The sequence below is a fragment of the Delphinapterus leucas genome, chromosome 3 (genome assembly GCF_059928025.1).
Source record: "Delphinapterus leucas isolate spDelLeu-1000000601 "Yukka" chromosome 3, BTC_Dleu_Yukka2, whole genome shotgun sequence".
Taxonomy (NCBI): domain Eukaryota; kingdom Metazoa; phylum Chordata; class Mammalia; order Artiodactyla; family Monodontidae; genus Delphinapterus; species Delphinapterus leucas.
This window is the reverse complement of record NC_143131.1, coordinates 36,331,205-36,475,383: the sequence shown is the minus strand read 5'-3', so window position 1 is coordinate 36,475,383 and position 144,179 is coordinate 36,331,205. Positions and strand designations below refer to the sequence as shown.

The 144,179-nt window shown below is 37.3% G+C and overlaps 2 protein-coding genes and 1 pseudogene across 9 annotated transcripts; 1 reads left to right on the top strand and 2 right to left on the bottom strand.

The window, feature by feature from the left end:
• Positions 1 to 64,301: 64,301 nt before the first annotated feature.
• FBXO4 (F-box protein 4) lies at positions 64,302 to 115,585 on the bottom strand. 7 transcript variants are annotated; one of them, XR_016392636.1, is made up of 8 exons: positions 115,292 to 115,574; positions 113,077 to 113,312; positions 110,809 to 111,029; positions 107,184 to 107,259; positions 106,898 to 107,073; positions 102,894 to 103,069; positions 102,301 to 102,494; positions 74,226 to 74,314 (listed from the first exon to the last, which is right to left on the bottom strand). XR_016392636.1 is itself a non-coding variant. In XM_022598349.3 (7 exons), exons 1-7 carry the CDS (start codon positions 115,478 to 115,480, stop codon positions 74,152 to 74,154), a joined length of 1,128 nt encoding a protein of 375 aa, XP_022454057.1. In that variant the 5' UTR covers positions 115,481 to 115,585; the 3' UTR covers positions 64,302 to 74,151. The 7 variants fall into 7 exon arrangements, 5 of the variants coding, with proteins under 5 accessions (XP_022454057.1, XP_089764940.1, XP_089764939.1 ...); XR_016392637.1 differs by lacking the exon at positions 74,226 to 74,314 and adding an exon at positions 78,670 to 78,736; XM_022598349.3 differs by lacking the exons at positions 102,301 to 102,494; positions 102,894 to 103,069 and adding an exon at positions 78,670 to 78,736 and having other exon boundaries at positions 64,302 to 74,314; positions 115,292 to 115,585.
• Positions 115,586 to 119,678: 4,093 nt separating this feature from the next.
• On the bottom strand, positions 119,679 to 140,519 carry RIMOC1 (RAB7A interacting MON1-CCZ1 complex subunit 1). Of its 2 annotated transcripts, XM_022598389.3 has the most exons (7): positions 140,199 to 140,519; positions 135,273 to 135,379; positions 132,976 to 133,119; positions 131,695 to 131,826; positions 130,689 to 130,803; positions 126,525 to 126,636; positions 124,927 to 125,043 (listed from the first exon to the last, which is right to left on the bottom strand). In XM_022598389.3, the coding sequence occupies exons 1-7, from the start codon at positions 140,296 to 140,298 to the stop codon at positions 125,034 to 125,036; spliced, it is 720 nt and encodes a 239-aa protein (XP_022454097.1). In that variant the 5' UTR covers positions 140,299 to 140,519; the 3' UTR covers positions 124,927 to 125,033. The 2 variants fall into 2 exon arrangements, with proteins under 2 accessions (XP_022454088.1, XP_022454097.1); XM_022598380.3 differs by lacking the exon at positions 126,525 to 126,636 and having other exon boundaries at positions 119,679 to 125,043; positions 140,199 to 140,515.
• Positions 133,738 to 137,575, top strand: LOC149749540 (TIM double twin CX3C motif protein pseudogene; annotated as a pseudogene).
• Positions 140,520 to 144,179: the final 3,660 nt, after the last annotated feature.

The window sequence follows — 144,179 nt, the reverse complement described above, 5'->3', positions numbered from 1 at the left end:
GCAAGTGCCCCATTCACCTCACCCTACTCCTGGCCCTGTTCCCATGTAATAAAAACAAAGCAAGACTTTTTGTTCTTAAACTGGTTTAGTCAGAGTCCAAAATTAAAAGCATCCCTTATTTTACTTATTTTGTTTTGGTTTTGGTATTTTATTTAGTGCTAAAAATATGAATGAAAAATCAGCTCAGAGCCAGTAAACACATCAATAGCAACCAAACATGGAAACATGTCATGTAAATAAACACAGGACAATTATCTATGAAATAGCTGTCTTTGTATTTCAACAAATATCAGAGAACAAGCCTCCTAAGCAAAGCCATCTACAGTTTGAGCCAACAAACACCTTGGAAAAAATTTACCAGTGCTTTTGGCTATGGGTATTACTCCTCAAATGTTAATAAACATGCAGAACCAAGAACTGACCAAGAATATCATTCACTAGCAATCATCAGGGATCTCTCAGCAACTCCTCAGTCACTCACAACTGTTTGACTATGTTGACTGCCAGGTCAAATATTTTTCTTGCTCGAAAATCTAATGAAGAACATCTTTTTATAGTTTATTCTTAATTCTCCTCTGGTTATTGCTTATTACAAACAATCTTATGAGTTCCTATGACATTTATACATAGAATAACTGTTAAACCTAAATTAAATTTCTCAAAACATATTACTGTGTCTAATGAGGTCAGCTTCTCTGATCTTTGCTAGGCTTTCTTCCAAACTAACTTCAAACTATACTCAACCTGCTAGACACATTTGATCATGAGTTGCTTCACAGCAAAGAGTAGATATGTTTATTTGGTCTAATTAACTAGGATAAAAGGATAATCCTATAGTACCTTGGGATATTTGCTGTAGATTTCTAAAAATATGTATAGAAATTACCCTGCACACACAAAAAAACTGTTTAACTGAAGCAATCTGTGAGCTTTTTAAAATTTGGGCAAATAAATCAAGAAAAATTGAGATAATATTTTCTCTTTTGAGCAATGGTAAATCAAGATAATTTCCATTATCTAGTTTATGCTAATCATTTGAAATAGCTCTTATTAGCAGTGAGCTGAAAGCTTCTGTCTGTAATTAATCTAAGCTTTTGATACTTGGTACAATAAAATGACTGGTTTTGCATTTATACACACCTTAGCCTTTTCCATTTAAAAGACATGTAAATACAAATTATTAGCCACTTTTACCAATAGGTGAAATTGAGTTACTACTAATTTTATGCGCACGTTTCTGTCAAGCATAAAAGAAGTGGTCAGCCTTCATTTCTAGCTAATTTAACAGAGTCATTAGATGACAAATGCCTTTTTTCATTAGAATCTGAGAATTTAAAAAAAATACATTAGCTGCCAGAGCCATGCTATTACTAAAAGTATTAGAAATTAGATTACTGCTTTAAAAATAAGTAAAATGGGTTTTTCAGGTAAAGAGCTCTGATGATAGTATCCCTAGGATAATAATCAAAAGATGTTTCTAAATTTCTAGGCACATTTAAAACATGTCTTTTCTTTGGTACACTTCTGGAGAGCAAGATTTTTTTTTTTCTTTTTTTTTGGCCGGAGTCCCATGGTTTCTATTACCTCTCACAGGGGAGGGGATGACTTTTGTTAGGTAGAGTAAGTACTGTCTGAAACTCACCAACATGAGCCAGTTTTGACAAATGGGGAGAAGAAAGTAACTGTGCTCCTCCTCCTTCCCTTAGTGAACCTCTCCTCTGTCTCCTTGGCTTGTTTTCCAGAGTCTCCCAAACCTCTTAATTTTAAAGCATTTTGGGACAGCCTCAGACTTCTTTAGCTACAGTCACTCTCAGTGATTTCATTCAGGCTTGCGGTTTGATATACCTTCTCTTTGCTAATGCTCCCAAATTCTTGTCTCAAGTCCAGACCTTGCTCCCCAAACTCCAGACTCATATATCCACCTGCTGCTTTGCCATCTCTATTTGGATGTCCAATAGCGTGCCAAACTTGGCATGTTCAAAACTGAACTCCTCCTGTTCCTCCACAGAGGCCTTTGCTCTAGCTGTTCCCTTTGTTGGAAAACCCCTCCCCAGCCCCAGAGAACTACTTGGATAACCTCTTCACCTCCTACAGTCTTTGTTTAAATATTGCCATCCTAAGGCATCCTGCCCTGCCCTGACTGCCTTATTTAATACTCTGCAACCTGATCCTTTCTCTGATCCTAGTCATCCTGATCCTCCTTACCCTCCTCTACCTTTTTTGCCCACAGCACTTTAACCTACTATTTGGCTTCCCTATTCATTTTATATTCCCCCACTCAGATATAAGACCCTTGAGGGCACCATCTTTTCCTCTTTGGTCCATGGTGGAAATACACACATAATAGTGCCTAGCACATAGTAGTTACTCAGTAATTATTTATTGAATGAACACATGGCAATAAACAGACATATTCCTATAACCCAGTGCATAGGGTTAGTCATGTATGAATTTATAACATTAAAAAATCTGTCTCATTGCACCTCCGCAGTGCACCATCTTTTCCTGTCTGCATACCTCATTCTTTCATTTATCGACTTCTCTTCCCTTCTCCTTTCTTCCCTTCCCTTGGCAACTGTCCAGTGCTCTTTTGCTGCCCCTTGGTTTCTAATCAGGAAACTCTACTATGAAAAGCAGAATAACAGAGGTGAAGAGCCCTGTTTGAATCTCTGTTTCTCTACTTACTCTTTCTGTGCATTTGTTCTCATTACTATTGTGCAGGAAATTCAGAAGATATCATCTGGATGTTAACTGAGATCAGCAAAACTATATCTTCAACTTGTCCAGACCTAATTGTATTGTTGAGCACATAAAGAAGCTTGAAAATAAGGGTCACTCTGTGTGTATGTGTGTGTGTGTGTGTATTATAAAACACAATGTTATCATACAGAAATAAGAGATTATTCACTGTGATGTATATCCTAACAAGTTCTTGGAGTTACAGAAAATGTAGTCATTTGGATTTTATAATATAGGATACTATGATTGTACAATGTTGGATCTCCCAAGTCAATCACAGTTTGACAGGTATAAATCCTATGAGTTAAGGTATAGCAGAATTAACCAATTTTGTCAGATTAAAATCATTATCATGCAGCATCCTGGATCCAAGGCACCTCTTAAAATAAATGAAACCTCAACTTGCGCCACATTTCTTGCTGCCAGCATGTGAATGAGTTTCTTTTTTGTTGTTTTTTATTTTATTTTATTTTTTAACATCTTTATTGGAGTATAATTGCGTTACAATGGTGTGTTAGTTTCTGCTTTATAACGAAGTGAGTCAGTTATACATATACATATATCCCCATATCTCTTCCCTCTTGCGTCTCCCTCCCACCCTCCCTATCCCACCCCTCTACGTGGTCACAAAGCACTGAGCTGATCTCCCTGTGCTATGCGGCTGCTTCCCACTAGCTATCTATTTTACATTTGATAGTGTATATATGTCCATGCCACTCTCTCACTTTGTCCCAGCTTACCCTTCCCCCTCCCCGTATCCTCAAGCCCATTCTCTAGTAGGTCTGTGTCTTTTTTCCCGTCTTGCCCATAGGTTCTTCATGACCTGTTTTGTTTTTCAGATTCCATATATATGTGTTACCATACGGTATTTGTTTTTCTCTTTCTGACTTACTTCACTCTGTAGGACAGACTCTAAGTCCATCCACCTCACTACAAATAACTCAGTTTTGTTTCTTTTTATGGCTGAGTAATATTCCATTGTATGTATGTGCCACATCTTTATCCATTCATCTGTTGATGGACACTTAGGTTGCTTCCGTGTCCTGGCTATTGTAAATAGTGCTGCAGTGAACATTGTGGTACATGACTCTTTGAATTATGGTTTTCGCAGGGTATATGCCCAGTAGCGGGATTGCTGGGTCATAAGGTAGTTCTATTTTTAGTTTTTTAAGGAACCTCCATACTGTTCTCCATAGTGGCTGTATCAATTTACATTCCCACCAACAGTGCAAGAGGGCTCCCAAATGAGAGTTTCTTAATTGCTGCCTCATCTCCCTCCTCAGTCAGGACTAGGAGGATCACAAGTTCAAATGTCATTCTAGATTCATGTTGGATTCAGCTGTTTATTGGCTGAAATTATTTGAGTGGTCAAAGCTTTCCCATTATTTCATAAAATCTAAGGGAGGACTGATCAGTCCAGTCAATACTAAACAATATTAGACTTCTTTCGTTTTTCCTTCCATATCAGCTTTGATGGTGTGATATTGGTGGGGTGGCAGTAGAGTGCAAGTTTTTAAAGGTTCCAGTTAGGCATGTCCTCTCAGCCTCCTAGTGTCTTAAATTGTATTGAGGAATCCAGACATAGGAGGGCCAAAGCGGGTCTTCTAAAGCATAAGTCCCCAGGTTGCCCTAGGCTGAGGACAATACCGCCTGCATGACCCTAATATAAAATTAGCACAACCCTGGAGTGCTTTGTCATCTTGAACAAGATCAGTCATCCAGCCATGAAACTGAATAGCAGGCCCCAAAATATTCACTCACTAATTGCTTTATTATGTTTACCACCTGTTGCTAATATGCATTCATCTGATAGGCCCACTGACTAGAAAAACCTGAAGTCAGGGCAAGAGTTCCTCAGCATAGATCACAACCATACCTAACACGGTACCTATTCCTACTCTTTCCTCATCTCCCTTCATCTCCCACCATCTTAGATCCACACATCATGTATCTTAGGTAAATACCTTTGATTAGTTACTGATATCTTCACACACCAATTCTCATGATATTTTCCAGATATGCCTCTTAGAATATCTAAAGGAAAACCAGTCCTTAACTTTTTCATGCATTAAACTTGCTAAAAGCATAAGCAATTGATTTCACATTTGTGTATGAAATTATTTAACCGTTCGTTCTGGGAAAAGCATTAAAAAATTGAAACTGTAGAGTTTATTCACTCTGATTCTTTATTCTTTAAAAATTAATTCTGTGCATGGGTAGTAATTAACCTGATCTCACTCGTAATTAATCTCAATCTCATTCTTATGTCCTGCCCTTTGGGAAATGAGATTATTTGTGAACCTCCATCTTTGAGAAATTGACTGCCATATTTTTCTCCTTTGCTGAGAGATAAGTTCCTCTTAAGATAGAAGTTGAAGAGATAAAAGTTTTGCTTTGGGAAACTTGGAAATATGGAAGTCAGTTGAATGAAAGCAAGAATAAAGAAGTCAGAAGAACATTCATTGAACAAATACATATTTTTATTATGTTCCAGTTTCTCTTCTAAATACTGGTGACAGAGCAGTAAACAAATAAGACCAAAATACCAGCACTTACACTTAAGTGGGAGAAACTGATGATGAAAACACATGCACAGCAGCAAGTTATTTAGAATTCAAAACAGGTATAGGTAATGGAAGAAAACAAAGCAGGGACAGGGGACAGAGTGTGTAGTCAGGGAGGTATATTAGTGTTCTACTGCTGCATAACAAATTATCAAAAACTTAGGAACTTGAAACTACATCCATCATCCAGGCACAGCTTAGGAAAGTCCTCTGCTCAGGATCTCACAAAGCTGCAATCAAGGAGTTGGCCAGGGCTGATGTCTCATCTGACACTTGGGGTCCTCTTCAAGCTCAGAATTCTCCCAGGTTGGCAGAATTCAGTTCCTTGCAGCTGGAGAACTCAGGGTAGGTTGCTTCTTCACAGCCAGCAGAATCAAATGACGATAGATGAGTAAGATTAGCTTTTCTTTATTACCCTCTCCCTCCCAAATATTCCCCAGACCCAAGATGTATCAGACCACCACCCTGGAAAGATGAAATTTTTTACTCAAGGATGAGGTATATCTCAAAAAGAATTACAATATGGAAAGAAAAAAAAGAGCTTGTAACTTTATCTAGCCGTGATAGAAGTAGCTTACTGGCCTGTATTTTAGTTTCTTGCTTGTACCTCCATCTCCTCTTTATCTCTTCCAATCCCTTTTTCCTGTTCTCCAGTCTAGTTTCTCACTTCTATTCTGTGCAAACTCCAACTTTCCCCACCCAAGAAGGTGGTCCTGACCCCTCCTTGAGCCTTTTTTTTTTTTTTTTTTTCTTTTTTGCGGTACGCGGGCCTCTCACTGTTGTGGCCTCTCCCGTTGCGGAGCACAGGCTCCAGACGCGCAGGCTCAGCGGCCATGGCTCACGGGCCCAGCCGCTCCACGGCATGTGGGATCTTCCCGGACCGGGTCACGAACCTGTGTCCCCTGCATCGGCAGGCGGACTCTCAACCACTGCGCCACCAGGGAAGCCCCTTGAGCCATTTTATATGTTATAACTTGAGTGCTTCATGTCAGGGTGAGATGCAAACGGAGGCTACTCAAAGGCTGTTGGTAGATGTATAAATTTCTATTCAATTTTCCCACAATAAATTGTTGTGGCTGATTTTCTCCGTTTCAGTTGAGAAGTAAGCACACTTATCTGAGCCGGGAGTCAGCAAACCACTGTTCTTTAAAGGGCCAGACAGTAAACATTTTTGTCTGTACAGGCCATATGGTTTCTTCACTGTGTTCCAATAAATTTTATTTATTAAAATAGGTGACAGACGAGTATAGTTTACTGGCGCCTCATCAAAGCATTATTTTCTTCTCAGTAACATAGACTAATCTCATATTCTAATGTCCTCTTTCTCCTGTAGACATAACTTTGCTCTTATCCTTTGCCCCTACATACCCACCAAAAGACAAGCAAGAAACACATGAAATAGCATCATTATACCAAGGAGGACTTGATTATTTCATAGATCTGGGTCTCACCCCAAAGCCTCTGCTTAGATTTGTTGTATGGCACTGTTCCAGTTTATTCTGTCAAGCAGACAACAAATATTTGCCAAGTTCTTATGATGTGCCTATCATTATGGGGAACTTTGAGAAAGAAAAATGTGATATATGTCTCCTCAATGAGTTTATGAATTAATTGGTGAAGCACACACACAAATTAAATAACAGTACAAACTGTAATTCAAGAAATATGATAAGGCAATATTGGATTAAATGTCCAGATAGTGGCACAAAAAATAAATGCAAAGAGTTCAGAGGAAGGCTGTGTAGGTTGTCAATGAAGACTGAGGGAGAAAGGACTTTACCCTAGATATAAAGAATTAATAGAATTTAGGGACTTCCCTGGTGGTCCAGTGGTAAAGAATCCGCCTTCCAATGCAGGAGACACCAGTTCAATCCCTGGTCGGGGAATTAAGATCCCACATGCTGTGGGACAACTAAGCCCATGTGCCACAACTGCTGAGCCTGTGCCTCAACTAGACAGAAGCCCACACGCTGCAACAAAGAGCCCGTGCACTGCAACTAAGACACGACACAGCCAAAAATATAAATAAATAAACAAATAAATATTAAAAAAAGAATTAATAGAATCTAGATAAATAGCCTGTGGGGTTTCCAATAAATTTGAGGGACCAGTAAGGTCACCACATAAGCAAAGAATGCATGTACATATTCAGACAACAGTAAGCAAACCCAACTGAAGAAAAGGGTTTGTGTGTGTAGCACAGCAGCATTTGTCACAATTCTTTTTTTTTTTTTTTTTTTGTGGTACGCGGGCCTCTCACTGTTACGGCCTCTCCCGTTGCGGAGCACAGGCTCCAGATGCGCAGGCTCAGCGGCCATGGCTCACAGGCCCAGCCGCTCCGCGGCCTGTGGGATCTTCCCGGACCGGGGCACGAACCCTTGTCCCCTGCATCGGCAGGCGGACTCTCAACCACTGCGCCCCCAGGGAAGCCCTGTCACAATTCTTTTGACTGCAAGGGACACATAACCCAACTCCAATGGGGGACTGATGAATACTGTTAACTATAAACTCAGTGGTAGAAGTCGCTTCTTCAGACACGATTAGGACTACAGGCTGGTGTTATTATTTCAGGGCTCTCTGTCATTCTCCATCTCTCCACTTTGCTCCTCTCTGTGGTCTGACTTCAATCTGTAAATTCGCTATCTATGCCTGATGGCAAAAATGGCCACTGACATTACCATATTCATATACACTTAGCTTAGAAAGTCCATGGAAAGAAAGTACTTCTTTCTCACAGCACCTGAATGTCAATTCAGGGAAGAAGAGTAATTGGCTTAATATAGATCATGTACCCAAATGAACTAACTACTGTATCCAGAGGGATAAGGCTGTTATAATATCTTCTGCCCTCAGCATGTACCCACATCCTGTGATGTTTGTGGAGAAGAGGTACACAGGAATTGGAGGGGGCTAATCCTCAAAAGTAACAGAAATGCTATAAAATAGCAGACTACCTTATAAAAATTGATCTCAACCTTTTCCATGGGTTTATTAGAGCAAAATATTTGAGGTGTATACTACATCTAACACTATACATACCATCTATGAACTATAAAATTCAATCCTAGTATGACAATTTCTAGAAAGATGTCTGAAACTCTGAAAAGTCCCTTAAGATATTCAGCTATGTGGTCCTACAAGGTGGGTTCACGCTCTCCTCCTCTCTCCACAGCCCCAAATCACTATTATAGGGGAATAAAGCTGGGAAGACATTCAAATTCAGACAATGGATCTGAAAGTACAGTAAGTCCCCTACATACAAACAAGTTCCATTCCAAGAGCACGTTCATAAGTCCAGTTTGTTTGTAAGTCCAACAAAGTTAGCCTAGGTACCCAACTAACACAATCGGCCATATAGTACTGTTAGTTATAGTACCCAACTAACACAATTGGCTATATACTATCGGCTATAGTAACAGGTTTATAATACTTTTCACAAAAATAATACATAAAAACAAACAGAAATAAAGAAAACATTGTTAATCTTACAGTGCAGTACCTTGAAAAGTACGGTAGTACAGTACAACAGCTGGCATCCAGGGACTGGCATCAAGTGAACAGGCAAGAAGAGTTACTGACTGGAGGAGGGAGAGGAGGTAGGTGGGAGATGGTAGAGCTGAAGGATCATTAGCAATAGGAGATGGAGGGCAAGCTGCCATTTCACTCACGCCTGACGTTGATGGCACAGATTCTGGCTCCTTGCTGGATTCAATTCTATCTACCTTCTTGAAAAACACAATCCAGTGATGTCTGGGTAATAGTTCTTTTTTTCTCGTCATAGATGACACGGAAGAACCGGATTGTATTCTGAACGGCTGCTGCAAACTTCGTGTACCGTTCTACATTCGGGTCCTCTTCCTCAAAAACTAACAGTGCCTCCTCAAATGAAGAAAATTCCCTTGCCATTTCCTGCATCGTGAATCTCTTTGGTTCTTCAGTTACTTCTTCTTCCTCTTGTCTCTCTTCATCCTTTCTCTGGGCCACAGCTTTTTTCTCATCACCACTGCTTTTACGCTTGCTTCTGGACATCCTGGGCTTGAAATAAAGATACTGCACTACTGCACTGTATACAGTATTGTACTGTAAAGTACACAAAAGCACAACCACTTGTAGATGACGCACACATGTGACAATATGTGCCAGACACGTGAACTAACTTACATAATTGGAGATGGGAATGCACATTTGCATCTTTGGAAGTTCGGAACTTGAAGGTTTATATGTAGGGGACTTACCGTATAGATAAGAAGATCAGAGTTTGTTATATTTATACTTGATATTGCCAGTTACTTGGATACCATTATGGAAACTGACATGTATATTTCATTTTTTAAATCCTGTATTTGCTTTTAATTATCTACTTGCAAAATAATCTGAGTCTTGTTTGCTTGCTTATGTTCTTCTCATGGAGAAACTAAAAGGAGAATATCCAAATAACCTGAGCTTCTCTCCGCTCCCTCATCCACACACTCCCATACCGTTCACAGTTTATCTATCCCATCCCAATGACCCAAAACATTCTGGGGGGTGTCAGAAGACTGTGTGATTTTATTCCCCAGCTACCCCCATGCTTTTCTGTGTGGGTAAACAGAACAATCTAAGCTCACTGAGGAATACTGAAGGATGTGACTAATCATATGTGTAAGATTTGCTGTCAGGGACAACCGTAGGAGGTACTGATGAAGAATTATGAAAAACAGGATGTCAGAAAAAAATATGATAAAGAATTATGAAAAAAACAATGTCAGAGTAAACATGATAAAGAATTATGAACTACAGGACGTCAGAGTAAACTCAGTGTAACTGCTGAGGCAAATTGAATACTAGCTGATTATTACTAAAAGTAGGATTATGTGTAAAAGCTATAGCTTTAATTCTTTATAAAAAGAGCTAAAAATCCTCTACAGCTTTGTAACTGCTTTCTGGCTACCTGCAAGCATTTTGGTATTTGCTGTGCTGAATAATAAAATCAGCTAATTCCATATTTATAATTGAGGTATTCCCTCAGATATCAATTTTCTTTCTTCCCAAAAGACTACAACCATTTACTTAGAAGTTCCAGAGGGTTTGGGGGATTCACTTTAAGAAGGTAAAGGAAGGGCATTTAAGGAGAGTGTATTGAGACAGTCTGAAGCACACAGTGGACCCAAGCCTCCATAGAATTCATTTAAACCTTTTGTGTCACTGAGATCACTTAAAAGTAAACAAAAATTTCTTGTTCAGAAAGATGTAGCCAAAGTGTTTCCAAAATTAACCCAGACTGTGAAAGAAACCAAATTGCTAATTGTAGGGTACTGAATACTAAAATATCTATGAGTTTTCTTTAGCTTTTGTTAAAACCAAATAATCTACTTTGTCCTTCTGAAATAAGTGGCTCCCACCACCAGCATGACGATTTACATCAACATAGGAAAAGGGTGAAATTAATACACCAAAGCATATATTTTTATCTGATTTTTGTGTCCCATTTTATTCTTTTTCAATTGCTGTTCTTTCACATTCTGTTTCTCTTAAAAATATATGTATGAAACTAAAATACACACAAAAAATTACACAGTACCAAATAAAAAGTTAAAGTGTCCCACCCAATCCCACAAACGCCAATCTCTTTCCAAGGAGAAAATAATTTTTACAAATTCTGCTTTTAATTTTCTGGAAGTTATCACCACAATTCTAAATGATAAGCTTAATCTGTGGCTTGGAGAACTGTCTTTATGTTGATTACTCCAAATTTTTTAACTCTATTCATGACTTCTTGACTGAGGTATGGTCTCATAAAGCCAGCTTCCAAGCTTGCATGTGTAACAAACTTAACACTTCTAAAATAGAATTCTAGATTCCACTCTATTTCCTACCCTAAACTAAGTCATAAAAAATTCAACACCCATTTATGACCCTCCAGAAAGTAGGCATACAGGGAAATTACCTCAATATAACAAGGCCATATATGACAAACCCACAGCCAACATCATTCTCAATGGTGAAAAACTGAAACCATTTCCACTAAGATCAGGAACAAGACAAGGTTGCCGACTCTCACCACTATTATTCAACATAGATTTGGAAATTTTAGCCACAGCAATCAGAGAAGAAAAAGAAATAAAAGGAATCCAAATTGGGAAAGAGGAGGTAAAGCTGTCACTGTTTGCAGATGACATGATATTATACATAGAGATTCCTAAAGATGCTACCAGAAAACTACTAGAACTAATCAAAGAATTTGGTAGAGTAGCAGGGTACTAAATTACTGCAGAGAAATCTCTTGCATTCCTATACACTAATGGTGAAAAAACTAAAAGAGAAATTAAGGAAATACTCCCATTTACCACTGCAAAAAAAAGAATAAAATATTAGGAATAAATCTACATAAGGAGACAAAAGACCTGTAGGCAGAAAACTATAAGACACTGATGAAAGATATTAAAAACAATACAAACAGATGGAGAGAGATACCATGTTTTTGGACTGGAAGAATCAACATTGTGAAAATGACTATACTACCCAAAGCAATCTACAGATTCATTGCAATCCCTATCAAAAAACCAATGGCATTTTTTACAGAACTAGAACAAAAAGTTCACAATTTGTATGGAAACACAAAAGACACCAAATAGCCAAAGCAACCTTGAGAAAGTAAAACAGAGCTGGAGGAATCATGCTCCTGGACTTCAGACTATACAACAAAGCTACAGTAATCAAGACAGTATGGTACTGGCACAAAAACAGAAATATACATCAATGGAACAGGATAGAAAGTCCAGAGATAAACCCACACACATATGGTCACCTTATTTTTGATAAAGGAGGCAAGAATACACAATGGAGAAAAGACAGCCTCTTCAATAAGTGGTGTTGGGAAAACTGGACAGCTACATGTAATGGATGAAATTGGAACACTCCCTAACACCATACACAAAAATAAAATCAAAATGGATTAAAGACCTAAATGTAAGGCCAGACACTATCAAAATCTTAGAGGAAAACAAAGGCAGAACACTCTATGGCATAAATCACAGCATGATCCTTTTTTGACCCACCTCCTAGAGAAATGGAAATAAAACCAAAAGTAAACAAATGGGACCTAATGAAACTTCAAAGCTTTTGCACAGCAAAGGAAACCATAAACAAGACAAAAAGACAACCCCTAAAATGAGAGAAAATATTTGCAAATGAAGCAACAGAAAAAGGATTAATCTCCAAAATTTACAAGCAGCTCAATATCAAAAAGACAAACAACCCAATCCAAAAATGGGCAGAAGACCTAAACAGACATTTCTCCAAAGAAAATATACAGATTGCCAACAAACACATGAAAGAATGCTCAACATCATTAATCATTAGAGAAATGCAAATCAAAACTACAATGAGGTATCACCTCACACCAGTCAGAATGGCCATCATAAAAAAATCTACAAACAATAAATGCTGGAGAGGGTGTGGAGAAAAGGGAACCCTCTTGCACTCTTGGTGGGAATGTAAATTGATACAGCCACTATGGAGAACAGTATGGAAGTTCTTAAAAAACTAAAAATAGAACTACCATACGACCCAGCAATCCCACTACTGGGCACATACCCAGAGAAAACCATAATTCAAAAAGAGTCATGTACCACAATGCTCACTGCAGCTCTATTTACAATAGTGAGGACATGGAAGCAACCTAAGTGTCCATCAATAGATAAATGGATAAAGAAGCTGTGGCACATATATACAATGGGATATTACTCAGCCATAAAAAGAAACGAAATTGAGTTTTTTGTACTGAGGTGTATGGACCTAGATTCTGTCCTACAGAGTGAAGTAAGTCAGAAAGAGAAAAACAAATAGCACATGGTAACACATATACATGGAAACTAAAGAAAAAAATGGTTATGAAGAACCTATGGGCAGGACAGGAATAAAGACACAGACGTAGAGAATGGACTTGAGGACACAGGGAGGGAGAAGGGTAAGATGGGATGAAGTGAGAGAGCACCATGGACTTATATATACTACCAAATGTAAAATAGATAGCTAGTGGGAAGCAGCCACATAGCCCAGGGAGATCAGCTCAATGCTTTGTGACCACCTAGGGGGATGGGATAGGGAGGGTGGGAAGGAGACGCAAGAGGGAGGAATGGGGATATATGTATATGTATAGCTGATTCACTTTGTCATAAAGCAGAAGCTAATACCATTGTAAAGCAATTATACTCCAATAAATATGTTAAAATAAATTAAAAAATAAATAAAAATAAACTAAGTCATACCAATTAGTCTCCCCAACTTCTGTAAATGGCACTGTGATCTACTTGGGTGTTCATATTAAAAACCTTCCCTAATTCTTCCTTTTTCTTCTTCCTCTCTATTCTGCCCATTGGTGTAGGTGAGGTGTTAATGTCCCCCACTATTATTGTGTTACTGTTGATTTCCTTTTTTTCCTTCTTTTATACCTGTTAGCAGTTGCATTATGTATTGAGGTGCTCATATGCTGGGTGCATAAATATTTACAATTGTTATATCTTCTTCTTGGATTGATCCCTTGATCATTATGTAGTGTCCTTCCTTGTCTCCTGTAACATTCTTTATTTCAAAGTCTATTTTATCTAATATGAGTATTGCTACTCCAGTTTTCTTTTGATTTCCATTTGCATGGAATATCTTTTTCCATCCCCTCACTTTCAGTCTGTATGTGTCACTAGGTCTGAAGTGGGTCTCTTGTAGACAGCATATATATGGGTCTTGTTTCTGTATCCATTCAGCCAGTCTATGTCTTTTGGTTGGAGCATTTAATCCATTTACATTTAAGGTAATTATCGATATGTATGTTCCTATTACCATTTTCTTAATTGTTTTGGGTTTGTTTTTGTAGATCTTTTCCTTCTCTTGTACTTCCTGCCGAGAGAAGTTGCTTTAGCATTTGTTGTAAAGCTGGCTTGGTGGTGCTGAATTCTCTTAGTCTTTGCTTGTCTGTAAAGGTTTTAATTTCTCTGTCAAATCTGAATGAGATCCTTGCTGGGTAGAGTAATCTTGGTTGTAGTTTTTTCCGTTTCATCACTTTAAATATATAATGCCACCTCCTTTAGGCTTGTAGAGTTTGTGCTGAGAAATTAGCTGTTAACCTTATGGAGGTTCTCTTGTTTATTATTTGCCATTTTTCCCTTGTTGCTTTCAATAATTTTTTTGTCTTTAATTTTTGTCAATTTGATTACTATGTGTCTTGGCCTCTTTCTCCTTGGGTTTATCCTGCCTGGGACTCTCTGTGCTTCCTGGACTTGGGTGGCTATTTCCTTTCCCATGTTATGGAATTTTTGACTATAATCTCTTCAAATATTTTCTCAGGTCCTTTCTCTCTCTCTTCTCCTTCTGGGACCCATATAATGCGAATGTTGTTGTGTTTAATGTTATCCCAGAAGTCTCTTAGGCTATCTTTATTTCTTTTCATTTTTTTTTGTTTGTTTGTTTATTCTGTTCTGTGGCAGTGAATTCCACCATTCTGTCTTCCAGGCTACTTATCCATTCCTCTGCCTCAGTTATTCTGCTATTGATTCCTTCTAGTGTATTTTTCATTTCAGTTATTGTATTGTTCATCTCTGTTTGTTTGTTCTTTAATTCTTCTAGGACTTTGTTAAACATTTCTTGCTTCTTCTTGATCTTTGTCTCCATTCTTTTTCTGAGGTCCTGGATCATCTTCACATCATTATTCTGAATTCTTTTTCTGGAAGGTTGCCTATCTCCACTTCATTTATTTGTTTTTCTGGGATTTTATCTTGTTCCTTCATCTGGTACATAGTCCTCTGTCTTTTCATTTTGTTTATCTTTCTGTGAATGTGGTTTTCCTTTCACAGGCTGCAGAATTCTAGTCCTTCTTGCTTCTGCTGTCTTCCCTCTGGTGGATGAGGCTATCTAAGACACTTGTGCAAGCTTCCTGATGGGAGGGACTGGTGGTGGGGGTAGAGCTGGGTGTTGCTCTGGTGGGAAGAGCTCAGTAAAACTTTAATCCCCTCATCTGATGATGGGTGGGGCTGGGTTTTCTCCCTGTTGGTTCTTTGGCCTGAGGCACTGGAGCCTACCTGCTCTTTGGTGGGGCTAATGGCTGACTCCTGCAGGGCTCACACCAAGGAGTACTTCCGAGAATTTCTGTTGCCAGTGCCCTTGTCCCCACGGTGAGCCACATCCACCCCCCGCCTCTGCAGGAGACCCTCCAGCACTAGCAGGTAGGTCTGGTTCAGTCTTCCATGGGGTCACTGCTCCTTCCCCTGGGTCCTGATGTGCAAACTACTTTGTGTGTGCCCTCCAAGAGTGGAGTGTCTGTTTCCCCCAGTCCTGTCGAAGTCCTGCAATCAAATCCCATTAGCCTTCAAAGTCTGATTCTCTAGGAATTCCTCCTCCCATTGCCAGACCCCCAGGTTGGGAAGCCTGATGTGGGGCTCAGAACCTTCACTCCAGTGGGACTTCTGTGGTATGAGTGTTATCCAGTTTGTGAGTCACCCACCCAGCAGTTATGGGATATGATTTTATTGTGATTGCATCCCTCCTACTGTCTCATTGCAGCTTCTCCTTTGTCTTTGGATGTGGGGTATCTTTTTTGGTGAGTTCCAGTGTCTTCCTCTCGATGCTTGCTCAGCAGTTAGTTGTGATTCCACTGCTCTTGCAAGAGGGAGTGAACGCATGTCCTTCTACTCCACCATCTTGAACCAATCTCCTCTATATACTTAATAATTTTTTAACTATAATACATGCTTTTTGAAAATGCAAAGAACATAGAAATCAATAGAAAATAGTGACAATGTACATATTCTTTTTATAGAGTTTTAATTATTTACTAGAAATAATATTTCATTATATATATTGTTCCATGACATTTTTCTTCTTGAGGTATTATGGCCATCTTTCCATCTCTCTGTATATATATGTATTTTATTTTCTGTAATTGATGATTAGCATTCCATTTGTGTTTGAAACAACATTTATTTAACCCGACTGAAAGACCATTGAGATCATTTCCTATCATTTGCCATAACATTAGTAAAATAAATACCGAGTATGTTATATTTGTAAAGGTACATAAGTTTTTCTGTAGGATAACAATTCTCTAGTCAAAATATAAATGCATTATACATGTTAAAAGATATAGTAGAAACTCTCCCAGCTAAAATTCTGTTTCGTGCTATGCAAAAAAATATAATGAAATCTAAATATATAATTTTAAAATTTCTAGTAGCCACATCAAAAAATTAAAAGAAACAGATAAAAGGGACTTCCCTGGTGGTCCAGTGGTTAAGAATACACCTTCCAATGCAGAGGACATGGGTTCAATCCCTGGTCAGGGAGCTAAGATCCCACATGCCACGGGGCAACTAAGTCCACATGCCACAACTAGAGAGAAGGCTGCATGCAACAGCTAGAGAGCCCATATGCCACAGCTACTGAGCTCTCATGCTCTAGAGCCTGCACGCCACAACTAGAGAGCAGCCCACGCACTGCAATGAAGAGCCCACACACTGCAACGAAAGATACCACATGTCCCAATGAAGATCCCATATGCCACAACTAAGACACAATGTAGCCAAATAAATTAATAAAAAAAGAGACACGTAAAATTAATTTTCAGCATGTTTTATTGAACCCATTGTGCCCCAAATATTATCATTTCAGCATGTAACCAACATAAAAATTATTAATGAGGTATTTTTATATTTATCCTTTTATCATACTAAATCTTCCAAGTTTAGTATGTATTTTACACTTATTGTATTTTACACTTATATGTATTTTACACTTATATGTATTTTACATACACTTATATGTATTTTACACTTAATTTACATCTTAGTTCAGATGCTAATTTTTTTATACAATTTTTTTTTTTTTTTTGTATGTGGGCCTCTCATTGCTGTGGCCTCTCCCGTTGCGGAGCACAGGCTCCGGACGTGCAGGCCCAGCGGCCATGGCTCACAGGCCTAGCTGCTCCGCGGCATGTGGGATCCTCCCGGACCAGGGCACAAACCCGTGTCCACTGCATCGGCAGGCGGACTCCCAACCAGTGCGCCACCAGGGAAGCCCCCTTTTTATACAATTTTTAAAGGTCACACTCCATTTACAATTATTACAAAATATTGGCTATACCATATTTTACAATACATCCTTGTAGCCTATCTTACATCCAATAGTTTGTACCTCTCACTCCTCCACCTCTACATTGCCCCTCCTTCCCCTCTCCTTACTGGTAACCACTAGTTTGTTCTCTATAACTGTGAATCTGCTTCTTTTTTGTTATATTCACTAGTTTGTTGTACTTTTTAGATTCCACACATAAGTGATCTCTGTCTGACTTACTTCACTTAGCATAATACCCTCTAAGTCCATCCATCTTGCTGCAAATGGCAAATTTCCATTCTTTTTTATGGCTAAGTAGTATTCCATTGTCTATATATATAACATATCTTCTTTATCCATTCATCTGTTGTTGGACACTTAGGTTGCTTCCATATCTTGGCAATTGTAAACAATGCTGCTATGAACATTGGGCTGTGTGTATCTTTTTGAATTAGTGTTTTGGGGGTTTTTTGGATATATACCCAGGAGTAGAATTGCTGGGTCAAATGGTAGTTCTATTTTTATTTTTTTGAGAAGCCTCCATACTGTTTTCCACAGTGGCTGCACCAATTTATATTCACATCAGCAGTGTATGAGGGCTCTCTTTGCTCCACATCCTTGCCGCCATTTGTTATTTGTGTTCTTTTTGATGATAGCCATTCTGACAGTTGTGAGGTGATATCTTATTGTGTTTTTGACTTGCATTTTCCTGATGATTAGCAAGGTTGAGCATCATTCTTTTGCCTGTTGGCCATCTGCATTTCCTCTTTGTAAAAATGTCTATTCAGTTTTTCTGCCCATTTTTTAATTGGGTTGTTTGTTTTTTTGATGTTGAGTTGTATGAGCTGTTTATATACGTTGGATATTAATCCCTTATTGGTCATATCATTTGCAAATGACAATCCAAAACCTACAGGATGCAGCAAAAGCATTTCTAAGAGGGAAGTTTATAGCAATACAAGCTTACCTCAGGAAACGAAAATCTCAAATAAACAATCTAACATTATACCTAAAGGAACTAGAGAAAGAAGAACAAACAAAACTCAAAGTTAGTAGAAGGAAAGAAATAATAAAGATCAGAGTAGAAATAAATAAAATAGAGACTAAAAAAAAAATAGAAAAGATCAATGAAACTAAAAGCTGGTTCTTTGAGAAGATAAGCAAGATTAATACACCTTTAGCCAGACTCATCAAAAAATGGGAGAGGGCCCAAATCAATAAAATCAGAAATGAAAAAGGAGAAGTTACAACTGATACCACAGAAATACAAAGGATTATAAGATACTACTACAAACAAGTATAAGCCAATAAAATGGACAACCTAGAAGAAATGGACAAATTCTTGGAAAGATACAATCTCCCAAGACTGAACCAGGAAGAAATAGAAAATATGAACAGACCAATTACCAGGAATGAATTTGAATCAGTACTTTAAAAACTCCCAACAAACAAAAGTATGGGACCAGATCACTTCAAAGGTTAATTCTACCAAACATTTAGAGAAGAGTTAACACCTATTCTTCTGAAACTATTCCAGAAAACTGCAGAGAAAGGAACACTTCTGAACTCATTTGTAAGGCCAACATCAACCAGATATCAAAACCAGACAAGGATACCACACACACAAAACAAAAAACAGGCAATATCACTGATGAACATAGATGCAAAAATCCTCAACAAAACATTAGCAAATCCAACAATACATTAAAAGGATCATATATCATGATCAAGTGGAGATCACAGGATGCAAGGATTTTTCAATAACCACAACTCAGTCAAAGTGATAAACCACATTAACAAATTGAAGAATAATATCTCAATAGATGCAGAAAAAGCTTTTGATAAAATTCAACATCAATTTACAATTTTAAAAAACTCTCCAGAAAGTGAGAATAGAGGGAACATTCTTCAACATAATAAAGGCCATATATGATAAACCCACAGCTAACATCATACTCAATGGTGACAAGCTGAATGCATTTTCTCTAAGATCAGGAAGAAGACAAGGATGCCCACTCTTCCCACTTTTATTCAAGGTAGTTTTGGAAGTCTTAGCCACAGCAGAGAAGAAAAACAAATAAAAGGAATTCAAATTGGAAAGGAAGAAGTAAAACTGTCACTGTTGGCAGATGACATGATACTACAGATAGAAAATCCTAGACGCTACTAGAAAACTACTAGAGCTCATCAGTGAATTTGGTAAATTGCAGGATACAAAATCAACATACAGAAATCTGTTGCATTTCTACACACTAAAAACAAAGTATCAGAAAGAGAAATTAAGAAATCAATCCCATTTACCACCATATCAAAAAGAATAAAATACCTAGGAATAAACTTACCTAAGGAGGCAAAAGACCTGTACACCAAAAACTATAAGACACGGATGAAAGAAATTGAAGATGACACAAACAGATAGAAAGATAAACAATATTCCTGGATTGGAAGAATCAATACTGTCAAAATGACTGTTCTACCCAAGGCAATCTACAGATTCAATGCAATCCCTATCAAAATACCAATGGCATTTTTTACAGAACTAGAACAAGTCATTTTAAAATTTGTATGGAAACTCAAAAGACCCTGAATAGACATTAAATTTTTGTTGAAAATACTTGATCTATATTTAAAGTTCATATATTTGTAGCTGTAAAAGTAGATTCAAATACCCAACTTGTTCCAAATATACTTAAAAGTTTTTCAGTGATTGAATCATGTATTACTTTTTGAATATAACTTTATATTTATTTATATTAAATTACATAAGAAATTCAGTTCCTTTCTTACACTAACCTCATTTCAAATGCTCTAAAGCCACATGTGGCTAATGGCTAAGGCTTTGGACAGCATAGATATAAATTAATGAGATTAACCAAAGCTTTCTATTCTCTCTATTCACCATACTGACTGACAAGAAGTTGAATACAGCTAAAAAGCTACCTTTTGTTAGCAGTAGCAGCATTTTTTCCACCAGTTGAGTCTTATATTTACAAAGATGAAGTTGTATTGTTACAAAATCTGTTTGATCTTTGTTTTTATTATTGTAATTGTTCAATTCAATCAACATTACAAAATAACAATGAAAAATAAACATGAAAATGTTCATTGTTTTGGAAAATTTTATAAAGGAAAATCACTTTAAAAAAACCTATTGATTTACAGGTGGGCAAGATGACTGTAAATGTTTGGAAAAATACTATAAAATTATGGAATAATTCTGTACTCCTTTGCCTGGTAAATTTCTTTAAATTCTTGCTACACTTTAAAACAACAGAAAGTGGAAGTAATACACATCTATTTTTGGCATCTATTAAGATAATCATACAATTTTCCCCTGTTTAACTGTTAACCTAGTTAATTGCATTGAGAATTTTACTAACATTTTACTTTTATTCCTTTATGTTATTCGTTAATGGAGTTCTGAGTTTAATTCGCTAATATTTTACCAGTATTTTGCACTTATTTATATTTTTATTTTTTTGTGTCACACATGCTTGGTTTTTAGCATCTGATGCCTGTCCTGACACCATTTGCAGACTTTTAAGAATTGCATGGCCTAAGGCCCCATGCCAGGTGGAAGTATGGTGACAAACTGTGTTCTAGGGTGGTTGCTTCCATTTCCCTCAGGCATATATGGCACAGCTATTTTCAGTCTCTAGTGGACATAAATAAATTAGAATAAACTACTTCTCTTTTTTTTGGTGAATAGGAAGATCCTAAATTGCTTTCTTCATGTCTCCCAGTATGAACTAGAGATAAAAGACACATTTCCAGGGACTTCCCTGGTGGCGCAATGGTTAAGAATCTGCCTGCCAATGCAGGGGACACGGGTTTGATCCCTGGTCCGGGAAGATCCCACATGCCGTGGAGCAACCAAGCCCATGTGCCACAACTACTGAGGCTGTGTGCCACAACTACTGAAGCCCACATGCCTAGAGACCATGCTCTGCAACAAGAGAAGCCACTGTAATAAGAAGCCCATGCACTGCAACAATTAGTAGCCCCCACTTGCCGCAACTAGAGAGAGCCCGCGAGCAAAAATGAAGACCCAATAAGCCAAAAATAAACTAATTAATTAATTTTAACAAAAAAGACAACTTTCCTCCTGGCCTTTCTATTGCTTGGAGTGTAGAGCAAAAGAATAGTATCATTTCAAACACTGTCTAAACATTGCTGCTTAATAAACTTCCTGCTTTGATTTCTTATTGGTCTTTTTAGCAGTTAGAATACTTTTGGCTGCAAGTAACAGATTATCTGACTAACGTTCCTGAAATATAAAGACCTTTATTTCAGTGAAGAAGTTTGAATAAAAAAGAAAAGGTTTGAGTGTCACTATTTAGTAACCAGAGCCAACTGTAAAGTTCTTCCATTGTTATCCTTTTCAAATATAACAGCCATTATAGCAAAATATTAAAATAATATGACTTTACCACCTGACCATTAAATTTTTGTATCATAAAATGTTTAAAAAAGAATTTCAAAAAAAGTTGCATGTTCAAATTTTCTTAAAATGTTTTGTGTTAATAACATTTTAACATATTAGTGAAAGTTTCTGTATCACTAACAAAATAAAAATATTGTTTATATAAAAATATAAAAAGAAGTCCCTAGGTAGGTGATTACAAAGTGGGTTTGTAGCTTGATTATGCCAAGAAGGACCCAGAACTTTTTAGTTTTCTACTCTGCTACCCTTGATGCTTCAACTATGTCTCTTCTTACGGATGCAAGATGGCTATTGATGTTCTAAGCATCATGCAAACCTATAAGAGCATACCAGTGAGAAAAGATAAAGATGGGGGGAAACAGAGCTTTCCTCCTAGATCTCTCTCCTTTCAGCAGTGAGGATTATCTTTTGCAGAACCCCCAACATATTTCTATTTGTATCCCATTACTCAGAACTGGGTTATATGCCACCTCTGGCTGCAAGAAAGGTGAAGAAAGTATCTCTTTTTCAGCCTCTATAGCTGGAGGTGGGCAATGGAAAAGGGGATTGGGAATGGCTAATAGATTGTAAACTAACACTTCCCTGGCTCACTGCTCTATTTTTATTTTAGTTGATTAATGTATTTGCTTTTTTCCATCTTTCCTTTGTGCTCCCCAAGATGATATCAGTTCTTCCTTAAAGGGACTTAATATTTCTATCCAAACACACTTTTGATGTTTTCCCTGATTCACTGAGTGCATCCTAGCCATTCCCTTTCCCTTTTAACTTCCTTGGCTTTGTTTTGTGCCATCCCTTTGAGGACAAGTCAGTCTCTGTTTCTAATATAAATACTAGGTGGTCACCACATTCCAAATGGTTTATCACACTTGAGATGTTTTCAGTCACTTGTTTCAAAACAGACTCTCATGAGATCAGACTCTCCATTCTCCTATTATTTCCAAAAACACACTTTAGTCCTATGTTTCCATGGCATACTTTTCCCTCTGGCAATATCAGTTTAGTCATATTCCTTCCGAACATTAGCCTGCCAGAGTAGAAAGAGTCAAGAACTGAATCTTCTTCCCAGCCTCTGCCTGTAGTAGAATTGACATTTGGAGAGTGTCATATTAGCACACTCGTGCTTAGATAAGAGATTCAGATAAATATGACTGTATCTAATAAATTGGGAGCATCATCAACCTGAAGGTATGGGTTGATTTGAGTATGAAGAAGGCAAAGGCTACTTCATTACAAAATCACTCTCAAAATGAACAATCGTAACATCACCTGTACGTCTCAAGGACCAGCTCTTCTCTGAATTAAGTTCAATGTAGAATACAATTTTTTAAGGAAAAGTAATAAAACATGCCAGTTTGAAGTCTGTACACACAAAATTAATCTCAACAGTATTTTCAACAATTGCTTAGAACTCAGACCAACAAAAGATTTTTTTCAGAGAGGAATATTTATTGATGATAGTATCACATTGTTTAGTGTTGCTATGTATAGTGATGATAATAAAAATAAGACCACTTTTAGTTGGTTTTATTCCCATTTCTAAATCCTCTACAGATAATACTCCCCCACCCCTTATTTTCTGTACCTGGAGCACATCATGTCTACTGCCCCATCCTTGGTATGTCACTGGGGAAAACTAAGATTTTTGTATGTTCACATTGTGCCAAGAATTATCTCAGTGCTTTTTATATGACATATCAGAGGAGATATTTTTATTCCTTATTTATTGATGAAGGAACTAAAGCTGAGAAAAGTTAAAGTTAGTGAGGTGATCAGAAAAATACAGAATTAAACTCAGATCCTTCAGGTTCCCAACCCATGCTCTCTGATGAATACCAACTAGCTTGTAGGGAGTTATAAGGTGGATTCTAGTCCCAAACCTCATTTTCTTTATCTGAAAAAGGGCAGGCTTAGGTGAACTGATAACTAAGATCCATTTTAGCTAAAACATTGAACTTTCTTTTTTGGGTGCTCTTTATGTGCCAAGCATTGAACTAAAGCATTTTACATATGTTATTTGTTTAACAACAGCAAAACCTAGTGAAGTAGGGGAGAAAACAGATGCAGAGAGGTTAAATAACATGCTGAAGGAACTCTAGAGTTCCAGCAAAATTGTGGAGCTGGGATTTTAATTCAGACCTATTTGAAACCTAAAATGCCTATGTGATTTAAAGAAATTGTTCTCAGTTAGAGATATATGTCAGAATATGCAGAATGAAAGGATGGGAATTTTTAAAAGCATATTCAACAATATAAAATTATTTTATATTCACATTTCACAAATATACTTTTTTATAGGACAAGTTACTGAAAATGATTCTCAAATATTATACCCACAGATAAGGAGAATGTCAGTATATGTAGGGTCAGAAGCTTCAGGAAGTAATAAGTTTAGTTCTCTCCAGAATATTAAAAATCGCAATGAACAAATCAAAAGTCCTAGAACCAAGCATGGAGAAGTGAGGGTACAGAAGCAGGGTGAGGGTGATGTGGAGAAGTCTCCTCATTAAGTCTCCTTAACAAAGAAACCACACTTGCCTCAGCCAAGTAAGTCAAATCTCTGTCTTTCTGAAGACACTGGCAGTCTTGATATTTTTGTCTTCCTTGTAATTCCATCTAGCTATCCTATAATATGATTAGGCTACAGTGGTTAAAAAAAAAAAAAAGCTATATGGTCTTGGAGGGAAGCTTACAGACAAATCTTAGATTCTTGCCTTATTTCTGCAGTTGAGTAGGAAGTCATTAGCTAGCATTGAATTCATGGAGAATTCCCTTGCTGATGTGCGGTACTGGCCAGAAGCCACGTCAGCTTTCTTCACCTCTGGGGAAAGGCTGGCAAAGAGTGAGGTGCCAAAGCCAAACCTCACCTACTTCACATTTTGCCAGGGTACAGCCCTGTTTGCTCCCAACTCAGCACAAGCTTATAAAACCTATTTCTGTCCTGTGGCACTTGAGCATATGCAGCTTATTGGGAATTTTTCTGGACTAGTTGGACAAATAAAGGTGAGAATGGAGAGGAAAGGACAGATTCAAGGAGCATTATGAAGGAAAAATTGAGAGTGTATGGGGACTGACTGGGTGGATGCCAAGGAAGAAAAAGGACTTAACGCAAGATCCAAATTTTTTAGCCTGAGTAGTTTGGGAATGGTTATTATTACTTGAAGGAAATATCAGCCAACAAGACAATTTGAGGAGAAGTACTTTAGAAGAACTGATAAGGACACCTACGAGGAAATATGAAAGTATATGTTCAACTTCAACAAATTAGGGTAAAAAGTGGCATTCGTCCTCCTTTTAATATTTGAATCAAGTAACTACAGTCTTCTCTCCCCTCACAATCTTGAATCCATAATAAACCATTCAGTCTCAGGTGTGACTCTAGATACTTATGGAGAAAAAGTGGAAAATTTAGTCAATTCCCTATAGGGTTTCTGTTCTTTGCTTCTCCTACCTAACATTACTGAGCACTGCTTTATTACAGGCACCATTGTGAGCCTTTCACGTGCATTAATGTATCTAATCTTCACAACAAACCTATGAGAAGGAGTTATCATCATACCAATTTTGCTTATGAAGACACCAAAGTCCAGAGTCATAAATTACACACAACTCACCTAGATTTAGAGACCTTTTCCTTCTTTGTCTCTGGCACCCTGATGCCTCTGTCCTTATGGACAGCTCTGGCATCTGGTGATGCTGCTGGGAACAAGCAGTGAAGCAACCCACTGCAACCCTTTTTCTCTGCTGGAAGTCCAGTGGTGACATAAGGCGTGCCTGACCCCCGACACAACATTGTAGAAACCCAACACAGTCCTGGTTTGCTCTCCAAACTCATAATGACTGGGGCATTCATTGCCACCAAAGTCTAGGGGCTCAGATCATAGAGGAGTCCCAACTCACTGAACACAGTGCCTAATAAAAGATTCCCCTCTCCACTCTCACTGGAAAAACACAAATTTCTCAGAGTATCTCTCTGCATCAAGCCTGGGCATCCAATGTTACAGCTCTTCAGTAACATGGATCTTTCAGACACACAGACACATGTATACACACACACACACACACATACACACACACATACACACATATGCACACACTCTCAGACATTTTACTCAAGAAGCATCTGTAGAGCCAGGGTTTCCAGCTTTCTCCCAGGACAGACTAGTCCCTGGAGTTATGCCCAGACCACCTGTTAAAGACAGAGCCATGAATTCCTTTTGAAGACCCTGGTGTCTAATTCTTGACAGTTTCTCTATGTTAGAGTTCCTGAACCCATCAGAGTTTCCAATTATGTTGAACTTCAAGGAAAAAGCAATCCAATGTCTCTACACCTTTCCTCCTGAGGCCTATTTGACTCCTATGTAAATTTACTAACTTTTCTGAATTTCTCCCCAACTTATTTTGAGCTTAGCATATTAAGTCATTTGAGAAAAATGATATTTGTTGCTTCCTGAAAGTGCTTAATTGTTTCACGTCCACATATGTAAAAGAAAGAATTTAAGTGATCCTTCCCAAAACAAAGAATGTATACCCATAGGTGAAAGAAGCCATTGGCAAATTTGACATGGTCATATCTTTAATTAACAAATCTTAAAATTTTCCCTTATTGTACACATCCTACCTAGGAATGGAACTTAAATTAGAGGTGAGAATATGTCAGAAAGCTTATTAGGACATCCTTCCTTAGAGTTAACCCAGGACATCCTTCCTTAGAGTTAACCCAAATCCATGAATAATATAGTTTCTTATTATAATGAATATCAGCTATAATCTTCTAATAATAATTTGATAAAAAATTATTTAATACCTATATGAGTCAGGCACATGAGCCAAATGGTGGGAGTATGAAGATGAAGACATTATTCCAGCCATCAAAAATCATTTTATCACACCCCTTAAAATGGCTATTATTTTAAAAAGAAGAAGAAAACAAGTGCTGCAAGAATGTGAGAAAATTGAATCCTTGTACATTGCTGGTAGAAATGTGTAATGGTGTAACCACTGGTGGAAAATGGTATGGTAGAGTTCCTCAAAAAATTAAAAATGACTTACCAGCAATTTCACTCCTGGGTATATACCCAAACAAATTGAAACAGGGACTTAAACAGATATTTACATACCTATGTTCATAGCAGCATTATTTACAATAGCCAAAGGTGGAAGGAACCCAAGTGTTCATCAACAGATGAACGGATAAACAAAGTGTGGTTTATACATACAATGGAATATTATTCCACCTTAGAAAAAGCAAGGTAATTGACATGTGACAACATGGATGAAACTTAAAGACATTATGCTAAGTGAAATAAGTCAGTCACAAAAGGACAAATATTATATGATCCCACCTATAAAAACTGCCTAAGACTAGTCAAATTTATAGAGATAAAAAGTAGAATGATGGTAGTCAGGGACTGCTGCGAGGGAGGAATGAGGAGTTACGGTTCAGTTGGTATGGAGTTTCAGTTTAGGAAGATGAAAGAGTTCTGGAGAGAGATGGTAGTGATGGTAGCACAATAATGTGAATCTACTTAATGCCACTGAAATGCAACTTAAAAATGGGCAAAATGGTGAATTTTCTGTTATGTATATTTTACCACAACTTTAAAAATTGTAGTTTTAAAGAAAGAAACATTTAGTCTGTTGTGGGAGGAATAATGATAAGCAAGCAATTAAATATAGTAGTCTCTTTATTTAAAGTCTGAAAATAAAGAAGGTGTTACCATTTTGAAATGTTAACTGTTGAGCACCATTCAGCCTGCTACGATGCAGTCACTTGTACCCCTAGCCCTGGCAGTTCGGAATCAGAGAAGAAAGGTAACAAATTCTTGGCTTTCAATTTCCACAGTCAAAGTACCAAAGAGGGGCAGAAAATATTTAAAAGGTTCAAGTTTCCTCTCCAACACACACAGATTCTCAAACTAGGTAAAGATTCCACGGGGTGGAGGATAGAGAGACGGGAAGGGATGGGAGTACAGGAGTTGAAGTGTAGACACTGAACGATTGGCCTGGGCAATGCTTTGCAGGGAATAGATTGTCACATGGACTGGGAGAACAGGAAGCAGCTAGAAGCAGAGTCAGTTGCCACATCAGGCATTAAGTGCTGGAAAACAATATAGTCTGCATGTTCTCAGAACGGCACAACACCTGCCCTGAAGCACTGCTTTAGTTGCTCTTCTGATTGATAGTAGAGAGCAGGCTACCCACTGGAAATCCAGCAAGAATGATACCTAGATGCTTTCAAAACTTGCTCAATCCCCATCCAACCCATAATCTATACTCTATAATAGATTATTCTGTATAGACTATTCTAAATAGAATAATCTCCCTTTCAGCAGCTCAGGATCTTTGTACCTCCCTAGAATAAAGGGCAGAGCTCTGCACAACTGATAGTAATATGGGAAGGAAAGAAAGCCCCTGTCTGACGTAGGACATTATAAGTGGAGCTAGCTCAGGATCTCCCATCAATCTGAGACAGTGTAGGAACAGAGATCAGCTTAGTTCTATAGTTACTACTACATGTTTAGAAACTTGGAGTGCTAAAAGCAAAAATGCTGAGTATCACACATCAGAAATTCGAGCAGAAATTCTGTGGCAACTTTTTTTAGAAAAAGTATAACAATACTAATGTTGAATAATAAAATCCACGCTAGGAATCCAAGGCTCTTTTCGACAGTAGGACAAAAAGAGACACCCCCCCCACGCCCGGCAACAAAGCAATATCACCAGGACCATGCTCATGGCTCCTATGAGACTCTCACTTAGTTAGATACATCTATAGACACAAAGTCCCAGGGCACAGAGTATTAGGGATCACAGTCAGTATCATGAAGGGGATGGAAGAAATCAGGACAAATAACTGGGGCCCAGAGGTCTGGAAAGGGATCCAGCCCTGAACATACTGCATTATCAAAACAAATTCTCTGAAAAGATTTTCAATCAGTCTGCCCAAATTTACTTCTAGTAGCTCTAGTCACAGACTTGCCTATTCTGGGATGAGGAGGGAAAACAAAAAGAAATCAAGCTGGTATGTCTAGTCCCAAAAACTCTAAAAAAAGATCAGTCATGCATCCTTGATTAGGCCTATGTCAATACTTAGCTCTTCATTAAAAGAGGTCAGCTGAATGTAAAATAATGGAATGTCCATGACCTATTGACTTTGTTGCATCATTAACTGAAATTACCCCTGAGCCAATATGTGACCAATTTCTTTCTTATTATTCACACATTACCCAGTCGACTCCAGCTTCTTGGAATTCTAAATCTCTTAGCAATAACTTAGCAGTAACACCACAATGTCTCATTGTTTTCTAGTTAAAGTCATCTTCATGTGAATCTTCTCAAGTCCATTATTCACTCTTTTCCTTTCCTTCTGGCTGTTCTTCCCCTTCTCAATGGCTACTCCAAATTGTTAAGTTTCTTACAGTACCAAATACAGGCAAATGACTAGAAACAGGAAACTGGCTTGAGTGGATCTTGTTTCATGTGTGAATACTAACCAGAGAGCAGCCCTTATCACCACCCAATTCTAGAAATATTTGAGATTAGTTTACTTTGTTTTTTAATTTAATTTAATTTTTTTTAATTTTTAAATTTTTTGTACAGTTTTTAAAGGTTACACTCCATTTACAGTTATTACAAAATATTGGCTCTATTCCCCATGTTGTACAATACATCCTTGAGACTATCTTACACCCAATAATTTAATTTGTATCTCCCACTCTTCCACCCCATATTGTCCCTCCCCCACACCACCACTGGTAACCGCTGGTTTGTTCTCTATATCTGAGTCTGCTTCTTTTTTGTTTTATTCACTAGTTTGTTGTATTTTTTAGATTTCACATATAAGTGATAACATACAGTATTTGTCTTTCTCTGTCTGACTTATTTCACTTAGCATAATGCCCTCCAAGTCCATCCACCTTGCTGCAAATGGCAAATTCCACTCTTTTTTTATGGCTGAGTAGTATTCCATTGCATATATATATATATATCCCACATCTTCTTTATTCAGTCATCTATTGATGGACACTTAGCTTGCTTCCATATCTTGGCAACTGTAAATAATGCTGCTATGAACATTGGGGTGCATGTGTCTTTTTAAATTAGTGTTTTTGGGTTTTTTTGATATATACCCTGGAGTAGAATTGCTGGGTCATAATGTAGCTCTATTTTTAGTCTCTTGTGAAACCTCCATACTGTTTTCCACAGTGGCTGCATCAATTTAAATTCCCATCAGTGGTGTATGAGGGCTCTCTTTTCTCCACATCCTTGCCAACATTTGTTATTTGTATTCTTTTGATGATAGCCATTCTCACAGGTATGAGATGATATCTCATTGTGGTTTTGACTTGCATTTCCCTGATGATTAACGATGTTGAGCATCTTTTCTTGTGCCTGCTGGCCACCTGCATTTCCTCTTTGGAAAAAAATGTCTATTCAGTTCTTCTGCCCATTTTTTAATTGGGTTGTTTGTTTTTTTGATGTTGAGTTGTATGAGCTGTTTATATATGTTGGAATATTAATCCCCTATCGGTCATATCATTTGCAAATATTTTCTCCCATTCAGTATGTTGCCTTTTCATTTTGTCAATGGTTTCCTTTTCTGTGCAAAAGCTTTTAAGTTTAATTAGGTCCCATTTGTTTATTTTTGCTTTTATTTCCTTTACTTTAAAAAATGGATCCAAAAAAGTACTGCTGTGATTTATGTCAAAGAGTGTTCTGCCTATGTTTTCCGCTAGGACTTTTATAGTATCTATTCTTACATTTAGGTCTTTAATCCATTTTGAGTTTATTTTTGTATATAGTATTAGACAGTGTTCTAATTTCAACAAATCCAAAACAATTGAAAAAATGGCAATAAGAACATACATATTGATAATTACCTTAAATATAAATGGATTAAATGCTCCAACCAAAAACACAGAGTGGCTGAATGAATACAGAAATGAGACTCATATATATGCTGCCTATAAGAGACTCACTTCAGATCAGGAGTTATATACAGACTGAAAGTGAGGGGATGGAAAAAGATATTCCATGCAAATGTAAATCAAAAGAAAGCTGGAGGGGCTTCCCTGGTGGCACAGTGGTTAAGAATCCACCTGCCAATGCAGGGAACACGGGTTTGAGCTCTGGTCTGGGAAGATCCCACATGCCGCAGAGCAACTAAGCCTGTGCACCACAGCTACTGAGCCTGTGCTCTAGAGCCCAGGAGCCACAACTATTGAGCCCACATGCCACAACTACTGAAGCCCGCGCACCTAGAGCCCATGCTCCGCAATAAGAGTAGCCACCACAATGAGAAGTCTGCGCACCATAATGAAGAGTAGCCCCCACTCACTGCAACTAGAGAAAGCCCACACACAGCAACAAAGACCCAACAAAGCCAAAAATAAAAATAAATAAAATAAATAAATTTTTAAAAAAAGAAAAGAAAGCTGGAGTAGCAATACTTACATCAGACAAAGTAGACTTTAAAATAAAGACTATTACAAGAGACAAAAAAGGACACTACATAATGATCAAGGGATCAATCCAAGAAGATACAACAATTGTAAATATATATGCACCCAACTAAATATATAAGGCAGGTATTAACAGCCATAAAAGGCCAAATCAACAGTGACACAATAATAGTAGGGGAGTTTAACACCACCACTCACATCAATGCGCAGATCATCCAGAAACAAAATCAAAAAGGAAACACAGGCCTTAAGTAACACATTAGATCAAATGGACTTAATTGATATATAGAGAGCATTCTAGCCAAAAGAAGCAGAATACACATTCTTTTTAAGTGCACATGGAACATTCTCCAGGATAGATCACATGCTAGGTTACATAGCATGCCTCAGTAAATTCAAGAAAATTGGAATCATATTGAGCATCTTTTCTGAGCACAGAGCTATGAGACTAGAAATCAACTACAAGAAAAAAACTGCAAAAAACACAAACATGTGAAGGCTAAACAATATGCTACTAAACAACCAAAGGATCACTGAAGAAATTTAAGAGGGAATTAAAAGGTACATACAGACAAATGAAAACAAAAACATGATGATCCAAAACCTACCAGACACAGCAAAAGCAGTTCTAAGAGAGCAGTTTATAACAATACACACTTACCTCAGGAAATAAGAAAAAATCTTAAATAAACAACCTAACCTTGCACGTAAAGGAACTGGAGAAAGAAGAACACAGAAAACCCAAAATAAGTAGAAGGAAAGAAATCATAAAGATCAAAGCAGAAATAAATGAAATAGAGACTAAAAAAAAAAAACAATAGAAAAGATCAATGAAACTAAAAGCTGGTTCTTTGAAAAGACAAACAAAATTGATAAACCTTTAGCCAGACCCATCAAGAAGAAAAGAAAGAGGGCTCAAATCAGTAAAGTCAGAAATGAAAAAGAAGTTACAACCAACACCACAGAAACACGAAGGGTCATAAGAGACTACTATGAACAAGTATATGCCAATAAATGGACCACATAGAAGAAAGTCTACTGTGTATTGATTCCTCTCACCCAGTGGGATGGATTTGCTATTTAAGTTTGAAAAGATACAATATTATATAATTTCATGATAACATTTAAATATTGGGCTGGCCAAGACGTTCGTTCAGGTTTTTCTGTAAGATGTTATGGAAAAACCCGGACAAACTTTTTGGCCAATCCAATATATTATAAGTAAGACTATTAATGCCTAATGAGTTAGACTACCTAAGAATCATGTTCATTAGCTCTAGGTATAAATGAATGTTGCATTAAAACTATTTGTATTGCCCACCTGTGAAAGCTAAGTAGATAAAGAAAGTGATTGGGGATTCAATGTAGGCATATTTACAATATAAAAATTTCCTCTCAGATGTAACACTTATCCATGGATTATATTCAGTTAGTAAATAGTTATTGAATGTTTCATATGATGAATAGAAAGAATAATATAGATTTCCACTCCTGAGGAGTTTGCAAATTTATAATCTTAGGGAATAGATAATAGTTTTAAAATAATTTTAATGTAAGTCAGTTGCAGCTCTTTACAACTCACATGATGCTTAGAATTTAAAGTCAATTCCTAGATTGTGAAAATAAAAATGTAGTCAAAATATATCTTGAAAGGCTCTTAAATTATGCAAAAGGTACAGCATACATAGTTTAATTGCAGTGTTTTCAAATGCACAATATAACATTAATATATGAAATATAATAAAGAGCAAACAAGCCCTTTTACAGTGATCTGTTGAATTCTTACTGTGAAACTGTTGCTAAACTATGCCCATTAATTTGTGTAAAGTAAATGACTTGTGTAAAGTGTAATACAACACTACTCTAGGAAATTCGTGTCATAAAATAGGTACAAGCTATAAAAATTCAGAGGAAGAAGGACTTACCCATCAAACCATCTCTAATAAACATTTTCCTGATAGAATACCTGCTTTTTTTTTTTTTTAGTGACTAAATGTATTAGTAAAGGTTCTCCAGAGAAACAAAACCAACAGGATATGTGTGTGTGTGTGTGTGTATGTGTGTGTATACATATATGTATATATATATATCAAGAGAAAGAAAGATTTATGTTAAGGAATTGGCTCACATGACTGTGTAGGTTGGCAAGTCCAAAATCTTCAGGGTAGGCTAGCAGGCTGGAGACCCAAGAGACAGTTAGAGCTCAAGTCTGAAGGCAGCCCGCTGACAGAATTTCTCTTCTTAGAGAGGGGTGGGTGAGGCTCAGTATTTTTTTTGTTTCAGGGCTTCAACTGATTGGATGAGGCCCAATCACAGTATGGAGAACAATCTGCTTCACTAAAAGTCTACTGATTTAAAAGCTAATCTCATCTAAAAAATATCTTCACAGAAACAGCTAGAATAATGTTTGACCAAATATCAGGGTACCAAGGCCTAGCCAAGTTGACACATAAAATTTACCACCAAACTTCACAGATGGTTTTTATAGGAAACATAGTCAAACTATAGCCCACAGGCAAAATTCAGCCTGCCATCTGTTTTTGTATAACTCACAGGTTAAAAATTAATTATTTTTATATTTCTAAATGAATAGGGGAAAAATCATAAGAATACATGAAAATTATAAGAAATTCAACTTTCAGAGTCCATAAACAAAGTTTTATTGGAACACAGGCAGGCTCATTGATTTATATATTATCTATGGCTGCTTTCATGCTACAGTGGCAGAACTGAGTAGTTGCAACGGAGACCTTATGGCCACAGAGCCTAAAATATTATTATCTTACCCTTTAGGGAAAATGTTTACCAATCTCTATTCCAGAAAATATTTGTATTTTCTATTCATTCATATTTACATCCTCAAAACTCGAAATGACATTTTTAACAGAAGGATGTGCATGAAAAAAATCTCAAGTTACTTTCAAATACAATAACTAGGGCCTCAGAATCACATCTACATATAGTGCCTGAGAGACACAACAGTGTCATATTTGATATGACAAGATGATAAGAAGTTTTTTGTTTTAAACTAGCTTAGAGCACTGTATTGGTTTTCTAGGGCTGCTGTAAAAATGTAACACAAACTAGGTGGCTTAAGCAACAGAAACTTACTGTCTTACATTTATGGAGGCTAGAAGTCCAAAATTAAGATTATTGGCAGGGTTTTTTCCTTCTAAGGACTGTGAGGAAGGGGCCTCTCTCCTTGGTTTGTAGATGGCCATCTTTCTCCTGTGTCTCACCACAATCATTTTGCCTTTATGCATATCTCTTTACGCATGTCCAAATTTCTCCTTTTTATAAGGACTCCAGTTGTATTGGATTAGGACCCACCCAAATGACCTCACTTTAACTTGATTACCTCTGTAAAGACCTATCTCCAAATAATGTCACATTCTGAGGTACTGAGGGTTTAGATTTCAACATATGAATTGCAAGGGAAACAATTCAACCCATAACAAGTTACAAACAAAACAAACAAACAAATAGAAAAAAAACTTTATCAACGTAAACTTTAGGAGTGTAAGCAAAGCTCCATTTTGCAAATGTTTAACCTTAAAGCCTTGACCAACCTCTTATGAAGATTTACCAAAGCATTGCTTTGTGTTTCTTCAGCAAAACCAATATAAGTGGGATTCAGTTAATTTCTCTGACATTGATGGCTTATTTGAAATTTCTCCATCACTACCCAATTTGTCAGCACTATCACTTTGTACAACCGGTGCTGAACAATGGCTATTACAATCCTTCTTCTTTGCTTCCTTCTCAACTTTCTTTAAATGCTATATTTATACATCACTTGGTAAATATCAACTCACACAGGAAGTTGACTGGTTTTCTGTGTACATTTTGTCTGTACTTTTATAACAAATTTATTTATTGCTGTGTGTTATTTGCCCCTCCATATTGTAAAGGTGTTTGGATCACAGTATATTACACATGTTATTTCATATAAAGTAACTACTATTCGGTTTAAGTGTTTTAAATATTAATATAGTTTCTTGCTTATACATAGGCATTTATATTATAGCAACATTTTAGAAAATTGATTGGGGGATTTGGGTGTGATATAAAACACATTACAATTTTTCTCCTTTAATGTAATGGAAAATAAACTCTGGATTAGCATTTTCATGCAGAGCTTCTGACTTAGAAATTGTTTATGACATTAAGTACAGATGCCAGTACTTCTCAGTGGAGAGATGATAGAAAAGTACCAGTTGAACTGTGATTTCATGACTCAATTTCATGAAAACTCAGGGAAGTGCTTCAGGCCAAGGTAAAAGACACTGAAGTGCAAAAAAAAAAAAGTGCCAAATATTTGGAACACTCGTTACACGACAGCACTTGATAAGCATGGAAAAGTAGAGAAGCAGGGCTTCACCAGGAAATGTTAGATCACAGAGGGTCCTCAGTTCCAAGCTAAGGGGTTGAGAATTTACTGATAGGAAACAGAGGGTCATATTTATATATATATATATATATATATATATATATATATTTTATATGCTGATTTTTTTTTGAATGAGAAATCCAAAGGGGTTAAAACTAGATACAACTTGGCCAATGACTTTTTGGAACAGAAGCGGATTAAAAGGTTTGGTTCAAATCCTCAGGTGTCCCCTATTGGTGAGGAAGAGATGACAGCACAGAAAGAATATTTGATCAATTTCTCTGCAGCTGGAATGACTGTGGAGGAAATACTCTTCCTTAAGATGCAATAATAAAAATATCCTAAAGCAAAATTCTCCAACAGTTGAGAGAACTATTCTCTGAAAAGTAGCCAATACTCAACAAAAAGTTCAGATGAAGGGCTGCGAACAAGAGGAGAGATTTCTTCTCCAGTGGTTAAAGAACATTAGCTCAGTGATTCAGTAACTTGTGGAGAAAAGAAAAGTGTAAATCTTCATTTCAAACAGCTTCAAAAATCTGAAGATGTTCTGGAAATATATTTATAGTTTTTCACTCCAATAGGCTTCCAAGATAAGGAAGCATTATATGAGAATACAGCTCAAAGTATCTCCTAAGAGCTATTTATATAGCGCCATCAGAAAGTATACTTATGAGGCAAATAAAGCTTACAGTTTGAATCTTGACCAAGGGGCACAAGGTAAGACTATTCTAATTCCTTGGAAAGAGCTTCATTGTTTTATCACATCAGGGGATGAGCCCTTTCCAGCAGGCCTCACATTCTCGTGCTGTGTCTTTTCTGCTTAGGTTGCCCTCCACTTCCTTTTTACATGATCCCTTTTCTCTACAAGACATAAATGGTTGAACGTTTGGGGCAGAAGAGGTGAGAGAGAAGCATTTTATTCTTCCCCTTTGTATCAAGTCTTTGTCAATTGTTTTTGGCAATTTGCTGGCCAGTTTTAAAAATAACCAGCTACATACTCACTTAGATAAGTCAATTAATGCCTCTGTGCCTCAATTTCCACATTTGTAAGATGAAGAGGATAAAATACATGGTCTTTAACATCCTTTCCAACTGTAAATTCAAAAGCACTACTTAGAATTGCAGAGTTCAAGGAGAGCCGACTCTACCCAACCCCATCCATTCAAAGCCCAGAAAACTTCTGTGGTTTTGCCAAGAGGGAGGAATTGAACTGGAATCAAGATTTTTGGCTGCTTATGGTTATTTCTGCTCTATTCTAATTTCTTCTTATTTGAAGTAGTAAAAAGCCAGCCTACATTTCAGAGATTCAGATGGAGCTTTGAATCTATATGTGACCAATTTTCCAAAACTAAATAATTTTTTCCAGTCCTAATGATTTTTTAAAAATTTTAGTGAAGTAGTTGATTTACAATGTTGTGTTAATTTCTGCTGTACAGCAAAGTGATTCAGTTATATGTTCTTTTTCATATTCTTTTCCATTATGTTTTATCACAGGATATTGAATATAATTCCCTGTGCTATACGGTAGGACCTCGTTGTTTATCCATCCTATATATAATAGATTGCATCTGTTAATCCCAAACTTCCAATCTTTCCCTCCACCATGCCCCCTTCCGTTTGGCAACCACAAGTCTGCTCTCTATGTCTATGAGTCTGTTTCTGTTTTGTAGATATGTTCATTTGTGTCATATTTTAGAGTCCACATATAAGTAATATCATATGGTTGTCTTTCTCTGTCTGACTTTACTTAGTATAATAATCTCTAGGTCCATCCATGTTGCTGTAAATGGCATTATATCTTTTTTTTAATATTTATTTATTTATTTATATAAGCTGTGCTGGGTCTTAGTTGCAGCATGCAGGATCTTCACTGGTGCATGAGGGCTTTTTAGTTGTGGCATGCAGGCTCTTTAGTTGCAGCATGTGAACTGTTAATTGTGGCATGCATATGGGATATAGTTCCCTGACCAGGGATCAAATCCTGGTCCCATGCATTGGGAGCATGCAGTCTTAGCCACTGGACCACCAGGGAAGTGCTGGCATTATTTCTTTTTAATGGCTGAGTAATATTCCATTGTGTACATATACCACATCTTTATCCATGCATCTGTCAATGGACATTTAGGTTGTTTCCATGTCTTGGCTATTGTAATAGTGCTGCTAAGAACATATGGATGCATGTATCTTTTCAAATTACAGTTTTGTCTGGGTATATGCCCAAAAGTGGGATTACTGGATCATATAGCAACTGTATTTTTATTTTTTTGAGGAACTTCCATACTGTCTTCCACAGCAGCTGCACCATCTTACATTCCCACCAACAGTGTAAGAGGGTTCCCTTTTCTCCACACCCTCTCCAGCATTTATTATTAGTTATTAAAAAGTCTATCTTTTAAAAAAATTTTATTTATTTATTTATTTATTTATGACTTCATTGGGTCTTCATTGCTGTGCACGGGCTTTCTCTAGTTGTGGTGAGCAGGGGCTATTCACTGCAGTGCATGAGCTTCTCATTGCGGTGGCTTCTCTTGTTGCAGAGCACTGGCTCTAGGCACGCAGGCTTCAGTACTTGTGTTTCCTGGCCTCTAGAGCGCAGGCTCAGTAGTTGTGGAGCATGGGCTTAGTTGCTCGGTGGCATGTGGGACCTTCCTGGACCAGGGCTCAAACCTGTGTCCCCTGCATTGGCAGGTGGATTCTTTTTCTTTTTTTTCTTTTTCTGGTATGCGGGCCTCTCACTGTTGTGGCCTCTCCCATTGCGGAGCACAGGCTCCAGACGCGCAGGCTCAGCAGCCATGGCTCACGGGCCCAGCCGCTCCGCAGCACGTAGGATCTTCCCAGACCAGGGAACGAACCCGTGTCCCCTGCATCAGCAGGTGGACTCTCAACCACTGTGCCACCAGGGAAGCCCTGGCAGGTGGATTCTTAACCACTAAGCCATCAGCGAAGTCCAAAAAGTCTACCTTTTTAATAATGGCCATTCTGACTGGTGTGAAGTGATACCTCACTGTAGTTTTGATTTGCATTTCTCTAATAATTAGCGATGATGAACATCTTTTTATGTGCCTATTGGCCATCTGTATGTCTTCTTTGGAGAAATGTCTATTTAGGTCTTCTGCCCATTTTCTGATTGGATTGCTTTTTTGTTACTGAATTGTATGAGCTGTTTGTATATTTTGGAAATTAAGCCCTTGTCAGTTGCATCACTTGCAAATATTTTCTCCCAGTCCATAGGTTGTCTTTTCATTTTGTTTACGGTTTCCTTTGTTGTGCAAAAGCTTATAAGTTTGATTAGGTCCCACTTCTTTATTTTTGCTTTTATTTCTATTGCCTTGGGAAACTGACCTAAGAAAACATTGGTACGATTTATGTCAGAGAATATTTTGCCTATGCTCTCTTCTAGGAGTTTTATGGTATCTTGCCTTATATTTAAGTCCTTAAGCCATTTTGAGTTTATTTCTGTGCATGGTGTGAGGGAGTGTTCTAACTTCATTGATTTACATGCAGCTGTCCAGCTTCCCCAACACCACTTGCTGAAGAGACTGTCTTTTCCCCATTGTGTATTCTTGTCTCCTTTGTCAAAGATTAATTGTGTGTGGGTTTATTTCTGGGCTCTCTATTCTGTTCCATTGATCAGTATGTCTGTTTTTGTGCCAATACCACGCTGTTTGGATTGCTGTAGCTTTTAATATTGTCTGAAATCTGGCAGGGTTTTGCTTCCTGCTTTGTTCTTTTTCCTCAGGATTGCTTTGGCAATTCTGGGTCTTTTATGGTTCCATATAAATTTTAGGATTATTTGTTCCAGCTCTGTGAAAAATGTCATGGGGGAAGAGATATGGGAACATATGTATATGTATAACTGATTCACTTTGTTGTAAAGCAGAAACTAACACACCATTGTAAAGCAATTATACTCCAATAAAGATGTTAAAAAAATGTCATGGATAATTTGATAGGGATCACATTAAATTTGTAGATTGCTTTGGGTAATATGGCCATTTTAACAATATTAATTCTTCCAATCCCAGAGCATGGGATACCTTTCCATTTCTTTGAGTCATCTTCAATTTCCTTTATTAATGTTTTGTAGTTCTCAGGATATGTCTTTCACCTCCTTGGTGAGGTTTATTCCTAAGTTGTTGTTTTTTTTTTTTTTTTGACGTGGTTTTAAAAGGGATTGTTTGTTTACATTCCCTTTCTGACACTTGTTAGTGTAAAGAAATGCAACCAATTTCTGTATGTTAATCTTCTATCCTGCTATCTTGCTGAATTCATTTATCAGTTCTACTAAGTTTTTGTGTGGAGTCTTTAGGGTTTTCTCTATATAGTGTCATATCATCTGCATATAATGACAATTTTACCTCTTCCCTACCAATTTGAATACATTTTATTTCTTTTTTCTTGTCTGATTGCTGTGGCTATCACTTCCAATACTGTGTTGAAGAGAAATGGTGAGAGTGGGCATCCTTTTCTTGTACCAGATTTTAGTGGGAAGGCTTTTGGCTTTTCACCGTTGACTATTATATTGGCTGTGGGTTTGTCATAAATAGCTTTTATTATGTTGAGATATATTCCCTCTATAGCCACTTTCATAAGGGTTTTTATCATGAATGTATGTTGAATTTTATTGAATGCTTTTTCTGCATCTATTGCGATGATCATGTGGTTTTTGTCTTTCCTTCTGTGGATGTGGTGTATCACATTGATTGATTTGTATATGTTGAACCATCCTTGTGACCCTAGGATGAATCCAACTTGGTTGTTGTGTATGATTTTTTTTATGTGTTGTTATTTGCTAATATTTTGTTAAGAATTTTTGCATCTATAGTCATCAAAGATATTGGCCTATAATTTTCTTTTCTGGTAGTGTCTATCTGGTTTTGTTATAAGGGTGATGGTGGCTTCATAGAATGTCTTTGGGAGTTTCCTTCTTCTTCAGTCTTTTGGAAGAGTTTGAGAAGGATCAGTATAAGTTCTTCTTTGTATGTTTGGTAGAATTCATCTGTGAAGCCATCTGGTCATGGACTTTTGTTTATAGGGATTTTTTTAAATTACAGGTTCTGTTTCACTTCTAGTGATCAGTCTGTTAAAGTTATGTATTTCTTCTTGATTCAGGTTTGGTAGGCTGTATGTTTCTAGAAAGTTGTCCATTTCTTCTAGGTTGTCGAATTTGTTGGCATATAAATGTTCATAGCATTTTTTATGGTTTTTTGTATTTCTGCAGTGTCAGTTGTGATTTCTCCTCTTTCATTTCTTATTTTGTTTATTTGGGTCTTCTCTCTTTTCTTCTAGGTGAGCCTGGCCAAAGGTTTGTCAGTTTTGTTTACCATTTCAAAGAACCAGCTCCTGGTTTTATTGATTTTTTTCTATGATTTTTAATCTCTATTTTATTTATTTCCTCTCTAATCTTTATTATCTCCTTTTTTCTGCTGACTTTGGGTTTTGTTTGTTTTTCTCTTTCTAATTCTTTTAGGTGGTGGGTTAGGTTGTTTATTTGAGATTTTTCTTGTTTCTTAAAGAAGGCCTGTATCACTATGAACTTCCCTCTATGAACTGCTTTTGCTGCATCCCGTAGATTTTATATGGTTGTGTTTTCATTGGCATTTGCCTCAAGGTATTTTTTAATTTCATTGTTGACCCACTGGTTCTTTTAGTAGCATATTGTTTAGTCTCCATGTAATTATTTTTTTCTCATTTCTTTTTCTGTGGTTGATTTCTAGTTTCATGCTGTTGTGGTCAGAAAAGATGCTTGAGATAATTTCTATACTCTTAAATTTGTTGAGGTTTGTTTTGTGCTGTAGTATGTGGTCAATTCTAGAGAATGTTCCATGTACACTTGAAAAGAATGTGTATTCTGTTGTTTTTAGATGTGATGTCCTGAAAATATCAATTAAGTGTAACTGTTCTATTGTATCATTTAGGATGTCTGTTTCACTATTGATTCTCTGTCTAGAAGATCTGTCCACTGATGATAGTGGGGTGATAAAGTCTCCTACTATTATTGTATTCCTGTAAATTTCTCCCTTTATGTCTGTTAGTATTTGTTTTATGTATTTGGGTGCTCCTATATTAGAGGCATATATGTTGATGAGTGTAAAATCCTCTTCTTGTATTGATACTTTTATCATTATATTGTGTCCTTCTTTATCTTTCTTTATGGCCTTTGTTTTAAAGTCTATTTTGTCTGATATGAGTGTTGCTACCCCTGCTTTCTTGTCATTTCCATTGCATGAAATATCTCTTTCCATTCCCTCACTTTCAATCTATGTGTGTCCTTTGCCCTAAAGTGGGTCTCCTGTAGTCAGCATATTGTAGGCTCTTGTTTTTTTATCCAATGCTACTCTGTCTTTTGATGGGAGAATTTGGTCCATTGACATTTAAGGTAATTATTGATAGATATGTGTTTATTGCCATTTTAAACCTTGTTTTCCTCTGGATTTTATATTTCTTCTTTGTCTCTTTCTTTTTTGTTGTTTTTCCTTTTGTGGTTTGATGATTTTCTTTTGTATTATGCTTATATATATTCTCATCTTTTTGGTTTTTGTGAATCTAATGTATGTTTTTGATTTGTGGTTGCCCTGTTTTTCAAGTATGTTAAACCCTTTCTATAAATACTTGCTTTAGACTGGTAGTCATATAGGCTCAAACACATTCTAGAAAAAAAAAATTTACATTTTCTTACTCTTCTCCCCCACATTTTATGATTTTGATGCCCTCGTTTATATCTTCATGTTCAACCTTTTGGTGTTCATTGTGGTTATCAATGCTGTCACACACACACAAAAAATTGTTTTTAATCTGCATACTGGTTTATTTAAGTGATCTACTTTTCATTTGTGATTTTCTCTGTCCTATAGATTTTTACTTCTTTTCTATTTAGAGAAAACTTTTCAATATTTCCTTTTTTATAGGTTTAGTATTGCTGTATTCTTTTCACTTTTGCTTGTCTGAAAATTCTTTACCTCTCCTTCTTTTCTAAATGTTAATCTTGCTGAGTAGAGTATCCTAGGTTGCAGATTTTTCCCTTTCAGGACTTTGTATCAATATATACCTTGTCACTCCCTTCTGGCCTGCAACATTTTGTAGAGAAATCAGCTGATATCCTTATGGGAGTTCCCTTGTAACTAACACTTTATTTTTCTCTTGCTGCCTTTAGAATCCTCTATTTATCTTTAACGTTTGCCATTTACATTATAATATGTTTTGGTTTAGGTCTGTTTTTATTTATCTTATTTGGGACACTCTATGCTTCCTGTAAACAGATATCTGCTTCCTTCTTTAGGTTTGGGAAGTTTTCAGTCATAATTTCTTAGAATATATTTTCAATCTCATTTTCCTTCTGGGAACACTATTATGCATAGATTGGCATGCTTTATATTACCTCATTGATCTCTTATATTGTTTTCTTTTTCTTTTTTTTTTTTCATTTGGGTTTCTGTCTGCTGCTCTAATTGGGTGATTTCCATTATTCTATCTTCCTGATCACTTATTCGTTCTTCTGAATTATTCATTCTGCTATTCATTGCTTTTAGTTCAGCGTTCATCTCTGCAAATGAATTTTCTACTTTTTCTTTGTTCTTCCTTATAGTTTCTAGTTCCTTTTTACAGTAATCTGCACTTGTGTCGATAGCCTTTCATAATTTCCTTCTGTAATTCCTTCTGTATTTTCATTGTCTCCTTTTTGAACTCAGTGTCTATTATACTGAAGAAGTCTGTTTCATTGTTTGTTTTTTCAGGGGAATTCTCTTGATCTTTTCATTGGAAGTGGTTCCTCTGCTTCTTCATTTTACCTTTATTTCTCTTGCTCTATGAGTTTAGGAGAAACAACTATCTACTGTGGTCTTGGAGGGCTATTTTTATGTGGGAGTGTCTGTCCCTGTGTAGCCTGTATGGGTTTAGTATTTTTGGTGCAAGGGCTGTTTTTAGTATGGATGCCTGCCGTCTCTTTCCTTAGTATATGCTCGCCATTATCCCCTTGATAGGGGGTGTGACTGGTGTTGTGGTGACCAGAGCCTGCACTGGATATCGAGCAGGGCCTCCTCTTTGCTCTGTGGTTGTCCCTGCCCTATTAGGGGCAGAGTCTGCTCCCTAGTTGTTGGAGCAGAAGCCCCCAGACCCATTTCTGAGCTGCAATGTGAGGTAGGTGGAAATGGAACAGTCCCACTGGGAGAAGAGCCACTAAATTTTCCTCTGCCAGAGCCGTTCACTGGTGAGTGTGCTCTATTGTATCACCTTTCACCCTTTGTGCTGGCTCACAAAGTACACTGCTGTTGGCACTGCCCTCAGCCCCACCTCAATTGTGGGAATGCCAACAACTAGCCATGGTGTCCCTCAGGCATTGTTTTCACAAGGCCACGTGTCCCTCAGGCATTGTTTTCACAAGGCCACCAGTGCAGATCCACTGAAGTCAGGTCCCAGGACCACAGCGGTCATGCACCTGGACCTGCTGTGAGAGCTATGGAGGTAGTTCAGATCCTGGCCTGGCCTGGCCCCCACATGCACACACCCACAAAGCCCCCAGATGCTAAGGCCAACCTGTCTCAGCTGCAGGAGCATCCGTTGGCTGTTCAAATGCCCTGCGGGTGCTGTATTTACAAAGTCGGCAGTGGAAGTATAAATCTGTGGCTCATGCAGGTGTGGGGAGAGATTTCAGCCCTGCTTCCTAAGTCACTCGACCCCTGGGGTTCAGCTGTGGTTTCATCTTTGCCTCTGCAACTGGGCAACTTGAGGGCATTTGCTCCTGGGGCCCGCAAGGCAGTGGTTGGCACGGAAGCGTGCAGAGGCAGCAGCTGGGGTGCAAGAGCCAGTCAAGCTGATGGTTGTGGCGCACAAGCCCACCCAGGTGGGAGCCCGCCCAGGCAGCCAGCCCTAATGATTTTTAAACATATATGTGAGTTTTATGATCTTATGTAGTGAAGTATTTCTGCTATTTTTGTTGCTCATTCAATCCAGTATAACATGTACTATTTGAGAATTTTTAGCTCTCTTAAACAGACTTGGAATTCTCTTTACGTCTCAAAGATCCCAGCCATTGTACTTCTACTCTATTCACCATTTAAAAAAATTACCCACTTGTTCTCACACGTTATTTTGTTTGTTTATTAATTGAAAAACAACAAATTTACTGGTTGCAAAATTTAAATTTGCTGAAGATATTAAAATAATTTTTTTAAGTTAAAAAAGTCTTCATATTTTAGATTCCACATATAATTGATATCATATGGTATTTGTCTTTCTCTTTCTGGCTTACTTCACTTAGTATAATAATCTCTAGTTCCATCAATGACCATGTTGCTGCAAATGGCATTATTTCATTCTTAAAACATTGTAAATCAACTATACTTCAATTTTTTTAAGAAAAGGTTTCAGCAAGCATGACTGCTCCAAATCTATGAGAATGTTTTGTATAGTCAGGATATGGTCCATCAGGGACATTAGAGGAAAGGAATGGGTGATAAAACAACTTGGAACTGACCTTTTCACTAACAAGTGTTTATAGAAATATAGAAAGCTAAATAACAGGCAACTGTGGTAAAAAGCTGGATAGATGTCACAACATTCAGCTATTGTTTTTGCCAACCCAGCCTCCCATCCCTCTTCTGAAAACAGAACCACACTTTCATCTGAAGAATTCTCCCTCCTGCTCTTAGTCTATGTAGTTCAAAAGTTCCACAGAGAGCCTAAGTGCCAGGTCTGGACAATTAAAACATTATCTCCTTTAGGCCGTGGAGGTTGGTACCAGAATGGGTATGTAACCCAAGTCAAAGTGAAGCATTAAGTCTCCATTCTTGTCTTAACTCCACAACTTGTCTAATTATTTTATTAAGTTCCTTAAAGTTGTGCAGTAATTTTTTTCTCCTTTGAAAAGAAAGTCTGTGTTACCTGTCCAATCTATCTCATAAAATTGTTCTGAGGATGAAATGAGTTAATACACAACTTGTGGAAATGTTTCTAAGCAAGATGCATTACAAAAGCATATTCAATTATAATATGTATAATTGGAATCACAAAATACGTAGTTATGTGTATTATGCTATTGTCAAAATAAGATATAAACGTGCTTTGGAAAGAAAAATGCAATATATAAACACAAGGTGATGGTGATAACATCACAGCCAGTTTGCTGCGAAGGACCAGGGCATGAACTCAGTGAAACTGAAGATAACTTCACATTATCTGAGTCCATTCATCCACTTAGTTTGTCAAGGACTTATTGAACCCCACTGTGTGCCAGGCACATTCATTTGGGTACACACAAAGTCTACACTGCAGATTTTATACATATAATATGTATTATGTATCAAAAAGGAAAATATGGTTATTTAACACATACAAACATTCTCCCATCACACATACACAAAAGTAAACAACTAAAGGACTATAGCTGTTTCTTCCTTCTATACGAAACATTGGATCAGAGAAAGATATACTTGAATAAAAATCTGAGTAAACATAAAAGAAAATCTGAACAAACATAAGAGGAAACATGAAAGGAAAAGGAAATCAGAGCAAACATAAAAGGAAATGTTTTCATTTCAAATTGTCTATCCATGTTTTCTACTACTAAATGATGGAGCTCTCAAGGGAGAGCTCTTTATTTACCAGAACACCTTAATGAGTTTGAGGATACGACAAGTAGGGCCACAGTTTAGATTAAGATCATCATAGTAAGAGCTGCTCTTAAATGATACCCATTATTTGGCAAGCAGTGCTCTAAGGACTGTACTATATTAACTCATTTAATGCACACCACATCCCTATGGAAGAGTTACTCCTATTATCCTCACTACAGAGAGAGTAACCAGAACATCATCATTACACAGCTTTAAGTGACAAAGCTAGGGTTTGAACCCAGGCTCCAACACCCTTGCTTTTAACCAGTACATTGGATTGCCTTCTTAGGGGCTAAAGGAAGCAGAATCCTTTTGTTTTATCAAGTTGGAGGGTCTGATTTTTTGAAAGACAGCAAAAGGGAAGGTTAAGAATGGAAACACATTATTATGACCAGACAGTTGAGCTCCACATGAAAAGATGTCCAGCTAAAATTCTTCAGTGGCAGGTGTACTGATGGGCTTTTTTAAAAAAAAACAGCTTTATTGAGAATTAATATACCACTCAGTTCTCCACTTAAAGGGTACAACTGAGTGATTTTTATTATATTCACAGAGCTGCACAATGATAACCACAATCAATTTTAAAACATTTATTAAAAACTGCATTTCAAGGTAGAGTGACATATATTTGCAAACCAAGGATCCAATCTCCATCATACTTAGGTCATGCAAAATTACAGTAAATCAGCTTCCATAAGAAGGACAGTAATATCTTATAATTTGTATCATACTCTAAAGTATGCATTCACATCAATGAGTTCATTAGGTAATCCCAATAAAACCCTATGCTGTAATAAGGAGAAAACTGTCCATATTTTATAAATGAGAAAACTAAATCTCAGAAATATTAAATGATGGCATTAATTCACTGCAGAGAGGAACCTAAAATTCAGGTCTCACGATTCTAAATCCTGTGCCATTTTTATCATACAATGTTTTATCGATTGAAGATAAGTCAAATATATCTGCAATCCAGTGATTCAAAAAATCTCCCATGGCTCAAAAAGTAGTCAAAATTGCATATTATTTTATTTTATTTTATTTTATTTTATTTTTGTGGTATGTGGGCCTCTCACTGTTGTGGCCTCTCCCGTTGCGGAGCAAGGCTCCGGATGCGCAGGCTCAGCGGCCATGGCTCACGGACCCAGCCGCTCCGCGGCATGTGGGATCTTCCCGGACCGGGGCACGAACCCGTGTCCCCTGCATCGGCAGGCGGACTCTCAACCACTGCGCCACCAGGGGAGCCCAAAATTGCATATTTTTATCTGAATATCTACATTATTTCCTTTTCTATCACTGCTAATGATACTATACAAATGAAAAGCTTTTTCAGCCCTTTTGTCAGTTATTGTCATTTTAAAAGACTGGTGTTTGTGAGATTATGATTGTTACCATGGTAATGAACTGTAATATCAAACTCTATTCATATATCATTCCTAAGTAAAGAAACAAAAGAATGAGACTAAACACTGCGAGTTTCTTTCATTTAAAGCAGAACCAATATTTAATAATAAGAATGCAGGTTAAAAACTAAATTCAACACTTACTGAATGCCCACAGTATACCAGGCCTTGTGCCAGTTTCTAGTGATACAGAAACAAATACTATCAGTTTAAAGCCATTGACACAAATTACTTTTTTAGCAGTTTGCTCTTTCAACTAAGGCTATGGTTGGGTTTGCTACTATCTTGTGGAGATGTGTAACTAAAAATACAGGAGATATATGGGATATACAGGATATAAACAGTCCTTCATCTGATAGGAAGTCAAGAAAGAAAGAGTGCTTTCTTTAATTAAGAAAGAAATAGAAAAATAATTTTAAGTGATAACAACCAGTGGTAAGAGTTTGGGAAGACCTAGCTCTTCTAGACAGAAATTGGCAATTAATAATTGCCATCAATTAATAATTTCATTTTGAAGAACTTAGCTTGATAACACAATCATGACCTGCATAAAGCTATAATAAAAGAATGTTCAATTAAACATGATTTATAATTTATAATAACAAAAAAGAAGAATCTAATAGACCAAAAAAGTGATGATTGATTAAGACAGTTATAATACATCTGTATAAAGAAATACCATGTAAGCTTCACGAAGATGAGAAGTTTTATTCTCCCCTTCACTGCCTTATCCTCATCACCTGACACAGAGTAGATGTTCAAAAAATATTTTTGAATAAATTTATGAAGTGAAAGTATTAATGTGGCCATTAAAAATAATGCTACTAAATAAAACTAAAATCCATTAAAAAGTTTTCACAATGTGTATTTACATTTGAAAAAGCAAGTTAGGGAGACCTTCAAGATGGTGGAGGAGTAAGACGTGGAGATCACCTTCCTCCCCACAAATACATCAGAAATACGTCTACACGTGGAACAACTCCTACAGAACACCTTCTGAATGCTGGCAGAAGAACTCAGACTTCCCAAATGGCAAGAAATTCCCCACATACCTGGGTAGGGAAAAAGAAAAAAAAAAAAAAAAAAAGACAAAAGAATAAGGATGGGACCTGGACCTCCGGGAGGGAGCTGTCAAGGAGGAAATGTTTCCACACACTAGGAAGCCCCTTCACTGGCGGAGACGGGGGCTGGGCAGGGTGGAAGCTTAAGAGCCACAGAGGAGAGTGCAACAACAGGGGGGCAGAGGGCAAAGTGGAGAGAATCCCACACAAATGATCAATGCTGACCAGCACTCACCATCCTGAGAGGCTTGTCTGCTCCCCTGCCATGGCGGGTGGGGGCCGGGAGCTGAGGCTCGGGATTCAGAGATCAGATCCCAAGGAGACGACTGGGGCTGGCTGAGTGAACACAGCCTGAAGGGGGCTTGTGCACCACAGTTAGTCAGGAGGGAGTCTGGGAAAAACTCTGACCTGCCTAAGAGGCAAGAGACCATTGTTTCGGGGTGCACAAGGAGAGGAGATTCAGAACACTGCCTAAACGAACCTCAGAGACAGGTGCAAGCTGCCGCTACCAGCGGAGACATCAGAGACAGGAATGAAACACTAAGGCTGCTACTTCAGCCAACAAGAAGCCTGTGTGCAAGCACAGGTCACTATCCACACCTCCCCTCCTGGGAGACTGTGCAGCCCGCCACAGCCAGCGTCCCGAGATCCAGGGACCACTTCTGTGGGAGAACACACAACACGCCTCAGGCTGTTGCAGCATCATGCCAGCCTCTGCCACTGCAGGCTTGCCCTGCATTCCATACCCCACCCTCCCCTTGGGCTGAGTGAGCCAGAGCCCCCTAATCAGCTGCTCCTTTAACCCCCTCCTGTCTGGGCACAGAACAGATGCCCTCAGGCGACCTGCACGCAGAGGTGGGGCCAAATCCAAAGCTGAACCCCGGGAGCTGTGCGAACAAAGAAGAGAAAGGGAAATTTCTCTGTGCAGCCTCAGGAGCAGTGGATTAAATCTCCACAATCAACTTGATGTACCCTGCGTCTGCGGAATACCTGAATGGACAATGTATCATCACAAAATTGAAATGGCGGACTTTGAGAGGAACTGTAGACTTGGGGTTTGCTGTATGTGACTGACTAGTTACCAACTTTCATGTTTATTTTAGTATAGTTTTTAAAGCTTGTTATCAATGGTGAATTTGTTTATTGGTTTGGTTGCTCTCTTCTTTTGTTTAATTACTTTTTTATTTTTTTATATTAATGTTTCTTTTTATTTTAAGTACTTTTTTATTTTATTTTTTCTTTTTCGTTCTTTCTTTTTATTCTCCCTTTTCTTCTGAACCAAGTGGCTGACAGGATCATGATGCTCCGGCTGGGTGGGAGGCCTGAGCTTCTTCAGTGAGAGAGCCAAGTTCAGGACACTGGACTACTAGAGAACTCCCAGGCCCACATAACACCAATCAGTGAGAGCTCTGCTGGAGATCTCCATCTCAACGGTAAGGGCCTGCTCCACTCAATGACCAGCAAGCTACAGTGCTGGACATCCCAGGCCAAACAATGAGCAAGACAGGAACACAACCCCATCCATTAGCACAGAGGCTGCCTAAAATCATAACAAGCTCACAGACACCGCAAAACACACCACCAGATGCAGTCCTGCACACAAGAAACACAAGATCCAGCCTTATCCACCAGAACAGAGGCACCAGTCCCCTCCACCAGGAAACCTACACAACTCACTAAACCAAACTTACCCACTGGGGGCAGACACCAAAAAAAAACAGGAACTATGAACCTGCAGCCTGCAAAAAGGAGACCCCAAACACAGTAAGTGAAACAAAATGAGAAGACAGAGAAATACACAGAAGATGAAGGAGCAAAGTAAAAACCCGACACACCAAACAAATGAAGAGGAAACAGGCAGTCTACCTGAAAAAGAATTCAGAGTAATGAAAGTAAAGATGATCCAAAATCTTGGATACAGAATGGAGAAAATACAAGAAACGTTTACCAAGGACCTAGAAAAACTAAAGAGCAAACAAACAATGATGAACAACATAATAAATGAAATTTAAAATTCTCTAGAACGAATCAATAGCAGAATAACGAAGGAAGAAGAATGGATAAGTGACCTGGAAGATAAAATAGTGGAAATAAATACCACACAGCAGAATAAAGAAAAAAGAATGAAGAGAATTGAGGACAGTTTCACAGACCTCTGGGACAAAATTAAACACACAAACATTCAAATTATAGGGGTCTCAGAAGAAGAAGAGAAAAAGAAAGGGACTGAAAAAACATTTGAAAAGATTATAGTTGAAAACTTAGCTAATATGGGAAAGGAAATAGTCAATGAAGTCCAGGCAGCACAGAGAGTCCCATACAGGATAAATCCAAGGAGAAACACGGCAAGACACATATTTATCAAACTATCAAAAACTAAATACAAAGAACAAACATTAAAAGCAACAAGGGAAAAGTAACAAATAACATACAAAGGAATCTCAATAAGCTTAACAGCTGATTTTTGAGCAGAAACAATGCAAGCCAGAAGGGAGTGGAAGGACATATTTAAAGTGATGAAAGGGAAAAACCTACAACCAAGATTACGCTATCCAGCAATGATCTCATTCAGACTGAATTCAGAAATTAAAACATTTACAGACAAACAAGAGCTAAGAGAATTCAACACCACCAAAGCAGCTTTATAACAAATGTAAAAGGAACTTCTCTAGGCAGGAAACACAAGAGAAGGAAAAGACCTACAATAATAAACCCAAAACAATTAAGAAAATGGTGATAGGAACATACATATCAAGAATTACCTTAAATGTAAGTGGATTAAATGCTCCAACCAAAAGACATAGACTGGCAGAATGGATACAAAAACCAGACCTGTATATATGCTGTCTACAAGAGACCCACTTCAGACCTAAGGGCACATACCGACCTAAAGTGAGGGACTGGAAAAAGATATTCCATGCAAATGGAAATCAAAAGAAACCTGGAGTAGCAATTCTCATATCAGAAAAAATAGAGTTTAAAATAAAGGCTATTACAAAAGACAAAGAAGGACACTACATAATGGTCAAGGGATCAATCCAAGAAGAACATATAACAATTATAATATTTACACACCCAACATAGGAGCACCTCAATACATAAGGCAAATGCTAATACCCATAAAAGGGGAAATCGACAGTAACATAATCACTTTAACACCACACTTTCACCAACAGACAGATCAACAAAAATGAAAACAAATAAGAAAACACAAGCTTTAAATGACACATTAAACAAGATGGACTTAATTGATATTTACAGGACACTGCATCCAAAAACAACAGAATACACTTTCTTCTCCAGTGCTTACGGAACATTCCCCAGGATAGATCACATCTTCGGTCACAAATCAAGCCTTGGTAAATTTACAAAAATTTAAATCGTATCAAGTATCTTTTCCGACCACAACGCTATGAGACTACATATCAATTACAGGAAAAAAACTAAAAAATAGAAACACATGGAGGCTAAACAACACACTACTAAATAACCAAGAGATCACTGAAGAAATCAAAGAGGAAATTTAAAAATACCTAGAAATAAATGACAATGAAAACACAACAACCCAAAACCTATGGGATGGAGCAAAAGCAGTTCTAAGAGTGAAGTATATAGCAGTACAAATCTACCTCAAGAAACATTGCAAATAAACAACCTAACCTTACACCTAAAGCAATTAGAGAAAGAAGGACAAAAAAAAAACACCAAAGTTAGCAGAAGGAAAGAAATCATAAAGATTAGACCAGAAATAAATGAAAAAGAAATGAAAGAAATGATCACAAAGATCAATAAAACTAGAAGCTGGCACTTTGAGAAAATAAACAAAATTGATAAAGAATTAGCCAGACTCATCAAGAAAAAAAGGGAGAAGACTCAAATCAATACAATTAGAAATAAAAAAGGAGAAGTAACAACTGACACTGCAGAAATACAAAGGACCATGAGAGATTATTACAAGCAACAATATGCCAATATAATGGACAACCGGGAAGAAATGGACAAATTCTTAGAAAAGCACAACCTTCCAAGACTGAACCAGGAAGAAATAGAAAATATAAACAGACCTATCACAAGCACTGAAATTGAAACTGTGACTGAAAACTTCCAACAGAGAAGCTTCAAGATGGTGGAAGAGTATGACGCGGAGATCACCTTCCTCCCCACAAATACATCAGAAATACATCTACATGTGGAAAAACCCCTACAGAACACCTATTGAACACTGGGGGAAGACCTCAGGCCTCCTAAAAGGCAAGAAACTCCCCACATACCTGGGTAGGGCAAAAAAAAAGAAAAGAAAAGAAAAAACAGAGACAAAAGAACAGGGATGGGACCTGCACCAGTGGGAGGGAGCTGTGAAGGAGGAAAGCCTTCTACGCATGAGGAAGCCCCTTTGGGGGCAGAGACTGCGGATGGCAGAGGGGGGAAACTTCAGAGCCACAGAGGAGAGCACAGCAACAGGGGTGCAGAGGGCAAAGCAAATAGACTCCCGCACAGAGGTCCGGTGCCAACCAGCACTCACCGGCCCGAGAGGCTTGTCTGCTCACCCACCAGGATGGGTGGGGGCTGAGAGCTGAGGCTAAGGCTCTGGTCGGATCCCAGGGAGAGGACTGGAGTTGGCTGCGTGAACACAGCCTGAAGGAGGTTAGTGCGCCACAGCTAGCTGGGAGTGAGTCCAGGAAAAAGTCTGGAGCTGCCGACGAGACAAGAGACTTTTTCTTGCCTCTTTGTTTCCTGGTGCACAAGTAGAGGGGATTAAGAGCGCCGCTTAAACGAGCTCCAGAGACGGGCGCGAGACGCGGCTATCAGCGCGGACCCCAGAGACAGACATGAGATGCTAAGGCTGCTGCTGCAGCCACCAAGAAGCCTGTGTGCGAGCACAGGTCACTATCCACACGTTCCCTCCCGGGAGCCTGTGCAGCCCTCCACTGCCAGGGTCCCGTGATCCAGGGACAACTTCCCTGGGAGAACGCATGGCGCTCCTCAGGCTGGTGTAAAGTCACGCCAGCCTCTGCCACTGCAGGCTCACCCCGCATCCATATCCCTCCCTCCTCCGGCCTGAGTAAGCCAGAGCTCCTGAATCAGCTGCTCCTTTAACCCCGTCCTGTCTGAGCAAAGAACAGACGCCCTCAAGCGACCTACACGCAGAGGCGGGTCCAAATCCAAAGCTGAACCCCGGGATCTGTACAAACAAAGAAGGCAAAGGGAAATGTCTCCCAGCAGCCTCAGAAGCAGTGGATTAAATCTCCAGAATCAACTTACTGTATGCTGCATCTGTGGAATACCTGAATAGACAACAAATCATCCCAAATTGAGGAGGTGGATTTTGGTAGCAACGATATATACATTTTTTTTCACTTTTTCTCTTTTGGTGACTGTGTATGTGTATGCTTCTGTGTGTGATTTTGCCTGTATAGGTTTGCTTTTACCATTTGTCCTAGGGTTCTGTCTGTCCATTTCTTGGGGATTTTTATTACTTAAAAAATTTTTTTCTTAATAATTTTTTATTTTAGTAACTTTATTTTATTTTACTTTATCTTCTCCTTTATTTCTTTTTCCTCTCCCTTTTATTCTGAGCCATGTGTAGGACAGGCTCTTGGTGCCCCAGCCAGGTATCAGCACTGTGCCACTGAGCTGGGAGAGCCAAGTTCAGGACACTGGTCCATAAGAGACCTCCAGCTCCACATAATATCAAACGGCAAAAGTTCTCCCAGATATCTCCATCTCAAAGCCAAGACCCAGCTCCAATCAATGAACAGCAAGCTATAGTGCTGGACACCCTATGCCAAACAACTAGCAAGACAGGAACACAACCCGATCCATTAGCACAGAGGCTGCCTAAAATCATAATAAGGTCACAGACACCCCAAAACACACCACCAGACATGGACCTGCCCACCAGAAAGACAATATCCAGCCTCATCCACCAGAACACAGGCACTAGTCCCCTCCAGCAGGAAGCCTACACAACCCACTAAACCAACCTTAGCCACTGGGGAAAGAAACCAAAAAAAATGGAAACTACGAACCTGCAGCTTGCGGAAAGGAGACCCCAAACACAGTAAGTTAAGCAAAATGAGAAGACAGAGAAACACACAGCAGATGAAGGAGCAAGATAAAAACCCACCAGACCTAACAAATGAAGAGGAAAAAGGCAGTCTACCTGAAAAAGAATTCAGAATAATGATAGTAAAGATGATCCAAAATCTTGGATACAGAATGGAGAAAATACAAGAAACGTTTAACAAGAACCTAGAAGAACTAAAGAGCAAACAAGCAGTGATGAGCAACACAATAAATGAAATTAAAAATTCTCTAGAAGGGATCAATAGCACAATAACTTAGGAAGAAAAATGGATAAGTGACCTGGAAGATAAAATAGTGGAAATAACTACTGCAGAGCAGAATAAAGAAAAAAGAATGAAAAGAAATGAGGACAGTCTCAGAGACCTCTGGGACATTAAATGGACCAACATTCGAATTATAGGGATCCCAGAAGAAGAGAAAAAGAAAGGGACTGAGAAAATATTTGAAGAGATTATAGTTGAAAACTTCCCTAATATGGGAAAAGAAATAGTTAATCAAGTCCAGGAAGGACAGAGAGTCCCATACAGGATAAATCCAAGGAGAAACACACCGAGACGCATATTAATCAAACTATCAAAAATTAAATACAAAGAACAAATATTAGAAGCAGCAAGGGAAAAACAACAAATAACACATAAGGGAATCCCCATAAGGAAAAGAGCTGATCTTTCAACAGAAACTCTGCAGACCAGAAGGGACTGGCAGGACATATTTAAAGTGATGAAGGAAGAAACCTACAGCCAAGATTACTCTACCCAGCAAGGATATCATTCAGATTTGACAGAGAAATTAAAAGCTTTACAGACAAGCAAAAGCTAAGAGAATTCAGCACCACCAAACCAGCTTTACAACAAATGCTAAAGGAACTTCTCTAGGCAGGAAACACAAGAGGAGGAAAAGACCTACAATAATAAACCCAAAACAATTAAGAAAATGGTAATAGGAGCATACATATCGATAATTACCTTAAATAAAAATGGATTAAATGCTTCAACCAAAAGACGTAGACTGGCAGAATGGATACAAAAACAAGACCTGTATATATGCTGTCTACAGGAGACCCACTTCAGACCTAGGGACACATACAGACTGAAAGTGAGGGACTGGAAAAAGATATTCCATGCCAATGTAAATCAAAAGAAAGCTGGAGTTACAATTCTCATATCAGACAAAATAGACTTGAAAACAAAGGCTATTACAAGAGACAAAGAAGGACACTACATAATGATCAAGGGCTCAATCCAAGAAGATATAACAATTATAAATATTTATGCACCCAACATAGGAGCACCTCAATACATAAGGCAAATACTAACAGCCATAAAAGGGGAAATTAACAGTAACACATTCATAGTAGGGGACTTTAACACCCCACTTTCACCAATGGACAGATCATCCAAAATGAAAATAAATAAGGAAACACAAGCTTTAACTGATACATTAAACAAGATGGACTTAATAGATATTTATAGGACATTCCATCCAAAAACAACAGAATAAACTTTCTTCTCAAGTGCTCATGGAACATTCTCCAGGATAGATTACTTCTTGGGTCACAAATCAAGCTGTGGTAAATTTAAGAGAATTGAAATCGTATCAAGTATCTTTTCTGACCACAACACTGTGAGAATAAATATCAATTACAGGAAAAAATCTGTAAGAAATACAAACACATGCAGGTAAACAACACACTACTTAATAACCAAGAGATCACTGAAGAAATCAAACAGGAAATCAAAAAATACCTAGAAACAAATGCCAATGAATACACAATGACCCAAAACCTATGGGATGCAGCAAAAGCAGTTCTAAGAGGGAAGTTTATAGCAATACAGTCCTACCTTAAGAAACAAGAAAAAACGCATATAAACAACCTAAACTTACACCTAAAGCAATTAGAGAAAAAAGAGCGAAAAAACCCAAAGTTATCAGAAGGAAATAAATCAAAAAGATCAGATCAGAAATAAATGAAAAACAAATGAAGGAAATGATAGCAAAGATCAATAAAACTAAAAGCTGGTTCTTTGAGAAGATAAACAAAATTGATAAAGAATTAGCCAGACTCATCAAGAAAAAAAGGGAGAAGACTCAAATCAATACAATTAGAAATGAAAAAGGACAACAACTGACACTGCAGAAATACAAAAGATCATGAGAGATTACTACAAGCAACCATATGCCAATAAAATGGACAACCTGGAAGAAATGGACAAATTCTTAGAAATGTACAACCTTCCAACACTGAACCAGGAAGAAATAGAAAATATAAACAGATGAATCACAAGCACTGAAATTGAAACTATTGAGTAAAAATCTTCCAACAAACAAAAGCCCAGGACCAGATGGCTTCACAGGCGAATTCTACAAACATTTAGAGAAGAGCTAACACCTATCCTTCTCAAACTCTTCCAAAATATAGCAGAGGGAGGAACACTCCCAAACTCATTCTACGAGGCCACCATCACTCTGATACCAAAACCAGACAAAGATGTCACAAAGAAAGAAAACTACAGGCCAATGACACTGATGAACATAGATGCAAAAATCCTCAACAAAATACTAGCAAACAAAATCCAACAGCACATTAAAAGGTTCATACACTATGATCAAGTGGGGTTTGTCCCAGGAATGCAAGGATTCTTCAGTATACACAAATCAATCAAAGTGATACACCGTATTAACAAATTGAAGGAGAAAAACCATATGATCATCTCAATAGATGCAGAGAAAGCATTTGACAAAATTCAACACCATTTATGATAAAAACCCTGCAGAAAGTAGGCATAGAGGGAACTTTCCTCAACATAATAAAGGCCATATATGACAAACCCACAGCCAACATCCTCCTCAATGTTGAAAAACTGAAATCATTTCCACTAAGATCAGGAACGAGACAAGGTTGCCCACTCTCATCATTCTTATTCAACATAGTTTTGGAAGTTTTAGCCACAACAATCAGAGAAGAAAAGGAAATAAAAGGAATCCAAATCGGAAAAGAAGAAGTAAAGCTGTCACTGTTTGCAGATGACATGATACTATACATACAGAATCCTAAAGATGCTACCAGAAAACTACTAGAGCTAATCAATGAATCTGGTAAAGTAGCAGGATACAAAATTTATGCACAGAAATCTCTTGCATTTCTATACATTAATGATAAAAAATCTGAAAGTGAAATTAATAAAACACTCCCATTTACCATTACAACAAAAAGAATAAAATACCTAGGAATAAACCTACCTAAGGAGACAAAAGACCTTTATGCAGAAAATTATAAGACACTGATGAAAGAAATTAAAGATGATACAAATAGATGGAGAGATATACCATGTTCTTGGATTGGAAGAATCAACATTGTGAAAATGACTGTACTACCCAAAGCAATCTACAGATTCAATGCAATCCCTATCAAACTACCACAGGCATTTTTCACAGAACTAGAACAAGAAATTTCACAATGTGTATGGAAACACAAAAGACCCCTAATAGCCAAAGCAATATTGGGAAAGAAAAACGGAGCTGGAGGAATCAGGCTCCTGGACTTCAGACTATACTACAAAGCTACAGTAATCAAGACAGTATAGTACTGGCACAAAAAATAGAAATATAGATCAATGGAACAGGATAGAAAGCCTGGAGATAAACCCACGCACATACGGTCACCTTATCTTTGAGAAAAGACGCAAGAATACACAATGGAGAAAAGACAGCTTCTTCAATAAGTTGTTCTGGGAAAACTGGACAGCTACATGTAAAAGAATAAAATTAGAACACTCCCTAACACCATACACAAAAATAAGCTCAAAGTGGATTAAAGACCTAAATGTAAGGCCAGAAACTATCAAAGTCTTAGAGGAAAACATAGGCAGAACACTCTAAGACATAAATCACAGCAAGATCCTTTTTGATCCACCTCCTAGAGAAATGGAAATAAAAACAAAAATAAACAAATGGGACCTAATGAAACTTCAAAACTTTTGCACAGCAATGGAAACCATAATGAAGACAGAAAGACAACACTTAGAATGGGAGAAAATATTTGCCACTGAAGCAACTGACAAAGGATTAATCTCCAAAATATGCAAGCAGCTCATGCAGCTCAATATCAATAAAACAAACAACACAATCCAAAAATGGGCAGAAAACCTGAATAGACATTTCTCCAAAGAAGATATGCAGATTGCCAACAAACACATGAAAGGATGCTCAACATCACTAATCATTAGAGAAATACAAATCAAAACTACAATAAGGTATCACCTCACACCGGTCAGAATGCCCATCATCAAAAAATCTACAAACAATAAATACTGGAGATGCTGTGGAGAAAAGGGAATCCTCCTGTACTGTTGGTGGGAATATAATTTGATGCAGCCCCTATGGAGAACAGTATGGAGATTCCTTAAAAACCAAAAATAGAACTACCGTATGACCCAGCAATCCCACTACTGGGCATATACCCTGAGAAAACCATAATTCAAAAAGAGTCATGTACTGCAATGTTCTTTGCATCACTATTTACAATAGCCAAGACATGGAAGCAACCTAAATGCCCATCAGTAGATAAATGGATAAAGAAGATGTGGCATATATATACAATGGAATATTACTCAGCCATAAAAAGAAACGAAATTGAGTTATTTGTAGTGAGGTGTATGGACTTAGAGACTGTCATACAGAGTGAAGTAAGTCAGAAAGAGAAAAACAAATATGGTATGCTAACGCATATATTTTGAATCTAAAAATATATATATATAGTTCTGAAGAACCCAGGGGCAGGACAGGAATAAAGATGCAGACAAAGAGAATGCACTTGAGGACACGGGGACAGATAATGCTAAGCTGGGACGAAGTGAAAGAGTGGCATTGGCATATATATACTACCAAATGTAAAACAGAAAGCTAGTGGGAAGCAGCCCCGCAGCACAGGAAGATAAGCCCGGCGCTTGTGACTACCTAGAGGGATGCGATAGGGAGGGTGGGAGGGAGATGTAAGAGGAAGGGGATATGGGGATATATGTATATTAGCTGATTTACTTTGTTATACAGCAGAAACTAACACAAGATTGTAAAACAATTATACTCCAATAAAGTTGTTAAAAATAAAAAAATTAAAAATCAAGTTATGAAGTAGTGTTTATAGTGTGACACAATTTTCTTCTCTCAATTTTCTTGTGTTCTTCACTTACAAGGACACAATTCACAGCATTTGTTTTTAAAAAATAAACACAGTAGAAATTTAGTAGCTGGTAGAATTATATAACTGGAAGTCTTCAAATCTTGCAGTAGAAAGAGTGGGGCACCCTACTTCTTGTAAATACTTCACCTTGAGCAGTTTTCCATTCTAGAAACCACTTATTTTATGAAGGCTCTTCAAAAGTTCCAGTAAATTGAAAACAAACAGAAAAGAAAGAAGAAACAACTCCAGAACACTTTCAGTTCAAATCTGAAAACATTCCCCCAATTAATCAACCTGCCATTGTAATGAATTTCTTCATGTAAACTTTTGATTGGTTATCCTATCAAGAGTTTTCGCAGAGACCGAGGCTGGCTCCTAACAGCTTCACCAATCCCTCCTTTGCATAATAATAGAGCTGAGAAATGTTTGCTCCAGGATCACAGTATTGAGTAGGAGACCCCACTCTGCCTCTTCTGCCCTCCTCAAGTTTCCTCTTCAATGGTGGAAGGTAAGGGCAAAAGATAGTATAGTTTCACCAAGAGTCCAAAAGAGCCACAGCAGAACCTTGACTTCAGCTCCTAAGTTCTCAGACCCACTAAAAGTTTGTAAATCATCATTACTCATGTGCCCCACATAAACAAAGAGTATACTTTCATTTCACAGGTAGGGATTGAATTGACTGCTAAACCTAATATTAGTTCAAATAAAACAACTCTGTACTAAGTTCCAATAACACATAAAGAGCTAGAGAAAAATCTAAATAGAACAGTGTGTGTATTTATTTTATAAGAGGAGGGAGGGACTTTCCTGGTGGCACAGTGGTTGGCAGTCTGCCTGCCAATGCAGGGACACGGGTTCGATCGCTGGTCCAGGAGGATCCCACATGCCACGGAGCAACTAAGCCTGTATGCCACAACTACTGAGCCTGCGCTCTGGAGCCCGGGAGCCACAACTACTGAAGCCCGCGTGCCTAGAGCCCGTGCTCCGCTGCAAGAGAAGCCACCACAGTGAGAAGCCCGCACACCCCAACAAAGAGCAGCCCCTGCGCACCACAGTGAAGAGTGGCCTCCACTCGCCACAACTAGAGAAAGCCCGCGCGCAGCGACAGAGACCCAACGCAGACATAAATAAATAAATAAAAATTTATTTTAAAAAAAGAGGAGGGATATTTCTTTTTAAAAGGAAATGGAAAATGAAGGGATGTAGAATATTTTTTTAATTTAGAAAGATAAAACAATGTATATTCTTAAATATGCTATGAATTAGGAGACAGTTACCTGCTGAGAGTGAGAAGGCACGGCTGAAGTTGAGGTTAAGGATTTCAGGAGAGAGCAAAAGGTTTAGAATAACTAGAGGTCTAGAATAACTAGAAATATACCAGAGTCCAAAGGGAATTAATACAGGAACTGTCAAGTAGCAATGAAGATCCATTTGAGTTTGAACAGCAGAAATCTGAAGAGACCAATCAGCATGGTTTACTACTTTCTCAACCAGTGTTCAGGAACCCAGAAGAGCAAACAATTATATATTTGGGGTAAGTTAATAAGGTCTAAGCTTTTGCAAGGAGCTCTCAAAATACTGTCAAGCAGGGAAAAGACTAGGAGGTTCTGGGGGGATAACATCAACCTAATCCTAGGCTAGGAGTAGACTAAAGTAATTAGTAATTAGGAGAACATAAAGGGATAGTAACTAAACTGCCACTTCTATAGGAGTAAGGGAGTTGGTGGACACTAAGTAGGTTGTGGTCAAAGTTACAAAGTTTACAGTTTAAGACACTGCAAGAGAGTTTCAGTGATGTTAAGCTCCAGGGTGTCATCTTGGGAGGCTTATGTAGAACCAAAGGTCAGGGGTTTAACAGGGGCTGAGGAACTCTAAAGGTCAGATATCAGAAGGGACATTAGCATGAATGTTGACTCATCCAGGATGGTGATGAGGCAGAGAGCTACACTCTGAGAAACCTATTTAATTCATCTAAAATTGGGGTTCTGTGCTAGAGATGTGGTAGGATAGAGTTCATGACAATGGAAATGAGAAAAGATAATATAAATGTAGACTTGAAAAGGGAAGAATATTCAGTGGGGGCAGAAAATATGTGCTCCTTGGTGGCTGATCCCTACTCCTTCCATAAAAGGTTAAAGAAATTTGCCTGGCCTGATATTAAAACTAATGGGTCCAAAAGCCAGGAGATTGAAGAGTACCCATTCATACATTTTCTCTATTTTCCCCCTGTGCTTCTCTTTCCATGGTTCAATAAAAATACTATTAAAATAATGTTATTTCTCAACTAAGAATAATCATAGAAAGAGAAAATATTGTAAAATGCATGTTCAAAATAATGATAACTAAAATTGCAACCATCAGAGTATTAAGTAATTGGTACTATTCCTGGAGAATTAGTCAGATATTGAGGGGGTTCCCTGGTTAGCACCTACTTTTCAGATCTAGCTCAAACATTATTTTCTCAGAGTAGGCTTTTCTGAACCTCCCACCACCAAGACTTCTTCAAAGTAGTCATCATATTGCTCTTTCACATTTGTTTGAACTTTGATGAATGTCCCCACCCCTGCACTGCACTGTAAGTGCCATAAAGCAGTGAATTTGAAATCTCTATTCTATATATTCCCAATGTCTGTCAGATTGCCTATCACACTGAAAACTTCTCTGAGTGAATTAATGAATGGTATGTGTCAAAATTCCCTTAGGACAGTATTCCAGGTTTTAACATTCCAAACCAGGTGTTAACCTTCAAAACCAGATAGCATGCCAAAGGGATAGATTTGGTACCTCGGACATACAGAATCTGAGAAATGCAATCACAGAAGGAGTGGGAAGGTCAAGGGAGGATCACTGAAATTAGCCACTTAACTGTGTAATATTTAAAATTATTTATAATATCTTAAAAATTTAAGTACACTTTTATGATGATGGTACTGCTACACCAAGTAAAGGAAGGAATCACAATGCTAGCCCAGATCTAAATCCCACTTCAGACATTACTACTGTAACCTAGTAGGTCCCTTTGGAGCAGTTGTGCACCTGCCAGGCAAACACATTCTGTCCCTGCCATATTTCCTCTCCCCTAGTCTTGAAGAAATTGATGCTAAAACCTAGATTGCCAAGACTGAGGAGTCACGAAGCTAATAAATAAGCTTCCTGGGTATATGCATTTTTATAGTAATCTTTAGTCTGAATCAAAGGTGGAATGTTTAAGCTAGGATGAATGAAGAGCAAGTGCTGACAAAGGAGGTAATGGGAAGGTATTTTGGAGAGATGCTTCTGGAATTAGTAAATCATCACTGAGTAGACATCTCTGACTTGAGCAATTCAAGAAATACAATAAAGAAATAACACAGGGCAACAAAGCACCTGACTCCTGCTGTTATTTTAACTGGTTGTGATCTTCAAATTGTTTAATTGGGTCAGGTTACAATACGCCCCCAAGGTAAATATAGTTTTATGTATGCAAAGAGCGCTTTAAAGAAAATTATCTAAATTACAGTAATCACCTAGCAACCTAATGTCCTCCCATTTGTCTCTACAGCAGCTTACTAAGTAAGGTCTTAAGGGAATTTAGAATGCTGGGTTCTGAGCTAAATTTTGAATAGTTATTTTGGCTTTAAAATATCACTCCAAATTTAATTACACTAATCATATCTAACGTGTTTATTTACACAAAAATCAGTCAGCCTCTTAAGCTATTTCTTCACTGCTGACATTTAAATTTATTTTTTTCATAAACACTTTTTTTTTTTTTTTTTTTTTTTTTTGCAGTACGCGGGCCTCTCACTGTTACGGCCTCTCCCGTTGCGGACGCGCAGGCTCAGCAGCCATGGCTCACGGGCCCAGCCGCTCCGCGGCACGTGGGATCCTCCCGGACCAGGCACAAACCCGTGTCCCCTGCATCGGAGGGCGGACTCTCAACCACTGCGCCACCAGGGAAGCCCTCATAAGCACTTCTTATTAAGGGTAGCCAATGATAATATCTATCTAAATCACAAGCCCTGATAATGCAAACTGAAAATTCTTTGGCATGAAGGAGATTCAACAGGTTCACTAGTATTGTGCTCAATGCTGGCATCGTGGTGGCTTCATTGTTTACTTTCTTAAATCATTTAACTTAATTCCACTGTAGTCAGGGAATACAATGAAAGATTTCAATGCTTTGAAATGTGTTCAACTTACTTTATGATGCATCACATGGTCTATTTTGTTAAACATTCATGTGCATTAGATGGAAGATAAATTCTGTCATTGTTGGTTCAGTGTTCTACACTCTGTTTAGTAGTTAAGATCTGTTCAGATGTCCTATATCTTTTTTTTTTTTTGTCTGTTGGAAAAATATGTTTTAAAACTAGAACCAATTGATTTCTAAGAAATCAGTAGTGGGGGTGAGATAAAGAGAGTACTCAAGGTTGTTTCCAAGATTTTTGGCCTGAGCAATAGGACAAGTGGTAATTAAATGAGGAGGAGAAAGAAAGGAAAAAAAGTTATCGCACATGACTTACATCCTCCTGCACATCAGTCGTCACTGTCTCTTCCTCAATCCCCACCCCTCCTCCCCACACCCTGAAGGACTTGATGCCAAATGAACATGCAAACACAGTAATATAGCTATGTTATATGATAAGCTAACACACAAGAAGTACCCTAATTTCCCTTTTGCCCCTCTCACAGTGCTGTTCCATGATGTGGCCTATCAAAGAAGGTAATTTTCTATCAGACCCAGGAGAAGTGAGAGGGAGTTGCACGATGGCTCATGAAAATCTTCTGACAGAAACATGGTTCATTTTTTTATATGGAGATGGTAAAGTTGCACATAAGCAAATATTTCATTAGTTTATCTGAATGTTGCATATACCATACTTTTCAATCCACGGATGCTGCAAAAGACATTATAATGAAATGTCACTCATGTTTGTATAAATGTCAAAAAGCTTCAAGGTCATTTCTCTACAAAAATAGCCCTTACAAGGAACTTACACACATGTGTAGTTTTTCATTTCTATAGTATTTCAGTGCCTAAACTGGACTCAGAAATATAAGGACCCTCCAACAACAACAAGAAAAATGAATATACGTAAGCATACACAGACAGATATTTGGTAAAATCCTTTGAAAAAGTTACTCGACACCCCAGGTCAGGAGACGCCAGGCTATCATTGGTAATTCAAGGAATCTGTGATGTGCCGCAAACAAAGTGAGGTTGGGAGAAGTAATGGTTGCTTTGTTTTGAGATGGAACTGATATTTATGATTTCCATTTTATTTTTAAAAAAGCTTTCTAAACTAACATGATGTACTAATCCCTAATAAAAAACAGCCTAATTGCTTCCCTTTTAGATTGCAGTCATAAAGGTCTGGTTTTTCTATAAAAACACTGCTCATTCTTAGATTACACTGTTTTCATAAACAGACTCCTGTGTGTTGTTTCATTTATTTTTAGAGAGAATATAGCATTTACTTGCATGAAATTAAACTCAGGAATTAAAGCTAAATGGATTTAAACTGGGAGACTTTTTTCCCTATAAACAGCAGAAAGACTGTAGCATCTCCATATTAAGGCAAAGAGCAATGAAAAAAATAAATCAAAACAATTTACATAAATATTAGAATTTTATTATTTTGTCCACCCAAAAGCTATATTATTTTCTTGCTTGAGAAAATCAATAACAGAAGTACTTAAGAATTCAAAAACCTCCACCTTGTATTTAGAACATTTGCATTTTTGTGGTGTTATGCCTTCTGAGAGTTAATAATAACATCGGGTCTGGGTACTATCTTGCCTAGGGTTACTTGAGTAAAAGAGTAGAGTTCAAAAAGTTCACACAAACATCCCAAACAAACACAGTTCCGAGAAAGGGATCATTCCATTGTAGAACCCTATGAATTTAATACATCATTACAAGTGGTAGCATCACATTTTGTTCCCTGGACCTAAGCTCATCAAAGTTCAATTTTATTACAGAATGATGAAAGAAAATGAATAGTAGGCTACATTTGTCCTTAAAATAACTCAAGTAAACTCCCTGAAAATGACTGTCCTTCCTTTTTTTTATATCTTCCTTTTTCTCTCCCCCACTCCACATACACATCCCCCTAAATGAAAGCAATCTTACAGTCAATCGCTTTTTTTTTTTTTTAACATCTTTATTGGAGTATAATTGCTTTACAATGTCATGTTAGTTTCTGCCAATAGCTTTTTTATGCTCTTAGTCAAAAAGAGTAAACCTTGCTTTGGGTGGTTATGCTAAGCAATGGAGCCAAGAGGTAAAAGAAATTGACACTAGGACAAGAAAATCATTTCAAGTTAAATTAGGGCTTTTATATCACAGCTTAACCTGAACATGTTCTAAAATTTTCTCTAAATTTTCTCAGGATTGGGGACTGCTCTCATACAACCTTGTGCAATGCTTTCTAAATTTAACCCAAAAAAGTTATAATTTCAAGGATTATTACTACCATAACTGAATGCTGAGTTTGAAATATATGTTATGAATCAAATGTGTAGCCTTTTACTCTTAAAGAAAGAGTCAGAAATTTTAAATAGAACATTTGAAATAATTGAGTAGGGGATGGAGGAAACGAAAAGTTCCACTAAGAATCAGGTGGCAACATATTTATTTTTCCTATTCGTTTTTTTAATAGTTGGAGCTTTCCTGTAAACTACAGAGCAGCCGATGGTTTATGTCATCTAACTCTCTTATACCTAGTTAGCAAAAGGCTCTATTTTCTCTTTTTAGATAAATATGGTTAATAATAATAATAACAATGATAGCTAAGTTTCATTCAAAGCTTACTTTGTCGAGCTCTTTACTTAAATCAACTAAGTTCTCTCAACAAGCTTATAAGGAATACACTACTATTATCCATTTGGCCAAAGAAACCAAATTACAAAGAAGTCAGGTAATTCTCCCAAGTTAGTAAGTAGAAAAGCCAAAATTATAATCCAGGCTGACTTTCTCAGGAGCACTCTTAACCTCTCTCCTGTATAGCTCATAACATTAAGCCTATTTCCTTCCTTTGCAATACCCATTAAGCCTAGAATTTTTCTCTTGTCATTCTTTAAACTTTAAATATGTATCATCCTTTAGTAATTGTAGAAACTCCAGTAAATAAACTGAAGGATAGCTTTTGATGTTGCTGCTTTTTTATTACTAGCTTTGCTTGCCTTTACCTCCCAGGACCATTTCTTTCAATGTTGCACCCATCGTCATCATTGGCAACATCCACAAAGATTTATTACTACTATATGAAAACTTTCATGTATCAAATATAATCTTGTAAGCTCTGTTGAATAAATTAATAAATAAATACAGAGATGTGTTAGTACTGGATTGTGAAGGAAATTACATGTCTTGCCAAACTATGTTTTTGCAGGCAATGGGAGGCATTTAGAATATTTAGTAGGGTAATGACATACTCTGATTTGATGATAAAAAAAATCACAAAGGTGGAAGTTTGGGAAAGAGTTTAGGAAAGAGTGAGACTGGATGCATGGAAATCAGTTAGGAGAATTTTGCTGTTCAATCCAGGCAGGAAATTATGAAGATTGGTCTATAATCATGGTAAGAGGAATTGAGAAGAAGGGTAGATAGAGAATCTATTGAAGAGAACACAACTTGGAGAAAATTAGACTGAAGTCCCGCATTGATAGTGAAAAGGAAAGATGCAAAATACCTCTTTAGGACAGAAGTTTTTCCAGAAGTTTTTACAGCTTAGGAACATTTCCCACTTGGGGTTTCATGCCCAGAAGAAAGCTGGACAAGAAAGAGGAAGTGAGTGCAATCATCCAGAGCTAATTTTTCCTACCATGAACCAAAATTTAGCAGATTAGAAGATAAAAGATAAAATGTCTGGATTTTGAAATTATAGAAAAGGGAACTATATTGATGGAATACTTGAAACATCATTGCATTATGAAGCTTTACATTATGAAGCATCCAATATGATTCAGCAAATGGAAATTATAGAGTCAAAATATTTGATAGGATAGGAAAAGGCTCTCATATATTCTTGGTGGAAATGTTAGTATTTGAAACTGTATATATAGTATAATTCCAATTTTTTAAAATATGTGCATAAAAATATGTAGATGAAATTCTGTGAATATTGACAGGTTCTCTCTGAGTGTTGGGTTTATGGTTGATTTTTCTGTTTTATTTATAAGTATTATCTACATTTTCCAATTTTTTAAATAATGAGTTTGTATTCCTTTTATCTTAGAAAAAACACATGATTTAAAAAGAAACAACAAAAAAAAAAACATGGATGTAGCTATAGTGTAACAAAATGGTTCTCATGTATTTAAAATGTTATTATGAGGATAAATCTAAGTAAATATTCTTTAATTCATAGAAAAAGAAATGCATACACTTGGGGAAAAATCTGAATTTCTCGGCTATAAAGGTGATTAATAGCAATTGCAGTTCACTAAGTAATGTTTTGGAATCACTATCCCAGAGGAAATTTAAATGATTTACAACTCCTGCCTATATGCTCTTATTTATCATAAAGATGTGTTTTATATTCCAATTTCCTCCTTTAGAAGAATGTTGATATATTGGTGATGGTGTGTTATGCAGAAATTAAAGAAAAGGGAGTTAAGAAATGAGAAATTAGATTCAAGCTTCTTTCAACCCTTTTTTACTATTTTCATCCTGGAATGTGGAGAAACGATAACACAAGAAAGTATTAACCTATGTGTTTGTGCAGTAAAATTCACAATTATTCAAAATGTTTTCCTGAATATATACTGTAGTCTCTTTAAGACACTTCCCAGTCTCCTAGCATTGAGTTTCAGTCAAAAGTGTTGAGCTTCTGTAATTTCTCTATTCAACACACACCCACCTCCTCCCCCAAAATCTTTATTTTAACATTATCATGAGTGGCTCAGATTCTGCCTTCTATAAAGACATTGGAATTGAAATACTCTTAAGACTGTCTCATAGCAGACCCTCCCAGGAGGTTCGAAATGTTCAACATTTGTTTCATTTCCCCAATTCTATTGTAAATAAGATCTCATCTTGTTAGGCCATAGTCACCACTTGACTTCCACTGGGAGAGTCAGTAGCTGGTTATGAGTGAGCACCAAGGCAGCTATTTTTAGGTCTTCAAAACACAGACCTTCGGGCTAACCTATATCAATCCAATGATTCACAATCTTTTGGTAAGAAAACATGCAAACCTGCTCTCTAACCCTCCCGGATCCTTTCCCCAAATTAAGTCTGTTGTAAGTCCCGACACTAGGGCAGCCAACTCCTGAGTAGCCGGCACAAACAGAATGGCCTGATGCATCTCCTTGTTTTGTCTTTAGATTGATTTCAGACATAGTTAATACAAATAGGTATATGGGAGCCACTGGTGAGTATTTTTGAAGGTAGAAAGAAATTCTATGAAGGGGATATGATCATATTTAATGAACCTGAACTCTTTAGTAATACGAGAAGATAAACTTACAAGAGGATGAAATGTAGTTACAGACTCCTTGGATATTGGAATTTGAATTTGTAGGTCTGAGAATTTGAAGCTTTAGGCCCTAGAAATATAAATAGTAACCAAGAACCAAGGACATGTCTTAGCAACACCAGGGGACCTTATGGGCTCAGAAGTGTGTATTGGAGCCAGCTTGCCCTGGCTCAGTGCAAAAATTGTCTCATTTCTTCCTAATTCCACATTCAGCGATGTCACAATAATAGCTAGAAATAGGCCATGGTTGGAGAGGTTAAGTCACAGAAATTATCAAACACTACAGATTAGGACTTTTTTTTTCCTGATAGGCAGTTGTTGAGCATTTGCTAGACATAAACAAAGGAGTATAGATTTCAGAATTTTTAATAATGTAATTAGTTGTAAGCATGATCACACACTCAAAGTCAGTGCTCTATAATGAAAAAACCAAAATCTACACATGAACAAGAATATTATATAAGGCAGACTGATTAACTGAAGACATACATCATAAACCCTAGGGCAACTATTAAAACAATTTTTAAGAAGTATTAATAATAAGTTAATAGTGAAGATAAAATGGAATCATAAGAAAAATGTTCAGTTAACCAAAAAGAAGGCAGAAAAAGAGGATGAAAGAAATGAACAGATGGAACAATAGAAAGCAAGATTGTAGAATTTAATTCAACCACATCAACATTGACAAAATGTGAATGATCTAAATGTGCCAATTAAAAACAGAGATTGCCAGACTGGAGTTTTAAAAAGTATATGCTATTTATAAGAAATCTCCTTAATATAAAGCATAGATAGGTTAAAAGGAAAATGATGAAAAAAGATATACCATGCAAACACCAACAAAAGAAAGCTTGGGTGGCTTTAATAATATCACACAAAGTTACTTCAGAACAAGGAATATTATCAATGTTTAAAAGAAAAATTAGATAATAATAAATGGGTCAATTCTCCAAGAAGACCTAAGAATTCTAAATGTGTACATCCCTAATAACAAAACCTCAAAATACACAAAACAAAAACTGATAGTGCTAAAAAGAGAAATAGATAAATCCACAATTACAGTTTGACACTTCAACATTCCTCTCTCAGTAATTGCTAGACAAAAGACAGGAAATCAGTAAAGATACAGGAGACATAAGCAACATTATCAACCAATATGTCACTATAATATCATATTATTTACATTTATGGAACACTCCATACAACATCTGAGTAAGCATTTCTTTCAAGTGCATGTGGAACATTCAACAAGATAGACAGTATTCTTGGCCATAAAACAAACTTTGCCAAATTTTAAAGAATAGAAATTATTAAAAGTATGTCTTTAGATCATAATAGAATTAAACTAGAAATCAATTTTTTAAAATATATCTGGAAAATTCCCAAATATTTGGAAGCTAAAGCTGCAATGAATATTCTCATATATTCATCATTGCAACTGAGTTCTATTATTTTCTTAAATATATAATCTTTAAAATATGATGACCCCTTATGATGCAAATGAATTACTATTGTCATATGCAGAGGTTTTTTGTTGTTATTTTATAGGACTAAATATACCACTTCTCAAAATGACTCTTGGCAGAATTACAAACCTCAATCTGAAACTGAAATCCAAGAACTTTTCCAACACTATCCCCCATATACCTATGTCCACATGACAACCTCCTAGTCATTCTTTTAGACATAGCTCAAACATCCCCGAGAAGCCTTCTTTGACAGTTGTCTATGCATGCCCACTCCTCATCATTCCCCCAAATTAGACTTTCCTTCTTGCATGTTCCCATAGCTCTCTTCACATACCCCTGGTGACACATCTGGTGTCCTCTGCCTGGTTACCTCTACTTGTCCTTCAAACTTCAGCTGCAGGCTCCATAAAAGCATTCCATGTCCTTCTCCCCTACTTACCTTCACTGGGTTAGACAGTTCTCTTACATAAGCCAAAAACACTCAATGATTAGTGTAGGGTTTCTCAAGAGCAGCACTATTGACATTTTTGACCTAATAACTCTGTTGTACAGGGCTGTCCTGTGCATTGTAGGATGATCAGTAGTATCCTTGGCCTCTACCTACCAGGTGCCAGTAGCACACACACCCCAGACGTGACAATCAAAGATGTCTTCAGACATTGCCAAGTGTCCTCTGTGGGGCAAAATACTCCCTTATTTGAGAACCACTGATTAAGTGCTACTAATTATACTGATTGTGATCAGTCTGTTTATCTGTTTGTTAGTCTATCTTAGACTATTGGCAATTCAAAGGAAGAAACTGTATATTTTCTTTCTGAAGCCCAATTTCTAGCACAGAACCTGGAACCTAATAAATACTTATATTTTGCTGAAGAAAATAAATGAAATTCTATTGCTTTGGAAATTATTTTGTTTATAGATCCATATAGCACCTTTTTTCTTCTTCTCCCTCCTGGATTGGGATCTCCTTGAGGACAAAAACCTTATTTATTCACTTTTATGAATAAAAAGTGAATAATGCACTAAAATTTTCTGATCATTGTTTTATGATTATATCAATCAACAAAAGAATTTCTCATGTAGATAAGAATGTACTAAAACTGACAGATTATAATCCAGGCTTTCAAGAGTCAGTGGGAGAAAGAAGAGGTGCATTTTTTAAAACATATATATGTAAAATGAAGTAAACGGGAGCATAAAACTCTATTCATAATTATAGACAGCTATCTGCAAACTCTTCATAAGTTATTTTAATCAATTTATTTCTGCTTTAATAAACTAAATATAACAGGGATGAAAATGACGGAACCAAAACTATAAATTGCTAGAAGGATAGAGAAAGACATGTTCTACCTATTTTAAAATCATTAAAATGCACATAATCAACAGGGAAGACACTAGATGACTTATGAGCCTATAGAGTGGTCTTTTTAATAATAATCAAGGTACTCATTATTTCCAAGAAGATTATCTAGCATGTAAGATGCTAGTCATGCACAGAATTATTATTAGACAGAAAATACTTAGCTTTTATGTCTTAATTTTTACCAGGAAATACACTCCATTAAAATTAATCGGTTAAAAAATACTGATCTATTACACTGAGTAACTTTTTATTATCTAGCTTGTGTTTTTCAAAAATTATTATTACATGTGTAGTGATGGATGGTAACTAGATTTACTGGGGTGATTATTTCATAATGTATAAAAATATTGAATCACTATGCTGTACACCTGAAACTAATATAACATTGTATGTTAAGTTGTAAGTTAAGTATAACTTAGTTAAAAATTATTATTAGAAAAGCAGCACATGTGCACTGTAGAAAATTAGAAAAGCATAATTAAATCAATCCTTCACCACCAGAGACCATCACTACTAATTAACGCATATATTTCCAGGTCTTTACACACACACACACACACACACACCTTTGTAGTTACATATCAATATAAAATCGTATTGTACATACTCTTCCTCAACCTACTTTTTTCAGTAAGTAATCTCTACTTTCTCTTTCAGTACCTTTTATCTCTTCTAATACTTATACTATATTCAAAATTCCCCATTTGATCCAAAAATATCACATACAGATGGTTTGTCCATTCAAATATCAAATGTAGGATCAAACTTTCATCTGGTTTTTATGTCCCTTAAGTTTCTTGTAATAGATTATAATCTCTTTTTCACAATCATGACTTTTTAAAGAACCAGGTCAATTACCTATTGTAGAATATCCCTGGATTTTTCTGGTTTCTTTGCTATGCTACCATTTAACTTGTCAGTCTCTATCCTGCATTTCTTATAAATTGTACATTATATTAGAGGCTTAATAAACCCAATTTAAATATTTTTGCCTAGAATAATTCATAGGCCTTGGTGTGTACTTCATGTGGCTTTATATCTGGCACACAATATCTGAATAACAAACATTAACGACACTATGATTGATTGATTCCTATACTAAGTTATTTTGTTTTCCCCTCCACTGTACAGATAAAATTTTCCCCTTGTGATTAAAAAATAATGTGTGAGGTTTTCTTTTAACGATTAACCAATGGCCAGTTTTCCATAAGCCATTTACTTAATGATCTTGACACCGATTAATAATCCTTCCCTCAATCTATTAATGTAATTTCTGTGAAATTATTGTTCTCTAATTCTACAGTCCCTTCTATGTCTTATGCATTTTTCTGTAAAACAGCATGCTTCCTCAAAAATTGGGATATTTGGTTACCCTGTTGGTGAGGATGTAAGCAACAGAAGTACCATAGACACCTGGTGGGAATATTCACACTTCACTTTTGGAAAACAATTTGGCATTATCTAGCCAAGTTGAAGATACACACAATCTTTTACCCAGCACTGCCATTTTAGGTATAGCATTTCCCACTTTAGGTATTCTTCACTTAAGATCAGAAATTTATCTTTGTAAATTAGACATTTTAAAAATAAATGCTAATTGAGAGTCTATTTCTTAATATTTTAAATAAGGAAAATTATAGTGTTTTTATATCAACCTAAAACATCCACCAATTTCCTAAAACATAACTAATTCAGAGTAAAATGCATATAAAGTATTCATTAAATGACTAATATAGTTACTTCAAATTGTTTCTTTGTATGCAGAACATGCTGTACTAGTCTAGGCTCTCCAGAGAAGTAAAACTTGGATATATAATATCCAACTGATGTAATATATCATACATGATTTATTATAAGGAATTGGCTCACGTGATTATGGAGACTGAGAAGTTCCAAGATCTGCAGTTGAACCCAGAAATCTGGTGAAGACCCAGTAAAGCCAATGGTGTAGTTCCTGTCCAAGTCCAAGTGTGAAGGCAGGAGAAGACCAATGTTCCAGCTAGAAGATAGGCAGAGAGAGCAAATTCTCCTTTATTCAGCCTTTTGTTCTATTCAGGCCTTCAGTGAAATGGATGAGGCTCACCCACATTGGAAAGGGCCACCTGTTGAACTTAGTCTCTGCCTATTCAAATGTTAATCTCGTCCAGAAACTCCCTCACAGATACATCCAGAATAATGTTTAACCAAATATCTGGGCAACGCCTCCAGTCAAGTTGACACATAAAATTAACCATCACATATGTGTTCAGTGATTCTAGCTACACCTTTCAAAACATTAATACTTAACAATTCTACCTGGAATATAACCCAGACTTCCCCTCCCACACACACATTGTTTTGTTTAAAATGTAGTATTGAGTTTGCGAGACATAAATACAATTTTTTCATATAAATCAGCTAACAAGTATATTGCAAGGACACTTACATTCTAAAATTTGTATATCAAAGTCCAAGAGGTGTTTCACGAGGGAAATGTTAAAGTATGCCAGTAGTACCCTAAAAACATGTAAACATGTGCACTAGCATACATGTGTAAGAATATTTGTAGCAGTGTTATTTATGGTAACCAAAAACTGCAAACACCTGAATGTCCACTTACAATAGTATGAATGAGTTGTGAAATATGCATACAATGGAAGAGTATATCACTAAGAAAATGGTATGCAAAATGCTATAGTATGGATGACCTTGCAAACACAATATTGAACAAAAGAAGAAAGATAAAAATAATTCCAACAGTATAAAGTCCACTCATATTAAGTTCAAAGCGGGCTAAACCAGGCCATTGTTTAGAGATGCACATATAGGTTGTAAAAGCATAAAGGAAAAGAAAGGTATGATTATCACAAAGCCAGAATAGTGGATACTTCCAGAGTGGAGGGATAGAATTATAATTAGGAAGGAAGCCACAAACAAGGTGGGTGTTCTTGGATGTTGCAAAATTTCTATTTTTTGACTTGGGTTATACCAGAGCTTGTTTTATAAGTATTCATTAGACAGTACAGATATATTTTATAAATTCTTCTGTAAGTACATATATTTCATAATAAGAAAAGAATAAGAGATGAATGGAAAAAGTTAGATTAGGCATTATATAGGAGGTACAATTGCAAGATGCTGCTGGCAGGCACCAACCTCTGCTTGCTGTATCTGACCAAGTGTCAACACATGTATAATTGAACTGCAGAAGATAAAAGTAAGGACAACTAAAATAAGCCAGACACAGAAGCATTTGCAAAGGAGCTTGCACTTAGAAAATGCTCAAAAACAACACATTTGTTGGATTGGAATTTGATGAATGGAAAAAGAAAACTTCCATATATGTAAACGGCTTAAAGAAACAGTCTAGGGTCTTCCCTGGTGGCTCACTGGTTGACAATCCGCCTGCCAATGCAGGGGACATGGGTTCGAGCCCTGGTCCGGGAAGATCCCACATGCCACGGAGCAACTAAGCCCATGTGCCACAACTACTGAGCCCGTGCCCTAGAGCCTGAGAACCACAACTACTGAGCCTGCGTGCTGCAACTACTGAAGACTGCACACCTAGAACCCATGCTCCACAACAAGAGAAGCCACCGCAACTAAAGCCCGCACACTGCAACAAAGAGTAGCCCCTGCTCACCGCAACTAGAGAAAGCCTGCACACAGCAACAAAGACCCAACGCAGCCAAAAAGAAAAACCAACAGTCTACAAGATTTAAAAATAAAACAAGAACTAAACACGTTCATGGGGACATAATAGGCATTCATAAAATCATAAAATGTAAGAATACCGTGAACATGGCTTTGTGCAATAAATCCTGCAATTTTCAAGACATGAGGATGCCAAAGAAATTCAAAAGAAATCATTTTCAATAATTAAAAGAAATTGTTTCTTACACAGAAAGCAGTAAATATACAATAAGTCATAATTATTACATGTGCTTAAACTTTGGTATTGACAGAAAAAAATACCAAATAAGCACCTAGCCAGAATATTCAGCCTCAGAAGAAAGCGTTCAATCATTTTATGACTGTTTAAAATTCAGTTAAAATAAATGTTTCTCAATGCTTTGACCAGGCTCTGGTACATGAGGCAAAAGTTCAGAAGCATTCTCCTATGACTTCCGATTTCCCATAGAGTGCTGCCCTCTTCAGGGAGAGCTGTGTCACATCTGATTCCACTTTTCCCTGGTAATTTTTGGAAAAATTTCCACTTTCGTTTTCATGAATGGAATGTCTATCTTCCTCCTGAAACACTTCATTTGAAATTACAGTCAGTTGTAAACAAGGTAAAGATGGCTATGATATGTTTTCAATTAAACTAAGAAAAAAATCTATTTTTGTATTTACAAAGAAAATCATAAAATGGAGAAAATATGTATTATCAATTGTATTGCATTATTCAGTATAAGGAGAAATAAAATCTGAAATATTTTAAAGTAATTTAAAAACAGGTATTCAAGGCTAGATATATGAGCAATGAAAATGGATTTTTTTTTTATATTGGGGTATAATTGATTAACAATGCTGTGTTAGTTTCAGGTGTACAGCAGAGTGATTCAGTTATACATATACATGCATCTATTCTTTTTCAAATTCTTTTCCCATTTAGGTTATTATATAGAGTAGATTTCACTGTGCTATAGATTAGGTCCTTGTTGGTTATCTATTTTAAATATAGCAGTGTGTATATGTCAATCCTAAACTCCCAATCTATCCCTCCTTCCCACCCTTCCCCTTGGGAACCATAAATTCAATCTCTAAGTCTGTGTGTGTTTTGTAAATAAGTTCATTTGTATCATTTTTTTTAGATTCTGCATATATGTGATATCATATGATATTTGTCTTTGTCTGACTTACTTCACTTACTATGATAATCTCCAGGTACATCCATGTTGCTGCAAATGGCATTATATCATTCTTCTTAATGGCTGAGTAATATTCCATTGTATATATGTACCACATCTTCTTTATCCATTCATCTGTTGATGGACATTTAGGTTGCTTCCATGTCTTGGCTATTGTAAACAGTGCTGCAATGAGCACTGGGGTGCATGTATCCTTTTGAACCAGGTTTTTCTCTGGATAACATATATGCCCAGGAATGGAATTGCTGGATCATATGGTAACTATTTTTAGTTCCTTAAGGAGCCTCCATACTGTTCTCCATAGTGGCTATACCAGTTTACATTCCCACCAACAGTGGGAAAACACCCTTTTCTCCATACCTTCTCCAGCATTTATTGTTTGTAGACTTTTTGATAATGGCCATTCTGACTGGTGTGAGGTGATATCTCATGAGCAATGAAAATGGATTTTAAGATTACATCTTCTTAAATATTTGGCGTAGGGACTTCCCTGGTGGTCCAGTGGGTAAGACTCCACACTCCCAGTGCAGGGGGCCCAGGTTCAATTCCTGGTCGGGGAACTAGATCCCACATGCATGCCAAAATTAAGAGTCCACATGCCGCAACTAAGAAGTCTGCATGCTGCAGCCAAGACATCCACATACCGCAAGTAAGATCCCACATGCTGCAACTAAGACCTGGAGCAACCAAAATAATTAAATAAACAAATATTTAAAAAATATATTTGGCTTAAATTGCTATTCTATAATTAAACAGCCATCATAAGAAAGAAGTTTCTTATTTCAATGATGCTGCCATCACTCAAAACCAGTTTTGAACTGTTTACATAAAATTGCCTTCAAAATTGTTTAAAAGAGGGCTTCCCTGGTGGCGCAGTGGTTGAGAGTCCGTCTGCCGATGCAGGGGACGCAGGTTCGTGCCCCGGTCCGGGAAGATCCCACATGCCGTGGAGCAGCTAGACCCGTGAGCCATGGCCACTGAGCCTGCGCATCCGGAGCCTGTGCTCCGCAACAGGAGAGGGCCACAACAGTGAGAGGCCCGCGTACCGCAAAAAAAAAAAAAAAAAAAATTGTTTAAAAGAAACAAGAAAATCAGACTATTTTATAATTTTTTTTTGCTAATAACATTACCAAATTTCATCATCAGCATTACTTAGAAACTCAATTTTGAATGTCATTCTTATTTTAGAGCAGATACGATTTTTGGAACTAAAGATTTTCCACCACCAAAGGTATTTGAAAGAATATGATGAATGATTCTAAGAAATTTTGAAAAAGGAATTCCAAGATATATATATATTGGAAGGGAAAACAATCATTTATATGTAAACTGTCGGGTGTCAGCTTCTGCCTAGAATGTAGAAAGTTGCAAAAGAATGTCATTCCTACCCTAGCAATAATAACAATCCAGATAACCCATAAAATCATAATTTATTAAAAAGTCATCAGAGAGCTAAGGATGGAGAAAAAATATGAAATGAATTAAAATTCAGAAAGTTACATACCTCTCTTGGGAGCAAAGCAACCCAATAGCTTCTTTCATCCTTGGTGAAGCAGTAGAAAAGGAGAAAGCTGTCAGAGCAAGAAGAAAGGTAAGAAGAAAACTGGGATAACTCAAGAATTAAACTTCTGAAATTTTAACAAATTTCTGTAGACTAAGTGTGAGCTGGCATGATGGTTTAAAATCCTCAGAACACAGAGTACAGCCGCCTACAACTCTTCATAGCCTTCACAGAGTAGTCATGAGAAATACTGGGGCTAGAGTAGGAATGCTTAAAAAAACTTTCAAGCACTCAGGCTTTACATTGATACAAGGCAGCAGGCACCTAACTTTGGTGAAGAGGGGCAAGAATACTGAGAGAGACCAGCTCTACCAAGGTACAGTGTGCAGGACCTCATGAACTCTGAGGACAGGAAAGGAGGACTGAGACAAGCTCTATAAGTTCTCCAGGCTGTACACTGAGTAACAGCAATGATAATTTATGACTGAGAGAGGGACAGGGAAGCTGAAAGAGATTCTTTCCTGAGGTGTAAGCATAGGGGGTTTCTTGAAGTCTGAAGGAAGTCTAAAGCATAAAGATAAAATCTTAAAATGAGAGAAGATATATTACATACAATGAACAATGATGAGAATGATGGTTGACTTATCAGAAAAAATAAAGGGGATAAGCAATTAAACGACATCTTTGAAGTACTTAAAGAAAAACTGTTAATCTATAATTTTATATCCAGTAAAAATATCCTTTTAACATGAAGTCAAAATAAAGCCATTTAGAAGCAGGCAAAAACTGAAAGGATTCATCTCATCTCTGGCAGACCTGCACTGTAAGAAATATTAAATACTCACTAATGCTCTGGGGGTTTTTTTTCAGTCATTTTAATGTGCTTCATTTGTATAGTTTCAATTACTTTGTCTTGAAGTTCAATAATCATTTCTTCTCCAATGTCTACTCCATCATTAATCCCACCCGGTATGTTTTTCATTTCACACATTGCAGGTTTAATCCATGGAAGGCCAATTTGAGTCTTTTTAACATTTTCTGTCTTTACTTAACCTGTGCAGTATTTACTCCAGCTTCTTAAACTTAAGGAATATAGTTATAATAACTGTTTATTGTTCTCATTTACTATCTTCTGTGTCCCATCTGGATTGTTTTTGATTATTTTTCCCCTTCGTATGGATCATAGTATCTTTCTTCTTTGCATGCTGATAATTTTTTATTGGACATTACTAATTTTATCTTGTTGAATGCTGTATATTTTTGAATTCCTATAAATATTATTGAGCTTTATTCTGTGATATTGTTGTTATTTAGGAACAGTTTGAGCCATTCAGCTCTTCCTTACAAGCACTGTTAGGAGGAACCAGAGCAGCATTTAGTTTAGGAATGATTTTGCTGCTACTGAGGCAAAACACTTCTGAGTACTCTACCCAACATTCCACAAATTATGAGGTTTTCCATTTTGGCTGGTACCCCCTGTAAACACTGGGTATTATTCCCTCTAATCCTTTCTGCATTGAGCAGTTTCCTCACCCTCATGCAGTGATCAGTACTCAGCTGAAGACTCATGGAGGAGGACTCTGTAGATCTCCAGAGATCTCTCTCCCTGTCTCTGAACAGCTCTTTCCTCTGTTACGCTCTTTCCTCCGAGCTCTTGGTTCCTTGGTCTCCCCAGACTTCCAGCTTCATCTTTGCAACTTAGGGAGACCTCCATGCTTTGGGATCTCTCTCCCTTTGGCCTGGGAAATCTGCAGGCAATAAGCTGGGACAATTATAGGTCTCATCTCATCTGTTCATATAGCGAAGGGAATCACTACCCTTTACTGCCCAATGTCCAATGTCTTAAAAACTATTCTTTCATGTATTTTATCCAGTTTTTTGTTGTTTAGGCAGGAAAATAAATTATGATCCTCTGAATTTACTCTCCATCTTGATTAGAAACAGAAATCTTTGTATCATGCTTTTAAAAAATATTTTGAATCTATGTAGTCTGCACATGACTGAAATGCTGATTTTTCCTTTCAGACTCACTCAAGTAGGAATACTCTAGGTCCTGTATGATATCAAATTTAGAATATAACATAAATAGTAAGTATGGACTTTGAAGTGGGCAAAGCAATCCATAAGCAGGAACACACACACACACAAAAAAGAAAAGGCATACAAAAGGGCACTGACCCTATGATATTTACCCCTATTTACCTACTTTCTCCTCCTTTTTAAAATTCTTCTCTGACACTGCTTACCTGTAGGACCAGATGTTCCTGTATTCCCTATGATTACTTTCTGCTCTGGAGAGGAAGTAACATAGGATGTCTAAAAACTCTTGTAGTTGCCAAAAAATTTTGCAAATTTGCACACTCTGTTTTATCTAGGTAATGTAGCCTTGCCCGTTTTCTCTAGAATTTCTCTAGAAGAAAAATAAACATATGCAACTCACACCACACATTTATCAATTTTATACTAAGTTAGTTTCTGTGTTTTAGCTTTCATCCAGAAATGTAATTTAAGAATTTAAGTAATTGAGATTAATCTCTGATGTCTCTCTTTTGGATATCCCTCAGATTTCAGACAAACGTATTTGTCACAATCAAAGATATGAAGTGATTAAAATAAAAAGTAATATCCTGTCTTCTGAAGTACACTGAAAAAAGGTAACTTTGGGACTTCCCTGGCAGTTCAGTGGTTAAGACTCTGCGCTTCCACTGCAGGGGGCACAGGTTTGACCCCTGGTTGGGGAACTAAGATCCCGCATGCCGTGTGGCGTGGCCAAAAAAAAAGGCAACATGAGTGGTTTATAAATGCTTCTATTATTTGCAGTATTGGGAACAGGCCAACAGCTGGTGTTCAAATAACTAAAGCCTTTTACTGAAAATCCAGAATAGAGGGATTGGCTAGATGTGGATGATGCACCATGATTATATGATTCAGTGCTTTGCTCAGGGATTGATGCTTTAAGGAGAGTGGTTATACAGCCCCAATTACTAAGCATCTTAATTTGAAATTCATATATGAGAGAGAAAAGAGAGAAAAGAGAGAGAGAGAGAGAGAGAGGTGGATAGAGCAGAAGGAGGGAGAAGAAGAGGGGAGAAGGAGGGAGAAGAAGAGGGGAGAAGGAAAAGGAGAGTGAGGGAGAGAGGGATAGAAAGAGAACTTATGAACATGTGTAACACAGGATTTAGGTAGCATAGTGCCTTTATCCTGCTTGAACCCTATCCTAGGTATATTAACCTACCTCATTTCTTTCCCCTTGCTTCTTGCTGTATATTTTCAATTGATTCAACTAACTGAATGATTAAATTATCTTGATTTGGTCTGTGAGCCCTTCTGTTCTATTACGTCTGGGAGAGCCTGCCTAGTAGAGTACTTGGAGACTACCATACATCAAGTTATTTCTTACCATGATGATGATTTACTTTGAAAAAAATTTGATAAGATTCAAGTTTAATCCCACAATAAAGTCACTTTATTTCACCTGCCTCCCAATATTTCCAAAGAGAAAGAGAAGTAGAATTACAGAGGGCAAGTCTAAATAACACAAATGCCTTGTGTTATGCAGAGGAACGTCATCCTTCATGTGTCAAAGCTGAACAAAAGTTGAACACCTCTGAACTAGAAAACTAGCACTCCAAGTGCAAAGCTCCCATATCCTCTAGACTTAAATTGATATTTCTTTCTGTATCCAAATCTTCAGGTTTATTTCTTTGCTCTTTAATAAAGATACTAGATCACATCGGAAGTTGAGGTAGGGAAGTCACATAGGGAAAACGCATCATTTAGCTTCATTCAGTTCCATTTTCAGTTTCAACAACAGCCACTCCCAAAGCTGGTAAGAAAATCCTACATTCACTTTACCTTCTCAACTGCCACTGCCCCATGCAATTTCCCCACATTCTCCTATCATCTTCCTATTTGAACACTCTAAGTATACTGTGCTCTGTGTTGAAAATTTTTATCGACCTAGGATGTGCTAGCATCATTACATAAAAATCATAGCTGCCAGTGCTACATAAATTGAGAACAAGCAAAGCAGTGCTCTTTTACTTCATTAGCATTCAGTTTGCAGCACTAGACTCCTAATTAAGAGATTCATAAGTATTCATATTCATTCAGGCTATTCTACTTTTTATTTGCTAATTTGGTTAGAAACATTTAGACACATTAACTGTTCTTCCAGTCAAAATAAATACTTGCTGTGTTTGTGGATAAGCCAACTGATGACTGTCCTTTCTTGAAAGCAAAATATAAAACATGTTTTTTTCCCATTTTCAATTTTCCTTTATTGCTTTATGTAAATCATTACATTTGGATGAAGGAAAGTAATTCTTCTAAGAGTGAACTTTTAAATCGCTATTGTTAGCTTCTTCCAATAGTAATAATGTCCTCAAGTTATGCTGGTAAATACAGTATAGGAAACAATGAACCTGAGAAGTTAGTTTCTTTGATAAAGAGAGTGATCAGATGCAGGGAGGGGTGACTTGAAGTTTTACCACCTGAGTAGTGGTTGAAGGATCAATGGATGATTATTCCACAGAAAAGGTTTTATGGGCTGTGAAACAGTTTGTGTTTGAACATAAAAGAGAAATTTGATTCATTCTACGTTGCCTCAGAAGACACAACTAGAATTGATATATGAAAATTATAAGGAGGAAATTGCAGCTCAAAAAAAGAAGACCTCCTTAACGATTACATTTTAAACTGATCTGATTTTAGAATCCCACAGGATAATGGGGTCATTAAATTAGAACCTCCATACACCTTCTGAATATCATACAAATCAGAGAGAATAAATAAAACCACAATAACCCATGTTTACAGCATGACTAAAACAGAATAATACTTCAATTTACAAGTAACTAGGGAAATAAACATTCAGAAGCAAGCAGAGCCACCTCTGGAGCCCACTGTAGAGCAGCAAGTGGGCACTTGAGGTGTGGAATACACATATAATTATCTTCTAAAAGACAGAGTCCCACCCTTAGAGCATAAATGCTGAGAATAAGTCTGACACCTGGATATTCAGAGTACTGGCTGTGTGGAATTGAGAGGGAGAGCCTTGAAATTGTTTGCAATCAGAGGTGGGAGTTGTACCCCTTCCTGAAAAGAGTGGGAAAGACTTGGAAAGGGAATAGCGTTAAGGGGAAGGATTCATGTGGATTTGAGGGTGAAAGAGAAGAAGGAAATAAGCGGTAAAAATTTAAAGTTCAACATTAACATAAAATAGAAACATCAGAAGACTTCATGATCCTCTCTCCTTGCCACCCAAAGAACGTAGACATTCATGAAACAAGCTGCACTTCAACATGCCAACCAAAGAGGGCTCTCTTGAGCTAAGAAATCTAATTTGCCACCAAACTCATCCTTTTCTTCACACAACTGTTAATGCTGGCCTAGAAAAATGTAAGATATTCCTAAAATTAACAGAATATAGAAGATAACATCTATATTAAAAGTACTGTAATAGAAAACAAAAAAATGAAAATCAAAACATTTCAGATGACGAAAATTATTCCCAAAAAACAACCACAAAGCACAGAAAAACTATAACAAAATATGCCAGACAAAATTAATTACCTTTAAACAAGCATTTGCAGGTGTGAAAAAAACCTCAAAGAATATATTTAAAAATTCAAAATAGAAATGAACATAAAGTTAGGAAGATGTAAAATGAGAGTTAACAACACAGGGGATAAAAATGAAGATAAAGAAAAAAATCATCCTTCCTTGAATGACAACCAAGGAATGAACAGCTTAGACTGAGAATATAATGAGGGACATAAGCAAAAATTAAAACAGATAAAACAGTGAAAATGAAATAAAGAGAGAGGTAAAAATGGTCAGTAAAAAAGTGACAGAGAAGGTAGGGGGAAAAAATCTAAGTAAGGAAATGGGCATTAACAAAGGTATTAGTACACGGGATTCTCTGGTGGGGCAGTGGTTGAGAGTCTGCCTGCCGAGGCAGAGGACACGGGTTCATGCCCTGGTCCAGAAAGACCCCGCATGCCACGGAGCGGCTGGGCCTGTGAGCCATGGCCGCTGAGCCTGTGTGTCTGGAGCCTGTGCTCCACAACGGGAGAGGCCACAGCAGTGAGAGGCCCGCGTACCGCAAAAAAAAAAAAAAAAAAAAAAGAAGGTATTAGTACAAAGCTAACCATTAGAACAAAAATTAAAATATAGAACATATAAAATACATAATATTTTATATATGACATGTAATATTAAAAATATCTAGAGAACATATCAAAATAGAAGAAAAAGAAGTACACAAAGAGATTCCAAAAAAGGAAACTACAGTTTCAAATTTTCAATATCTGCAAATCAATCAATGTGATACACCATATTACCAAATCATATGATCACCTCAACAGATGCAGAAAAAGCATTGACAAAATTCAACATTCATTTATGATAAAAACTCTCCAGAAGGTGGGAATAGAGGGAACATACCTCAACATAATAAATGCCATAGAGGACAAATCCACAGCTAACGTCATACTCAATGGGGAAAGCTGAAAGTATTCCCTCTAAGATCAGGCACAAGAGAAGAATGCCCAGTCTTGCAACTTTTATTCAACACAGTATTGGAAGTCCTAGACACAGCAATCAGACAAAAAAAAATAAAAGGAATCCAAATTGGAAAGGAAGAAGTAAAACTGTCATTGTTTGCAGATGACATGATACAACAGATAGAAAATCCTAAAGATGCTACCAAAAAACTACTAGAGCTCATCAATGAATTCAGTAAATTGCAGGATGCAAAATTAACACACAGAAATCTGTTATATATCTATACACTAACAACAAACTATCAGAAAAAGAAATTAAGGAAACAATCTCATTCATCATCACATCAAAAAGAATAAAACACTTAGGAATAAACCTACCTAAGGAGGTAAAAGACCTATACTCAAAAACCTATAAGATGCTGATAAAAGAAATCAAAGATGACATAAACAGACGGAAAGATATACTGTGTTCTTGGATTGGAAGAATTAATATTGTTAAAATGACCGTACTACCGAAGGCAATATACAGATTCAATGCAATTCCTATCAAAATACCAATGGCATTTTTCACAGAACTAGAACAAATAATTTTTAAATTTGTATGGAAACACAAAAGACCCCAAATAGCCAAAACAATCTTGAGAAAGAAGAATGGAGCTGGAGAAATCATGCTCCCTGACTATATTATGAAGCTTCAGACTATATTATGAAGCTACAGTAATCAAAACAGCATGGTATGGACACAAAAACAGACACATAGGTCAATGGAACAGAATAGCCAGCCCAGAAATAAACCCACACACCTATGGTCAATTAATCTATGACAAAGGAGGCAAGAATATACAATGGAGAAAAGACAGTCTCTTCAATAAGCAGTGCTGGGAAAACTGGACAGCTACATGTAAAAGAATGAAATTAGAACGTTCTCTAATGCCATATACAAAAATAAACTCAGGACTTCCCTGGTGGCGCAGTGGTTAAGAATCCACCTGCCAATGCAGCGGACATGGGGTCAATTCCTGGTCCGGGAAGATCCCACATGCCGCGGAGCAACTAAGCCCGTGCGCCACAACTACTGAGCCTGCGAGCCACAAGCACTGAGCCTGCGTGCCACAACTACTGAAGTCTGTGCACCTAGAGACCACGCTCCACAACAAGAGAAGCCACCACAATGAGAAGCCCACACACTGCAATCAAGAGTGGTCCCCACTCGCCACAACTAGAGAAAGCCCGTACGCAGCAACAAAGACCCAACACAGCCAAAAATAAATTAAAAAGTAATAATAATAAAATAAAATAAACTCAACATGGATCAAAGACCTAAATGTAAGACCAGAAACCATAAAACTTCTAGAGGAAAACACAGGCAAACACTCTTTGATATACATTGTAGCAATATTTTTGGATCTATCTCCTAAAGCAAAGGATAAAAGCAAAAATAAACACATGGGGCTAAATTAAACTTAAAAGCTTTTGCACAGAAAAGGAAACCATAAACAAAATGAAAAGACAAGCTACTAAATGGGAGAAAATATTTGCAAATGATATGACTGATAAGGCATTGATATCCAACATATATAAACAGCTCATATAACTCAATATCCAAAAAAACAAACAACCCAATTAAAAAATGGGCAGAAAAACTGAATAGACATTTTTCCAAAGAGGAAATGCAGATGGCCAACAGGCACATGGAAAGAAGCCAATGTTGCTAATCCTTAGGGAAATGCAAATCAAAACCACAATGAGATATCATCTCTCACCTGTGAAAATGGCTATCATCAAAAAGAACATAAATAACAAATGTTGGCAAGGATGTGGAGAAAAGTGAAGCCTCATACAATGTTGGTAGGAACGTAAATTGGTGCAGCCACTATGGAAAACAGTATGGAGGTTTCTCAAAAGACTAAAAATAGAACTACCATATGACCCAGCAATTCCACTCCTGAGTATATATCAAAAAAACCCTCAAAAACACTTATTTGAAAAGATATATACACCTCAATATTCATGGCAGCATTGTTTACAATTGCCAAGATATGGAAGCAACCTAAGCGTCCATCAACAGATGAATGGATAAAGAAGATGTGGTATATATATACAATGGAATACTACTCAGTCATAAAAAAGAAGGAGGGCTTCCCTGGTGGAGCAGTGGTTGAGAATCTGCCTGTTAATGCAGGGGACACAGGTTCGAGCCCTGGTCTGGGAGGATCCCACATGCCACGGAGCAACTAGGCCCGTGAGCCACGACTACTGAGCCTGCGCGTCTGGAGCTTGTGCTCTGCAACAAGAGAGGCCACGATAGTGAGAGGCCCGTGCACCACAATGAAGAGTGGCCCCCGCTTGCCGCAACTAGAGATAGCCCTCATACAGAAATGAAGATGCAACACAGCAAAAATAAATTAATTAATTAATAAACTCCTACCCCCAACATCTTCTTTAAAAAAAAAAAAAAGAATGAAATTTTGCCATTTGCAGCAATGTGGATGGACTTGGAGGGTATTATGCTAAGTGAAATAAGACAGAGAAAGACAAATACTGTATGTTATCACTTATATGTGGAATCTAAAAAGACAACAAACTAGTGAATATAACAAAAAAGAAGCAGACTGGATGATAAAGAGGACAAACTACTGGTTACCACTGGGGAGAGGGAAGGGAGAGGGGCAAAATAGGGGTAGGGAGATTAAGAGGTACAAACTACTATGTATAAAATAAGCCACAAGGACATGTTGAACACCACAGGTAATACAGTCAATATTTTATAATAACTATAAATGGACTATGACCTTTAAAAATTGTGTAGCACTATATTGTACACCTATAACATATAATATTGTACATCAACTATACTACAATAAATAAATCAATTTTTAAAAAGAAATATAATATATAATACATAGTAAATATTACTTAAAAGAATATGCAATAGGGGCTTCCCTGGTGGCTCAGTGGTTGGGAATCTGCCTGCCAATGCAGGGGACATGGGTTTGAGCCCTGGCCCGGGAAGATACCACATGCTGTGAAGACCCAATGCAGCCAAAAAAAAAAAAAAAAAAAGCAATAACCATATCAATCAATAAAAATGGACTTAAATGACCTATTAAATAAAAAAAATTTTCTAATTGGCTCATGTAGCAAAACCCAACTGTTAAATAAACAGACTCACTTAAAACAAAGTGACTCAGAAAAGCTGGACCCGGTAAATACAAGTAAATAAAAAATCCTGATATTCCATAAGGGAGACTTTAGGGTTAAAAGTATTAATTAAGACAAAGAGTTTACTAGATAATACTGAAGGATCCAATCCACAGTAAAGAAAAAATGGCTATGAATATATTTTCACCAAATAACGCAGTAACTTCCTTAATAAAGCAAGCAGAAATAGACAGAATACAGTAATAACAGGTGACTTCAATACTTCACTCTCTCTCAAAAAAGATCAAAAGAACAAAAAAATTCGTAAAAAAAGTAAAAATATATACAAAAAAGTAAAGATATATACAACCCAAATAACGTAATCAATAAAGTAGCTCTTACTGACACCTATCAAAAAGAACATACCTTCTCAAATGTACATGACACATTCAGTAAATCTGACCGTCTATGAGGTCATCACAAAACCTCTGTAAGTTTCACAAAGTAAAAGTAATACCACATTTTCTGATTATAAAACAACAATTAGAAATTAATTAAAACAGAAAACAAAAAGACTGTTCAATGAAAATTTTAAAACTTTCTATTAAACAGTTCTTTGGAAAAGAAAATAAAAATAAAAATTTCAGAATTTCTAAAGAATCATGATATAAAAACACCACATTAAAGAATCTATGGAATACAATAAAAGCAGTGATAAAATAATCAAATTCCTAAGAAAGAAAGTAGAAGAGAGAAGGGAAAAATAACAGCAGAATTAATGAGGTATAAAAGAGAAGAGCAAAGCACAAAATAAATCAAAACTCTAGTTCTTGAAAAATAACTAATAATACAGACAAAGGAGACAGCACACAAATACAAAATAAGAAATGATCAAGAGGAATTAATCACTGAAACAGGATCTATTTAAAAATCATAAGTATAATATCTATGCAAATAAACTGGAAAACCTAGATGCAATAAATAATTTCTTAGGAAAAATTGGTCCCTACAGAGATAGATTAAGCAATTTCCATAGAATAGAGAAAGTCATCAAAGAACTATCCTGTAATAAAGGAATCAGAAGCAGATGTTTTCAGAGAATAAATTCTACCAAAATTTTAAAAACCACATGTTCCCAATATTACCTAAACTGTTTCAGAGAATGGAAAAAAGAAGAAAAACTTTATAATCATTTTTATGAAGCAAGAGTAACACTAATACCTCAACCTGATAAAGATATCACACTTTCTGGGCTTCCCTGGTGGCGCAGTGGTTGAGAGTCCGCCTGACGATGCAGGGGACACAGGTTCGTGCCCCTATCCGGGAAGATCCCACATGCCGCGGAGCGGCTGGGCCCGTGAGCCATGGCCGTTGAGCCTGCACGTCCAGAGCCTGTGCCCCTCAACGGGAGAGGCCACAACAGTGAGAGGCCCACATACCACGCAAAAAAAAAAAAAAAAAGATATCACACTTTCAAAAATTCTTATGAATTTACATACATTCATAGTAAAATGTTTTAAGCAAATATTAGCAAAAGATTTTAACACTACACGAAATTAATACAATATGAGGCAAGAGAGATTTATCCCAGAAGTGTCAGAATGGTTCAGTATCAATCTAACATATTTCACCCTATTAAAAATTTAAGGAGAAATACCATGATTATCACCATAGGTGTTAAAAAGACCTCTGATGAAATTTGTCACCCATCCCTCATTTTAAAAAAGCACTTAGTAACATAGTATTTAATGCATACTTCCTTAACATGATTACTAAACCATCACTCCTAAAGCCAATATGTTACATAGTGGGAAACCTCTGACTAGAGGTATTTCCACCAGGATGAGGAACAAGGCAAGAAAGGAGGTTCACTGTCTCACTACTCTTTAACATACTACAAGTATTAGCAAAGCAAAATCACATAGAAGATTAAACACTGTAAAATAAGTAAAACCTCCCTATTTGCAGATGATGCCTTTATATCTAGAAAATCAAAGGAATCAAAAAACTAAATCAAACTATAAAGTAGGATATAAATTTAATAAACAGAAATCAATAACTTTCACATATACAAATAATAACTAGAATATAGAACATTAAGGGAAAACTCCATTTATAATAGGAACAATAAAGATAAAATTCTTAAAAATAAACTTAACAAAAAATGTGCAAAATATATATATATAAGGAAAACTTGAAAACACTTCTGTTTTGAATAAACGGAAGCACATCCATTGTCTTGGGTGGGACAACTCAACATCCTAACTACGTAATTTCTCTCCAAGTTATTATATATATGTGTAATATATTTATGCATGGGTATACATAGAATTTCCAATAAAAAATACAAATTTTTAAATAAGCTGATATTATAGGTCATATTGAAAAATAAATATTTAAGAATATATTAGAAAACCTTTCAAAAGAGGAATGATGGAGGACAAGCTCTATCAGATATTCAAAAATGTTAAAACCCCTCTATAAGTTTAACAGTGTGGCATTAGAACAGGAACACAGAAACAGACAGAAAAGCAAGGCTAAACTAGATTACATGAACAAATTTAGTGTCTAATAAGATGGTATCTCAAAACACTGGGGGGAATATGGTCACTTTTAATAAATTACAGTTGACCCTTGAACAACACAGGTTGGAACTGTATGGATCCACTTATATGCAGATTTTTTTTCAAAAGTATTTACTACTACTACATGGAAGTGGAATCGTGGATACTGGAGGAATAGTGTATACAGAGAGCTGACTATAAGTAATACACGGATTTTTGACTGCATGGATGGTCAGCACCGCATCCCCCATGTTGTTCAAGGGTCAACTGTATGATGAAACAATCAAATATTCATTTGGAGAAAGCCAAAACTGAAATCACACTTCACAATATACCTGAATACACTCCAAATGGATCCAAGATTTATGTGTAATACATGAAACCACACAAATATATACAAGTAGAAATATGGGTAAATTCCCTTATAACCTGGGTGTTGGTAAAGAATTTCTAACTATTACCAAAATATATATATAACAAAAGAAAATGTTAATAAATTACACTACATTTTTTAAAAGCTTTGCACATCCAAAATACAATAAGTCAGAAGACAAATGATAAACAGGGGAAAAAAATACTTCCAACATACATCATAGACATAGATTTGTCTCCCTGATACACCCAGCCCTTTAAATTTTGAGGGGAAAAAAGAACAATTTGATATAAAAGTGGGCAAAAGGCATGAACAGAAAGCTCAAAGGAGAAAAAATTCAAATGGTTCTAATAATGTTCATAAAAATAACCTCAAAAAATCAGGCTGAAATAATACTAGTCCATACAATGTAGCAAATGATTTATTACCAGTTACTACTTTCTATTTCATTTAGTAAATTATTAGTCTAGATTTCTAATTTAATAGTATAATTATTTTTAAAAAAAGCAGACTCACAGATATAGAGAACAAACTAGGGTTACCAATGGGGAGAGGAAAGGGGGAGGAGCATAATAGGGGTAGCAGCTTAAGAGGGGCTATTAGGTTTAAAATAGAAATTTTAGTTAAAATAGAAATTTGGCAAAGGAATATTTAATTTATTTAAAACTCTTAAGAACCCTATGAGGTAGGTACTACTATTATTTATCTTCATTTTAAATTAGGGAAACTCAGGCACATAGAAGATAAGAATCTTGCCCAAGATCATAAAATAATATTTAAGATTTGAACCCAGACCAATCTGGTTTTAGGGTCTTTGCACATAATAACTTAGTTATGCTACTTCTAACAACTTCTTATACAGATGTGTACAAAGAATAAGCAGCTAGAGATTTTTAAATACAGGAAATTTAATTTGATGAGACTGGTAGCAAGAATCAGATCTCGTATGTTATGCAAATTTGCTTAGTACTTATTCCAAGGATCAAAGGATATGAAGGTAAACACAACCCCATCAAAAAAGAAAAAAAAAACAGTAAAAAGTCATCATACTATATAGTAAAAATGAAATAATGATGAAAATCATGAGGAAAATGAGACTGTGAGAACTTTTCACAACATATAATAATAATAATTCAGATAATGGGTGTAGACATAATGTTAAAAATGTTTTAACAAATGAACATTGTAATATATGAGATCATAGATGATAAGGTGTTTAAAACAGTGTAAAAACCACTAAAAGTTTTGTTTTCAGACAGAATGTAGGTCACAAAAGATTGTTATTGCAGCAAGAAAACACAGGATAAAATGAAAATTATACTTGAAGCCAGCAAAGAGTAGAAGATACAAAGAAATCTAAATAAACTAAATTCCAAAGAGAATCAGGCTATTTTAGTGATCAAAGAGCTACACTGCTTTTATGGGACCAATTGCCTATTCTGGGTATCTGTGGATGGAATACCAGCTCTGTCATAGGAAGAGAGATTATGCTGGGATGAGAAAAATACCACTGAAGCTTTTAATTACAAAATGACTGGCACAACATATTGTAAATGAAAGAACTCCAAATGTGAAAACAAGTTGTTGAGCCCACCAATTCTCCCCCACAGGAATTTTGGCAAGAAACAAAGAGGGCAGAAAAATGTCTCACATTTTTGTTCAGTGCTTAGGTTTCAGGACCCTGCTGGAATTACATCTAGAGATGAACTGAAACTGACTATACAGGCAACCCAACCCCTTTCCAGGTGATAATATAATAAGATCAGCTCCTTGGTGGTAGCATAACATATTGGGGATTGGCACAAAAGGAAACAAGAGATATGATCAGATTTGTAAAAGAGGTAAGTTAAATAAAGATATGGTCCAGCTCCAAGTCAACCTAGCTGACTGATAAAAAAAAGAAAGGATGGCTGAACTTGCCTGAAAAACAAAAGACAAAATAAAAAGTATTATCTACTTCACAATCTACTATTCTCTTAAGGAAAAACTCCCTGTGTATAATTTTTCAAAACAGGAGACATATAGAGATTTCCCTGGTGGTCCAGTGGGTAAGACTCTGTGCTCCCAATGCAGGGGATCCGGGTTCAATCCCTGGTTGGGGAACTAGATCCCACATGCATGTCGCAGCTAAAAGTTCGCACACCACAACTAAGAAGTCCGCATGCCGCAACTAAAGATCTCGCATGCCGCAACTAAGACCCACTGCAGCCAAAATAAATAAAAAATAATTATAATAAATATTTTTTTAAAATAGGAGACATATAAAGAAATAGGGCCCCAAATCAAGAGAAAATATACTCAAAAGAGGTATGGTATGCTCACAAATGACCTAAGTTGAAATTAGTTAAAAATGATTATTAAAAAGTATTTAAATATGTTAAAGAATGTAGTGGAAAAGACAGAATGAATGAAGAGAGAGAGTTTTAGCAGAAAAAGGGAAGCTCTAAAACAGTGAAAATTTTAGAACTAAAAAATATGATTAAATTTTTAAAAAATGAATGGATATAAGAAACTAGACAGATTAGAAAAAAATCATAAGCTGCATGGTGTGGCCAAAAAATAAATAACATTTTGTTGAGGACTTTTTGCATCTATGTTCATCAGTGATATTGGCCTGTAGTTTTCTTTCTTTGTGGCATCCTTGTCTGGTTTTGGTATCAAGGTGATGGTGGCATCATAGAATGAGTTTGGGAGTGTTCCGCCCTCTGCTATATTTTGGAAGAGTTTCAGAAGGACAGCAAACAGAATCCAACAGCACATTAAAAGGATCATACACCATGATCAAGTGCGGTTTATTCCAGGAATGCAAGGATTCTTCAATATATGCAAATCAATCAATGTGATACACCATATTAACAAATTGAAGGAGAAAAACCATATGATCATCTCAATAGATGCAGAGAAAGCTTTCGACAAAATTCAACACCCATTTATGATAAAAACCCTGCAGAAAGTAGGCACAATGGGAACTTTCCTCAACATAATAAAGGCCAAATATGACAAACCCACGGCCAACATCGTCCTCAATGGTGAAAAACTGAAACCATTTCCACTAAGATCAGGAACAAGACAAGGTTGCTCACTCTCACCACTATTATTCAACATAGTTTTGCAAGTTTTAGCCACAGCAATCAGAGAAGAAAAGGAAATAAAAGGAATCCAAATCGGAAAAGAAGAAGTAAAGCTGACACTGTTTGCAGATGACATGATACTATACACAGAGAATCCTAAAGATGCTACCAGAAAACTACTAGAGCTAATCAAGGAATTTGGCAAAGTAGCAGGATACAAAATTAATGCACAGAAATATCTGGCATTCCTATACACTAATGATGAAAAATCTGAAAATGAAATCAAGAAAACACTCCCAGTTACCACTGCAACAAAAAGAATAAAATATCTAGGAATAAACCTACCTAAGGAGACAAAAGACATGTATGCAGAAAATTGTAAGACACTGATGAAAGAAATTAAAGATGATAAAAATAGATGGAGAGATATACCATTTTCTTGGATTGGAAGAATCAACATTGTGAAAATGACTCTACTACCCAAAGCAATCTACAGATTCAACACAATCCCTATCAAACTACCACGGGCATTTTTCACAATTTGTATGGAAACACAAAAGACTCCGAATAGCCAAAGCAATCTTGAGAATGAAAAACGGAGCTGGAGGAATCAGGCTCCCTGACTTCAGACTATACTACAAAGCTACAGTAATCAAGACAGTATCATACTGGCACAAAAACAGAAATATAGATCAATGGAACAGGATAGAAAGCCCAGAGATAAACCCACACACATATGGTCACCTTATCTTTGATTAAGGAGGCAGGAATGTACAGTGGAGAAAGGACAGTCTCTTCAATAAGTGGTGCTGGGAAAACTGGCCAGGTACATGTAAAAGTATGAGATTATATCACTCCCTAACACCATACACAAAAATAAGCTCAAAATGGATTAAAGACCTAAATGTAAGGCCAGAAACTATCAAACTCTTAGAGGAAAATATACGCAGAACACTCTAGGACATAAAACACAGCAAGATCCTTTTTGACCCATCTCCTAGAGAAATGCAAATAAAAACAAAAATAAACAATTGGGACCTAATGAAACTTCAAAGCTTTTGCACAGCAAAGGGAACCATAAAAAGACCAAAAGACAACGCTCAGAATGGGAGAAAATATTTGCAAATGAAGCAACTGACAAAGGATTAATCTCCAAAATTTATAAGCAGCTCATACAGCTCAATAACAGAAAAACAAACAACCCAATCCAAAAATGGGCAGAAGACCTAAATAGACATTTCTCCAAAGAAGATATACAGACTGCCAACAAACACATGAAAGAATGCTCAACATCACTAATCATTAGAGAAATGCAAATCAAAACTACAATGAGATATCATCTCACACCAGTCAGAATGGCCATCATCTAGAAACAATAAATGCTGGAGAGGGTGTGGAGAAAAGGGAACACTCTTACACTGCTGGTGGGAATGTGAATTGGTACAGCCACTATGGAGAACAGTATGGAGGTTCCTTAAAAAACTACAAATAGAACTACCATATGACCCAGCAATCCCACTACTGGGCATATACCCTGAGAAAACCATAATTCAAAAAGAGTCATGTACCAAAATGTTCATTGCAGCTCTATTTACAGTAGCCCAGAAATGGAAATAACCTAAGTGTGCATCATCGGATGAATGGATAAAGAAGCTGTGGCACATATATACAATGGAATATTACTCAGCCATAAAAAGAAACGAAATTGAGCTGTTTGTAATGAGGTGGATGGACCTAGAGTCTGTCATACAGAGTGAAGTAAGTCAGAAAGAGAAAGACAGATACCGTATGCTAACACATATATATGGAATTTAAGAAAAAAAAATGTCATGAAGAACCTAGGGGTAAGACAGGAATAAAGACACAGACCTACTAGAGAATGGACTTGAGGATATGGGGAGGGGGAAGGGTAAGCTGTGACAAAGTGAGAGAGTGGCATGGACATATATACACTACCAAACGTAAAATAGATAGCTAGTGGGAAGCAGACACATAGCACAGGGAGATCAGCTCGGTTCTTTGTGACCACCTAGAGGGGTGGGTTAGGGAGGGTGGGAGGGAGGGAGACACCAGAGGGAAGAGATATGGGAACATATGTATATGTATAACTGATTCACTTTGTTATAAAGCAGAAACTAACACACCATTGTAAAGCAATTATATTCTAATAAAGATATAAAAAATCAATAAATAAATAATATTTTGTGGGACAAAATATCAAATGATCTAATATATGTGTAACTGGGAGTTCCAGAAGCTGTGGAAAGAACTGGACGGCAGAAATATTTAAATATATTGGCTAAAGATTTTCCAAAGCTGATGGCATATAGTCAGTCAGCCAGAGATCAAAGAGTTTCAGTTCTTTAGTTTAGTTCAAAACTAAGAAATCACTGCCAGACACATCAAACTGTTTGAACATTAAAAATAAAGAAAAAAAAATTAAAGCAGCCAGGGAAGTATAACACATTCAATTCAGGGAACAAAAATAGCTGACTCTTGTCAAAAACATTGGAAGCCAAAGGTAATGGAATTATATCTTTAATGTGCTGAAAGAAAAAAGTCAACCCAGGATTCTATTTCCAGATGGATATTATAATTCCTAGACCAACTACTAAAAAATAATATAAAGTGATATAGGTAAAATGTCAAATGATTTTTGGCCCAACAACTTCCTACTGGAATAATTCTTCTGCAGAGAACGTAATATTAATACAAAAAAGGCAGCTACCTGATACCGCTGAATAGTGAAGAGAAGCAGGCAAATTTTGGTGGAGAGTATATACTCTGGGAAGTTCAACAGAGTAATTTCCCACTTTTTTTTTTTAACTTGTAGATTGGGGGTAGGCATTGGTATACACTGTAGCATGGGGAACTGGTAGAATAATCACAGCCTTTCTGGCATGGTGAATGAGAGTACTGACACGGGGCAATTGCAGCCATTAGAGAGAAAAGCAGGAGTCTTAGAAAAGAAAAATCTAGGAAGGGAATCCCCAAATTCTGTCTGTATCTTTGAATCTTGAGCGCAAAACCAACTCAAGCTGCTCACTTAAAAAAAAAAGATATGAGGCTTCCCTGGTGGCGCAGTGGTTGAGAGTCCGCCTGCCGATGCAGGGGACACGGGTTCGTGCCCCAGTCCGGGAAGATCCCACATGCCGCGGAGTGGCTGGGCCCATGAGCCATGGCTCCTGGGCCTCCGCGTCTGGAGCCTGTGCTCCGCAACGGGAGAGGCCACAACAGTGAGAGGCCCACACACTGCGCAAAAAAAAAAAAAAAAAAAGATATGAACGGAGAGTGGAGCTATTGCCCATGGGACAGAGTTTGTTTATGTCTAAACCTGTTAACTGATTAAACGAAAGAAACATCATCCATTGGAGAAAAATAGCAGAATCCAGAGTCTCCACAACTTAGCATTTATATTTTTCAATACAATACAAAATTCTGCAACATTACAAAGAAAACTGAGAATGACACTCATTCCGTTCATAAAAGAAAATCAACTGAAATCAACTCTTTCACATTTCAGAATTAGCAGAGAAGGATTTTAAAGCAGCCATTACAACCATTTCTAGTGATATAAAGGAACATATGCTCTCAATGAAACAAAGGAAATCTGAGAAGAAGAATAAAATTTGGGAAAACAAAAGGAAATTGTAGAACACAATATCTAACTGAAAAATTCACGGGATTTATTTAACAAGAGAATTGAGATGAAAGAGGAAAGAGTTTGAGAACTTGAACATTAATCAGTTGAAACTACCCAAACTGAAAAACAGAGGAAAAAAGACTGAAAAACATGAGCAAAGCCTCAGAGACAGGTTAAATACCAACACATTTAATGGTGTTACACAATGGAGGCCTAAGACGGATGAAAAGAGGAAAGAATGGGGAAGAAAACATATTTGAAGAAATAATGACCCCAAATTTCCCAAACTTGGTGGATGACATGAATTTATATACTCAACATGCTCATTAACCCCCAAGTTGGATAAATATAAAGACAACCATATTTAGACACACTATGGTGAAAGTGCTGAAAACCAAGACAAAAAGTAAACTTGAAAGCAGAGAGAAAATTACATTCAAGGGAATGAAGATGCAATTAGTGAATGACTTCTTATCAGAAATTAGAGGCCAGAAGAGAACAAAAGAACATCTTGAAATGGCTGAGAGAATAAAATTGTCAACCCATGATTTTATATACAGGCATACCTCAGAAATACTGAGGGTTTGGTTACAGACCACTACGATAAAGCAAATACTGCAATAAAGTGAGTCACACAAATTTTTTAGTATCCAAGTACGTACAAAAGTTATATTTAGGGCTTCCCTGGTGGCGCAGTGGTTGAGAATCTGCCTGCCAATGCAGGCGACACGGGTTCGAGCCCTGGTCTGGGAAGATCCCACATGCCGCAGAGCAACTAGGCCCGTGAGCCACAACTACTGAGCCTGCGTGTCTGGAGCTTGTGCTCCACAACAAGAGAGGCCACGACAGTGAGAGGCCCGCGCACCGCGATGAAGAGTGGCCCTCGCTCGCCTCAACTAGAGAAAGCCCTCGCACAGAAATGAAGACCCAACACAGCCAAAAATAAATAAATAAATAAATAAATAAATAAAAAATTTTTTAAAGTTATATTTACAGTATACTGTAGTCTATTAATTGTGCAACAGCACTGTCTAAAAATACAGTGTAAATATCTTAATTAAAAAATACCTAACTGCTAAAAAATGCTAATCATCATCTGAGCCTTCAGCAAGTCACAGTAGTAACATCAAAGATCACTGATCACAGATCACCATAACAATTATAATTAAAAAGCTTGAAATATTGCAAGAACTATCAAAATCTGACACAGAGACATGAAGTGAGCAAATGTTGCTGGAAAAATGGCACTGATAGAGATGCTCAGTGCAAGGATGCCACAAACCTTCAATTTGTAAAATATGCGTAGCTGTGGAATACGATAAAGCAAAGTACAATAAAACGAGGTATGCTTTCGTCTTGAAAAAAATAAAAGAATACTTTCATTATTTAACAGTTTTTTTTCTTCTTTTAATTTCTTTATAATATATATGACTGTTTCATCAAAAACTGTAACACTGTCTTCTGGGATTTATAACACAGGTAAGTGTAATACATTCAATAGGTGTTAGCAAAAAAGAGTGGTGAGGAGAATAATAGGGCATAAACAGTTACATTTTGACATATTACACATATTGGTACAATATTAATTATAAGAAAACTTTGGAAGGTGTATATGTTGTAATCACTAGTGCAACCTCTAAAAAATGCAAAGAGAAAAGCTACTAGAAAAATTTTAATCAATTTCTAAAAAAAAATAAAATAATTCAAAATAGAACAGAAGGAATAGAGAAACAACATTGGTGAAGGGATAAATGAGAAAGAAAATAAAAAAACAGTAGATCTGAACCCAATCATATCAATAATCACATTAAATGTAAATAATCTAAACATTCTAATTAAAATGTACGTATTGCCAGAATGGAAAAGGAAAAGGCAAGATTTACTATATTCTAACTATAGGAGATACACTTAAAATATAAAAACAAATTTAGGTTGTATGTAAATGGATGGAAAAGATATACCATGAGAACAATATTTTTTAAAAGCTGGATTGATTATATTAATACTAGAAAATGGATTTCAAGACAATGAGTATTATCAGCAAAAAGGACATTTCATAATGGTAAAAAGGCCAAATCATCAGGAAGATAAAGTCATATATGTGTGTGCATTTAAAAACAGCATCAAGGGCTTCCCTGGTGACGCAGTGGTTGGGAGTCCGCCTGATGATGCAGGGGACACGGGTTCGTGCTCTGGTCCAGGAAGATCCCACATGCCATGGAGCGGCTGGGCCCGTGAGCCATGGCCGCTGAGCCTGCGCGTCTGGAGCCTGTGCTCCGCAACGGGAGAGGCCACAACAGTGAGAGGCCCGTGTAGCGCGCAAAAAAAAAAAAAAAAAAAAAGAAACAGCATCAAAATACATGAAGCAAAAATTGGCAGAATTAAAAGGAAAAATAGGAAATCACAGTTGAAGATTTTAATGCCCTTCTATTAGTAATTGATAAAACAACTGTACAAAAGCAATATAGCCATATAAAAATATCTGGACATTGTCAACTACCTTGACCTAATAGATAGATACCAAATATTACACCCAAAAACTATAAAACGTAAACTCTTTTCAAGTGCATGGAGTACACTTGCCAGAACAGACCATAAGCTGGGCCATAAAGCAAGTCTCAATAAATTTAAAAAGACTGAAATTTTACAGAGTATGTAAAAAGATAATTGAATTAGATGTCAATAAATTATCTAGGAAATAGAGATTAAACAACACTAAAACAATACTACTAAATAATCACTGGATTGAAAAAGTAATCACACGGGATTAGAAAATATTTTAACTGAATGATAATAAATATAAAAAAACATGTGGATGCAGCTAAAGAGGTCTTGAGGAAAATCTATAGCTTTAATTTTTCTTTTTTTTTTTTTAAGAAATAGAATCAGTGACCTAAGTTTGTACCTTAATAATCTATAAAAGGGAAGATGAAATTAAAAATTTTTTTTACATTTAAAAAGCAGAAAAATAGAGATTAGAGCATAAATCAATGAAACAGAATATAGAATAAATCAATAAATCCTAAAGCTAGTTCTTGAGAATAATAAAATCAATAAAATTCTAGCCAGACTGATCATGAAAAAGACATAAATTACCAACATCAGGAATGAATGAGGTAACATAACTACATATAATTAAAAAAAGGGGAGAGTAGATCTACTTTTGGCATAACAGAATGAAGAGTTCCATGTAATGGCTGCCTAGAGAAACTGGAGAAAATTAATTTTTTAAAATCATTAAAAAATAAAATAAAGACAAAAATGGACTACAAAAAAAATCATTAAAATCTCTGTAAATGGTCCTAAGAGCATACAGCAAATGAAGAAACATTTATTCAAATATATATATATACTAAAACTCAGTAAGAACAGTAAGAGTCTGTGGGATTTGAACCAAGACCCACTCCCCTCCTTCCCTCCTCCAGCTCAGAAAGAAGAAACTCCATTCTAGACTGGGGCAGCCGAGGAAACAGCACTCTCTCTCCAAGTCAGAGGGCAACCTTCCTAGGAGGAGCAGGATGTCAGCATTTCTCACTCTGCCCCCAACTATACAAGTGCTGAAGCTAAGTTCTGGATAAGTGCACCCAAGATGTGACAGCTCCTTTCTTTGAAACGGCACCTGCTCGCAGGATGGAGGCTGTATCTTGGGTGCAGCACCACTAAGAATATTATGCTTTTTAAATTATAATTTAAAAATTCTTCAATTCCAATGGGATAGGAGGACTGTAATGTTTCCTCTGCAAAGTGCAAGCAATTAGTGAATAGGAGGTCATATGATCATGAGCGTCTCTGGAATATTTTCTCTGAGTAAGGAATAAAATTTGGCTTTAGCACCTCATGAGCTTTCAAAGTTATTTGAAAAGAGCAAGAATTTCCAGTTACTTTCACTGAATTAGTATTGAATATGATACAAAGTTAATTCCTGTTTCAGAAAAGAAACAGAAGTTGTATGGCCATAATAGTAAATGAAATTCCAGTGAATATTCAGTTTTAAATAGTACATTTATTAAAAACAGATAGAAACTTATTTTTTGATAACCAGTTAAGGACCTTTGAAAAGAACCTATTGAAAGCTTAGTAAATTTGCTATTCCCCACTATAGCAATCTTTGAAACAAAAAGAAGAGAAACCACAAAGAATGAAAGAGGCATAAACTTGTTTTTCCAGAATTTAATATTAAAAAAAATATATATATGTATATATGTTATTTTAAAATATTAAAAGGTTCATTTTGGGGCCAAATGCTGGCACTGAAACTTTTTTCTTGTAATTAAGGTAAAAAATAAAAATTATATTTAAAAATAGAGTAGCTACAGCTGTCCAATATAAACCCTACCTGCAAAAAGGCAGGGCAGAATAAGCTGACTTGAGCAAATATCCACATCACGACCTTAGTAACAAGTTCCAAATGTTTTCAGTTCCCAAGGTCTGAAAGGAGGATCATCTTGCATGCTTAGATTCTACTTCTTCAAGAATCCACTGAATGCCATTCAAAAAACCAGTTAAAGTTTCAGCCTCTGTATCCTGGACCTATGAGCAAATAAAAGACATTACTGTCAATAAGAAACTGAGTGAAAAATCTTATAATTAAGTGGGACATTTTCCTGGACACTCAAAAAAGAATAGGACTAAAAAGATCCCAATAGACTTTAGGTGATCACTCAAGTTTGGTCTTCTAGAGAGCTTAGATTAAAAAATATCATCTTCTCTTCTGTCTTATAATTACTACCAATATGAGGTTTATTACTTATCTCAGAGGTCAGCTTTGATACCAAATATCTCCCACCAATTAAGCTACTAAAACTAACTTTTAGAATGTTATTTTATTAAAGAGAATGAGTAGAAAAGAATTTTAAAAATAAAAATCAATTAGAAAGTAGAGTGAAAAATAAAATGAGATTTTTCTCACCAGAGAAAATAGGGCCTTACCATCCATGGGTGGCTTAGATGATTCAGACGCAGCTCATGGGCCAAATAAAAACAGGGCATTCTTTTTACATTAGCTTGAGAAATACAAGATAAAACCAGCATTGGTCTTCCTGCAGATCCAAAAGCTGGATCTGTCATTGCCATAATATGAGAAAATTCATCTTGCCATTCATGTCCTAAGGAATGTAGTCAAAACCCTTAATTTGCATTACTTGTAATGACTTAAAAAATAATAAAACAAAATTAAAAACTAACAAAACAAGGGAAGCGAAAAATTACCAGGATCCAAACGTAACAAACTGCCTCTATTGCTGTGTTCATTTACTGATCTTTCATAAAACTACATTAATCAGCCTTGCAAGGACAGGAATTTAGGTGAAATCAGAGAGAACAAAAACAGTACCACTCAGATGTCTCTATGGTTTAAAAGCAAAAATACTTTGATATAGATATTTTCCTCTCACAAATTCTGTAGCTGTCACTACCCTTTCTTTCAAAGGCCATAGTTTCCAAAACTTAAACATATAATTGAGTCTAGCTTTTTTATCCAAACTGAAAATCTGTGCCTTTCACTGGAGTGTAAATCACTGACATTTTGTGGTAGGCAGAATTCTAAAATGACCCCAATGACTCATACCCCAGTATAATCCCTTCTCCTCTGAGTGTGGGAGGAATCTGTTAATACAGTGGGATTATCACTGACATGATTAGGCTATACTATAAGACACAGCTGACTTCAAGAAAGGGAGATTAAACTCAGTGAGCCTAACCTAATCAGGTGATCCCTTAAAACAGATGAGATTCTACCTAGTGAGAGAGACTCTCCATTGCTGGATTTGAAGACAGAGGGAGTCACATGACAAGGAATGACGATGGCCTGTGAAGCTGAGAGCTGCCCCAAGCTGACAGCCAGCAAGGAAACAGGGATCTCAGCCATACAACAGTAAGGAGCTGAATTCAGCCAATAACTGAGTGAGCTAGAAAGCAGATTTTTCCCTAGAGCCTCCAGAAAGGGATGTAACCCATCTGACACCCTAATTTCAGCCTCTGAGACCTAGGCTGAGAACCCAGCCATGCCGTGCTCAAGACTTCAGACATAGAGAACTCTGAGCTAATAAACAGATGTTGTTTTAAGCCACTAGGTTGGCAGTAATTTGTTACATATTAATAGAAAACAAATAAACATTTAATGTAATTATCAACACAGTACATTTAAATCTATCATATACCTCTTGAATTTTGACTTGTTCCATCTATTCTTTGTTCCTTTTCCCGCCTTCTTTTGAACTGACTTTTTTAATGATTCCATTTTATCTTCACTACTGGCTTATTTAACTATACCTCTGTTACACTTTTTTTTAGTGGTTGCTCAAGGATTTACAATGTATATTTTAAACTTATAACAGTCTACTTTTTTTTTTAGTTTTTATTTTATTTATTTATTTGACTGCATTGGGTCTTCGTTGCTGCGCGCAGGCTTTCCCTAGTTGTGGCGAGCGGGGGCTACTCTTCGTTGCGGCGTGCAGGCTTCTCATTGTGGTGGCTTCTCTTGTTGCAGAGCATGGGCTCTAGGCATGTGGACTTCAGTAGTTGTGGCACATGGGCTCAGTAGTTGTGGCTCGTGGGCTCTAGAGCGCAGCCTCTGTAGTTGTGGCACACGGGCTCAGTTGCTCCATGGCATGTGGGATCTTCCCAGACCATGGCTCGAACCCGTGTCCCCTGCATTGACAGGTGGATTCTTAACCACTGTGCCACAGGAAAGTCCCTAACAGTCTACTTTTTAAAAGTATTATATAACTTCACATATAGAACCTCATAATACTATATTTCCATTTCTGCCTTTCCATGCTGTGTAATATTGTTACAATATATTTTATTTAAAAAATATCATAAGCCCATAATACATTGTTACTGTTTATCCTTTACATAATGATAAATAAATTAAAATTAGAAAAAAATATTTTATGTATAGCTATATTGTTTATATCCCAAGGCTCTTCATTTCTTTTTGTAGATGCAGTTTTCTACCTGGTATCATATTCTTCTGCCTGAAGAGTTTCCTTTAATATTTCTTATTATACAAATCTGCTGATTGAACTTTCTCAGATTTTGTCTGCCTGAAAGAAGTCTTGATTTTGCCTTCATTTTTGAAAGATGTCTTTGCTGGATATTAGATTTCCCCCCCCTTGAATACTATAAAGATTTCCCTTCATTACCTTCTGGCTTACAGCAAAATTCTGTCAGAAAGTCTCTGTCCTTATCTTTGGCCCTCTATATGTATGTTTTGTTTTGCTCTGGTTGCCTTCAAGATATTCTCTTTACCTTCGGTTTTCATCAGTTTGGCTATGATGTATCTGTATTTTTTATTTATCAGGTTTGGAGTTCTTTGTGAATCTTGGATCTGTGGTTTATTCTCTTTCGGTAATTTTGAAATAGTTTTGGTCATTATCTGTTCAGAAATTTCTTTTTCCCTGTTCTTACTCCTTTCATGTTTTGGGACTCCAATCACATATAAATTGAATCAGGGGTCAGCATACCACACTCTGAAGATCTGTTTTTATAAATAAATTTCTTTGTGAAACAGCCATGTCCATTCATTTGCAAACTGTCTATGGCTACTTTTGCACTATAATAGCAGAGGTGAGTAACTGTGACAGACTGTATGGCTCACATGTCTAAAATATTTACTATATGGACCTTTAAGAAAATGCCAACCCCTGAGTTAGATCACTTAATAGGTTCCCCCAGCTCTTGAATGTTTTGTCCTCCACCCCTACTCTTTTTTCTCTTTGTGTTTTAATTTGGGTAATTTCAATTGATCTATCTTCACATTCACAAAAGGTTTCCTTTGTTAATATGTCCACTGAAGGAACTGTTCACCTGTTATCATATTTTTCATATTTAGCATTCCCATTTTACTTTTTCATAGCTTCCTTCTCTCTGCTGAAAATCCCTATTTGTTCACATATATTGTCCATCTTTTCCACTAGATTCTTTAACATATTAATCATAGTTCTTTTAATGTCTCTTTCTGAGAGGGCTAACATCCAGGTCATCTCTGTGTCTAATTCCATTGAATGCTTTATCACTTGACAATGGGTCATTTCATTTTGATATTTTTTTGTATCTTATAATTTTTAATTTAATGCCAGATATTTTATGTGGAAGAACAGAAGAGACTGAGGTAAAGGATTTACTTCTAGAAATGGACACGATTCTTCTGTTAGGCCATTAATGCAGTAGGATGAGTCCAGCTAGTCAGTAATTGAGCTGGATTTGGCTTTTGTTGCTATAGTTAATTTCAGTGCACCATAAACTGTAAATTCTTTCAGCAGTGGGATGCTGCTATCTTGTTCCAAGTGAGAATAATATATTGTATATTTATACCCTACCTTATTCACAGAGGATTTGGGAAAGAAATTACAATACTGGCTTGTGGCCCAATAATATTCTATTTTCATGCTATTTATCACACTGTGAATGGCAATTATTCAGAATATATGGATAGTGTTCTTAACTAATCTACTTAAAGTAAACACTCCACCCCACACATCTCTCTACTATCTGGATAATTAAAATAAAGGTAAAATTTTTCATTTACCTGCATAAATTATTTGAATAGGGCCAAAAGCAGACAAAACACCAATAACAAAAAGTGTAGAAGCATACAACAACAAAAAAACACTATGTAGTTATAGTATCAAACTTCGGTGTGCATCAGAATTCTGTAAAGCTTGTTAAAAAAACAGATGCCCAAGACACAGCCCAAATCTATGAGTCATAATCCACCAGGGTAGGAATCAGGCAGCTGCGTTTTTAACAAGATCCCTCAGCGATCCTAATGCACATCAAGTTCTGGGAATCCAATATTAACAGTAATAACAGAATCACATTGATAAAATTAGCCATGATATTCTTAACAAGCCACAGTAAAGCCTAAAAACATACTTTCTTATTTGCTTTGCTTTTAAAAACTTTTAAAAACAAAATAAGATAATACTTACTTTTATGAGCTTCAGCATTTGCAACATAGATGAACCCATCAACAACTTCACACACCTTCTGAATTTGTGGAATTACACTGTACCGGCTTCCCTGTTGATCATCCCCTTCATTCTGTATACTGAACATCTTGTTAACTGCACTTGTATGTTCTTCTCTTGCTCTATCTCTTTCCTTTCTATAAGAAAAATGTAAATACAGAAAATAAACAGACACTAAACAGACTTCACCCCCCTAAAATATTCCATTACTGATGTCTCAGATAGGTTGCCAAGTAGGTAGCCTTACCTTGTAGTTGAATATAATATTAGGATGTTGAATTTATGTTGGTTGCTCAACTGAAAACTGACTCCTGATCCAATACCTAAAGGAGAAAATTACAGTTATCAAAACAAGTCATTAATAAAGACAGCAAAAGATGAGAATGAAAAAAATTACTTGGTATAAGTAAAAAGAGTAAATGAAAAACTATGACAAGTGATATATATAGCTTTGGAATAAAATGAAATGTTTGTGTTGAAGAAAAGATTCCGTAAGCAATTTTCATTCACATAGTAATAAACTATGGATATAGAAGAAAAAACTGCTAGGCTTTAACATTCCTTTTTTTTTTTTTTTTTTTTTTTGCGGTACGCGGGCCTCCCACTGCTGCGGCCTCTCCCGGCCTCTCCCGCTGCGGAGCACAGGCTCCGGACGCGCAGGCTCAGCGGCCATGGCTCACGGGCCCAGCCGCTCCGCGGCACGTGGGATCCTCCCAGACCGGGGCACGAACCCGTGTCCCCTGCATCGGCAGGCGGACTCTCAACCACTGCGCCACCAGGGAAGCCCTAACATTCCTTTTTATACCATCATCACTATCATCATTAACTTTATCATCATCCTCTCAGTAGCAGCTGCATCGTAACAGCTACTACTATTTATCCTCAAGACTAAGGCTTAGTTTCACTTCTTTTATGTTTCTCATTAGTCTTACACTCCACGTACACATTCAACCAAATGGCTTTTTTCCCCCACTCTGAAAAGCTGTTTTTAAATTCATGGCACCTTAGGAAATATGGCAGACACTGAAATTTTGAATGGGACTTGGGCTAGAATCCTGAATTTGCCACATATGCCCATGTTTCTGTGAGCCTGCTTTGACATCAAAATATAGAAATAATACACACTTTTTAGGGTTATTGTAAGCATTAAATGAGATCACATATGTAAAACACCTACGGAGTGACTGGTAAGTAACAGGTGCTAAACACTAGCTTCTTACTATTTTATATCTAAATCATTCAACATTGTCATTTGTCCTTCTTTCTTAACTCCTTCCCTCCTTTGGCTGTGTTAACACTACGGGGCTGATTCTCCTCTTGCCTCCTGGAAAGATCCTTTTCCTCTTCCTTGGCTTTACCTCTTTTTGCTATATAAATGTCCTCTTAGATCTGTCTACTTCTCTCCATCCTCACCCCCACCTTTTAGTTTAAATTATTATCTCTCACCTGGACTTATGTAATCATTTCTAACTAGTCTCCTAAATCCACTTCTGCCCCTTACTATCCATTCTTATGACAGCAGCTGGAGAGATTGCTTTAAAATGCTTTTAATTACATCTCTTCCCTTCAAAGACCCTGCTCTTCAGATAAACAAAATTTTAATATAATCTGGCCTCTACTTACCTCATTAGGACAACTCCATCTTTCATATCCTTAATCCCTGCATAACCACTCTAGGTATTTAAAGCAGCTATGCCGTGCCATCTTATGTCACCATTCTGGGCAACACATATATAGAGATCTTGGTGGCTGGGACTGCAAGCATCCCAGGCAAAGTGGCCCTAGTCCTCCCGCCACCAGGGGCCTCCCCAGAGAGATCACAGAAACAAATTCTACCATGTCTCTAATCTTTGTTTACATCAGTTTAACTTCCAGAAATTACCCTCTCAACACATCTAACCTCAGCCCAGTATGATTCTCATGTTGTTTTGCCCCACCTTGCCAATGATTCATCCCTCCACTCTTCCCTGACCTTGCAGGGTCTGAGGCACAATTAGATGGGCAATTTCAAACAATCACTCCAGCTGCTGTCTGGAGAATGAAATTGCCATTTCACAATCAGCAAATTTCCCCATATCCCCAACCTCTTCTTGAAGGGTTCCTTCCACCTCATGGCCCTACCTGAAACTAGCCTGTCCCTAGGTGCCACTTAACAGTGGGGCCTCAAGTAACAAAGTTACCTATTCTCTCACATCTCAGGGTAAAGAGATGAGGTGAATGGTCTCTTTACTCCTCAATGCCATGTCTTAACCATTACTCACCAACCCTCTTGAAAAAACGCCATTTCTCTGAGACACGCACACCATTTAGCTGTAATACCATCTCCTGTCCTTAACCTTGTCATTTATGAATCTCCTTTTGATAATCCCTTCCTCCAAACGTTCACTGATGATTTCAGCACCTGGCTCACAATATTCCTCTCTATCCTCAGAAACTTCCAAGTCCATGTGGACTTCATATGATTCCCAAATCTTCATTTCTAGCCCAGATCTTTCTCTTGAGATATGGATGCATAAAGTAATCCATAAAGTCATTCGTTCATTCACTCATCAAATGTACATTGAATGCCTACTATGTGCCTGGCACAACAGCTAAGAATAAAACTGACAAGTTTTCTGCCCTAATGGAGCTTCCATTCAAGTGGCTAGCTTATAGCAGGCATCTCTACTTGTATCAAAAGTTTCTCTTCCTCCTGTGTTTCCTTAACCTAGTGAATGGCACCATCATCCAATATGAAAATCAGACCAAAAACCAGGAATTATCCGTATTACTGCTAACACACATTGAGTCAATTCTATATCCTTCATATTTTTATCACAATATTGTAGTGGTTTCTTAACTTCTAATCAAGTCTCCACTCAGGAGCCAGAGTGATCTATCCAAAATGCCATCTTGATCATCTTACTTCTCTGCTTAAAATCCTTCAACAAATGCTTGACATACAAGCGTCTTCTCACCTGGCCCCACTCTGGACACACAGAGCTACTTCAAGTGTGTCATGCACACTCAGAACTTTGGGATTTTAGAAATGTAGTTCTCACTGCTTAGAATATTTTACCCTTTTTTTTGATGGCCTACCCCTACTTATCCTATTGACTCATGTAAGGCATCAGATTCAATGCAGAGCCTTCTCTGACCCTTACTTTTCTACACAGGAGCTAATTACACCACATTCTAATCACCTGTATACATGTCTCTGCCCTCCTTTAGACCAAGTACCTTTCAGGGCAAACAGGAGATTTTTGATGTTGTTTGCTTTAAATCTCTGCATCTTTAGTATCTAATGGGTACTCTCAATAAATGAATAAGTAAAGCACAAGCTAGTTTACACTGTTATGCATGTTTATTATACATCCTGCTTACGAAACTAACTCCATGGCTGTTGTTGCTATTGTTTATCATAGAAATAAAGGTAAGGTGATAATTTAGCTCTTTTTTGAAATTCCAATATATATCAAAGTACTTTGCATATAGTAGGTGCTGAATGGATTTTGCTGTTAACATTCTTTTAAAATATGGTAAATGTACAAATATAACTTTTTTTATAACATCTTTATTGGAGTATAATTGCTTTACAGTGGTGTGTTAGTTTCTGCTTTATAGCAAACAAATATAACATTTTGACAACATACAATTTGCTTTCACATAATCTCATATTCTGGACTGAGAAAGTAAGAGAAAGCTTACCTCTTATAAAAAGTAAATTAACTCTTTCAGTCCATAGAGACCTGAGGGCTCCCATGCACCAAATTAGTATATTTCATTACAACAAAGAGTTAATTAATTTAAAAACTAATTTCTTTCTATTTAACATTAGAGTCAAGCTCAAAGTGTTTGAATTATTATGTACTATAGATTAACACGAAAATTACCATCAATCTGCCTCTGAGGCAAACCAGCTGTTGGGCAAAGCTCCTCGGAAGACATCAAGCTCAACACCAAAGATGTATTTAGTTCTTCCAAACCTGGTCCAAACATGGCAAATCGTGGTTCATTCTGAATGATCAATGAGTGTAAAAATGAGGTGACAGCTCCATACATAGGACGGCTAGATTTTGAGGCTCTTCTTGTATATGGACAGCACATTTTATAGCTGTATAAAATTGTCACAATTAGAAAATTAACACAAACACTTACTTAGCCAGTTATTCATTCAACAATATATAATGTATTGAGAACTTGCTAGACAAAAGGGATATAATGATTATACAGTCCCAATCCTCATGGAGGGCAGTGGAGGAGAGGCACCATTATAATACGTATGCCGAGTTCCATGACAGAAAAAAGCACAAGATGCTATGGGAGTAGTAGTGGTCTAGTAGCTGAGGAGGTCTTCCTTGGGAATCAGTTACTTACTTTCTAGTTTTTCATTTAGATTCTCTCATGAAACACTTGGTCTAACACGTGTTTCAATGCTTAAAATTCACTACATAAAGCAGTGATTCTCAACCTGGGGAGATTTTGCAACCCCAAGGAACATTTCCTAAGGTCTAGAGTCCAGGGATGCTGTTAAACATCGTACAATGCACACAAAAGACAGTTCCCATAACATCTGGTCCAAAATGTCAATAGTGCCAAGACTGAGAAACCCTGTACTAAACATAAACTACATAGTTAGTATAAATGTCCCTAGAGATAAAAAAGAAATTACTAAAGCTACCAATATAACCAAATTTCTTAGGGTACTTCTATTAACAGTAACAGTTCAATAAGTATTAATCACAGGGCAGCTCAAATGTTCCTTATAGGTAACCTGGCAAACTAAGAATCATGTGAAAGAAACGACTCAACTTTTTCAATAGCTATAAATTTCTAAACTAGCAATTCAACATGTTATCAAAAATTAAAACAAAGTTACTCAAATCAAAATAAAACCTAAAGCCCTTTAAATCGAGCTGGTTAAGACAACAACTAACGTTACATGACAATCATCTTTACTTAGGAACCTTGTAATTCAAGAAGGAAAAAAAAATCAACTTTGCAGCTATGTAGATCTGGCCAAGCCTCACCACTTTAATTAGTCATATAAGCCACTTATAGTCTAAACTTCAGTTTTTTCATCTGCATTATTTGAACAATAACAATCAATCCAGGGTCGTAAGGATCAGAAATAATTTATATGATCACAAATGGTCGTTATTACGATTATTACTATCCCTAGGAAAACGTGGTTCCACAGCACACAGAAACACTTGACTTGATGTTATGGTTGGCTGTGGGACAATGAAGAGGTAACACTAGCAAGTGAGAGTACAGTAGCACTTGTTAAAATTACATACATGTATATTTTAATCAAGTAGTCTCACAAGACTTGATGTAATGGCATCTGTATTGGAATAAGGAAAGATTCTGAATAACTTAAAATATGAAAAAAAGTCCCACATGTAGCTATTAAATCTACCACAGGAAAACAATTCTTACCTAACGCACAAATATTCTTTAAATTTTACTTACAATGCCTTAAATTTGGGGCTCTTAATAAAACAGGTTATATCCAGAACTAACGACATTACAGTCCTTTACAAATTATACGACCTTTGACAAATCCATAACCATGCAGAACCTTCATTCCACATCCGTAACACAAGGAAAATACCTTCTTATTGCGTGAGAATTAAATAAGTAAACATACATAAAACATCCATCATAGAATCCAATACACTATAGTTGCTCAACAAAATTCTCTCTAATACATGATATTCGAAAATGTCAATGCATTTGGGTGATAACAAAAGCTTATTTCCCAGAAACTTAAGAATGGTTTTCTTCCATGCAAAAGAACTCCTGTCTGAACTCTGGCCTTTCCTTCTCTGGACATGGAAAAGTATTTATTTTAACAAAATGACAAGTGTTCTAAAGATAATGAAAATTTTAAGAAGTGTTTTACTTCTTGCCATATAAACTATCTATAATTATTCAAATACTCTACTTAGGTACTACAGGGAAATAACAAAATGTGAATGCTAAAAGGGTTCTATGAAGGAAGTTATTTTACCTAACCCCCAATTTTTACAAAAGGACACTCAGACTCAAAATTCATGCAACAAATTAGTAGGAGGGCCAAGACTAACTTAGACTACTGACTTGTAATATAGTCAAATTTAATATCTTCTTTTTAATTCGTAAAACTAGATACTTACACTGCCATGTAGTCAAAAAATGCACCATCAGTGACCTCAGATATAGGCTTTTTTAAGATTTCTAGATCTGGAAGAGACTTCCAGTCAACAGAAGACCAAGAAGGAAGATCCCGCAACAGAAAATATCTCCACAGAATTGCATCTCGTACAGTTTCATTCCAATAATGACTTGTACTTCCCAAATGACATAGATCATGAGGTGAAAGAAATGACAAAATATATAGCTGTACATCAATCTGAAACAGAGGGAAGCAGCAAGTAGGTTAAAGGGATGAATAATTTATCTTGGTAAAAAGTTTTTTTAAATAATACATTACAGAGACTTTTAAAAATAATAAATTACAGGGACTTCCCTGTTGGTGCAGTGGTTAAGAATCCGCCTGCCAATGCTGGGAACACGGGTTCGAGCCCTGGTCCAGGAAGATGCCACATGCCGCGGGGCAACCAAGCCCGTGCACTACAACTACTGAGCCTGCGCTCTAGAGCCTGCGAGCCACAACTACTGAAGCCGTCACTCCTAGAGCCCGTGCTCCGCAACAGGAGAAGCCACCGCAATGAGAAGCGCGTGCACCTCAATGAAGAGTAGCCCCCGCTCACCACAACTAGAGAAAGCCCAGGCACAGCAACGAAGACCCAATGCAGCCAAAAATAAATAAATTTATATTAAAAAAATAAATAATAAATTACAAATAAATAATTATATTATACTAGGAAACCAAAGGTCAACTAAACAGTGTATCATTTGAATAATTAAACCTATCATGATAAATGACAAAATTAACAGTTTTTATACTAAATAACAAAAAATCAACTTAACAGTCTTTTTTTCTTTTTTTGCAGCGGCATGTGGAACTTCCCTGACCACGGATGGAGCCTGTGCCCCTTGCAGTGGAAGCAGTCTTAACCACTGGACCACCAGGGAATTCAACAGGCATTATTTTTAATGATGAAATCTATCATGCTGAAGTTATTTCCTGTCTCAGGACAGAACCATAATGAATATTTCATTTTTGACACATTGAAACATTCCTGAAATACCTCCCATTGTTCTGGTATTTTTCAAGTAAAATAAGCACTTCATTTAATTTTTCCTTATGGATATTCTGCTCCACCATTTATTTGAATGAACTGCTTAATGAAATAATTTATTCTTCAAAATAAAATCTTTATCAAGCGGACAAACTTCTGACTTTATCATTACATCAAATCAAAGAGTAAATCTGTCACCTGAGTTCTTCTGTAAAATCTGTTATTTCAGAGAACCTCTGCAAGGAGAACCATGGAGGCAACCTAAGCCTGCAGTTTTTTAATTTCTGATGGACCTCAGAGTCAACAGTCCAGCTGAGATACAGCATTTTAATAATTTCTAAGAAATTCTCCTCTCTCCGTTTTCCTATCTACCTGAAAAGTTTAACAATGAAAAATGTGTGTAATTCTCGTGGCCTGCTGTAACTTGAGGCCCTTGTAACTTAGTCATTTACTTTCCCGCATTTTTTTAAGATTTTTTTTTTTGATGTGTACCATATTTAAAGTCTTTATTGAATTTGTTACCATACTGCTTCTGTTTTATGTTTTGGTTTTTTGGCCAGAGGCACGTGGGATCTTAGCTCCCCACCAGGGATCCACCTGCACCCCCTGCAGTGGAAAGTGAAGTCTTAACCACTGGACCGCCAGGGAAATCCCTAGTCATTTACTTTCAATTGTCAGTTTTGTCACTTGAAATACAGGTAAGGTAACAGTCGCAAAATCCTAGGAGAGAGTGTGTTTTGCGGGACCGCCAGGTGTTTCGGTACACGGAAGCTGGGATGATAGATGCTGAGAACACCAGACACTGGACGCTTTCCACGATTTCCAGAACGTCTGGCATGGTCTCCGCTTTTCCTTAACCTGATGTTCAGGGTGCCCCAGTCCCTAGACCTGTTTTGGGGGTAGAAGACCGGAGGGTGACCTGGCTGGTTGCCAGGGCACAACCCGCAGGTGAGTTTAGGGGCGACCTTCGGCCCAGCTGCGGGGCACCACGTGTCAACGCCAAGGCGTTTCTGCTCAACTGCTGCCCCCAGGTGACGACACTGCCCGGAATGGCTGCAGGGACGGGGCCAGACACAGGCCGAGCCCAGGGAGGCTCCCCCCAACGCCGCGGTCCCCAGAGGCCGCCCCGGCGAGCGCCCCTCCCGGCCCGGCCCGCGGTCCTCCGCGGGTAGCGGCCGACGCTCACCGGCAGCCGCGTTAGCGAGCTGGCCTTCTCGTCCGCCTCCTCCGGGGAGGACCTCGGAGCCGCCCTCTCCTTGCCCACCGACTGCCAGAAGTTCCTCCAGCCGCTGAGGATGGCAGCCTCCAGGCGGCCCCAGTCGCTGTGGTGAGGCTGAGGGGTGACGCCTCCGCTGCGCGGCTCGCTTCCCGCCATGGCTGCCGACGCCGCACGTGACGCGCCGCAAGGTGACGCCGGCGTGTCCGTCCCCTGCTCCCCGCCCCGCCCCGCCTCCGCTCCCTCCCTTCCCCCACCCCCCGTTGCCGCCTCCATCCCCCCAAGCCCCCGCACCCCCGGTGGAGAGGCTTCCAGAGACGGGGACAGTACTGAGAGATGGCCCGATTGAGCGTGGTTCCCAGTTGAGCTTGAGGTTCCAGCCGACAATCACTGCTCCCCTCACTCCACGCCTCAACCTTAGGCGCGCTGACCTCACCCGTTGGTATAAAATCTCTCGCCCTTTGACCCTTTATAACTTCGTTACTTCACCCAAGGTGGGTCCCATTTCCACTTTGCCTGGGTCTGGGAGACTCTTACTTACGCAAAAGATGGTGGCCCTCTTCCACTATCTGGGGCTTAGTATCTGTACGTAATCTGGTTTAAACTGTCAACCAGCACTTGAGTGCAATTTCCAGGCCATGCAGCTATCCCTTCTCTTCGTGAGAATATTCAAATATGGAAATTTCTAAATTTCGGAATCAGCCTCCGTCCACCATTGTCTTATGTCAATTGTCAAAATCTTCTCTCACATATTACCCAAATCACCCATTTAAAAAAATTAATCTATTTTTTGTTGTTGCAACTTTTTTATTTATGCATAGTTGATTTACAGTGTTGTGTTAATTTCTGCTAGACAGCAAATTGATTCAATTATACATATATACATTCTTTTTTATATTCTTTTCTATTATGGTTTAGCACAGGCTATTGAATATAGTTCCCTGTGCGGTTCAGTAGGACCTTGTTGTTTATCCATTCTATATATAATAGTTTGCATCTGCTAACCCAGAACTCCCACTCCATCCCTCCCCCACGCCTTGGCAACCACAAGTCTGTTCTCTGTGTCTGAGTCTGTTTCTGTTTTGTAGATATGTTCATTTGTGTCATATTTTAGATTCCACATATAAGTGGTATCTTTATGGTATTTGTCTTTCCCTGACTTACTTCACTTAGTATGGTAATCTATAGGTCCATCCATGTTGCTGCAAATGGCATTATTCTTTTTTATGGCTGAGTAATATTCCATTGTATATATATGTACCACATCTTATTTATCCATTCATCTGCCAATGGACATTTAGGTTGTTTCCATGTCTTGGCTATTGTGAATAGTGCTACTATGAACATAGGAGTGCAGTATTTTTTGAATTTTAGTTTTGTCCAGATATATGTCTAAGAGTGGGAAATTAATCCCATTTTTTAATAGTCTTCAAAATAGAAGACAGGATCAGCAACTTCATAAAACCATTCAGGTCTTTAAGGATCATGATAGGCTACAGGGAACATATACATACCTTGTGTGTATGTACAAATATTTAAAGACATACATATATTTAACATAATATATATTCACCTCTCTGCCTCTCTCTCCCTATCTGTATCTATATCCATATTTTATCTATATTCCACATAGCAGAGTGCCATAATGCTTAACGGACACAGGGCTTATCGGTTTGTATTTGCACTTCAAAAGTAAATATCTGGGGATCTAAATGTCAAATAACAGAAACTCAATAAAGCCCAATAACTGAGGTTCTGTGAGATCTGAATTTAGTTTCATTATTTATCTTGCATGCCATTGCCAGGGGCCAATAACCAACCCAACTGAAGGCTTAGTTCTGTGAGGCTGTCCAGACCAGAAAAAGAGCCATGAATTAATTGGCATTTCTCCTACGTCTCTAGGAACAAGAAAGAACTAACACAAGAAAAAAAAAAATCAGTTTAAGTATGAAGTACTGAAATGGTTCTAAGCTTTCTTAGAAAGAGACATTTGTAAAATAATGTGTTCAAATAATTTTTTATTATGGAAAAATTTGAATATATATATATAGGAATATGAGTGAATAATAAAATGAAATAAACTGTATTTACTAGCTAAGATTCTAGTTACCAATGATTGTTTTTTGTTTAGAAGGTGCAAAATGTTGCTTTTCAAATTTTGTAATTCCTTTTATTAGATGAATTAAAGAAAAATTGTCCCTCATCAACCATTTGACTGCCCTGCCCAAGATCTGCATCGGCCTTATCTCTAAGGAGCCCTAGTTCGTTTTAATGGGTAATGGTATTTAGACATTATTTAATGGTCTTCATACTGTTATTTCCCATTCAAATTTAGAATTACAGAATTTTTACTTACCTTATTCAGTTTCATGTCTCTTTTCTCTTACACTGAAAATCCTCAATACATTTCTGATTTTCATAGTTATTAACAATATAAGTACCGAGGAGTTTGATTTCTTTCCAGCTCCTTTTGCCCTTGGGGATATCCCACTAGGGGTGTGAAAAGCTTGTGCTTTAAAGATAACTGATACATTCCTGTGTGTTGAAGCCACCAACTTGCTACATAATTACAGCTCATTTGTTTCATTTTGTTTTGGATTTTTAGGGGTTTTCTTTCATTCTGATGTAAAAAATACAAAGTTCAGCATATATTCAGAGAAGTCTAGTTTCCATCCTGATCCCCTCCAACTGGTTCCTCTGCCCCCATCTCCCACTTCCACCATAGGTAACCATTTTTTTAAAGTTTTTTTTTTAAATATAAGCAAACAAGATTATTACACACATTTATACTCTTTCTTAAATAAATAGTACTATACACCTTCTCCACCTTGTTTTTCACTTAATATGGCCACTCCATAGCATTTTACAGAAATATTCCTCTTTGGTTTTTAAAGCTACATGCTACTCAATCATGTGGATTTACCAGTTTAATCTATTTTTAAATAGGGTATCCATAATATTTAGATGACTAATATTAATTAAATGCATCTGACTTGTGAGATAAGAGACCAAAAGGTAAGAGTGAGACCAGAAGCCAAGTCAGTCAAGCTGATTGGTAAATGTGGAAGTTCGTATACAGCCGGTATATATACATTTGGAGTCTGAGGCTGAAAACTTCTGAAAATGAATTGTAGTTTTTCTCCCAGCCACACTTATTACAAACATTTAAGATGCCTATACAGCCAGTGATTTCTTCTGTGAAAACTTCTTCCCATTTAGAATGGCCACCACCACTTGTACTGAGCAAAGGGCAGTGAGTGCTCACTGGTCAGAACAAGAGTTTGTCACTCAATTATTCTGGTTCATGAGTATTATGGTATTTTTTAGCATGATGAGTGAGGTGTGCCAATACATAGAACTGGCCATTAAGGAAAATAACTTTTGAGCTCTTACCATGTGCTAGGCATTGAACTAAGCACTCTGAATATTAACTCATTTATTCTTCAATAACCCGTGAAGTAGATATTATTATTATTCCTGTGTTAATAAAATGCTAAGGCACAGAAAGGTTAAATAATTTATATGGAATCACACAGCTAGGAAACAAGAGAGCTGGGATTTAATCAGGCCTCTACCCATATTCCTAACCACTAAACCACCCTGTCTGAAAGTTATCAGGACCAGAAGAAATAATATCGTCAATATGTTACCAAACCAAACTTGGGTCCATTTGCCCTTATGCAGTAAAGCCAATCTATTGACACTAGGTTGTGGTGAAGGTAAGTGCAGCATCTACCTCAGGCGCCAAACAAGGAGCATGCACAGATAATGCTCAAAAGACCCAAATTCTCTGACGGCTTTCAGAGAAAGGTTTTTAAAGACAGGGTGAGGGAGAGGGTTGCGGGGTGCATGGTCAGCTCATGGACACTCCTGATTGGTTGGTGGTGAGGTAATCAGGAGTCAGCATCATCAACCTTCTGGTTCCAACCAGTCTGGAGTCTATGTGCTTGTGGGCAGCATATAGTTAACTTCTTCCACCTGGTGGGATTTTCAGTATTTGCAAAACAGCTCTAAGGGTATATGGCTCAGAATATTATCTATAACCCTTCAGGAGGAACGAAAGGTCCTTGACTTTGTTTAATGGTTAAACCATTATTATTTTGTCCTGTTTGACTGTTTTCCTTTGTTTCTGCATTTTCTCACTTCTCTGATTAAATTTATTTTTGGAACTTGGGGAAAGCCTAGGAGGCTAAAGTTTTTCTATAAACAAGAGGCAGGTGGAGGACATGGGGGGAGGGGAGGAATCTGTCCCAGAAAGGCCCCATAGGGTCCTGCTTGATTATAAATCGTAAACTAACATGATAAAAGTTTTCATTCTGACACAACACTCAGATATAAAAGAAAACAAAGATACAAATATGGGACTATGGTTTTATTTTTTTTTAATTTTATATGCTCCAAAACATTTAACTTGGAAATTTTCACTAGAAGTAGGAAAATAAAAAACAGTAAGGAACAGCAGCACGAATACATAATGCATATTTTAACTGTGGATACATTAAATGTATGTTAATGTAATACTTCCATGATAGCTCATATTGTGTTAAAAAAAAATAATACAAGGAGGTGATACTAGAGAACTATGGAATCCTGTATTCTGTGGTAGAAGGGGTATCCTTATGCGAGTCAGAAAAGGAGCCCTGGAAGGTGGAGAGAGAAAAGTGACAAGCAATCTAAAACTAGCATATAAGCCAGCTGTGGGTTTTTAAAAAATGGCATTAAAATGAATCTCCCACTTTAATGAACATCAGAGAATTCCCAGTGGGACTGACTGTAAAGGCAGGAATGTAAATTTCATTGTGGGGTTTTAGCCAATGACTCTCACCTCACTCTACTGTATGCAAACAAGTAAGGGAAAGTCTTCACTCATGATCTGCACCTTAATCAGCATCAAACAATTCACAGTAGCCAGAAACCCTATAAATGCAGCAAAGCAGACAAGCCTTTAACTAAGTCTCAAAGCCTAGATAACATGAGAAAATTCATAATGGAAAAGAACCATACAAATTTAAGGATTATGAAAAATCCTTTAACAGAGTTTAAGTTTTAGTAACCATCAAAGAGTTCAAAATGGAGAGAAACTGCAAGTGTAATAAATGCTACAAGGTCTTTAGGTTATCACTTACCCATTAGTAAGGGCCACACTGGAGAGAAACCCTTTAAATGGGATCAAAATGAGAAGTTCTTAGGTAGTGATTCATTGTTTAATTCAGCATCAAAACTTCCATAAGAAAGAGAAACTTCATGAATATACTGAATGTGCAATGGCACACTGAACAGTATTCAACCAGAGGGGTAGACCCAAATGCTGAAGTGGACAGGTGCTTACAGGTGCCTTCCCAACCACCCTAAATAAAACAGCACCCCTCTTGAGTCACACTAGCCCCATGCCCTGCTTTATTCTTCATAGCACTCATCACTCACCAAGCTACACATGTATTTCTTAAAATGCGTTAACTTCCTCCACTAGAAAACAAACTCTGGTGTTTTACAAAGCTATATACTCAGTGCCTAGGATAAAACCTAGCATGTAATAGGCACATAATAGTTGTTGATGAGTGAATTACAGTAATTATAGTACTTTTCTTATGTGGAGTATTTGGTATTTTGAAGTTAATCCATTCTAAATGAAACAATTTACATAGCAGGCTTTAACACATACAAAAATGTACTGTCCATTGTTTTGTAATACATCACAGTAAAAAGCATTATAACTGTTATGGTCTACAAATTATTCTCCAATTGTGTGGGGGATGAAAAAGTTGTACAAAAAGCACCCAACAGTAGCCCCATTAGTGTACCAACCAGTGAGAGACCCAAGTGGTTCACAGGGTCATGAAGACAAAATGGAGTTCCCAGCTTCTGAAGAGAAAGCTCTCTACTTTTCTCTGGTTCTAGATCTAAATGATACTTTACTCTTCTGAGGAGTAATTCCCTCTTGGCCTTGTCAACCACTGGTACAGAGGTCAGGGCAGTTTGGGATCCAAGAGCAGTAACCCTTTTGTGGCAGACTTCAGCACTTAAGAATCATGCCTCTTATGAATTCAAAAAACATTACTAAGGGCCTACTATTCATTAAGCACTATGCATAAAGATAAATTTTTAAAATATGGAGTTTGCCAACTCATAAAAATGACTATAAAGCAATGTGATCAGTGTGATAACATGGGTTGGGGAAGTTTCAGGGAGCAGAAGCAGAGTGACATGTAACTTGGACTGAAAAGGGCTGGAAAAAGCCTTATGGATCCAATATCACTGGAGCTGAGTCCTAAAGGATAAATAGGTATTCACTTGACTACAAAGAAGGGCAAAGTGTTCCAGCCAGAAGTAATGAGGATATTGAGGAAAAAATACACACAGCACATTGGGGAAGGAACTAGTATACTTGTGATTGATCGTGATTCTCCAAAAATGGTGGGGTGAGGGTGGGCAGTCAGTGATTTAAACCTTTATACTTAGAAAGCACAAAGGTTATTTTCGTAGCAAAACTTGTAAAAGCTAAGTTAAATAAAAATCTTCTTAGCTGTGTAAGGATAAACAAGGAGACAAAGGCAGAGATAGGGAGAGACTCTCCTTGTCCCAAGCAGCTCCATCAGAATGTTGATCAAAAATGAGCCTAAGGAACTGGACTAGAAAATGATCACACAGGAAGAGCTGCAGAGATGTGGCTGGCAAGGTAGGCAGAAGTAGGTTACAGCATTCTGTGTTGCCCTGCTTCGTGGAAGATCAAAAAAAGAGAAAACATGAACCGGAAAAGATTTTAGATGAAAAGTAAGGATTAGTTGTTTGAACATATCGAATTTAAAATTACTATGGGATGTCTAAGTGAAGATATTTAATAGGCAGTTAGAAAGGAGGTTTAGAAAGCAGAAGCTGGGTTTCAAGCTACAGGTTTGGGAGTCAGCCTAGCATTACAGGTGATAGAAGCTGTGGCTATCAATAACATCACATAAATGCACAGTTGACCCTTGAACAATGACAGAGTTAGGGGTGCAATCCTCCTGGCAGTCAAAAATCTGCATATAGGGCTTCCCTGGTGGCGCAATGGTTGACAGTCCGCCTGCCGATGCAGAGGACGTGGGTTCGTGCCCCGGTCCGGGAGGATCCCACATGCCGTGAAGCTGCTGGGCCCGTGAGCCATGACTGCTGAGCCTGTGTGTCCGGAGCCTGTGCTCCGCAACGGGAGAGGCCACAACAGTGAGAGGCCCGCGTACCAGAAAAAAAAAAAACAAAAAAAAAACTGCATATAACTTTTAGTCAGCCCTCCATATCTGCAATTCCTCTGTATCCAGAGATGCAACCAACCACTGACTGTGTAGTACTGTAGTATTTACTACTGAAAAAAACCCCACGTATAAGTAGACCCACGTAGTTCAAACCTGTGTTGTTCAAGGGTCAACTGTAATTAGAGTAAGTAAAAAAGAAAAAAGGGAGAAAGGAAGAAAGGAAGGAAAAATGGGAGAAGAGGGAGGAAAAAGAAAAAAACAGTATTCTGGAAAAGAGCAATACGTACAGGATATTGGCAGAAAAAAGAGAAGCCTCGGGGGAATGAGGGAGCCGGCAGAGAGGAAACGTGGAGACTAGTCTTCAACACGAAGCAGGATACCTCTTTTCCTCCTCAAAGGGGGGACATGAGCAGGGCAAAATGGGTGAATAAACACTGACCTCCTCATAGTCTCTATTTTCTTTAAGACAGGACCAACAGCCATGCGCTAGGGGAGGGGACAAAGGGCCAGAGGAGCGTGATGAGGCAAGTTAGAGGTTTGGATTAGCCACAGTGGGAAAGGGACAGGGGCCACACTAGTAACAGACGCAAGGCTTACACTGAGGGCTCTTCTAAAGCTGAAGGCAAGATACTTAGAGTGATTCCACTTTGAAGAAGCTGCAGGAACTTCACATGGAACTCAGCATCCCAAAAAAAGAAGGTGGAACGATAGGATTAATTCAATGTTGAGGGACTGCAGAATGATTAGGCTGAAAGACCAGGGGAAGATGGATTTGAAGGGACTGCAGAGAGCACGTCATATGGTGCCCCATAAGGCCAAGGCTGGACAGGGAAGGAAGAAAATCTGAAAGAGGCTGATGGTGAGGAGAAAAGGGGGCAGCAAGAGGAGGAGGCTATGAGGAAGGCTCAAGAGATACAAAAGAAATAAGAGAGAGAAGAATCAATCAAAATGAGGAAGTAAAAAACTGGAAAGATAAGAATGTCACTAGCTATTGAAATTTAAGATTTCAGAAAGAGAAACTCAGGATGGTGATATTCATGTTGAGGCCGTGGGAGTTAAGTTCCTGGAATGTGATGAAGTCAACGGCCCAGAGGTGAAGGATATTGGCAAGGTATCAGACAGATCATCCCAAGACGACAACAGAAACTGAGGTAGACAGAAAGACTATCAGCAAGATACCAGGTGGGGCTCTTGGCCTTTAACACTCACCCCTACAATTAAAGACAAAAACTATTAAAATTTCAAAACATGAAAAGATGTGCTCTAAAGACATAAGACTAATGGCAGACTAACCTAACTTGGTTTTATCTTCATTACTCATTTAATAAACCGTGCATATTCTTTTAAACAAAATAGGAAAATCATTTTGAAATTTTTATAAAATGCCTAATAGACTAAAAATTTTAAATGCCATTAGTAGTACGTGGTGAAACAAACAAAAATTCTTTTGTGGAGTCTTTCATTATTTATCTTAGTCTGGAAATGGTATATGGATGTTGGTCACAATTTTTCATTTTGCCAATTTTTATATCTATAGCATATATACAAAGCAAAGAGGGGACTTGATTTTAATCTCTGAAGTGCAGCAAACTTCAAGACAGGGAGATTAAAAAATAATCTAAAAACAGTTAAAATGTTCAATTTTATGTTATGTATATTGTACCACAATAAAAAAAAAATCTAAAGTAATAGAAAAAAACTCTTTATAGAGATAAATTGGATTTCTCCTTAGTATTAGTTACAGGATATCTGTAGTTCAGAGTGAGTTAGAATAACATAAATGCCATTTTAGATATTAAAGAATCATTCCTTCACAGGTTTAAGAATATATAGTGAGGGACTTCCCTGGTGGTCCAGCGGTTAAGACTCTGCCTTCCAATGAAGGGGGTGCAGGTTCGATCCCTGGTCGGGGAGCCAAGATCCCACATGGCTCACGGCCAAAAAACCAAAACATAAAACAGAAGCAATAATGTAATAAATTCAGTAAAGACTTTAAAAATGGTCCACATCAAAAAAAATCTTTTTTTTTTTTTTAAATAAAAAGAATATATAGTGAAAGATGGTGATGGCATTTAAAAAGGGGTAATAACCATGCTGGCTATCTTTATGTAGTGTAATGTTCCTAAATTCAGTATCAATATGTCTTCTTTTCTGGAACTTCCATTTCCTGAGCCTTTTTTTTTTCCTGTTTGAAAAGAAGTAGATGAACTTACTAGTTAGTGTGATGCTGAAAGAAGTTTAAAATTTGTTTTGCATTTGTTGTATTCCATTCTTGCTCTTTCAGGGGTCCTTCGCACACAGATACATACTTTTTCAAAATTTTTTCTCCTACTTCTCGGAAATCCAAAGGTTCTTTGTGTGTAGTGTAGCTTGCTCCAGAAACACCAGTATCCACTTCATGATTTTCTGGCTGTTGATCTGCACAATGCTTCAATCCCCAATAACACATTTCTCCACTGTACATCATAGCCAGCAAATGAATGTCACTAAATATTCCTGGGAAAGTCATTTAAGTTGAGAGATTAGAATTTAAAAAGAAACCCTGGTGATTAAGACTCTAATAAAATCCTTTTACATCATTAAGCATTTTCCCTTCTCATTTAACAGCTGTACTTAGAAAAGCCAAATATCACTAACACAATCCTCATTCCATAGGCACTTCTATCTCTATTTTACCTATAAAAGAGACCCAATCCCACCCTCCCCCAAAAAAGAATTATTTTTAAAGAATCATATAGGTCAGTGTGTTAATCTTTCTGGTGTTCTCTTTAGGATCTCTTTGAGAATCTAATCTAAATCGATGGAACCTCTCCCAGAACGTACATCCCATATTCCGCATACAATTTCAGAGCACTCAGAGATTCCCTCAATCCCATCCATGAACACAGCTTTTACTTAGGGGTATACTCAGGATCAATAATACAGTTCCTATATTTCTACAGCAGTGTACAGAGATGATCCTGCATAATCATGTCCCTTAGAGGCCATATGATTCTAAGTTACCAAAGATGTTAAATTGTATCCAAGATGCTTTATGTTCCCAGGAAAAAGGAATACATTGCAGGATTTCCATCAAAAGTTAAAAGCGTGCTTATTATGGAAGAAGGTGATTATATAATTAAACATTTATGACACACAACGTATATTAATTTGATATAAAAACAAAAAGACCTAGAATTGTAAAGATCTGGGGATAAATTATCGACTTTGTATAACTCACTAGAGCTCTTTAAACCTCAGTTTGCAAAAATCAGGATTCCACATGCCCTACTTATTTCATGGAATTTTCTTAAGAAACACATAAAATAAAAATGCATAAACCATAAAGTGCTATTAAATTATATGACTATTTAACTTTTTCAAGTCATAAAATACAAATAAATGATCTATTCTACTAGACAGGTACTTGTGTGACTAGAAAAGTTTACCTCAAATAAATGAGCATCATAATCTCAGTTGCTCACCTAATATGGCTCATCAGAAATGACTATGATAGTACTAGAGATATAAAAATACAAGAAAAATTCAGCTTCCAAAACTGTTACCGTTTGTATTATCTTGAATCTATTGCAAGTTTTTGGCAGTCTCAGAGTTTGTCCCTATAGGTAACCCTTCACCTCACCTCCAATTCAGCTTATAAATAGTAGCAAGAGAAGGAATAAGCTTAGCAGACGAACTGATTCATTACACTGTTATATCAACAAAAGAAATAATTAAGAGCAGAATCTGAGGCTTGCATTCATGAACATACGATGGGCTACACTCTATAAATTATGCTTTCTATGTATAAGACAACTCAGTAAGTACAATGCATATTACCCATAATCACTTCTTTTCACTTCATTTCTTCATAGTTAAAAGGTCATAAACCTCACAGAAAAAGCTGGAATAGCATTAGATGTTATTTAGAATATAAAAAGAAACAGACCTAGAATCAAGAGGATCTGGGTGTAAATTATTGACTTTGTGCAACTCACCAAAGCTCTTTAAGACCCAGTCCGCAAAAATCAAGATTCCACATGCCCTCCTTAATTTCATGGAATTTTCTTAAGGAATAGTTTGCTGTTTTTTCCAAATTAACGATTTTCACTGCAGAATTATATTTCATATTAGATAGGACATTTCACTGAATTTATATCCTCTTTCATTTTTGTGATCCTACACCCTAATTATTCCTCAAAAGACTGGTAGAGGGGAGTAAGGAGATAGAAGCAAAAATGAAAAGAAGGTTAACTTTTAAGCAGACTAGAGCCTTAGGAGGAGGAGCTGAAGTAAGTCCCACAAAGTGAAGCCACTTGGGAAAGATGAGAAGTGTTTGCTTAAGGGAGAGCTGGCATTCAATTTGTGCCCAACTCTAAGTTAGCCTCATCCTTTATATTAACAAGGAGTGATGGTTAAACAAGGTACACAGATATCCTTTGGAAAGGTGTTTCTGAGGAGAGAATGAATAGCTATATGCTAAAGAGTGGTTCTCAAACTTTAGCCTGCATTAGAATTACCTGGAGGACATGTTGAAATGCTGATTGCTGGGCCCCCACCTCCAAAACTTTCAGATTCAGGTATGGGATTGGGTCTATGAATCGGCATTTTTTAACAAAGTCCTAGGACCTAGGGTGAGGCTGCTGGTCCACAGACTATGCTAAACTACTGTACTGCATTAAAATACCAAAGGAAGAAATGAACAACGTAAAAATTACACATTCTCGCTCTCTACTCCCCCAAGGAATCCATTACTCTGTAGCTATAGTCTTTTTGCTGATACAAATTTTCCTTGGTATTTTTTCTGCTAATGCTCAGCATTGTTTTCAATAAAATACTTCACTTTGCACTGCTTATATCCTTGGCGAACACATCAAGAGAGTGCGGGGTGCAGGGAGGAAGAGAGTGAATAACCCGTGAAGTAAAAGTGATGGCAGAAAGATGACCTTCATAGAAAAAAAAGGTGGCCAGACTGGCATTCTCTAGAAGCACTGATGTCTAAATCTGACTGCATCATAATTACGGTAGATTATAAAAACAGATTCCTGAACTCCACATATTAAATCAGAACCTGAATGTGATACACAGAAATCTGTATTTTTGGGGACTTCCCTGGTGGCACAGTGGTTAAGAATCTGCCTGCCAATGCAGGGGGCAAGGGTTTGAGCCCTGGTCCAGGAAGATACCACATACCACAGAGCAACTAAGCCCGTGCACCACAACTACTGAGCCTGCACTCTCGAGCCCACAAGCCACAACTACTGAGCCCACACGCCACTACTACTGAGCCTGCGCACCTAGAGCCTGTGCTCCGCAACAAGAGAAGCCAGAGCAATGAGAAGCTTGAGCACTGCAACGAAGAGTAGCCCCTGCTCGCTGCAACTAGAGAAAGCCCGCGTAAAGCAACGAAGACCCAACGCAGCCAAAAATAAATAAATAAATAAATAAATTTAATTTTAAAAAAAGATAACATAAAAAAAAGAAGAAAAGAAAAGAAATCTATTTTTAAACAAGCTACCCAAGCAATTAGTGATGTCAATTCAGAGCTGCTCCTTTAAGCCATCTGAAATCCAGGTTCTGGGCTAAGCTATGAGCCAAAGGCTGCTGGGAAGGGGGCTCTTCAGTGGCATAAAAAGGGCATAACCCAAGGATGTGCACAGCTGAACAATCTTTTAACCTAGTTAACTCCAGAGTTATCCTGACAAGGCTATTTTTATAAGGGCCCACAGAAGAATGAACCATAGAAATGAGATAAAAAGATTTACTGAATACATTACCTGGTAATTTTTAAAAGCTGAAAATTTAATGGCATACAGGTAATGACCAAAGGACAAAATGATTATCTCACCTTGGAAAACGAAATAAAAATCATACTAAGTATACACTGTTCTGAGTTTTATGTAAAATCAGGCAAATTATCATTAAGATCTGGCCACAAAAATATTTTGATGACTCCTATAGAACTTTTCTCTCTAATTAGTACTAAGAATTATTCCGAATTATGTTTTTTATATTGACTAACAAAAAATTTAAAAAAAAATTAGAACCACTCCACCAGGGCCTTAAGAGTAATTTAGCCTATGAAAAGTAGGCTTCCTGGCTTCTAATCTACATCTTGAGGAATGAAGTATGGAGGAACAAACTGCTTTAGATGAGAGCAAGAAGTCAGCACCAAAAGAGGACTGATGCCTGTGGCAAAACCGCTAGGGAGTTGATGTTGTTTTGTTGTTTCCTGGAAAAAAGAGACCCTTTCTGTGCCTTTGATTCCCCTGTTGAAGAAGCAATGGAAGATAGAGGCGAGTGTAATCAATTATAATCCAAGAGAAGACACCAGTATCACAAGCATCGTGATAAAAAAATTCTAGGCCATGAGAATATATGACTTTATGACTAGAAATGGGAGAATAAGGGAAATTGGTGACTTGTGCTCTTTTCTTTGGTTCTAAATAAGCTTTAATGCCCATCTCTGCTTTTTCTTTTAAATCAATCCATGTGGGTGAGGAAATTTTAGAAAGATCATTTTTAATGCAGGTAATCGGTTCACTAGTTACCTGGAATAAATACTTCCCACAAATAAATCAAAACACCCCATGTTTGTCAAAACATCATGCCCACTGAAGGAGCACCTTATAGTCACAAGTTTTTTTAGGACAAGCTACTTGCCTGAATAAACTGAAGGTAACAACTTTTGGACAGTCATATGTTAATGGCTCTTAAATCATGGTGTTTTTTTTCTGTGTGATGTTATCTAATAGAAAGGAAAAGCCTATAGAAGCTAACAAAGAAAGAATTAAAATACACTTATAAAATTAAAACACAGAATTTTCCCTAAGAAGTTTTCTTCTTATTCCCCATGTTTGAATTTTCCCCATCAAAATTTCCCCAAAATTTCAGATGAAGCATAAAAGAAAGTTTACACAAAGAACCTAACATCACTTGCTAGCTATGTGACCTTATCAGGCTTATCTGGACCTCAGTTCTTCCATTTGTAAAGAGACGCTAAAAGTAAGTGGTTCTTCCCTCTCAAACCTCAGTCTAAAACCCAAATGATGCTCTATATCCAGTTCCTAACATTTTTAAGTGCATATAAGTTTATGACAGAAACTAGCAGTTACCACCCAATATTCATTCTTCCTTTCTTTCTTAGTAAAGAGACATTATTTGGGATGGCAATGTATCATGTAAAGGGCTATACATCCCAGATTCCCTTGTAGCTATATGAAGCCATGTGATTAAATTCTGGCCAGTGAAATGTAGGTAGAAGTGTTCTAAGTGTTGTAACAAACTTGAGAAGGATGAAAGAAAGACTTGGCTGAAAGAAACATCCTTTTGCCATTCCTATGGACTGGAACACAGGTGAGACGGAAGGAGCTCCACCAGCATCTTGAGACACTGAGAATGGAAGCAATGTCCTCAACAGGGATGCATGTTGCACAACTCTGGCAAGTACTGTTTACACGCATTCTATATAACTCGCCTCCTTTTGAAGCTGTAGCGCTCCACTTTGAAAGACGATGGAGGAAAAAGATAGGAACCTAATGATGCCATGAAGCCACCATAACCAGCTCTAGACCTTTTTGAAGTGAAAAAGCAGTAAATTTCTCCTTGTTTAAAAGTTACTTCCAGTCTCAGGACTTCCCTGGTGGTGCAGTGGTTTAGACTCCGTGCTCACAATACAGAGGGCCTGGGTTCAATCCCTGGTCAGGTAACTAGATCCCACATGCATGCTGCAACTAAGAGTTCTCATGCCGCAACAAAGGAGCCCGCCAGCCACAACTAAGGAGCCCGCCTGCCGCAACTAAGACCTGGTGCAACCAAATAAATAAATAAAATAATTTTAAAAAATAAAAATAAAATAAAAGTTACCTCCAGTCTCTGTTACAATTAGCTGAACCTAGAGCAGGATCAGGGCTTTGTGGGGATGCAAAGTAAGTAAAAGCAACATGATATATTACTGTCCCTAAATTACTAAGCAGAGATTAGCAGTATTTCTCTATATTACGTGAGAAGATTTTTTTTTAATTGTTTAAAAAGCCCTTTTATTATTTTTCTGTCTATAATGTAACCTGAAAGTTATTTCAATCAAAGTTAAATCTAGTAAACTTCTTAAAATTTAAAAATGCTTTAAAACACTTAGAAAACTACAAAAAGGATCACATTACCTTCGCTCAGTAATTTAGCTGTGTCTAGGTCTTGGAAAGAAACTCCTTCATTTAACTGGATGGGACACCGAAAATTCAGCATCTGTAGCAAATAACTGATTCCATCAACAAGGTACTAAATGAAAGTCAAAGATAAAGAATCCAAGTATTAGATGCAGAACTGTAGAAACTTCAAATGTTAATATTTTTACTCAAGAGAATATTGGCTAATATACAGATATATCATATGATTATTACATTACAATATAAGGACCTACTACCCAAAAACTTTTATAAGTATAACCCTCTAATTAGTAAAAGAGTATGGGAAAAAAAGAGAAATCATTAACCAAGAACACATGATTCAGTAATATACTTGTCAAAAATGTCATCAGAGCAAGAAGAGGTTAAAGATAATAAAGATGTGTTCAAAAACTTGTTAAAAATATGGATGTACTTTATTACAATTTAGAAATATTATGATCAAACTTTTACATCTGAAAGTGTGACCTCTCATTTGCAGGCCCACATAAACCATGTGTACAATCAACCTAAGTTAGGAAGGATCCTTAGTGATACAAATATTAAGACAGGATCTTTGGATTTACTAATTTGGTCAGAAGAGTCAAGAAAAATCAGAGGGCCACAATTTCCTAGGAGGAGGGTCACGTGGGATCTTTAGGAGTGATCTGCTGATAGAGAGAGGCTCACAACCAAGTTTGTTTTCTTCAGGCCAAAAATATGCTTAGAAATTAATATAGATTATCTATCTTGTACAATAAAAAATAAAAATCCAGAACTTAAAAAAAAAACATATAAAACTTCCCAGTTTACAAAGGGCTTTTACATGTTATCTTATTTAATCTTCGCCGTAATTCCAATTTGTTTAAGATTACATAGCTGGTAAGTACAGGCCTAGAATGCCAACCCAGGCCCTTTGATTCCTCTACTCTTAATCCTGTACTAAACAGCTTTTGGAAACCTATAAATGTCAACAATAAAACATGTATGAGGAATGCTTTTTCACCTTTTTAAGCAAGCTAGATTTTCTTGTGAGCCATTCTCTCCTTTTGGTCAGAGAATGACAATACATGTAGAGTAGGGCTCCTCGTCTCCAAGAGAGACATTCCAGGAGTTCATCCCCAAGCAAATCGCAGTGCTGAAATACAACAAAGACACAGCTAAAAAGAGAAACTTCGTGTCTGTAAAAATCAAAATTAAATTTCAAAATATTGAGCAATTAAAAAATACTCATTTCACAAAATTTGCTCTTTACTTTAGCAACCTACACAGGAATGCCTTACTCTGAATCAATTAGAAATATAGAAATCTATTGCTACGTGAAAATTAAAATAACTACTCCAATTTACAAATATTTCTAGAAAATTAATGTTCAAGTATTTTAGTAGCCAATTCTCTAATACATTTGAAATATAAGTATTCCATAATCTGACTGAAAAAATAAGTTTTCAGAAATATGTTACTTGAAACAATTTCTACTACTGCTAAAATAAAACAATGAAAAGATATACACAAAAACAATTTTAATAAATCAAACTTCTACTATGTGGTATCATTTAAAACTTGGGATTATTTGTTTCCACAGTTAGCATTCCCTGATAAACACAAAGAGCAACAAAGATATCTATGTAGAGAAAGCCAGCGGACAGTTCAAGATGAGAAATCATTTGCTTGAAAGAGTAGCCAGGGCTAGAGACAAAAATCTTGGAATCATCTAAACAGAGACAGCAGTAAAAACAAGTTGTCAAGCAAAGACAAACTACAGACTATCAGAGGATTAAGGAGATATCTTTGGGGAGTGCCTATGTTTCCAGATTGGAAGAGAGGGGAGATGCTTGAAAAAGAGCAAGAGCAAGCCTTCTTAGAGATGAAGAGGAGCATGCAGGGCCTCCAAGGGATGGGGTGATCATTGGTAAGAAAGGCAACAAATGTCCAGGCAGAAGAAGACTGAAAGGACGAGAGATGTGGTATTAGGTTACTAGGGACCTTCAAGAAAACACAGCATCTGTAAAAGTAAAGGGAGCAGAAACAGCAAATGTGTATGTTTAGAAAATTACTAGGCACTGTAGTTACAATATAATTCCATCAAACAAACATTCTGAAACATATTTACAAAAATATGATACTTGAGTTGTGACATCAGTCTGAAATGTTCAACTCTTATGTCCCTCCTTCAATCTTAATTTAAAACAAAGATACATTTAAGAAAAAAAAATACAGATTCTAAAGGGTAATATAACAGTAATCAGCAGCATCCCACCATAATTCATAGTTGTGCAAAACTTACTTTTGGATGCATATTATTTTCTTTAACCAAAATTTCTGGTTCTGAAAGAAAACTGATCAACTCTTTTACTTTTTGTGAAGAATCTTCAGGAAAATCTTCATCTACTAGCTTGTTCTCCTCAAAATATGTCATGTCCAAAATAGCCTGAAGTAAAAGAGAAAAAAAAGTATAAATGATTTCAACTCGAATAAATAATTCTTATAGTTTAATCTTACATATATATACTTTATTAGACATTTAAATCTTCTAGCACAGTATTTAAGTAGTCAAACTATCTAGCTATAAATATAATCTAAGATGAACTTTATAGTAAACTTCATAGGATTTTACTAAAATACTGAATTAAGATAATCTAGTTTCCCTCAAAAAGTAAAATGGGTATTTATGTTTTAATTCAGATAAGCTAACTATATACAATATAATTATGAAAAGTATAATTATTATAGTCTTTGCTATTTGTACATATATACTTCCTGAACATTTTCTAAATGCCTGCCATATCAAGACAAGGTCACTACCTCTAGTTTTGTATACTGAATCTTCAAAGGATTACCTGTTTCTCAAATGAAGCACCAGCACTTTAAAACTACCCAATCCTTTTTCTTTGTTTAATCTACTGGACTAAGACTAAGGAAACTGAGTTCTAACAAAGGACAAGTCATATTTTATCTTTGTTTTGGAGCCAGTTTCTTCATTGACAAAATGAAGAAACTGATCCAAATGCCTTTCAAAGTCCCTTGCTTTGAGGGTAAAATGAATTAACATATGCAAACACTTCGAACATTACCTAGCAAACAGCACTACTTAAGTGTTGAGTGCTCTCGTGTAGAAGGTCTAAGCCAGGAAGGGAGAGATTATCATCCTAAGGAAAATGACCTGGTGATTGAGAACCATAAGTAAGATCCAAAGGGGTTTGGGGAATTTTAATCTATATTTCTAATTCTTTTGCCTTATTCTTAGAAATAAGTTAAAATGTTTAGAACTCTCCCATGTGAAAGAAACAAGACAAGCAAGGAACCTTCTGAAAGAAAAGAGAGGTAAATTTCTCCCAAATTGTAACAGCTCTCGGGGGTTTGTGGGTAGTTGTTACAGGCTCATTCAACCACATCGGAAGGCAGAAAGCATCTCCATGTACCTCCTAACAGAAAGCAGAGTGTCAGGCACCTAAGTGCTATGAACGTGCATTTTGGAAACTTCACTAAGTTTACTCTATTTCCTATAAACCACTTCATCTTTATTATCCCTTGGCAATCAAGTAAGGGCATACGAAGCACTCTGTCAACTATAAAGTGCTATACAAATGTTACTTACTATGATAAAATTATATGTTTTTTTTTTTTTTTTGCTGCACTGCACAGCCTGCGGGATCTTAGTTCCCTGACCAGGGATCGAACCCATGCCCCTTGCAGTGGAAGCACAGAGCCTTAACCGCCGGACCGCCAGGGAAGTCCCTCAAAATTATGTTTCTTAGTGTCCACTTGCCTCAGCAGTGTTTGAGAAAACTGAGAAAACACATCTTATCTGTAGAAAGGTCTGAATTTGAAAGTAAAAAAAGGGGAGAACAGAAAAATCTTATGGACTTGCATAACAAAAGCACAGGTAGTCAAGTTGAGAATCCAAAGGAAAGGTGAATTTCAGGGAAAAAAAAAATAATCAGAGCCCTTATAGAAACCTCCATTCCCTCTGACTAACCTTTCACACCTTGGAAATTGCACATTTGAGTGTTTTTTTGTTTTGTTTTAATTAATTTATTTATTTTTGGCTGTGTTGGGTCTTTGTTTCTGTGCGAGGGCTTTCTCTAGTTGTGGCAAGCGGTGGCCACTCTTCATCATGGTGCGCGGGCCTCTCACTATCGCGGCCTCTCTTGTTGCAGAGCACAGGCTCCAGACGCGCAGGCTCAGAAGTTGCGGCTCACGGGCCTAGTTGCTCCGCGGCATGTGGGATCTTCCCAGACCAGGGCTTGAACCCGTGTCCCCTGCATTAGCAGGCAGATTCTCAACCACTGTGCCACCAGGGAAGCCCCATTTGAGAGTTTTGCTTAATTATCTATAAAGGGAAGCAATACTGTTATCTGCAAGATTTTTTTCCTTTTTTATCAACACATCCAATAAACTTTTCTTCTTTGTAAGGATACTTACTGCCTTACAGCTTCAAGTCTATATGCTTTATACATAGTTTTTTAACACAAACACTTTAAATAGAGAATAAACTGCTTTCATCACACCTAAATTTTGGAGTAACCCTCTTAAATAAGCAAACTGCCTCAACAACGTCAGAAACCACATCTGTTTCAGTACCTGTGTGTAAAGTTCAAGAAGATTTGATGGATTTGAACATTCTTTGTCTTCTCCACACAGAAGTTTCAATTTTTCTAGAGCTGCAGAGGCCCGAATTAAAAAGTGATCTATAAGAGATAAAAACATGATTACTGGAGCAGCGTGGGGTCATCATGGCACAGCTGCAGCAGCTCCGGGTGCAGGAGGCAGTGGATTCTATGGTGAAGAGTCTGGAGAGACAGAACATCCGGAAGATGCAGGGCCTCATTTTCCGGTGCAGCGCCAGCTGTTGTGAGGACAGCCAGGCGTCCATGCAGCAAGTGCACCAGTGCATTGAGCGCTGCCATGCACCCCTGGCTCAAGCCCAGGCCCTGGTGACCAGCGAGCTAGAGAAGTTCCAGGACCGCCTGGCCCAGTGCACTATGCATTGCAACGACAAAGCCAAAGATTCAATAGATGCGGGGAGTAAAGAGCTTCAGGTGAAGCGGCAGCTGGAGAGTTGCGTGACCAAGTGTGTGGATGACTACATAAACCTCATCCCAACCATGACCAAGATGAAGGAGTCTCTCTCATCCATTGGGAAATAGATGTCTGCTATTGGCCATCAGGGCTGAAGGCAGGAATCTATTTAAAAAGAGGAATGGGGATTTGGGTTTTCTAAAGTTTATGAATGAGGAAATTAAGGATGGCAGCAAGTTTAAGGCCTATGTCACTTGCCTCTGGACACTGGTTCCTTTGTGTTTGAATCCTAGAAAGTGAAAAAACCTGGTGCTAAAGTTTGGGTCAGAGATAGCACAGGAGAGTTTTTGTGAGCCTGAATTTCATGTGGCAAGTGCTTATCCTGGCAGCAGGGAGTCTCCCTTGTACCAAACCAGAGCCCTCCAAGGTACCAGCTTCTCTTAGTACACAGATATCAACAGGCTGGCAGGTTCATCTGACCTGCTTATGAGCTGGTGGAGTGTGAGGAGAGGTGTTTCTGTTTGTTGCCAACCTCCTGTTTACCAGAAGGATCACTACAACATTTTCCACAAACTGGAAATAAAACAAAATCCATGAGGTCACTAATTTAGAAGGGGAAAGGGGGGCTTCTGGGGATTTGTTTTGCTTGGTTTTGTTTTATATACAAGGGCATGAAGTTACTTTAAGATGTAGAGTTGGGAGAGGTAGTTTGGATAAAAACTTTGAAAGGGTCCTTGCGGATATTCATTTCTGGCCATCAAGATGTGGATGCACATTTCTTAAAATTCTCACACATTACATCTTTCAGCCTGGAGACCCTGCAAAAATATAAGAAGCGCTATCACACTGGTAGGGGAAGCAAACCTTCCCCCTAACTGGCAGCCATAATGGGCCCTGAGGGTGTCTGCAGCAGAGTCAGCTGTGTGACAAGACAATCTTGCAGTGATACCCTTGAAGGGAAAGGGGGGATTTTGATTGTGCTATATGCTAGTATTCAGGAATGAACAGCAAAAGAGGAATTGTTAGCTGCATAATTAAGAGAGTTATGAAGTACTGGCCTTGGAAAAATCTTGTTTTCATAAAACATAACAGAATGAAAGCCTAAACCCAGTATTGCTTACTTTGCCCCCTGTAATAACAGAGCTCTGTTGAGACAATCCCCTGGCAACACGAAGGTCAAAGGAGAAAAAGTAAGCAACTCAGGGGCGAGCTGTGACTCCTTTAGGGCAGAAAAAGGGACAGCCCTCCGTTACCAGATACCAGTTTTGCGACCTGCGTTGTTCTTGCCCCAGTTCTGGCACCTTATCATTTTATTAAGGACCTTGCTGTGTTTTTACCAACTTATTACTTGAAATGATAATACAGAATGTCTGTTTGCTGTTTCAAGACTGTGATATATTTTCCTAGTGGTTTGGTTTTAAAAATAAATAAGACTTAATTTTTCTTCAAAAAAAAAAAACATGATTACTTCACATAGTTTCAGAGTGTCATTTAAATGAAAAAAGTTACATATCTAAAATGATGAAATGAAATTATTACAGCATGGTAATAATATCTTTCGTAAAACATGAAGTACATCATAATGCCTAATCCTACTTAAATGTATCATGGAAATTTATTCTTGAAAGCTGGACTGAAAACTTTCTAGGTTCAGCTGCCATTTCTTAAGTGCAATCTGTATTTTCATAATGCTTCTTTTATGATGTTGACATACTCAAAATGTTTAAGCAATAAATTTAAAACCTGTATTGGAATAGTACAAATAATATACATAAATCTACAGAAAGGACTTCCACTAACTTATAACTTCATAAATATATTCTCCAAAAAATAACATGATTGATTAAATCAAATGCCTCATAAAATGTAAGCACTCTGAGCAATTATAACTTTATAATTGTGTTTATGTATTTATGTATGCAAATAGCTGTTACAATTAAAATTACACAAACTACCTAAATATTTTACTCCTTTAAAAACCTAGAAATGGGACAAATTACTTAATGCCTTCAAAACCTAGACAAAATTAAACTAAATACTTCTGATATACCCTCTAAAAACAACTCCCCCTCACTTCCCCTCTACATGGTCTAATTTCTTCCTTTTCTCTTATGTCATATTCTCTTTGCTTCGACGTCTTCACTTTTTCTTATGGATTTTTCCTGCCTAACCTACAAAGTGTCCATACCAAGGTGCCATCCACACTTCTGCATCACCTCACGTAGTCAAATTTAAATATGCCCACCATCAAGACGCTTAAGTTCCTAAGTATGCCCCTCTGTGGCTTCCTCCTGAAATATATATCCTTCTCCCCTCACTGGCAAATGGACAGAAAATGTAGCACTTGGTGAGGGTCCATCTGATCCAGCCTCAGCACCTACACAGGTACGTAAGCTGCTCAGCATTGGAACAAAAGCACCACCAGCTTAAGCTGCATCTGTTGGCAATAATATGATGACTTTAAGTTTTCCCTGGTAAAGCCTAACCTGTATCTAAACCAGATTCTGAACGCTTTAAGATCCACTATTCACCTAAATTGAAAACTACTTCTTTAGCACTGCCCTCCTATCTCTCCTCAGCCCAGAAGTATCATCCACACAGCTCAGAAAAAAATATTCTATTGTGAACTAAATTGTATGAAACATGGTACTCCTTAGGTACTTCTTAAAACACTGAGTTGATATTTTCTTCTTAATTTGCAGGATTATTTTAAATGTAAAGACTTGCACTTAGTTCACTGAACCGCTGCTGAAGGAGTATCTCATATGAATTCATGACATAATTACAGAGGTGGAGGGATAATGGCTCACAATTTTAGAAAATTTTTATGAAATGTAGTATTTTTCCTAACCATTCAAGGTAGTGACTGACAAGGCAAAGACAAGTGATTCTTACATAGTCCCTGGAAAAGGTCCCTCTCATGGTATATTTCCATAAAGTAAACATACTATGCTTGTACAATGAGAAAAAAATGAACAAAAATTTACCAGAGGTAAAAAGGAGAGTATTCTTAGATGGACTAGTGTCTGGTTGTATCTGATCTAATTTAAAGACAACAGGAACTATCAATCCCTATAACCTAATATAAATATCATTAAAGGACAAATTTTAGGTGCATATTATTTTTGTGCTATGGGAAAATACAAGTTCAATTCAAATACATGCAACCATGTTTTAATTAAACTTCATAAATATAAGAAAATCTTGCTAGTAATACTGATGAATAGCTCATTAGGTGGACCACTATTATTTTAATTCCAGTACACTTCAGAACTTTAAAGCCTCCAAACAAGAATATATACCACTTTAATTTTCAGCCCTCATTCTAGACTGGATTAAAGAACTCGTCCATTGGAAAATGACAATGGCTTTTGGTTTCAATGGTAAGTGAATAGCATACATTCTTTGATCTCTTTAGACTGATTCTAATGGAGTTGGAATGGGGTGGAGATCACTGAATAGCTTACTTAGAAGTAACTTAGATACACTTCCAGGTACAGCTACTACTGTCCATGAACTAACTATTCATGTGATTCACTTACCACAAACCGAAAAAGAAAACAGCTCAGGGTAGTCTGTGGGTTTTTAAGAACATACGCCTAAGAAAAGAAAATCCAGCAAATAATCTTCACTGGAACTAGAGCCATTTTATCATGGACCCTATTCAATAAATTCACCAACTACTCAATCGCTTGGGAAAACGTTCCACTACTATTTTCCTATGAGTTTGATGACAATGAGACAGTCCACAAGAATTTTTAAAACTGTCTATCTGTAGTAAAGGTGCAAAACTCAAAAGGAAATAATGTAGAAACGTAGAGGCAGCTGGTAAGTATTGAAAGAGAACAAAAGTCCAAGTAATTCTCCGTCAGTTTTTCAAAGGAAACCGCTTAGACATTTCCAAGAAAGTATTCTAGTACTGACAGGGCCCTTGTGAGACCTGAGGTGATGAATGTGAGAGAATTATCGAAATTATACCAATGTAAATCTCTTCTGTATTGTTTACAGCTGAGTTGAGAATCCAAAACATAACACAGAAATTCACAACGAAGCAATGAAAAAGTCGAACTGTTATACACGCCTAGCTATCTCTACTACACGCAAAACCATTACTTATTTGCGTACCATCATCCAACTTTAACAACTCTTTTAAACTTCCACGTGTACTTCCATCCAGATCTTGCCCTTTTCCCAGTTGCTACCGAGACAGTTAAAGACAAGCAGCACTAATATGACTGGGATTTCAGCGCTTTTCACGGGTTATGAAAAATGGGGTCTGGAAGCAAACGCCTTGCCTTTAGGCGTTGTGAGTTCTTGGAAGTGGACCAGCGACCCCGCAGCGCGGGCCAGAAGGGCAACACCTTCGGCAGTCCTGGCCTGGGATCCACACGGACAACAGGCCGCAGCCTCGGCCCCTACGGCCGTAGACCGCCAGCTCTGAACAACCGTCCGCCCGCCCACCTCCCTCCCTCTCCTCGGCTCCCTCACCATCTTCGCCGGCGGCTTCGCTAAGTTGTTGTATGTGGGCCTGAGCCAGGTCCCCGAGCTCCTCCACTCGCCTCACCACACCGGAGCCTAAGGCCGCCATGGCCACAACGGGCGGGCGCGCCTAGTCACGTGACTGCGCCGGCCTGAGGTCACCTGATACCCCGGCGCTGGCGGGGAGTGCGGGGGTGGAGCTCTCCTGATGGGTGGGAGGGGACCCCAGCTCCAAAAGAGAGCAGGCTCAGGCCCGCACAGGTTGTTCCGGGTTATTTTCTTCTCGGAATTCTCTCTCCAGAGCCCTGAGCAGCAGGCCGACTTTTTAGGGCGGGCGTGACGTCAGCACGCACCTCCCCTCCTCTAAACCAATCGGAAGCCGCCCATGTCCCCACGCTGATCCAATGAGAAGCCAGATCTCTGGGTGCGAGTGGGAGGGGACTTGGCGGGGGCTCTGACTAGAGAGTGCCGAAGTGGCTGGCTGGTGTCTGCCCTGTTTCCAGGGCTGCAGCCGCAGTCAATAGAGCAGACAGGAAAGTCTGAAAATAGGACTGTCTGGTTTTGGTTGCCTAAAATATGCAAAGCCTGGGAGACACTGCTTTGGGAAAGATCCCTGGTATTCTCCCTCCTTGCTGCAACTAATAAATCATTCCTTCTCTGGTTAAAAAAAAAAAAAAAAAGGACTAGCTCTCCTGGAGAACATCCAAGTCTCTAAGAGGTTACTGTGCGTCTAGGTGGGGACCTCCAAACACTGGTGGAAATTCCCAGTCCAAGCGGTTGAGGGTCGCTTTTTTAAAGTTTAATTTTAGCAGCTGGGTTTGTTTTATTTCTGGTCTGCTTTGTCCAGCTCATATTTAACATATTCATCACCATCTCACGTCCAATAGTACAAAAATTTTGCATTTACAAAAATTTCTATTGCCATACATCTGAAGACCATGCCTTAAAGCCCTTCGTGTGAAAAGTTCATCCTCTCAACTGTGAGTTTCAAAGCACTCAGGAGTCTAACTTCCACTTTGCAGTCCCTATTTTCTTGCCTCTGGTCAAACAAATCTTTAACTCATTTTTTTCATTTTTCAATTTGACATAGTTTATCCTGAATAATCTCCATCCTATCTTCTTTCTTATGAAAGATAGTTTTTTATTGAATAGAAAATACTAAAAATAGGTGCCAACTAAAAGTTGTCGCTTGTCATCTGTTGCCATTCTACAAGAATGAAGTCACTAGCCACTGTAGTCGCTGACCTTCAACACACTCTGAAAGGAGTTCAGGGTAGAGATCAGAAACGAGGCACACTGTACTCTGGGAAAAACTGCAGAACAGACCTTCAGATAGTTAGATATTTTCAGGAGAAGGTTTTGTGAGCCCAATTTCTTGTGTCTTCTCATTTCTAGAAAACCAGTAAAATCATTAATGGAGACATCTGCTCCTCGTGACTAGCAGCAACCTTCTGCCAAAATGTGTACTTGACTGCACATATCCCCCTTCACTAAAATCATATATACACTGACAGTTCCTCAGAGCTATCTATAGTACAGGCTATTGTCCTCATGAGGCCCCAAATAAAACTTAACTCACAACTCTCACGTTGTGCACTTTTTTTGCAGTTGACATAAGGAAATAGTGTAATTGACCACAATGACTTTCTAGCTGACCTTTGTAACACCAGTTTCTTCTTCCTTCAATTCTCCCTAAACATAGGGAGCAGGAATCAGGTATTAATTTTGTATCCTCAGGGATTCCTACAGTGCCTGATACGCAATAAATACTCAGGAAAAGTTTATTAATTAAACAAAAATTTCATGTTATCTTGTCAATATATTACTCTCTAATCAGGAAGCTGAAGACCAGGAAGGTTACATTATGTGATCAATGTGGGCTAAAGAATCAAAATTCTTATAAGCATTTGACATCTCAAAATGCCAAACCTCACTAAGTATATGTATTAAATAAAATTTACAATTCCAGAGATTCATTAAACAACCATGGACTTTCAGCGGGAAACATACCTGACACTGGGAATTATTGCTCAACTGATAGTAAGTGTGTGCATGTCTTCAGAGAGAATTGGAAGGGATCTGAGAACATATAGTACAGCCCCTCATCTCCGGGTGAAGAAACTGGACAGAATTTAACTATTAACTGCTCCAAATCCTAGAATACGTGATACTGTGATTTGTCCAAAATCATACCAAAGTAAGCATGTGTAGAAGCCCCTCACCATAGATATAAACAGCTAACAACCGGCCCTCACCAATGCACACTGAAGAAAGGGCTTAAAGCCAGAAACCCAGTCCTAGAAAAGAGGAAATGTGAGTAATTTCTCCAATTTTATAGTTAATTATTTCTACTTTAGGAAACCTACAATGCATAGAACAAATACAAATATAATGCTAGATTTTAAAAACTCATTGAAATTAATAACTCATTATGAACCTACCAAAAAGTACCTTCTAAAATAAATAATTGATCTCATTTGGACCATTTCTCTCTCAATTGATATATAACAGATAAAATCCAATTAGCTAAGAAGAAATTAATTTCTAGGGATTTTATAAAAAATACAAGTCTTTTTTTTTAATTAATTAATTTGTTTGTTTTTTTGTTTTTTGGCTGTGTTGGGTCTCCGTTGCCGTACATGAGCTTCTCATTGTCGTGTCTTCTCCCGTTGGAGAGCACGGGCTCTAGGTGAACGTGCTTCAGTAGTTGTGGCATGCAGGCTCAGCAGCTGTGGCTCATGGACTCCAGAGCCCAGGCTCATCTGTTGTGGCGCACGGGCCCAGCCACTCTGCGGCATGTGGGATCCTCCCAGGCCAGAGATTGAGTCCGTGTCCCCTGCATTGGCAGGCGGATTCTCAACCAGTGTGCCACCAGGGAAGCCCCCCCAAAATACAAAGTCTTCTAAGAATAAATTCTTGATTGCCTCTGAATTACTAGTACTTACAACTTGTACCATTCTTTTGAAACCTTCCCTTTACCGCTTTACATTTTTTGTGTGGGTCTTATTCTTTCATATAAATTTGTCAACCCCCTGTGAACAGGGATTGAGTTCTATTTTTTTTTTTTTTAGTTGCCACCAGTGACTTGAATGTAACAGGACCTCAATAAAGGAGGTCTTTTTCATTTAATGACCCATTATTGGGTTAGGCACTATAATAAGCACTGGATTTATGGCAGTAGACAAAATAAACATGATCACTGCCCTCCTGGAGCCTGTTACCTAGTGGGAGAAGACAGAGACATAATAATTACACAAATGAATGCATAATTTTAAAACTGTGGAAGATGTTATGAAGGAAAAGAAAAGGGATAATTTGGTTTGAGATATCAGAGAAGTCTTCTCAGAGGAAATGATATTATCACCTAAAGGATAAATAAAATTAGACAGGTGAAGAGAAGGGGTGCATACCAGTCTGTGTCCAATCAAGAGAAAGAAGCTACATGGTCATTTGAACAGGGAAAGTTTGATATAAAGAATTATTAACAGGGACTTCCCTGGTGGTCCAGTGGTTAAGAATCCGCACTTCCACTGCAGGGGACGTGGGTTCGATCTTGGTTGAGGAACTAAGATCCTGCACGCCGTGAGGCACCGCCAAAACAAAAGAATTATTAACGGGATTGAAGTCACAATGGATTGGCTAGTAAGAAGTAAGAATAGAGGAATAGCAGAGATAATGGGCAGTCATTGCTCCTGGGATAGAGACCTAGACCTTGTTGGAGAATTTCTGGCTGTGGGTAGCTGGCTAGTAGAGTAGTTCACACCAGTGGAACTTGCTGGAACTCTACCCTCTGGGACTTGCTAGAAATCCGCCCTCCAAGGTGCTGGGAAAGCTGCTCACGGTGAGGTATCTCACAGGAGGCACTGTGCTACAAAACTGCCCAAGATGGGCACCAGGAGAAGCCGCTGGCCTTGCTGCAGAAGCCTGCCAAGCACAGAACCAGGAAGGAAAACTTTTGTCTCCTGCAATGTCTCTCTAACTCCCTCTACT

What these genes read in the sequence shown, in the direction of transcription:
- FBXO4 (XM_022598323.2), bottom strand. Translation starts at nt 115,480, where the DNA reads ATGGCGGGAAGCGAGCCGCGCAGCGGAGGCGTCACCCCTCAGCCTCAC. An exon ending in GCCTCAGAGGCAGATTGATG is followed by an intron (nt 107,260 to 110,808) that starts GTAATTTTCGTG and finishes TTTCTCCTTTAG; the next exon opens with GTATTGGATCAGGAGTCAGT. An exon ending in ATATTATATTCAACTACAAG is followed by an intron (nt 107,074 to 107,183) that starts GTAAGGCTACCT and finishes TTTTTCTTATAG; the next exon opens with AAAGGAAAGAGATAGAGCAA.
- RIMOC1 (XM_022598380.3), bottom strand. Translation starts at nt 140,298, where the DNA reads ATGGCGGCCTTAGGCTCCGGTGTGGTGAGGCGAGTGGAGGAGCTCGGG. An exon ending in TTCTTGAACTTTACACACAG is followed by an intron (nt 133,120 to 135,272) that starts GTACTGAAACAG and finishes CTTTTACTTCAG; the next exon opens with GCTATTTTGGACATGACATA. An exon ending in AATCTAGCTTGCTTAAAAAG is followed by an intron (nt 130,804 to 131,694) that starts GTGAAAAAGCAT and finishes ACTTTCATTTAG; the next exon opens with TACCTTGTTGATGGAATCAG.